The following is a 144,179-nucleotide window of genomic DNA, read 5'->3' as shown; positions in this document are numbered from 1 at the left end:
CATGGATTTGACCAAACTCATCAATTAAAAATATTATTGTGTCTCATATAAAAACCTATTCAACCTTTTTTCAGATTACAGAATTACCTCCCTTGCGGGTAGGTATTCCATTATGATGTCATTATTTTGTATGAGAAAATCTGGTAGATTTCCTCTTAAAGTATAATATTATGCCTGCAAACACATGACATCACAATCAATACCTACCGCTAGGGCAGATAACTCTATAATATGCAAATACAGAATATCATTAGTCAATATCTATACTATAAAGTAATGACTGCGCTGTTACATTACAAATATATATTTTAAAATTGAGCATTTTAGGGGATAATATGTAGATTGACATGCATGTTGTCCTGTAATTATGGTATTTATTTCTAATTTTTATGTGTACCTACCATTCAATATTTTATTTATGAATGTATTTAAAAAAAGAAAGAAATAAGAATGTATATGAAGTAACAATAAACTATATATTTAGTTTTGTCACTTTTGTTATTTTTCAGAAATACGTGCTATTCAAGTAAAAACATCTTTCACAAACCCCTAGACTCCAGATTTTGCTTAGATATTCAAACAGAAGCTGTTACAGCAGTTTATTTCTTTTAAGCCAGAAGTTACCAAAGATGAATTTAATGAAATAACTTTTGTTAAGCACCATTTGATTTTTAGACGCTTTAAATCCCCTAAGTGAGACCCCATCAAATCCCCTTAAGGATACCACTTCAAAACCACTGGTGTCCTCATTTACATATTGTAGACGTTTTTTAAAAATGCCCTTTGTGTGACCGCTTCAAATCCCCTTAGCTGGACCAATGCAAACCCTCTTAGTAGGGTCAATTCAAATCCCCTTATCGAAACCACTGGATAACCCCTTAAATGGACCACTGCAAATCCCCTTAGCAGAAACCACTGGTAAATAATTTAAATATTTTAAATGCTTAAAATCCCCATAGGTGACCCACGTTCAAATCCAACTTAAATTTCCGTAATTACGCGTGAAGCATACATTTTAAATTTTTAGGTCACCTGACCATAGGTCATTATGACCTGTGATATTCTTTTGTCCATTACTTGTGAACACATTAACTTGAGTAAATTTGAACCAACTTAATGAATAAACGAGTTGAAAATCAGCTTGATTTGACTGTAAGTTACGGAATTATTGCCCTTTGCACAATAATTATAACTGGACTTTGTTTATACGATAACTTGAGTAAGCATGCACAGAGTATTATTGAAACCTTTGTGTGTAAAACAACACCGGAGAAAAATCCTTGGACGAGTATTAAAATCAGAGCGAACATTGTTGAAACACTATAACTTAATAAAATACCAAGTGAAATGAAAAGTTAGTGTGTAGACTAACATTGATAAGATCTCACAGGATTATTGAAAAGCAACTTTATTCTACTGTAAGTTACGGAGTTTAATTGCGCCTTTGCACTTATAATTATTTATTGGATCTTGTGAAAATGATAACTTGAGTAATAGACCAACATTGGAGAGATCTTTGACAAGTTCGAAAATCAGCGTGATATGACATTCACTTACATAGTTATTGCCCTTTGCAATAGAAATTAATGAACACATGTTTGAATTGAGTAAATATGCACCGATTTTAAAATGAAACTTAAAAGTGTACACGGAATTGGTTTGGCATATAAGGGCTTGATAAACGCGTTATTGGATACAATTTAGAAAGGAGAAAGTTTCGAGCTTTCATAGCGGTTACGGTATTAGAGATAATCGCGACTATTCTCTAGAACACACCTGAAGTCCCGCAAGCCATTGACCCCCCGATTGCGGGACCCCTGACCTGTGACGTCACGAGGACAACGGGCCCTACTCTACTCGCATATGATAGAGTGGCGATTTTCGGTGTCTGCCATCTAATAAAAACTATCTGTTTGGTAAATATCGATTTTAAATACACAAATACCAGTGTTTCATGTCCGATACCTAATTAATATTATCCTCAATCACAGATATGAGTATTAGAATACGGTTGAAAATAGGGATTTATACCATGCATATATTGATGTACCTCTCGTAGATAAATGAAACATCTCTGCTCGATACATGCAACAATTATACGCAAAAAAAATAAAAACATCATAATCCACGTACGTTGTAGAAACCACATATACATCATTAATTATACCCAAGGATTATCCAAAACCCGTCTCGTGTCGTTGAATGTCTACTTGTCAAACTCCGGCTTATAATTTCTGACATTTTCATATAACCTACAGTTGGTTAGTAGACTAAAGGTTACACCCCATGTGCACACGGAGTGCACTACGTTTAGACTACAGGTAGACACGGAGTGCACGAGTTTAGTGCACAAGATTTAGACTACATGTAGACACGGAGTGCACTACGTGTGAACACGGTGTCCACTACAGGTGGACATACGTGTCCAGGTACATTGAGACCTAGACAGACAAGGTGAATGTGTGTTTCAGTTTAGGATCGGGCAAGAATAAGTTCTTCAATTTGAAATAATACATAATTATAATTTTTAGTGTTTATTTTTTTTTAATTACAACATCTACAAATTTATTTGTACAGTATATAAAACTATATAATACAATATTTTTTAGTATACATGAATATAAAAACCTTTCACTGCAAAAGTATATAAAGATTAATATATATTTCATTAAGTATATGTCTATTTAATTTTATATCAGTAGATTCCATTTCTTATCTTAAATTGAGTCTATAGTTATGACGTTTTCAAAAGTAAATGTTTTATGGTAAATTGCATTAAATATATATAAAATAATATATATATCATTTACATCAAGCATTTTGCACAAGTCTAAAAACAACTTTGAATTGCAGCAAAAACCAGTCCTAATATGCTTTTGAGACACTTTTTCTTTTATAATAAGCTATCAGTAATACCTATCATATACCGGGTAATACATAACTTTTAAACAAAAAGATTTGGTGCCTATCAATCAGTTGTCTAGCGATACCCTTGTAATCGTCTTTCATTAAAATAATACACTTTTATAATATTTTTCTTGCTATTTTAAGTTCTAAAAGTATTGTACGTAAAAATAGCTTTAATTAACATATTCTTTATTAAAAACTGAACGTCTTTAAAAAGAGTCATGCAGAATTAAATCCACATTCAAACTATATGACGTCCTCTACTAATTGGTGGCTAGTCTACCTACAAGTACCCAATTCAGCTTGTTTTGATTCTTAATATACCGGTACACACAATAAGTTTATGATCCCAAACCACACGCCAGTTTTATCTTGATCGTATATTGCGTCATGGTCCAATAATTAAAACTTGTCAAACATTACAGGTAAGCCACAGTATCCAGCTATACAGGTGCCTCAAGGTGACCATCGATAGATGGCCAGAGGCAGAAATCGTAGCCTTCTGTGTTTGCACGGCTTTATGAGAAATGGAGGCCGTATCTTTATATAAATATGAGTGATTTTAGATATTGTTTTCAATGTGAATTTTGTTAAGACAAAAACAAATATACTTTACCGTTTTAAAAATCCATACTTATAGGTTTTATGAGTTTGAAAACAAAAAGAGTATCCGCTTCTTATTAGATACATGATACATTGTTTGTTGTAGAGCCTGGGTAACACATGAACACCGTTTCCCGGGAGGGGGGTGGGGGGGGGGTGGGGAAGATCGTGATGAGGTAAAAACTAGCTGGCAAAACATATAGTAAGTTTTTTGAAAGCTGAATACACCTCAATTATTGTCATGACAGCAGCCGTGAAGTGGAGCTGACGGGAGCTGTACAATGCGAAAATCAAGCATGTCTGTCACGAAACTTGAATTTACCAATAATGACATGTATAATATTATAAACAAAATTATTATAGATTAAGGTACTTATTCAACATCGTAATATGTTATTTTTATATACATAGTCATGACAGAGAGGACCTTATTAGGCTTTTTCGTAATGAAATAAATATAACATAGTCCATGATAATCAGGTATTCTGATATATGTAAAAAAGCCAGTGTAGAAAAAATTAAATTAATGAAAAAGATATTGGGATGGACAATATGATAATTCCAATAATCTTGAAATAAATGTTTTAGTTACTATACACTTGGTATTTAGGGATTATTTTTAATTTTAATATATGAAAGCTTCATTAACAAATATAAATTGAAAATGCACTACCAGTTATAAAACGCCATATCCCTATCTTTTAACTGCGTTATAACTGAAATCGATCCATTTTTTTTTAACGAAATACATTCAGCTTTCATATATGAATACAGCATATCCGACGACTTGTTGATATTTTGCTCAAGTTCAATCATTAGTGTCTTTAATTGAAAAATAAATCATGCACGGGTCAGACGAAAAAAAACGAGATTGAAGATGTCTATATAACCAGATTACGTAAGAAAGGTGTTTAGAGACCTGTCACGCGTTGTTGATTAGCTCTCGTCAGGTGTCAAAAGTAAGATCACAGGTAAGTTAGCGATGGACCATCATGTAATTGTTGTATAATGTCATATTTGTTTACACTTACAAATCCTTGGTTTACAGTAAAATATACCGTCCGTACATAACATATGTAACAAGTGTATCAATCACTAGATGTATATATTTTCAGAAAGACTCATGCATATACATTTGTCTTGTATATATGTTTCTGGTTACATGTATATGTATTGTAATAACAGAAACGACAAAATTATTTACATATGGCATGTCGAGAAAGAACAATGCAAATATAATGCCCAATGTCAGAATTTTGATATTTCTGATAGTTGCTAGATTTCGGATATGCAATTCTTAGTGAATTTGGTCAATATCGATCATTATTGAATACCAATAATGATAATCTATATGACAAAAAAATGTACCGTTGAAGATTGTTAAAATAACACATGTCGGTATACAGGTACTTGTAGCTTTAAAAGGAAGAGAGAGAGACTTGTTACAGCTATATATGAATTATATATCATAAATTCAATCTCTCAAGTGGTTTCCTTTTTTTAATATTGTTTAAACCCCCCCCCCCCCCCCCCACCCCAATTAATGTCTATGATATTTACGTGTATTGAACTATGAAAGACATTTCACACATTTTTCTATTCGTCATGCTGATTCTTGAAATCCATAGGCCTAGTGAATTTTTATACAGAAACATATTCAAATGGATAATTATATGGCCATCATTTTTCGAATTCGTCTGTTAGATCACATAATGCAAATTGAATATTCTCGAGGTCTGTTAATTTAGTAAGCTGTTAAAACAGACATAAGATTTCTAATTAAAAGTTTGTATACAAGCTTAAGGTCCACCAGAACATATATAACTTATACATGTTTCCTCTAATCTACTTATGTATTTAGCCTGATTTCAGTTGCAATATTTCCTATTTTATATATAATTAAAACGTCATCTTAACTGTATACTGTATATATATTTGTAAAATTCTCGTAACCCCATTTCAGGAATACATATATGTCCACCTTTGTGCTATAACCACTACCAAACACCTCACTGCCGTTGTCCCCGTGACGTCACATCCGGTTATTCCCCAAATCAGCGTGAGCGGCCGATTCCCTGATTAGCAGTCGATATACAGGTAAAAATCGAGCACTTCGGAGGGCGGTATCTCGGTACTGAAATGGCCGATTTTGATGCGGTTTTTCAACATTCTTGTCAGGAGATCAAAGAGAATAACATATCTAAATATTATTTTCCGTTCCGTGTACACTTTAAAGGAGACTAACATTAGAAAGATCTCGGACGAGTTCGAAAATCAGCTTGATTCGACTGTAACTTACGGAGTTAATGCCCTTTGAAATAATAATTGTTATTGGACTTTGTCTTTTTATAGAAACTATCCATTTATTTCTTATTTTCAATTTGTTATACCTACTTAAATGCTTTTTCTCTCTTTATCAATAACTATTAGCATACGGTATGTATAAAATTTGTCTCTATCTAGAATGCAATAATTTAGTGCTTAGTATAATACTTTTTATATGTGGATACTTCCTCGGGATTACAAAATGTTGTAAAACCCTCGACAAAAGCCTCAGCTAGCTTTACAACATTTTAGAATTTAGAATTTTAGTTTTATTGACCTACAAATGTTAATATGGACATGTCGTCTGCTTCACAGCAGGACACTTCACAAGTTACTTTATACTGACGTTATATCACACTTTGGAGTGCTGAGTTAGCTAAGCAACTATTAAAAATGGAATGTTCTTTAACGCTTATAAAGGCTAGATCCAACCCCTGAAGGCCGAACACCCAGTGAAAGATTCAAAATGGGGAGGTATCAAAAGCAACCAGGACAAAGTATTCTATATCTTGAATGTTAAAAACCTGCCCCGCAGGTAGGGCGTTAGAATTGTACCTGCTGCCCCTTTTGTGACTAAATTTAGGATATTATCTTTTCTCTTCTTCTTAACAAGCTTTCTTCTTCCTAACGTCTCCCTTGGCACTGCCTCACTTTTGGCGTTTACAGAAAGCTGTCACAGTTAGGATATAGCATTGTATTATCATCTGATGTTTTGTATGGTGCACATATATATATACATGTATATATATGTTATGTCACGATTAGATGTAATGTAATTAACGTCCGTGGTTTATATATAGTTATAGCTTACTGGTTTACGGATGCCAGATAACCAGCTGTATATGCGCTTCATGTTGTTTATGTGCGACGAGATAACACACAATTATGTAAATATTGGCAAAGTAATGTGACTGACTAATGTATGTGATTAATCCATGTCATGAATATCATTTTTGTTTCCTCGGTATGTTTAGATGCACTGGTCAGTTTGACCCTAGATGACCTGTGTCTGTGACGACGTCTCAATCATGGCGTTGGTGGACATTCGAAAGCAATTTACTTTTCCTTTCCACATCTCAATTCAACACAAACGTACGCATATGTAAGTACTGGACTTTCCAGATGAATGACTCATCATTTTAAACCATTGTTTGTTTATCCGATATATCTTACTTTTATCTAGAGCTATGCAGCCAACAATATTCTTCTATTCTATTCCATTCTAGAACAATATGAACATTTTTATCTTGACTGCCATTGTCAAGTTTTACAATGTTTGTGCTTGCTTTTTAGAGTACTTATCACTTTGTTTAATTTGAAGTCTTTTAACTCATATCGCATATGTCCCTGTGTAAAGTAATTAACAATTTGGTAGACAGATTTAAAGTAAGATACATTTATTTGCAAACACGTATGGATGTATAATGATCAAAACTAACATTTTATAGTACTATTTTCCCTATGTAAACAAAATGGTCGAACGATACGTTAGAATATATTTTGATATAGGTTTTACTGATGAACTAAACACATCATTGTTCTTTTCATTTAAGAAATATTTTATTAACAATACAAACATAAATATTGTCAAAAAATAAGACAACATGCATATTGCCTATATTAGTCTTCTTCTGTTACATCCGGTTAGGTTTGAAAGAAATATGGTATGTTTCACTTTATTACAAATTTATGGCATTCAGTGTTTAGTATCGAATTAAGGATTAAGGGGTATATGTGCTCATCGTGTAATTTAATTGACTATAAATTATAATTAGAAGGATAATTTGTTAATTTCTACTCAAAATTTCTTAGCAAACAAATGAAGTTGATAATTGATAAAGTGAATGCAAAACACATTTCCAACAAGCCTTAAATGAAGAAATATACGTTTTAATATTTTTTGGATAACTACCCACTCACGCTCATTCATTCCTGCTACCGCGCCCCATAGAATATATTCTTAGAGAAATTGCTCCATACAAGTATGGTTAACATAAAAGCAAAATCCAATCCCTATATTTACACTCAAGCAACTTTTCATTTATATTTTATGCAACATGTCATTTGAAAGTGACGTAATTATCCAATAAAAGTCGGTCAAAATTGGAAGAGCTTACTCAATTGAACAGCGAATGATGACTCTTCACGTATGGTAGAATTATTCATCCGCGTCGACAAAAAAGTTCAATATCTAAGTGCAAAATCAACTTGACAAACAAAGTACATCTATATTTCAGAGAAGAACTTTAAATATATATTCAATTTTGCTAAAAGTTAATATATAACGTAATAATATAAAAGAATTTGTACTAGGTCACATATGTGAACTCGGTGACCGTTATTGTGCAGCGAGGCGAAGCTGACGCATGCTTACACACTGGAGTTTGTCGAAGTTGTCAAAACAACGATGTTCAAGTAGCTCAATGTGTTTGAGATTGTCGTCTGACTTGACGATATCGCATTCTTTGGAGCCGTGTGATTATATAATCTACGCTTAGATCCATCGCCAACTTCGCTTGTGTTCGATGGATACAATGTATTTGTGGTGACGCGTAACTGTCAACACGTGGATAGTAGCGGTGCTCAAAGAACAAAGACATGAGGATATGTTTATAACTGACCTCTGTCAGAGGGTCTCACGCCCGTCCACCATAAAGACTCGATCGTAGGACGAACACAGACACAGAGGTAATGTTTACATTTGACATCCATCATTTTTTACATTACAAAAATGAAAGCGCTGCACGTCGCCCCGGTAGGGATATTTTTTCCCGTTTCTTTATACAATTGTTAATTTAAAAATGTTTGTATCATTTATAAGTATAAAACATATATATAAAGATTACATTTTCCCAGAATTCTATGAAAAACAACAATATACAAGTATGTAGTGTCAAAATGTTAACAAAACCATGTGTTTCTTAAAAAAAAGTAGCCCCTGTACGTTGTATAGAACATTTTCATACGCAAGTTCAAAGTTCAATGATACCATGCAGTTAAGGTAAACAAAATCAGCTAGTATTTGCGTATAGTGAATAAGCCTAGCAAGTGTAAATATACTACACAGGATGAGTTATCAGTCAGATGATCGGAATGTTTGTCAAAGTTAAGGTCAATGTTTAAATTTCTAAGTTGACAAAGGATTATGTTAAGTTGTCTAGGAGAATAGTCCATGAAGACTTCTGAAAGTGTTATATCGTAAATAATTGTCAATTTACATTTAAAAGAAGAAATTGAAATAGAGTCTCTTGTGGAACTGTCAAGTGAGTTCCACATATCTATGGCTGACGAAAAAAAAGTTTTCTTATCGCTATTAGTTCTTAATTGTGTAATATTAAATACTCTATTATTTCTAAATTGTATACATTATTTAGATTTAAATATGGTTGTATAATATTATGAAGGTACATTGAAGTATAATTATTAATAATTTCGAACATTAGTATAAGTTTGTGATTCTGTCTTCTTTTATTTAATGGCTCTACTTGTGGACAGATCCTTGAGGGACTCCTGCCGAAATAGCTATGTTTAGTACTAGATTGATACCCTTCAACGTTAATAATGAATACTGAACTATGAATCTTATTTATTATTATTTCGATGAGATGTTTTTTTTTTTTGTCATAAAAAACTAGAACATTGTAACGATGTAATTGATTTGCAATATTGTAAAACCAAACCCCTACAGATATGTAACTCAATGATCTTAATACTTTTCCATCAATATACAGAACATCTTTAAAATTGTCAAGCTGAGCCGTATACCCAAGCACCATAGACACGCACGCTCTGATATAGACCTTTTCATGCATTATGGTTTGTGAACAGAAATCAATTTTCCTGTAATGTTAACACATGACTAGAGTTTAATGAAATGCACAGCTTTAGAATTTTAATTTACCTTGCCCTTTCTCTTAATTTGTTTCAGTCTGAAAGACCTGGCGAAGGGCAGAATATTCATTTTTTTATCTAAGTTTGAACGTATAGAGAGGTTTCTGCAACATTTCACTGGATTTGCATGTTTCGTGGTTTGGAAAATAACTATGATTACTCCCAATGAATAAACTACATTTAAAGTGAACAGTCGGGCAAAGGAAACCAGTCTTAAATGCGTTCTTTGGCCTTCCAAAAGTCATTGTATACCATAATGATGGTCAAGTTCTGCTTACGGTGTCCAGTTTTGACCATTGAAATTTTGGGGAAGCCCCGTGTAAATTTAGCACAGTTCTAAATATAAATTCGCCAAACTCTTTGAAAACGAGGCTGCGTGGAAATGTCAACATGGACATGTGTTTCTCAGTCGTGTCGGTTTCGTTTCGTGTGATAAACCACTAATGCGGTATGTAAATTGTTGTTTTGAGATGATACATTTGATGCAAATGAAGTATTCTTACATTAATGACAATGCTTTGTAATCATTTTTCGATAAAAGCATCTTTATACATGGAAATCGACACAAATATTCGGCCGATGCAGAGATGGGGCCCCGGCAAGGGGCAATTATTGCAGCATCGCATTCGTCGTATTTTACATCAACCGAATCATGAAGGTTAAATACAAATAATCGTAACATAATTTCCCATTTAAAACCACACGAAAACGTTCCATACAACGTCCATGCATGTAGCTGTCAAAGATGTGAAAATAAATTAGCTCATACATAGATATTTTACAAGTACAATATATGTGTTCAATTATTCGTGTAGTTTTTTGCAGAGATTTAATAAAATTATCTATGTCTCTGTTTTTTTTTTTGTAAACAATATTTGAGTTCTGGAGAGAGATGACATAAATGTCCAGCTGGAAGGAAAGAAACTTTTATGATGTATATATATTGTACAATGTATATATGTAAATGTACATTCCATGTAGCTGCTATAGAATTACAACTAGGAAATTCTCTCAAACATTGATAATATTTAATTCTTCACATTCATGTAGGCCTATGCTGTGAGAATTAACACATCATATATATTTCCAGAAAACATATAGGCCTACATGTATGTTACTTTCCTTTTCTGTTGTTTCCTGTTCTTTTTTGTGCTCTGGAGAAAAAGATGATTGAGTTGGAAGAAAAGTAATTAATTAAGAGAAATGTACTGTACCACAGTACTTTGTCTGTAGCCGAGGGGTTCTATACTGTTTTAATAGTCCAGTAATTAATAATTAAATTGAAAATTTCAAAATTAAGATGAAATTCCATTTTTGAATGAAGTGGTTCCCCTCCTTTGAGAGTACACAGTGTGTATACCCTTTTTGGTTTTTAGGAATAATACCTGAATAGGAACCTGAAATAACATGACAATCAATCAGGTATGTGTGTGTTCAGGGGTGGGGGGGGGGGGGGGGGGGGGCTAAAAGACAGAAGAATCATGAGGTTGGGAAGTTGTAGCTTGGGTGGGGGTTGAAATATAGAAGAAATAGCTACAGATAACTGGAAGTGGAAGGGTGCTTTATCATTGATCTGGTCATTGCATATTTGGGGTTTACATGGCTTTCTTTTGGTTATTTAGTCTCATTGATTTTGGAGCAACTTTGAATCCATATGGTACTGTATATCTTTCTTTTTTCCATGTGTAGCTATTTCTTCTGTATTTTCAACCCCGCCCAAGTCACAACTTCCCAATAGGTACCACTTTTTTGTTTAGAACTCAAATCAAAGACAGATGTACATACATGTAGTACTACATACTACATTTTAGTCTATGTGTTTGTAATCACTGTTACTACAGTATTAATACATGTACAAGTTACACATAGACAATAAATGTGAAATTTGGTTCAGACAAAAAGATTTGTAATATTTCAGATAACTTGCTAGTTTTATGGTTTTATTTATATGTTGAATCTACTCTCTTGTAAAGTAGAATTTAGAAATCCTAAGACAATAGTATCTATATTGCTATATGTAAAAAAAATCCTTATATTTTAAAAGTAATTGAAAAGCTATCTCACAAGCCCTGACAAACAAATGGGCAGGCATATGGATGCAAGAATTATAATCACTGGATCTAGAGGACTAATATAAACAAATATTTCTACAAAGTTAAACAATGAAAAAGTATTGCATCATAATTTTATTTAATGATTACAGTTGAAAGGAACATTTAATAAATTAATACTGTTTAAATGTTCTGTTCATGATCTTCTAGGTCCATATTGGTAAAGTTTACTTTCAAGAGCACTCAAATCAACATTCTTCAGTCTTCATATGATGCTAATTGTATGTATATGTATACATACACTTGTATACAGGTCCAAGGGATGAACTTTCTGTATTCATGTCACTATGCATGCATGGTGCCTGAAAAAAAGAACCAACAATTTTTTATATCTGTTGAATATGACAGAAATTGAAATGATCAATTTCAAATATATATAAATGAATAAATGTAGGTTCATTCTACAGGTTTTTATTTTTTTATTTTAGAGAAAACATTTTATAAGTTGTGAATGTGTCACTGATGCATTTGATAGAATCAAATATTGTTTCAAAAAAGATACAAAATTCATTATCTATAGTTCCAACAAAAATTCAGAATAATTATAAATGATACATGGCTGCAGTACATTTCAACTCTGTAAAGTTTGTCATATACACATGAACCAGGTACAGTTGTAATAAATATACAAACACTATTTATTATTATGACCAGAAATAATACTGAATATGTCCTCCAAATATATCTAAAGAACAAGCTAAAACCTACATGTACATATGTATATGTGTATATCAGAACATATAACAATATACAATTTTACCAACTAACCTACAATGTAAATCCTACATACAATGTATGTGTATAACACTACCAGAACATGTACAGAGCAATAAATTACAAATTAAAAATCTATAAATATATACATCAGAACTGTATGAATTGACCGGTAGCATAATATTATAGATTAATTGAAACAAATCTTAGCTTGATAATGCACTAGCGGTTACATTCTAACTGTACATGCATTACAACGGTACATTTTATAAATATACAGGGCATTCATTACCCCTAAAGAGGCCCCACGAAAGAACCGCTATTTACCCCAGGGTTACGTTTTACGCGATTGGGGAACAGGTATGAAACATGTGACCATATGCGACCACTCATTCATGAAAAAATACTGCTAGGGACTATTTACATAATGATCAAAATACGAAGACTCACTCACTATCAGCTGAGCAGGGAGTACCGGGTAGTAGGCCTAGGTACGTACAGTAGCGGTCCCGGAGCCGCGTGCTCGTTTGAACTGTTCTCTTCACTATAACAAGTTATATTAACACTCTCCATGCGTCGTAATGTTTACCGAGTCATTTGTTGGGATTGTCGCTGCTCCATTGCCTTCCCTTTCGCATTTTAGGTGAGTCAGTTGGTTGTTTTGGCGGAAACCTTTTGGTTCAAAACTACGGTAGCCATGTTTTGTTTACTACGGAGAGTGGTGGATGTTGCGCATGCGTTAAGATTGAACTGCACTGATAGCCGGTCGGGAGGACGCATTAGGATTCCCATAATAAATATTAATTTCTTCGCATACAGAGCGATTTTGATGGGAGATTTTATTTTTCTATTTCATAACAAATTATACTGGATATAATAACACCATTTTACCGATTTTAGCCCTTCTTTGCCCGACTATTCGCTTTAAATACCCGTGAACAAGTCGTAGACGCGAAGTTAAGTCAATGCGGGAAAATATATTAATTTAAAATATAATAGAAGAAAGACCACATCAGCTATCCAATCTGATATGAATCATTGAAATGTTAAACCATCTTGATGTTCGGATTGTCCACATCAAAATGAATATTTGTCATAAAGTAAACTGAAACAAAAATACCTGATGCAAATAAATGTATTCAAAATTAATGGGTCTTATATTGACAACCGTAAGCTCATATATACTTATTTATACAATTAGTCGCCATTTAGAATTCGCGTTCGAACTCTCGTACCTCGCGACAATAAAGTTGTTTACTTTATTGTAGCTTATAAGACCAATATTTGATTAAAAAGTACTAAATATGTCGAATTCATTGCTTTTAATTGTCCATATCAAAGCATATTTTAAATTAAAAGCATGATTATTACATGTACATAACTGACTCGTTCAGCCATGTCATACTTACAGCCATGTCATAAATATCGTAAGACACACGTACGAGTGTAATCGCACTATCGTGACGTCACAGGTAGTTATGTCGTCATAACCAATCTATGACGTCGTACGAGTATCTCGGTAGACGGAAAAGACTCATTCAAGCCGGGTTACTACTGTTTTAAATGCAGACAGAATGAAAAGTTTTTGCTTATATTTCTATGCATAAAAGCTATGTGATAAATAAAATCTTATACACAGGGCTATGTAATATGAAATTTATTTAACTCGTTAAATAAGTTGATATGCCACTCGCCTTATCAAATTATTGAATTCGTTTGATAAATTTCGTATTACAGTACATAGCCACTCATGTATCCTCTATTTATCAATTGACGAGCTGTATAATTTTCAAATTTATGATGAAGAGTTGCACAACATGGAGTAGCTAAATTTGGTTAGATTAGTTGTATAACATTTTATTGTCGCATTTTGATGTGCCACTCATTCAGTCATTCAGAAATTTAATGGGCCTGGAAGGTACGTACTAGTATTCATGATTGACCACAAGACGCGTAGTCCGCCTTTGAGCCCCGGATATGTCCCCACTCCAACTACCGGCCATGTACCATGGGAAGAGTTAAGAGGACTTCAACTTGAATGCAGAATAAAATCCATAGCGCACTAAGGGACAAGCGGGAGTTTGTCCATCATCACTATTTCTTTGTTTTCATCATCTCTATACTTGCTGATGTAAATTCTGCAAAAGGCTTTGGAATATGTCAAGGCGTATTGCAATCTTGTGACGCATGTTTATATGTGGAGATTAGCGCTTTATCTATAGACAATTCTAACCACGATCTTAAACGTACGACAGGGGATTCACCATGTCAGTGATAATGGTTCATGCTGTCATGTGGATAATACATGTACAAGCAGATGCAGTAAGATTACAGTTAGTCAATTAATCCATTATTGGATATCCTGCTTATATGTCAACAATGCCTCATCAACAAATAAAAACAGAACAGAAATATTGAGCTATGTGAATGGTAAAATATTTATCAAGCTAGAAATTGTTTGCTTCATTTCAGTAGTACTTACACAATATGATCGTCTACATATTCATACCTGTTGTATAACTAGTGGTGATATTTCGGTATGGGAATTTTATGTCATATCCGTCGACACGAAAAAGGAACTTTCCTGGAACACCAACATTTGATTTGGTTACAAGGTTAACGATGTCATCGGACGGCGATCCTTCAATAGTGTAATTAGTCACACCATCTCCAGCGTTAAATCCAACCTGGCAATTGTAAATGTTTACTTACTTAAGCAATGATGTCATTTTTTTGTCGAATTTCATAAGAATATGATTGTATTTCTTTCTGTTTGTTATTTTTTGCAAACTGTGTGCCATTGATATATAAAAATTCATTATCCTAATCATTACGCAACGCCAATGTGTCTCTATGGTAAAGTCGGGCTTTTTGCGCCATTCTCGTCTTTTTCTTATTCGAAATGGTATAAACAATTGGCCAATCAGAAAGTCACATTTAGTTTGAAATCCAAGAAGGAAAACCCATTATCTACCGATAAAGTAAAATATTGTGAAAAGAAACCTTCGGGCTGGTGATTAGTTATTAGACTAAATACATATAAAAATCACGCTCACCCACGCGTTATCTGCCCAGTCTAACTTCAAGTAATGGAACATCACAAATGATTGTACACTATTCGTTGTAAGCACTACCTGGAAGGTATTTCTCTGCAAAATAGCATATAGTAAGTGCCAGAAACTTTAATATATGTACGTAACTAGTCAGTCGTTATTGTTCTATATATTTCGTCCATAAAGCTTTTCTTCAAATTTATCATATATATCATCTTGCACTTACTCTCTCTAACATCTCCTTTGGTACTGTCTCAATGTTGGCCCGTAACTGACCACTCGCCTTGTAAGGGTGTTGGTTACATCTCTTGGCCAAGACAAACAATGGTTTATAAAAATTGTTTGTTTTTGAGCCTGTTCAGCGTTCAGCATAAATGAAGTGGGACGACTGGTTCGCCTGTTGTCAGTATAATGTGATCGGGCATGTTCAGTGAGATAGATGTCCCCGACCGTTGATTGCACGTTGATGTAATATGCGTAAAAACAACAAGTGTTTACGGTATTAAGATAAAAGTTTATCCACATGGTTTATAATGTCTGCTCTGCTTCCAATATCCAATTGCATGTATGCGACAATATGTAAATACAGTTTCAACCAAAATAATTCAATCTATTATCAAAACAGGAAAAGAATCGTATTGAAAATGACTTAGTTCTAAGTAATGATAATGTATTGCTCTTGAAGAAACACATGCATAAACAATCCCAGGGAACAAAGGCATCTTTACGTCAAGCAATAAATAATACAGATAAGTCTCCATAAATAACATACGGCGGCGTATTGTACCAAGTTAGTACTTGTACGTACAAGTTAGTATCTTGTACTACAAGTAATTATCTTGTACGTACAAGATATATCAGTACGTATAAGTAGTACTTGTACACACTAGTATCAATAAGATTATCCTGTATACATTAGTATCTTGTACGTACAAGATATATCTACAATGTATCTTGTACGTACAAGTTAGTATTTTGTACGTACAATATATTTGTACGTACAACTTATTGTACGTACAAGATGATCTTGTACTACAAGTTAGTATCTTGTACTACAAGATGTAAATGTAAACTCTCGGTACTGTCACCATGGTATTGCATGAAGCTATACGTATATTACGTACCCTTTGCTGAAGCCAAAGGGAAAAAAGAATACCTTGCGACATGTTGTGGAGTTGTAATACTGTGATAAGTTTCCGAACATATATATGTAAATGTTTATAACAGAGTATTAACTATGATCATCATTTTGACAATAATTGATGTGTGTATATATGTCTAATAAACACAAAAACATATATGAAATAATTTGTTTTGCTTTTGTTGTCTGTGCAATCATTAAATCAATCGAATTAGGGCATAAAGCCTAAGATTGTTTTCGGAGGCAGTTAAATTATTTTCAATACTACTATTCTGAAGTAAAATAAATGCTCAAACTTTTCCAATAATGGCACAAGTGTGAAGTATTTAACTTTTATTACTGAAGAAAATTACGAATTTTGTTTGCTCCTCTTTTTAATAGATAAAACTTATCATTCATCGGAGATGAATCATATCCATTTTATCACTAAATGTATCTTATCTATAAAACAAGCGACTATACAGTTTTCTCGAAAGGAAACTATACAGTGTCAGTTTCAAAATAATGCAAGTGACTATACAGTTTCAAACTCATAATCCGGCTATTTCAAACTACGATTGGGAAAAAGATATTGTCCTCATTAATATATATTTATATTTTTAATATTGTCAAATAAGTTAATAAACCTGTGATCGTACTTGAAGCAATGCAAAGTAGGCCGACTATCTTTAATTACGAAAAATATCAGGCGGGTGACTCAATTCTGCGGTGATTTTTTTTAAATTTTGTAGTGGCCCTAATACGCCGCCGTATAATCACAATAAGTGTTTCCTCTAGTTTTTCTCTCCCAACACAAAAGATGTAATACATAAGTTATATTTTTTCGTGAAGTGGTTTCATAATAAAATCACATCTGGAAAGCACACAAATAAAATATGTTTTTATAATATACCCGAAACAACCTGCATTTTCGAAGATGTGTTGCATATTACCTGATGTCAAACTTGATTTTCTTCTCGATACAGACAATAAAAAGCAATATAGGTAATATTACACTACTGTCGTGAGCAAATGTGTTGAGTGGGCAAAGTGACATACTATCAAGCGAATTATGTGAGAATCTTCAGAACGAAACTCCAAGGTCTACTACTACCAAGCGAATTATGTGAGAATCTTCAGAACGAAACTCCAAGGTCTACTACCAAGCGAATTATGTGAGAATCTGCAGAACGAAACTACAAGGTAGGTTATTTAGGAAGTAAGAACGACCGAATGCATCACAGACGAAAACGATGAAAATAACTCATCTATTTAATACATATCGTTTAGGTGTTTTCAATAAAGAATGATAGTTACAGAAAATCACCAGCACAACACTGTTACTCAATAATGAATACCTCATCGTTAGGTCCTCCATGATAAGGTACTTTATTCCATGTAACCGTTAACACAGATGATGGATGGAAATTTCTCAGGTCCGGGAACGCTTGCTGTACTTCTGACTCTGCTCGGTTAAGGAGGTATGTAGTAGAACTCTGTTTGTACCAAATTTGTCCGTACCGTATGATGTCTACATCGGCCCAGAATGGAGCGATTTGTACATGGGTATTTGCTGAAATCACTGGAGGATGAGTCCAGGACAACGGAAATTTGAATGTAATATCTCCATTTGTGTTCACCTTAAAATGAGAAATAAAGAACTCACTTTAATGTTACAAAGTATCAAATTCCAATATAAGTGACCACCATATACGTAATGACAAAGATGGGTATATCTGGAGATTAATGAACAGGTCCGAAAGTAATAATGATGCAGCAAAACTTTCCAAGATTGTTTGTTTATTTGTACTTTTACGGTAATAATGTATAACTTGAAATAAATTAAATAAAAGAAGCCACATGAACTTCACAATGTCTGAAAATAAAATATTACTCTAAATTTTGCCTCTCACCGATTTACTCTTGTAAAAGGTCATTTAGTACGAACTATATATATGGTGAAGAAATATATTGGCAATAGAAATTGGGCTTTACCCTCAATGTCCTCATGTCAGCAAATGATACTTCCTTTTTTCACGCTTTTGACTTTGTTCCGCTGTAAATTCTTTAATGGGTTTTAGGCGAAGGCGGCATGTTTTGTACGGATCCTCTCATATTAACGTATCATAGTAGTTCACACTATGAAATTATTATGTGTTTTAAAAAGTTACATGAGGAAATGATAGGGACAGGCATGATTGAATTTATCACATATACTTACATAAGTCAAAGATTGTGTTGAGTTGTAATACGGAAAAGTAAAGTTAATTACTTCCGAATAGCCATCATCATTCCGGTAGAGCAACTGGTCATCTTCTGTTGATCGATTATTAAGATATTATTTTCATCTAATCACACGAATACAAACAACATAAGATGAAATGACAATTTTCATTGCATATACAACTAGGAAGTTACGTTTTTCAAACAGGAATCATTGACATAGAATGTAATTGAAGAAGTGTTCAATAGTGATTACTCATATATTGAATACTCTAAACCAATACATTTTTGCGTGATATATTTTATGTATTTATGGCACATTTATGTTCGGTGTCCGCGAAAATAAAAATATAATTTCACACATTAATGCTTAATATTTCATTACAACGAACTTTTCAAGATTTACAGCAAAATTAGCTTGATACAGCTAAAAATGCTGGCGCAATGATAAATTAAAGTTGTATTTCTTGTAATTTTTACCATCAGAAACTCATAAAACATACAATGTGTGAATATTGATGCTTTTATATGATGGTTCTGATCCATGAAAGCACCAATATACTATTGATTTTGCGGTAAATATGAAATATCACAAGTTTTGAAAGAACCGCAAAAGTCAACGCCTGGTTTCAAACTTTCGGGTAATATCGGAAAACCGAGTTGCACCACGTGACCGACATCGACAATACCCGTATAGATCGGAACCTCCCGATACTTCTGAGCTATATTTAATGTGTACACGCTATAAAAATCAATATTTTAAAAATCAATTGTTTAAAATCTTTGCGAATACGAGCTTTACAAAAGTCAATAAATATCCAAACTTTAAAAGAGAGGCAGAGAAAAAATATGTAAAACACTTTAAATACTTTTTCTATGCAAAAAAATACAAGTCACAGACCATACAACTACAACTAAAAACAATTTAAGTAAAAAAGGTGAAACTTTGGCTCTTTCAAAATGTCAGCCATATGAGCCATTTCTTAAAATAACCATATTAAATATTTACTAACAATAGAAATGTAATTTTCGACAAATTTTGCAACTGGCAACTTGTTACAGATATTGATCAATTGTATTTGAAAATCTGAAAAAAAAAAAAATATCTTTGATATATGTCGAAACGAAAGGACTGAAACCTCAGAGGTATGCGTCCTTAATTATGTGTATGATGAAGATTTTTAAGTAGATGTTTTGTTTGGTTGCAATGTATATATACAAATATTTAATGACATGGGTGATTGAATAAAATAATAATCTATTTACTAGTATAAATAATATAAATTGCATGTTGCATCTCGATAAACAGAGGATCTTACATGGGTGGCTATGTGATATGAAATTTATAAAAAAGAGTTCAATAATCTAATATCAAATTATTTAACGAGTTTGATAAATTTCATATTGCATAGTCACGAGTATAAGATTCTATTTATGTCATAACTTTTATTAATAGAAATATAAGTGAAAATTTTTAATTTTGTCTTTTAAATTATATAAAACAGTAGAAATCTAGCTCGGGGGCGACTTATCCGTCTACTGAGACAATTATGCGACGTCATATAAAGATTATGCGTCAAAACTACCTATGACGTCACAATAGTGTTATAACACGTGTCTTTATGACATGGCCGTATAACACGGCTATACGGGTCAGTTATGAGAGAAACCCATTTTTGTTCATTTGGTGTTTTATTAAATTTTTATTACGTTCGTTGACTACAAATATCAATAGTCAACGATTTTTTTTTTCATTTTGTTACATATAATTAAATGAATCACATGTACACACTTATAAAACTTTAACTGAACCTCCAGTTGTTTATAACGCGTGGAGATGGAGATCATTTTAAATACAATTATACGATTGCAGGTATTAATAAATTCCTCTTGATTTCTAATGTTGTTGATGTACCGCTTTTTTCTCATTGCCTTGTCGTATTGTCTCTCTAATGTTATCTTTATGTTATGTGATCATATAATGGGTTTTTTTTTGCTGATAATGGTACCTAGAGAATATTACTATCATTTTGTGTGAGCATTTTGTCAGTTACTTTCCCTATAATTCGAAAATGATGATATACTGATTGAAAGCCGATAAGGTTTAGATATGCTGTGGGAAATGTCTTAAGACGAACATGATATAATTTGGAAATATGGTGAACACAACTAAGCACAAAACCAACAGCGTCTTATCTATTGACAGTTTGAAGACGGGTCTTAAACTTTCATAGATAAGTGAAATTGGTTCGATGAGGTTGTCAACAAGCATGCGGTACAGGGATTACCATGTCAACGAAAATTCGTGGACGATGATATGTTAATATTCCAGGCAGATAATCGGGATACGTGATTAGGGGATTAATCCACATGTCGTGTATATGTTATAGCATGTACTTTCATGTTTCATGTGTAATGTATTCCGGCAGATTTACCAAACATTATCCCGCCTCAGACAAGAATCTTGTATTCCTATTGGTTAAAATGACGTCACATGATATCCAATATATAGTCGTATTAGGTTAGTAGAAATCGTATTAGGTTTGGACGATAGAGTTATCGTTCTTTGCCCCTAACGTCACTAGCAACAAGATGGCGGTCAAGTAACGCTTCGTGACGACGGCAATCAAATGATATGGAGACAAAATGTTTGAATGAAAGCGCTGATGACCACTTTCAAAGCAAACCGAAATTGGCAACACTTATTTAGGATTATTTAACTGAAATGGACCATGACAACGCATTCGAGTCTTCAATGAGGTGAAAATTGTTTCAAGTTTTGAGTCGTTTTGGTTTCCATACTCAGTACATAATGCATTTTGCAGTTACTTCAATGAAAGGGTCTTCGACGGGATAAATTCGTTACACAGTTTGTTAGTGACCTAATACGGAAAAATATTGGGTCTAAAATAAACATGTATCAGGCTCGGCTTCGCCTCGCCCGATACAAGTTTATTTTAGACCCAATATTTTTCCGTATTAGGTCACTAACAAACTGTGTAACTAATAATATCATGTTATCAAAGCAATATATTGTGAACATATTATTGAGTAAAAAAAATATTTGCATTGCAATTTTGTCTCATTATTACATTAGATGCAAACGATGTTATTGAACTCATATAGAGTCACGTTTTTCTTATGTTATTACATGTTAGAAGAACCGATTTAAAAAGTACTCGTACCCATGTACAAATATTTAATGATCATCGTAACTCTCGTACTGTTGTTTTCGGGAGGTGGCAGAAGTCATTGTTTATTTCAAATAAATCGATAAACCAAAAATTAGTTGCTTAATGCTATCTGAAATAAGGTGCTGGATAAATCAAAATGAGAAGAGCAACATTCCGCATAGTATGTCAGAGTTATGCCGCTTTAGTTTTCCATGTAAAGTCTTATTTTAAGACTAATATTATATTTATCAGTATGACAATACATGTGGATTGTGTTCTTAATTGTCAGTGCACGGATTACATTGTTATGTGTTGTAGGAGCATGGCTATTACGCTTTATAACATGTTTGGAATTAAACCGTGAACATCTTTTAAACCACTCATAGCCATATAAGTTCTAACACTTCAAAAATACTAATGACAAACACATTAGCTTTTTGAAGATCCTTCTATAAAGTGTTGTGATATAATTGTCATTTTAGCGCAAAAGTATGAGTAGTAGACCTCATTATTTATAACGTTTCATAAACAACTTAGCGATTCCAAAGACCTCCAATAAAATATAATTTCCTGTTATTCAAATGGAGAATTGTTTTGTTTTCCTTTGAGACTGGACTTATTTTTTCTAGCTCTTCTTATATCCGCTAAATTTATTTTTTTTTCTACCTGATTCCTCTTCAAAAAAGTTTCGTGTTTACCTCTACAAGGAAGACCATATTCAATAACTTCTGGCGTAATGTTTATGTAGGAAGTCATGTAACAGGTGTCTTTATTGTAAGTATAATGTGACATTGTGGGGTCTTCATGTTTGACCTGTCTGACAGTGTGATTCAGTGAGATAGAACTGTAAAGTTTACAACAGTTGTACCTTCACATGAAAACACATTATCAATGTACAACGGCCTTTAAAATCGTCCCAAACACAAATGCATGGTGCATATTGGGGACTGTTCTTAAATGGCTTACATTGTTATTTAAGACTGCAACCACCATAAAATATGTAATGGTTAATCAGGGGGAACTTGTAAGTTGAAACTAATAGTTTTGCAGTATTTTACCTTTACAAGGGCATAATATCAAAACTGAAATAATTAATAAAATGATAATCACGAAGAAGCATGACATCATCAAAGACAACTCCAACACCATCTGATATCGAGTATGATTTATTTCTTTTCATACAAACGGAATTGGTACGTACAATGTACTATGGTATATCATTAGATAAAGTACGAATGAAAAGCAATATTGATCAGATTTTTCGCTCTTTCTCATTTTTCAAGTATCCATACATTATATCTAAGATTCTCTCCAGTTATCCAGATATGAGGTGAGAAGAGTCGGACGGAAAATGGAATAGACATATAATGAATGAACTAAATTTTCTACGCATAAGTTACTGCAGGCTTGTAGCCAATATCTTCATAACTACAAGAGTAAAATATAACGAAAGTACATAGCTGTAGAACAAAAATAAAAATGAACTCTTTCACCACCTTGATCCTACCACCAGTCCGACAAATTCAAACAAGCAGGCAAGTTATTTCGGTTTCATATTGTTAATGTTTAAGATTACTATTCAACATGTCTCCCCCTTATCCTTAACTGCTTCAGATAAATTGTAAACTTGAGAAAATTAATACAAATTGAATGAGTCATTAGTTAATCATAAGACATTAGTAAATTATGCTTTGTCATATAAATATCGACACTTTCAAATGACAAACTGTCCCTGCAATTATTTCCAAAGACAATTAGATCATTATGATCCATTCCGAGCATTCTCAGAGAAGCACACCAAATCAATCAACCAATCATTTTCACGGAAACAAAATCACTTTCTTTAGAAACAAGCGTACTCAAATATTAAGTGATGTCATGTTAAACATTAATCCCAGCAATCCTCTTTGTGGGTAAAGTTATATTTACCAATCAACGTCACATTCATACGTATCAATCGAATAATATACAAATATTGGACCACATTCATCTAACGAAAAAAGCACTACCAACACTGGCGTATTACCCAACATATGAACCAAATTTGCAAACAACAAAAGCCGTGTTGTTTTGTTCATATACACACCAGATTAAACAGCATAAATACAAATATCACAAAGTAGGTAATTTATATTAAACAGAACGTCCACGCTTAAATACGATTGTACTGTAGGTAGAGTATGTACAGTTATCTGCCGATTTTCATGCGATAACGTATTCTTATAAATATGTTTTATATGATTAAATAAGAATATACGATTGACAGAAACAATAACAGAAATAGAAACCTAGTTTTCAACCATCACAATGTGCAATTATTTTCAAGGAAGGTACATTTTTTATACAACGATAACTGTTGCTTATCCACGCTTTTTTCGGACACATTTTAAACCACGGTAACTATCAGAAGCATTACATCATTTGTTGAAGCCATAAATGCTCAATTTGTTAAAAAATTCAAAGGTGTTCAGATGCTAGATCGTTTTTGTACTGTATAATTATATATAATGTCAATACACTTAGATGATGCTTATTATTACTTGCAGTCAAAACGTATGTTTTCTACTACTATCTATACTCGAAATGTAAAAAAAACTGTGTTCACTGCTATTTGACGTTAGGGTTGTTACAGGTGTTCCATGTTTTTACGTATTGCAATTTTTTTTCGAACACATCATAACGCATATAGTACTCGCGAGATTTACACACTTTAGATCAGCGTATGATGAAAACGTATACCAAATATTTATCAATAGGCATGAAAATAATAACAAAATCATTACGGGTCAGACTTGCTTACAATGCGCTTAAACACATAGTATAACACTTTTGACATTGAGATATTGCGAATATGATTAACATATCCATAGATTAATGTAAAATGCAAATAAACAAATAATATTTGTAACACAAGCAGTATAAAAGAGGATTGTTGATATCATCAACATATACATTTACGATATACTGGAACGTATTTATAACATTTCAACACATAATTTTTGCTGCACTATGATGATAAAGGCCGCATTTTACTACACAGTATATGGTTAAATAAAAATCATCAGATGAGTTCACGTAGAACGAAATCAATAACTGAACACAATTGAATTTTTTACAAAATTCAACAGTAATGTTCAACGTATATAAAACAGAGTACAACAAGTACATGAGCAATATGACCATTTCTGAAAAACATTTTTTAAAAAATAAAGGAAACAAAACGCCTTTAGATATGAAAAAATAATCGAAAACGAGTTGTGTCACAAACTCGTAAATAAATTTTAAAAATATGAATATCAGAGATTTTATCAAGTAGGAAAAGATTACATAAAAATAGCAACAATTCTATATAATAATGATAAATGCACATACTTATTATTTTCTCTAAATCATATTTTACTTAAAGGTACATATATACATGTACATGTATATTTGAATTTCACGTTAGCTCTAAATGTTATATAAACTTCAAGGATATTGATTCAAATATGTTTGACCTTGCCTCCAAATCTTTTTTTTCTTGTTGACTATGTAATAATGTTATAGAAAGAGAAACGAAATAAAATTAAATAAAGATTATATCAAGATAAGCTTTTGGGATAAGGTTGATTTGAATAATTGGTACTTGCTCTATATATACGATCCGGAATGTTATATTTATAGTAGGAGTCACATCCACATTACACCCATACATCATTTAGCACCATTTATTTTGTTTTGTTCCATTAACGAAACAACTCTCATCATAACAAATAACATGAAACACCTTGAACATCATTCGCTTATTCAATCACCATAGTACTGGAATGGACCCAAGCAGAAAAACATGTTCGTTCTGTGTTCGCCAGAGCGATGTTGACTTTATAGAACAGTTGTTTCCCTTTGTCTACTGCAATATCTACATTATACAAACTTAAATGTCTCCAGGTGAATTCGTGCCAGCTTTTTTTATTTTATCAAAAAGAGCCAAATGGTCAATTTTAGATTGACCTAGAAATGACCGGACATATTTGACCTTAATTTACATAAAGTTTACAGAAATTATTTACAATTAACGTCAGTTATTTTTATGTAAAATCATAATTTCATTTCATTTCATTTCTTGAAAAATTAGTCAGCATAATGCCAATATTTTTTTTAAATGTCAATATGATTCCAAAGCCTCAATTGAATTATCATAATCAAGATACTGTACATAGTAAAATTACTTTAGAATATTTGGATAATGTAATTAATACATTTTAACACTGCCGTTTCTAAATCCCGTTATTTTCGGTGTTAACCTTAAAAGAATTGGTTCACATAGAAACAATGAAGAAACACAGCCGTTAATTGTTTACAGTATGGAAAATATATCCACTGGTCTCAATCTTCTAAACATAAATAAAAGCTGCAGTATGCACACACTTATTTGAACATTCTCTTTGTTTTCTGGCGGGCGGAAACACATCTTACTTTACACATTCGCTCTACATCTCTGTCATTACATCTTCCATTTGAATTGTTGGTAAAGTATTCATAATAAGTGAACACGTAGGTAGCGCTGGTGCCGTGTGCATCCTTTGTAGATGACGTTTCTCTCGTGCGACCATGGTTACCGAGAGTTTCCTATTGTAGTTTTTATATATGACACTATCCTGCGGCCGCTTCACTACCTTGATAGATTCCAAGTTTTTTGGCGAGTGTCTATAGCGAGGTTCCACAGGTTGTAATATCCTTATACTGTCCCACTGTCTAACAAACAGTACCACAGCTACAATCCAAATCACCAACAGAATCAGGATTATGACGGCTTCCTCGGGATACAGTGGATTCCGAGCCACGCGCATGTAGTTCTCTGCAAAAGTGAAGCGAGATATTTTAGGATGATAACGAGGAAGAAAAAAGCTCGAAGACTTCATGCAATATGTAGTCTCGAAATCAACTGAATAAATTAAAAATTCTTCATAAACATATAAGGTGCATTCAAAGAAAAGGAACTTTTTTACAGTCCGCACTTTTGTTTTCAGAAATCGGATCCTGGTCAAAAATTATGTCAAGATAATATATATTTGTTAGATAGAACTGATAAGAAGGATGCAAGGAATTATGGAGCTCTCTAAAACATGAAGAATGGGATATGTTTGATATGCATGTATTACGCACATTTTCGGAGGGCAATTGTAGTTTGTTATTTTTGTTCTTTATACATGTATGAAAACAAGTGGATTGATTATGATATTTGTGAACTTAAAAAAATCTTCTACTGGAACAGAAGCCAATAATTAACATAACTAATAACCACTTAGACATTAAATGATTTAGGTTGTTATGTAGCGTTATTTGGTAAACAAAAAACAAAGAGGGATAAAACAATGCTTGATATTACTTTAAAGTGAATAGTCGGGCAAAGAAAACCAGTCTAAATGCGTACATTGGCCTTCCAAAAGTTCTCACATATTAATACGACGGCCAAGTTCTGCTTACGTTTCCCAGTTCTGACCATTAAAGTAAAGGAAAGTTGAAAGCATTGAAAGCGAGGCTGCTTGGAAATGTAACCACGGACATAGTCAGCCGGGAGGACATTTTAGGATTCCTATACTTTAAATTAATTTCTTCGTACGCAGACAGATTTTGGCGAGAGATTTTATTTTTCTATTTCATAAGAAATTATACTGGATACATTCACACCATTTTTACCGACTTTAGCCATCCTTGCCCGACTGTTTACTTTAACCTTCTAGTAACATATAATGTAAAATATGTATGACCGGAGGACCGCATATAGTATGAAATTTAATGAATTGCAATAAAGTACACAAAACAAATGTATGGGATTTGTAAATTATAGAAACCATAGCGAAGTCTTTGAATTATCATTTCCTCCCATTAGAAAGATGTCATATTAAATGACTGTCGACATAAAGCGACAAGAAACGATATTTACGGTACCGAACGATCCCAACTCTCACTATGTTATCACGACCTAGATAATGTCCTTTTTCATGACATACCAAGCCAAAAAACTCATAACATATCAAGCCAAAAAAGGTTATGTACAATATACGTGTAACCATGTGTTCCATCACATTAATATATCACGTTTTCAGTTTGTATTTCCTATATCATGTGTAGTGGAGTGATACATATTATTGGTAATGGGTTTAATTGCGGTTTCATTTGTATTATTGTTTGTCCACTTAGCACAGGTCAAACGACATGTTCTCGCCTTTCTGCGAGATTTATGCTTTCTTAATGTCACCTTTGATACAACTTTTTATTTGATCTTTAGGGTTGTTTAATGTGTTGATAAGCTTAGTGTCTCCATATAAAATCCAAAGCCATATATATACACATTGATATTGCCATCTGATACAGATTATAATTCAATATTACGAACCATCATATCATTATATTCAATATTATCTTTAAGAAATTGTAGAAAGATTATCATGTGGAAATCAAATTTTGCAAACACATGACCACATTTTACACCCTGCTTCTAAAACATTAATAACAAATGTTCCTATTGATGATCTTGTCGTATTTTAAACTAATCTGAGTCACTTGCCAAACGTAATTATATAGTTATGTATACCATTACACTACATCCACTGTTGGGGCTATGTATGTATATGCAAAGTTTTCATAAAACAAAATATACCCAATGTATTATGGGAAACTTATTATATAACAAATCATGTTTTTCCATAGAAACGTTGAGAATTAAACGTCTATTTATTAGTTGGATATTATATATGCGTATAGAATCCAAAGCAAACGGATTTTGCGAATTCCCAAAGAGCATCGCCAATAACTAAATAGTATTTTGATTATACAAATATGCGTTTTAAGTAAATGTTTTTCATGTATTGAATTCCACAGCGGTATAGAATTATCAAAAAATGTAGCATTTCCAACACTGTCATCGATAAAACTACATAGCTTAGCAACAGTGCATCGACAGATTTCATCTTAGCAACATAAATACAAGGTCACTATGATATTAAATACAGTTTATCTACAGATAATTAAAACACCTTACATGTCCGAAATGACGTCACAGATATTTTGTATGACGTCAATATCTATAAATAACAAATACATGCACATTCGGGTAAGATGGGTTTTGTAAATAGCTAACTTATTGTAGTGGGCAGCTACGCTTCTGTTTTACCAAATACGTTACTGAAATGTCTACTTATGTTGGTGCGAGTCTCCATCAATATCTTCTAAAGGTAGCGCGTGCTGTCACTTTCAATAACGAATTATATTAAACACTTTGTTAGCTTAAGACAGATCTCTGTTAATGTCCATTAAGTTGACAAGTCTTGTTAGCACTAGTTTTTGTTTATACAGCCTCCTCTGGTGGCGACAGACGTGGGTATATTGACTTTCACAGACTGGAATAGACAAACTGAAGAAGCTTTCATTTATAGTTTGTGTTTCTGTCTAATCATCCAATCTATAGCTTATCTAGCAAGCGATTTCAAATTCACGTCAAACAGCCATATTTCCAGTTCACCGATCTACTGCCAGATTCATTAAAACATTTAAACTTGTGTATTCTGTACGCTAAATTTTTAAACAACTTGAGATTTGTTTTTCTTTTCTCTAATCACATGGTGGTCCATGCTGCTGAATTGATGTACCGATATTTTCAACGGAACTAGGAAGAACTATAAAGCTGAACTACAAGCGATCGTCTTTCAGGAACGCGTAATGAAGATAGTGTCTATCAAAACATTTTAACTCTTGTTCTCCGAGGACGAGTTTTATCAATAAGTAGACAACAGATTTGTTTTGCTTTTATCTGATATGACAGTATAATCAGAAGAGTTAAAGAGTTCACTGATGTTGTTTCTAACTGAAATGACTTACGATCGCTGAGAAAATAATGATGATAACATTAACATCCATCATTTGACAGAAAAGAGAAATTCACCTTGATGATTGTGGAAAGGAACCAATTACGGCCCATATTTGATCTAGAAGAGACGCTAAACAACAATCAAATACCTGATTCAGTCTGTTATGATCATAATCATCTATAGCCACGTCCTCGTTAAAATATTGTTTAAACTGTTGTATTTCTTGTTCCTTAAAATCAATACATCCAGACGTATACTAATACAGTGATATCATCTTTATTTTGTTTTTGTAATGTGATGGAGTCTAGCGTACTACTACAGACACTTGCCGAACAATATATACAATATATTCATTCAAATACTCAAGTTGATAAACATTCACCGTATGAATAGTTATCATGATATGCTTCAAATTCATTTTTTAAAGTAGAAACATACACAAATACGCAATGTATCGCATTAGATAGTTGTTAGATATGACAGTATAATAGGTAATTCCGGACAGTTTACTTTATAATCCATCTTACAGAAGAAATTTGATTCTGAAAGCTTATTTGGTGGTGTTGACAGTGAGTGTATTATGTATCAGTGCCTGCTTTGTCTCCAGCTCCAGATAAAAGACACATCTATTAGCACGGAAAATGATGTCAATTAGCTTTTCCATTAAAAGTATCTCTCATAGGTCTTTAGCAACCATCATCATTACATCTAGTAACCATTCGACCATGCAAGTTATCAGGAGATCGGAATTAGTGCGATGATGCGTGATAGAAGGTAGGTGACTACGGACACATTACGTAACCATCGGTCGGCACACGAGCGTAATACAGAGGCTTAAGTACATTTACTGCCGATGCTCTTTTGTTTTCTGATATCGATCTGGCTGGAAATCAATCGCCTAGGTTTGCTCTTCTATTTACCGAGTTGACCTAAATATAAATATTCATGAGGAGGTTTCCGGGAGAATCAGATGCTGTTCAAATATTACTTACACAAAACACACAATATGACAAGCCTCTCGGCAATAGCGGTCTGTTTAGACAAATATTTAACCTGCTTTGAAGAAATATAAATATTACGAAAGTGGAAAGGTGCTGTATTGGGTCAAAATGATACATTGCCCGCGGTCAACACTATTTGGATGTGGTCCTTGAGATTCATACATATCACTGAACCTGATTAATTCTTACGTTATTATATACGCTCTTGTTTTTGCACGTGTTCGTTTAGCATTGTTGTCTATGGCTAGAAATCTATTGGTTTGTTTTGTCTAAGGCAAGGCCATCAGGCACAATAACCATGCTATAAAACTAATATAATATGAAAATAAACATAAAAATGTTGTGTGTTTCTGTAAACCCATTGGGTTTTGAAATCAGATCGATATAATTGACCTACCATTAACGAAAAATGAAATGAAAGTGAATACCGTTTTTGAAGTATTATAAAAAAGATTAACACCTTAGCACTTTTATAAAAATCACCCAAAATGCCATTTCAAGAATATCCTTTGAATATAAGTATATGGTATCGACATTTCGATGTGACTGATGTCAAAATTTATTAAAGTGAACCAAACTGCAAAAACTATAAATGACGTGTAAAAACAGAAATATCATGATTTATTTAGATAGATATTTTTTAGCCTGGCGATATTGTGTCCGCTGCTTAAAGTGCATCACCTACAAGTCGCGTGGTATTTTTATTTAGAGCCGTTGTTTTCACCATATGAGTTTTCTGTTGATGTCCAGTGCAAATGACCAGGGCAAGACTATTTTCTGATAACGACAAATAAAAATTCATGGATAGCCATATGGTGTCGTAACAAATGACCATAATTGTTGCCACTGACGTCCATGTATACGACATGGCATGTGCTTTATATCAATTAAAATATGCACAGTTGGATGATGTGCCGTTTAGGACATCTTAATTGGATTATCATTTCCTGAATAAATTATTTATATCCCACAAGTGGTGAATGTGACTGTGAATGATGAGCATGACATGTATTTTCTTGTCTGGTCATGAACACCTTTGCCTTCTGACTACACCGGTATTTATTAGAACAGAAAAAAAACTGATTCCAAAAAAATGAATCGTCATGTCATATATAACAATTGCTGTAATGTTTCAACAGTGTGAACACGTGCAGTTTACATCAGTTATTGACGGAACGGTTTTTGTACACGTGACTCCGAGGTCAACACCTGGTCAGTTCTGGCCATTTGACAGGACTGCAGACGGTAAACACGTACTGTCAAACTGTCCCCAGGGCCACATATCGCGTGACTGCACAACACGTGAAAGTCATGGTTACACCTTAAGTAACTACCACTTAATTGATACACATATTTTCCTACATACTGGTAATATAACCTTGTACATCCAAAGGTTAGTGTGTCAACATCGTAAAGGTGTTGTGTGCATACATATATCTAGCAGTTTATTCAATCAAACACTTTCCTCCAGAAAAAAATGCCTTATGTGGTGAAGGCTCCAACGCTTTGTCTTGCCAACTATTATAGAAATCATCGAACATCGGCACATTATTTCTATCGATTTAAATATGTTTTCCAAATTCATATATATGATTTTTTTTCAACAAAAAATAAAACATAATGTTCATATGCAAAAGATTATAGTATATCGGAAAATGAACAAAAGGGATATCTTTATGTCACGTCAAATCCTTCATTTCCGGAGTTGCTTTTGTCTTCAATTACTTAAACAGATAAGTCTAGATATCTGCATTAATGTAGTTGTATACAATGTTTATTTTAAAGGTAAAATGTATTACCTAAGCATAGTTTTTTTTATTCATTTGGTATTCAAAAACGTAATTGTTATGATAAAATATAAACAACTATTTAACGACACTTTTTATCAATTCTACAATATAGTACTAATAGTAACAGTTATTGTACAAAACACATTTTGACCTTACTTCTACGTACACATATTAACATGAGAGGAGAAAATGTAGCAGCAAAACCGAATTCGAACCCAGGACTGTAAGAGCAACTTGAGTCGTTCTAGATAAACATTCTTTACCACACTGGCAAGGGCCAGGGTTCGGCGTTCAAGACATCCGACCACTATGTGTAATGGCGGACGGGAAGCGAGTTTGAACTTTACACATACATTCACTTCGGTGGGCTTTTCTGGCATATCACAGTAAAACCAACTAATCTTATTTCTATTAAAACTGGTTTGTGTCCGAAATATGTGCAAATTTTAATGTACTCTTAGACTGAATTGTCCCTTTAAAATATAAATTGATGCTATATAAAGTTTGTTTCTGAGGATAATGGGGTAAATTCAAGCTGGGACTGTGCATGCATCTATCACTTTAGAAGTTTAGATATAAACATAGAGATAAAAACACATATCTATATGTTACCAATCGTTTTCAACACTCAAAGTAGTCTTTTGATTTAGACCATACTTGTTACGGCGTTTTCATCATTTCATGAAAAAATCTAAGCAGAGTTTAAGTTGATATAGAAAACTAAACTGACCATATACTAAATAAAATTGAAATTTTACCGTTTGATTCATTGATCAGAATAAGCAATTTTTATTTTGGTTTCCATTTACTGGAGAATTTTTTCCAGAGATGAAACAAAACTTTGCTTTTCCTCCAGATTGCCAGAGGAAACATTTTACATTTGCCTTGGTAGTCTTCCCAAGCAGCATTGTAATGCTGAAGGATTTCTTTGCGCCCATTTCATGATGATTAGAATATACATATAAAAACAAGAGGCCTAAAGGGCCTTAACGGTCATCTGACTACCTTGGTAACAGTAAGATTAATTATATATGGTGTCACTTTGTCAGGACCATGTCAGGATCATTTTCAATTTCTTTCAACAAATTTTATTTCAAATAAGAGGCCAAATGGCCTTAACAAATAAGAAATTAATTAGATATAGTGTCATGGTAGCCATCTTCGATTTGGGATCAACCAGAGGTGTAACAATACTTTGTTGGGACCATGTCAGGATAATTTCATGCACGTTTAAGCCAAATCGCACCGATGGAACTTGAGAAGAAGTTCAAAATGTGTTTTCAAAATGGTGGCTGTGGCGGCCATCTTAGATTTCTGATCGATCCCAAAAATAACAACACCTTGTCGGGACCATGTCAGGATAATTTCATGCAAGTTTCAGCTAAATCGCACCGGTAGAACTTGAGAAGAAGTTCAAAATGTGTTTTCAAGATGGCGGCTGTGGAGGCCATCTTGGATTTTGGATTGACCCGAAATATAACAACACTTGGTCGGGACAATGTCAGGATCATTTCATGCAAGTTTCAGCTAAATCGCACTTGTAGAACTTGAGAAGAAGTTCAAAATGTGTTTTCAAGATGGCGGCTGTGACGGCCATCTTGGATTTCGGATCGACCCGAAAAATAACAGCACATTGACGGGACCATGTCAGGATCACTTCATGCAAGTTTTAGCTAAATCGCACTTAAAGAACTTGAGACGAAGTTCAAAATGTGTTTTCAAGATGGCGGCTGTGGCAGCCATCTTGGATTTCGCATTTGGCCGAAAAATAACAACACTTGGTCGGGACCATGTCAGGGTCATTTCATGCAAGTTTCAGCTAAATCGCACTTGTAGAACTTGAGAAAAAGTTCAAAATGTGTTTTCAAGATGGCGGCCATCTTGGATTTCGGATTGACCCGAAAGATAACAACACTTGGTCGGGACCATATCAGGATCATTTCATGCAAGTTTCAGCTAAATCGCACTTGTAGAAGTTGAGAAGAAGTTCAAAATGTGTTTTCAAGATAGCGGCTTTGGCCGGCCATCTTGGATTTTGGATCGACCCGAAAAATAACAACACTTGGTCGGCACCATGTCAGGATCATTTCACGCAAGTTTCAGTTAAATCGCACCGGTAGAACTTGAGAAGAAGTTCAAAATGTGAAAAGTTTACGCACGGCGCCCGGCGCACGGCTGACGACGACGGACGAAACATGACGACTATAGGTCATCCTGACCCTTTGGGTCAGATGACCTAAAAAAGAAGAATGTGAGTTTACCTGGGTGAATGAAAAGTCTAACAATGAAATATATCAAATACAAAGTGGGGGGTTGTTCCATTTTATCATTTTCACGGACAGTTACTAAATCTGATGCATTTAACCTTAATGTCTTGCTAATCAGCAGTCATCTGTGATTCAAAAGACTAAAAAAAGATTTATTTAAACATCAAGTAAGAATATTCGTATATATGATTAGAGTAAAATATACAATTTTTAGATTTTTTTATCATGAACTGCTTCGTAGTTCATTCAATTTGTTTCAAGAGCAACTCAATTCATCACCCCATGAAATCGACCAAAGCAAGATTCAATCCTTAAATAAACAAACACAAATATGTTTTAGTGCTTGTAGTTTTTTCCAGTTCAGAACGTAACCACTACCATAGTAACCTAGACGATTGCCCTGTATTGTACTTCGGGCACGAAACTTGGCTGTCAATCACAACAAACATGTGACGGCTTTATATCGTTTTCTTTGGTGATAATAAAGCTGACACCAGAAGGGTCGATGTAAGTAAATCAGGTGTGTTTTCGGTAGATTTTCGTGTCTATGATAATGAATATAGACAAAGGTAAACTGTCCAAAACTGACAGAAGCGATCTTTCATAAGGACAACGACGCGACGTCATTTACAAAACAAACGATAGAAAAAAATATTCTGTTGTTGTTAGACACGATATCAACAACGGTTTTTGTTAAAGGATATCTTTCACGAGATACGGGGGATGCTCACTGAACATAGATTGTTGATGAGTAAGTATCATTAATAAATAATCAAATTTACTCTCCGTGAGTTGTACAAAACATTATCAAAGGAATGGCAAGATAATACGAACCTATCGTAGCCATTCGGCGCGTTATCCCATTGCATTTGTGAGACCCTTGGGAGAGATATCGGCAGGCCGACTCTCGTCAACGGAGGACAGTTTAAATGCCAATATTCCTCCATGTGTCGATAAATTATTTTTTTGTCAGCAGACACAACCACGCACCTAACACTGAAATTGTTTACGTGAAGATTAGTCTACATTTTATAAATTGATAACAAATTAAAGAACATTGCAAAAATGCGGTAGTTTTTTTATTCACATGTAGTGTTCATTGTTCAACGAAAGGCGACATACACCATGTCATCTTAGATGTAAAATCCTAATCGTAACAAATGCTCAAGGTCGTTTGATATTTTATTCCGAAAAATATTGGATAATAATCGGGGTATGGTAACGCTTAGGTGTAACTGCATTGTCATCATGGTAAAAGATTTAAAAGACATTGAATTCCTGTTAACTTGGACTCGATATCATATAAGTTATTCTTGTTTAGCGGCCAAACTTTGATTTAATACTTTTCTGGAAAATGCAATTATAGCACGCCAAAGTACTTGTAATAATAGAGGCATGTTATTGGTGTAGATATCTCAAGTAGTTTCGGGATAGTCACATAACTTGTGAAATTGAAATTTAGAAGTGTTAGTTTACATGCATTGCATAATTGTAAGCAATATCATTTATATTTGTAATATGTAAGTAAATATTACCATGGCAACTTCTACGCAATATGCACAGAGTTTGCAATATTCTGGGGATATGGTGTTACCAGAAGCCTTATGAATTTATAAATGTCAGTATTATTGCAATATCGCGTGAATGCCGTCGTTAAATGTCATTGTGTTCCACGCCGTGTGACAGTAGGTTGTGTTTTTGCAATATATTAGCGACGCAAGATCAAACATGTCAAATAAAAAAAATGTATTACATCGTTGTGAGATGACTCATATCAACAGACATACAGGGATTTGTATTCTTAATTATAACCTATCGGAGAACTTTTTTTCTACGAATACTGTGACATAGTATAGTACTGAATTTTGAAAAAAATATGCAAACGTTAAAGTCCTACATTATCCCCTAGATAAAAGGCCTATATGCTACTAAATCACATTGAATGAATTTCTAGCAAATGTAAAAAGCACGCATTTTCGATTTTCTTTTACAAGTTTTTGATTATCAATCATCAGAATACAGAAACCATATTGGACGCTGGGGGCTGGTTTATGGGTTGTCAGTATAATGTAAACAGGTTATGCAGCAGTAACAAGGTCCTCAGTATCAGATCACATCCCCTTGCCCCGACATCGAATACAGGCACAGGAAAGGTATACAATCCCTTCATGACATATAAACCAAAACCGACACTAGATGGCAGGTATTGATACATATCTCAAAGTTGAACGATAATGTGTTTTGCTTAAAGTGTTATAATTATATAAATACTACCTGCATTAGAGGGTGACAGTGCCTAGTGTCACTCCTCAGAATATCACTGTCACCCGAGGCGAGGGTGACAGTGATATTCCGAGGGGTTACACTAGACACTGTCACCCTCTAATGCAGGTAGTATTTATTTTATTATACCAAAAGTCTAGGAACAAAACTAGTTTTCAAGTATTTACAATCTATTGAAACATTTAAACTGATTCATATGTTCCCAACAAAAGTAGGGTCATGACCCAACGTTGCTACGCCATCGACTATTTATCACGTAATAATAGAATCGCCGCGCGTGCTAACATTATACACTGGTAATGATAATGCTAGAAAGCATGGTTATTGAGTCCATGTCAGTGCAAAATGTAAGTATAAGATTATATTTCGAGGCATTTCTCATCCAATATGTTTAACGTCCTATTGTAACAACTAATATCATTTAAGGACGGCTTCCCCAGTATTTCGTATGCGTGAACATAGTTATGCTATGGGAGACTGTGGTATATGCGTGCTACTAAAGACACCGAATAGCACACCCTGTCTGGTCACATTATACTGAAAATGGGCAAACCAGTCGCCCCACTCCCTTCAAGCTGAACGCTAAGCAGGAGTATGCACTATTTATATCATTTAAATACTGTCTATTCTTTGTGCTTCTGTCCTAAATACGTCGAATTACTTTTTTGCATTTTGAAAAACTATGATATGGCATTGTAGTTTCTAATGATAGCGGAAACTCCTGTCTACTCTAATGTGTTACCTAACTGAAACATACTGCTAAATACCGAAAATCGCACTATACTCAGTACATGATACTGTTTACAGGCACACAAATTGCTTTGCTCTCTGGGAAATTTCGCACAAACAGAAACAACGGTCATGCGAAGTGTACCTCTTACTTCATCAAACGATCGCCTCCATACAAACCTGATGTGTAAGTATAGAGCATCTAATGTAATGTTTTCCTTATATAAATAAAATCACTGGCCTCATCAGAGGCACAACACATATCAGGACTCAAACCTGTCTAAGCGGTTTATTTACATATTAATACCGCTGTTGTTTATTCAATTATTTGATATTGAATGTTAGTAACGACGAAGCAAGTTTTGTTGACACCGTATCATAGGTAAAGATATGTTAACTGATTTGAAATTGAATCGACGGGTATACCGCAGTCTCTAATAACACACTCCATGCACTTCATACAAGCAGGGCACTACATACATGGAATGCCGTCCTAACATGACCCTGGCTGTTAATAAGACGTAAATTTAATCAAACAAATAAGAATTGTGATGCCGTACCTCTTCAGTACCTCTACACCACACCCGATAATGGAACGCCTCTCGGGTCTGATCAAAATGTTTGATGTTCAAACATACAGTATATTCTGTACCAGGTTAGATATTGGCAGTCTTAGCGGAGACAAAAAGGACCCTTGTGTGATTTCCCGGCGGAAATCAAATCTGAAGGGTTTCAGACAGAGCTGGAAAATAACATGCTTTTTTAGTGCTGATTACAATACGGAAATAATGGAAAAGAGGATCAAACTGGAATATAGAGAATTAAATGGCGGCGGTCGACCACGTGATGATGAGGCTCCCAGGGGTTTGGCGTAAAGAGATAGTCATCAGGTATATTCCCATTTAAAAGGCACGCCAGAAGACAACATGCATGCAGTAGTGCTAAGCAAACAACAGGTAGAGTGATGTATGTCGAATTCTGATATCAGTACATGTGTACTGGATATGATAGTAGCATAATGAAAATTCAAGACCTGACCAATGGCATTGAGGAATCAAACCAGCAACGATTCATCACTCAAACCATCATACCGATATAAAACCATCATACTTAACTAGTGTATTTCAAATAGATCACAATAAACTTTGATTTATGATAAAAACAACAAGTCTTAGATCTAATTTACACTAAGGAATGACTCATATTCATGTGTGTATATACACATTACTCATAACATCACCTGACGAATTGTCACATACTAACTACACGTTGGCATCTTTCAAGACATGAGAACATGTTCTAATTCCTATTTTTACCTAGTGGGATTCCCCGACAACGGCGGAATGACACGAGATACATATATCATTCACTGCTGTAATGTGTGCAATATATATAGTAACAATGTGACAAAATGGAATATACGAAATGTAAATATAACCATACGTTATTAATATTTCCCGTCCTCTGAGGATACTGTAGAGAAATCCAGCTTATGATATTATTTTAGAAACTAACATGTGTTGTTCATTATGAAGCACTTCCTGCCCGAATCATTTTCATTACCACTAAACACATTGTAACTCCACAACTTGAAGCAGTGACAGGTATTTGAAAATATGGTATTGGTCGAGTGGTGAAGTTGTCTGGCATTTTACCAGTCTACTTTTATATATCAAATGGGTCAGTAAAATTCAGTAAACCGATTAGAATTAAGGCTGGTCAAGAAGCGACCTGTGCTGATCAACAATTCTTTTACGACTATGATAATTTTCCTTTCAAGTTATAAGACAGAGTTTATGAAATGACGATAGCAAATATAAATCGCCATGCATATTAGGAGGTAAACCGGATGATGTTACTTTATATTAAGGGAATGTTACAAAGCCTTGAGGACCAAGGTGACAAATCTGGGAAGGATGGAAGAACATTTACGTTCTTGGATGATAACTCATCTGTGTGTACACTTTTATGCAATAAATGTCTATCGACCTAGCCAGCCAAATATCCAATAAGAAATCTTTAGGGACACCATATTTAATTGAATGTCTATGAATTATTTTCTGTACTGTCTGCGAACGATCTGCCAAACTTTTAATATCAATCGTCTTCCGCTGATTGATTCAACGTGAGAGAATGAACTATCAATGGACCATAAGCACCATACAGTATACACTGTAGATATATTAAAGGTTTATTTCTGAAGAGTGGTTCAATAGGAGACTATTAACCGACATCACAATGTGATCAGGTCGCCATACCGATGCATCAGTTCAATATCACACCAGATTCTTGTGTTGACAGGATATATTTATTGTTAAGTTTCTATTGGAGTTAAAGTTTAAGAAACCTTAAAAATGGATTCATATATACGAGTGTCTAAACGCCTCTTCTAGTTTGATGCCTTAGCTCCCATAAGTAGTTATATATGTAAAACATCCAGATGACACCTACGTTTAAGGCACCAGGCACGTCAGAGAAATGACAAATTCTTGTTCAGCTGCATTTCAGCAATTATCAAAGAAAAGCAACTTTGTTGTTGTTCGCCTTACCTTTTAGAGCCACTTTTGAATCTACATTTGTGTGAACAAATCTTTCCTTGAACATAGGGGTTTTTTTTTACTTTAAAAGTTTGATTCAGAAACTGAAAATTAATTCCTGCGGGACACGTAGAAGAAAAATTAACTTTTAGGATTGTTGATTTTGTTGTTTTTAAAATGTTAGATTGAATCTATAATTTGTCTATTTCTCTCGCCTGAGTACATGACGATAATCATTTTAACTAATACAGCCATGACAACGGTGCTCTATCATTACTAGATATGCAAAACAAACTGGACACTTATCTTGCTCATCACAATCGCAAAGTCCACTCGTTACATTATCAAACTCGGTGCCGCAAAACAAAGAAACGAGATGACATTTTCTAAAATTCATAGCACAACTGCCAATTAATAATTCACACAGGAAGCTATTGATAAGGTAGATCAAGCTTTTGATGAAATAGGTCATCGGATTAGTAAGTGTTGAAGTCGCTTAGAGAGGACAATCACTATACTGTTTATACTGATGCAAAGATGAAAGAAATAATTTGGCCTTATTGTTGAGTGGTCAGTATGCCATTGTCATTACACAGTTAATGATGCTTAACGAACCGTGATCTTCTGAAGAGTGTTGAGTAGGTTTAATGTACAAAGAGCCTAACAACCAGTATAAAGGTAGATTATTAAGTATTGATCCAATATGTTTCCTCCCTTTCGTCGTACTCAGGAGAAGCCGTCATTTTCAAACTGTATTTGGGCAATTCTTCAGAGTAAGCAATTTGTCTTTTTAACAAACTAATAAATAAGATATCATGACCAGTGATAATTATGAAGTAAGTCTATTATACGATTGCATGAATGTATTTTTATATATGTGCATATACTATACCACGTGCATAACACATTTCTGTCACTTTATACGAAGTTACGATTTTGTATCACCTTCTCCATAGAAGATCGAAGAGAAAATTCAATAATAAGTCCATTTTGCATGCAGGATACTAAATTATTTACTAAACGACTTTATTATCTTTAAGTTTTAATATACGTCACTAATTGATCAAATGCTTCGTAGACGCTTAAGCAAACACAGACCAAAACTAGAACAAAACACAAACATTACAGTCAAACTATTGTAGACAGAATAACAAACACTATAATAATGGTAAACAGGTAGTCAATACATTGTACAAACAATATAAAGTCCTACTTTGAAGCTTACATCGATAAGGGGGAATATAACAAACAACAAATAAAGTAAAACACAAGAAGAAAGGGATCCTTTATGTATATTGTGTTTTAACGTTCAATAACGAACAATGAAAACATAACAGTAAAAAGAAATATGCATACAATCTAAACAGTTTGTAAATAACAAGCATGTAAATACACACTACGATATGGATTAAGCATTGGGTTTGATTATAAAAAATGGCTTTATACAAACACATAGGGAAACCTAGATAGTCATTGCATATGGATTAAGAGAGCGGTTGCACATGAGACACAGCTGTTTTCTATAAAAGTACATTAAGTCTGACCGACTATTTACATTATAAGAAAATGGCGAGGAATGGTAGGGGATGCCATACAAGATATTTACGCAGCTACTGAAACGAGTTTTTAGTATTATTTTCGTTGAAGGCGTTGATAAAGAACAAACGGCTGTGCTAAAAGAATTAAGTTTTCGTACAGTTTGATTGGGGATCATATTTCAAGCCGATTATATCTAGCTTTGTGCTATTTTTGTGATTTCTTTCATATTAGTTTTCGTTTTAAATAAAACATCGATTTAGAGTAAAATAAATAAATGTCATTATGTCCTACGTCCAAGCATTTTCCCGGATTAATATGAAAATAACATCTGAAGTAAGACACATGCGGCATTAGACGAACCACAAGGTATAACAAGACTCGTGCAATAGGTCTGGGCTCATTTCACCAAGGCTATGAGATTAAATAATCGCTTAAATGAAGTTTTAATGGAGCGTTGACTGCTGATCATCAGAAAAAATGGTTCTGTCTGCCGCATTCGCTGTCAAATTAAGGCATTTACTTTTCAATCTGTCTTCATATTTTGAAGCACAAATCTATTGACCGAGATAAAGTAAAATGTCGCAAGAACGCACATGAAACCTAGGAAGCCATGAATTAATCCTAATGCGATTGAAAGTGAAGTTGGCATGTATGACCGTGGTGATATGTCGCCTCAAATGTAAAATGCTAAATGATGCTTAAACATTTCACTACAGCAACATCAGTCTTGGTAAGGAGGGCATTTGCCACAATCGAAGGAATCAACTAGAAGTCTCAATCTGGAATCACAAATATGAATGTCGTAAACAGATCATCAACGTCGGATACAGGCACTCTGGCAACTCCTTAAAGTGTTGGTAGTGGTCAACTGTCTTAAGAAAACATTAAGGAGGGATTCAACATTAATCCAGAGGACAGCTTATAACGTAAAGTGATATATCAGATACACATAATGTATCCCTGACATGTATCGATGTGGTAACTACGAATGTGTCATATATCCTATAAAGTAAGCTATCTATAGAATAAATACCGACATCTATGTTACAACATGGACAGCGGTTAAAACTGGATAGTATTTTGTTACGATAAATAACATGTACATAATGTGCACATTGTTTTCAAAATTGATTTTGTTCGACGTTCTTATTTTCTCTAAATACGTGGTCTTGTTTTGTTGTCGCTATCAATTCAAAATATAACTAAATCTGGATTTCTACTCAGATTTCAAGAAATTTTGACTGAACCTGGATAAAACTTGATTTTGCATGCAAGAGAATAGAATGGAATGCGAATTTCTTCAGAATGCATATTGTTCAGCATTTTGCGTGGCTAATTGCTTTGCATTGACGTCCTATTAACAGCCTGTGTCATTAAAGGGATGCGGCGGAATTGAGACAAGGTGGGAAGTTAATTATGAGAAAAAGCATGCCAACTGCCCCAAATGCAACAAAGATATACACTGATTATCTACTATTATGCTATTATGTAAATCTGCTTAGTTGTATTTAACCACTCGGTCATTGTGGTACCTTGCTGAAAGTACAAGCGATTTTGAGATTAAGTTGAGGTTTCATTGTGATAGCGATAATCGTATTTCTAACTAAACTCTCGTCCTATGCAGATCGCAGTACAGTAGCTGGGACGACATACAATCACATGGGGAATGGGAGATAACAAAACAAAAATATAATATTACGAATACTGTTCGCGAATAATACATCCAGCAAAACAGAATTCGATAACATCAATACATATAATATTTGTACATGATGTGTGCATACCGGAGATTAAAGGCGATAACTAGTTCTAGGCCTTTCAGTACGCCAGACATGTAGGTCGAAATTTAATTAGACTCGACAAAGCTCTGCAGACTCATCATTTGATCAACTTTAGCCGGCTTTCCCGAAATAACTTTACTGCTATTTCTGTGTCAGTCCACCGCCGCGTGATATGTACCTGTACATGCAACAAGGTAAGGTAAATCAGCGGTAAGGGGTATTATTCCGTAATTCATAACTGACGTCATATCTGACAATGTTGGTTACTTTGTTTTCATATGTCTGTGTACAAAACTATAATTATGTTGATTATCCACCTTTTGCTTGCCTTTTGTCGAGACTAATCTAAGTGTTCAAGCACTATCCATCTACCTCTGCTTATCTCGACTACACGCAATGTCTGGGCAGTTGCCATATTATGACCGTTCACTTATGGTTTTCCCGGAAACGAAGTATTTCAAACCAAAATCAAAGCAACACGTAATCGTGTCACTTTTCGGTATATTTCAAGAAAGATTTAGTTAATTATCAATTGACTTCTTAAAATTATCAACAATATTTCAGTGAGTACATTATTAACCAACATTCTTTCGCATGCTATTTACTTTTGCGAATTTTGCGATCAGATTTAAGGTTATCTCCGCAAATGTTTATCTTCACTAACTTGTTTTGAAAAGGAACTAGCGAAAATAAGGCGCTACAGAAAGTGCAATATACGTTTCCTGTGTTTTGATGAAAGAATATTTCAGGCTATGTTCACGTAACATTATATAAACGTGTTTGCTCTGGACAAACACATATGTAGAAAAGTGAGAGCAATAATAGATCGATAGCATAGGTTGTAATATCTTTTCCCATTAACTATTCTGTCAATTTAAGGACGAACAAACTATGTATAACAAAGACTAGACAGGTATTGAACTTTTACGACACAAGTATGAAATGAAAATAATAACATTTCCGAGTGCAATTTTTAGCGATCTGATCTGTGTACTGCGTTTTGTACCCAAATTAAAACAGAAAAATTGCTATCTTTAGATATCAATAATTTTTGCATACTTGATGGTAGTTTTCAAAGCGCTTAATAAAATCATTCATTTGAGATGTATTCCCGAGTATGTATCCTCAGGTTTCGTTCTCAACAAACATAATGTTAACTGCACACAAGTTTATAAACAAAACACTTGAAACACTCTGTCTAAGCTCCTTAAATAGCGATTCAATTTAAACTTATTTGTAGATAAAAATATCACGCCCCTGGGAAATTATATCTAAGATCGCACTTTATGGTCCATACCAGGGCTTAGCATGTATTAATTGTTGAGTGCCCTGTCGCTATGTCAATTGTATGAGGAAAAATCTTATTCCTCAATGTTCCCGTGCCCGTCGGCATATAGAAATAATATTGTCTTGTATTCATCTGATCAGATCTCAAATTATTCTAACACATTAACTGATATTAATGAATAAGCCAGAGGCATTGATACGAAATTTGCTTTCTATACCGTTACACAAACACTTATGGATAATTGTTACCGTAATATGGTGTACGTTTCACACATAGCATATTGTCGAAAAAGGCGACTAAATGGTATCTGTTCTTTTCTTCCTAAATGGCTTCCTTTCTGACATATCCCCATCCTCGATTTCTCAGTGATCACTTTCATTGTCGTCATATCCACCGCTAGAATATGTCATAACAACCCTGAAAGCAGTTTAGGAAAAATAAATGGCCCATCACATGCCTTCAAAGACTTCCTTTGAAGAATATACAGAGAGCGTCGCCTAACTGCAAAGCCACACAGCCAACCTCAGTGTAACGTTGTCTATTGTCGCATACAGAGCCGTCATGTTTGTTATAGCATATTCCAGCGGTAACAGTGAACATAAGACTTGGAATATCAATGATGAAATCTCTCATGATACTGCCGCCTTACTGTGTATACCTCGGGTTGGCCATTTAGCATTCGAGATGTACATCGAACTGCCGTTTATTTAACGCATTTGATGCGGCTCTGATATATATTTATAATGAAATAATGAAATATAGAAATAATGAACAAAATTATAATCCATCCGAATTCTTATTGTGAGAAATCGAAAATAGTATTTAATTTATAAATAAAGGAACACAAGCGCAACACACCGCGTACAGAGTAGACCGACTTAAATGACGCATTTTAATGGAAGCAGACATTTTTTAAAATCTATTTTTTACCTGTCCAAACCGAATATAACTTGATTATTACTTTTTCTTGCCTGTGATCTGTCATGATTTCGATGATTCTTGTCTATCATTCAGAGTGTGATGACAATGTAAAACTTTAAAGCTATATGTGCCGTATTTTTCATAGTCACCAATCAAGAAGAGCTTTTAATATGTTATTCAACTCCAAAAGTTACCAACATTTTGAGAATTACAATCTTACTTTCAATGTATAGGTTTTAATTTTACAACTACAAAAAAGAGCTGAAAATGAATTTTGGCAGTACCGCCAAAAATCATTATATTAACATCTTCGGTGTAGTGAAATGAATACATACATGAAGCCATATTGTTGTCCCCAATTTCATTGTACATTTTTACAGTATTATTAGTAATTGTAAAGTAATTTCTGAAGGTACGTTTCCATCTAAACATGTATAAGGCATAAAAAACAAGAATTTCACAGTGCATAACCTATTTGTTCTAACCAACGTTTATAAGGCATTTTATATGTTTGTCTTTCCATTTGAGTCATTTTCACAGCTCTATTCGTTAAAACTTATGGTTTTAAATAGATAATTGAAGAAAAAATAACATGTCCAAATTTTCGGCCAGTTACGGCACATATAACTTTAACTATTGATATGAAATAGGAAAGGTAACGCATGATTAATTCATTCTGTCTGAACACTCGACACATACCACATATTGTTGTGACATTGTTATTTTGTGTAAACAGTAGATCCGTGACAGACAGACGACTAGGATAACATTGCAGATTTAAATTTTATTAGATACAATGTAGGTAATATTATTAGGTTGTCTACGGTCTTCATATGATAGACAAACGGGATACACGTGATGTAATTATCCCCGTGGTTTTACCCTTATAAAGCATAATCATTTCGCCTTGTTTGTTCCATCTTAAGTTAGCAATCAACACGAGCACGAATTCCAGAGACATCACAATATCCTGTGAAATAACACAGATGTACATGTTGTGTAACAAAGAAGATAGAACATTAATCAAACAAGTATCAGAGACCCCATTTATCTTCATCTAGCAATGTCCTAGCGAATTTTTCAACGATAAAACTTGACATTTTTCCCGAGAAGTTGATGGATTTGTTACTTCCTAACACTTAAGTTCAAACACAGGATCGCATGCACTCCTCAAATGAAAAATTGTACTAGGTCCAAATTTGGAACAAAGAACTTAAGGATTAAATAACTGGATATACGATAGACAATATTCATTACATCGTTCATTACAATATATATAGGTGCCGCGTAGTGGTGTAATAGACCTCAAAATGTAATATTGTGTAGTGGAATTATCTTACGGATCGTGAAGTAATACACAGGCCATTAAAGATGATTCAGTGATGGTAAGGACTTTCAATGCATTTTGAGTCGAAATAATTCAATTCGTTACAAACATATACCGAACTGACAACTATGCATAGTGTTTTAATTTGTATGTGAAGCATTTGTTCCGATAAACCCCATATGCTATCCGTTACATGACACTCAGTTCTGTTCTAAAATCCGAAATAATATGATCCTCTTGTCAGAGAGGTCGTAATCTACTTAGCCGTGCGTGTATGTTTTATAATGTACTTCTTTCATGTGACAGGGTGGTGAACTAAGTATTTCACATCTATCAAATGTTACACGTTAGTTGTCTGTGATGTATGGGCTACATCGTATGTTATTTCAAAACTTCTTCGGTCGTTATAGAGAAACAGATAATGCATATCTGCATTACAAACATAAACAACACGTATTTAGTCTTTATAAAGGTAAGGATATAAACTAAATATAGATTCCAATGAAGAACCTTAAAAGGTTAAGGGGTAAACGCCATTTTTCCGAGGTCCTTCATCTCATCTTATACAGTTGTGTGACCGCACAACGTACAAAAAAATTGCGTGCGTACATCGTGCGCACAGCTGTGCGGTTCGGATCGCACACCGTACAGCTGTGCGGTCCGTACCGCACAGCTGTGCGATCGGGTCGATCGGTCAATCAAATTTGCGAAATCATTCCAGAAACGGACCATGTTGATGAGTCTAATTTACTTGTCTTGTCATTACAGTGATATCTAAATCTAATACGTAATTTCAGTTTAAACATATGTTTCTACATATGTAATATTTTATCATAATATTTGAAATATAGTTTCATTGATATACATTTAAAATGTATTTATACATTGCATTGTCAGTTTGAGCGATAGCTCTATATATTATATATATACATGAAATATATATTAAAATAAAGCACAAGTTATGTGCATTTATAAGAAGATTATTAACTAAAAGTGATAACATGTACATTAAAATGTAACAGAAATAGACCGATATCAGCAGCAGAGGAAAGGGCGTGTCTTATTGTAATGTAATGTCTGTGACAAACGTTTGAAGATATTAAGATACTTCATGTTGAGGTAAGATTTTGAAAACTTTAGGAATTCCTTTTGGAAAGTCTTTGTCCATTACATAATGTTTCTTCAGAGATGTATACATGTATTGCCAAACAAAGTAAACAACGATGATTTATTTAAATATTTTCTAGAAATAAGATCAACACGAACATTTGAAATCCTTTTAACGACACCCTATCAGTAATGCTTACAATTCTAGTCTTAACGGAACTTAGAATATGTTTGCCTTAAAATGTTGTATTTCATTCACATCAGTACCAATGATGGATATTGCTGTTTGATAACATGTACACGTACCACAGTTCGTTTCCCGACCACAACCTGGTCGCCAGGCTAATCACGACTAGAAATCGCTAGATTTCCTTAAATAGATCAACTTAATGAACTAGCGATCGCGAGGAGTTGTTTCCGGTAACAGCATGTCGAAGTCTTAGGTAATGCTTCTGATGAGATATATGTATGCGACATTCCTCCCAGACGAAATGACACAGATCGAAAGACTTCCTAAACATAGAAGCCAATAATGTCTGAACTGGAATCCAGTCAATAGCGTTTTAACTGGATTGCGAGTTATCTACGAGGATAAATCGCCCTGTTATTATTTCTTTAGCCTGACCATTAATATGATGTCGTTGGTTTGGTTTTGATGAGGTTCGTGTCATGGAATAATGGGCGTATGTGTCTCTGTGGGATCGGAAAGGGTTGTATTCTTTATAACGTTACACAAATGCAGCATATTTTCAAAGTTTATAGATATAGGGATTTTCTGCGTTAGATGCATGTTCAATGCTAATCATATTGACGTTCTTAACGGGGCTTCTATCCAACTTGTTCGGAGGGTTTTGCCTTACAAAATGAGAATCCTTGCTAGAATAGATACATAACAACAGTTACAGTATGTCCGCAAAAAAGGTAAATGATTTGTTTTATCAATTACGAGGTCTAGAGAATGATAACGATTATCCGACCTCATTTTTGGTCTGGTATAGACACATGACGAATATCAACAGCTGATGAAGCCTCGAAATACGATAACGAACCCAACTTGTTGACTGATATGTAAGGAGTTCCGTGTAGCTATGGCTGATAATACGCTAATTATATTCAAGCTAATATCGTATGTCGCTCTTTAATCAGATTTATAGAAACACCTTTTTTCCGAACCCCAGAGAGCAATCCACGGGAAGAAAATGTACAAGATCATATTACGTATGATTCAAATCGTACAATAATAAAACTTAACACATTGTTACAACATTGTTTCATGCAATAGATCTTTTTTTAATGTAGAAAGTAATTAGCGTAACTTTGTCAACATAATTGACGAGGGAGTGATGCGTTTGTTGGAAATATAGCAATAGGATAAAATAAATAGAATTGTTTTTGATGGATTGAAAACAAACATGATTGGCCGATATAGAAGCCTAAAAAATCAAGAAAACGCATCCCACAGACACATATGTCTTTCGTCTCTCCGTGTTCGTGGATATAAATATTACCTTTACACACTTCCTGTTATTGGAGATGGCATCATATTGTTTGTGACCTTCAGAAGTCGATATGTTAACATAGCTCGTTGACGCAAAACAAAAGATGCTTCTTGGATATATTAACATGTCAAATATTTTATGGCATAACCAATAACGGTCTGAAATGACAGATTTATAACATACGCGATAACAATTCTTAAATAACACGTACCATATGTCCTTATCATCAAAGTCGGTTTTGTACTTGACAGTAATTGGACGGGTAGTTGTAGGCTAACATCTTAGTGATATAAACTTTAAATAGCAATATCACTAATTGTTTACATGCAAAAACATTCCTTGATATTAAATACAATCATTCGCAAATGTTATCCCTTTTCGAATGAATAAATAATCCTTTATGTTGTTTGATACTATGGCCATAAAATATATTCTGAAAGTAGTGGTCAAGGGTATAATGAAATTATTCATGGTCAAATTGAAATGAAAGCCCGCAAACCCTTAAGATTGTGGAATCGTTTCTCCAAAGACCAAATGTTATCCATTTCGACCTATCTTTGATCATTTTACACACATAAGGGTTAGGGAACGCTGTTGTCCCAAGTAGCAATATTGTAGATCTAATTAAAGACCTCTACACAAATAATAATGATGTCTGATAATAATGCTGAAAAGCATAGTAGGCCGGGTACGTATATTCCATCTCTGTTGTCCTATTGCTAGACGAAGTACTAAAGATGCCCCACGGCGTGGAGTCATGTTGCCCCCTTTATTCACATTGCGAATACCCCATTATTCGATTGCAAACGACAGACGCTAGGAGGAAACTATAAAGTTACGACAAGATTACTTCACCGGATACTTGGTTACAGGAAGCGGTAAGAAGGGCTGACATAAAGCACGTTGTAAAATCAAAATTGAACAAAGGCCATACAATACAATTAAAACCAGTTGTGGCAATGGGATTACCTTACATATGGCAAAGTCGCATTAGATAATGGTGTTTAGGCATGTGTCTTGTTTCTATATCCCGGTCCCCCGCGGAATTTGATATGGCCAATCAGACGTGTAGAGCACACATTAAAAGATTGGCAGTGAAACGCGAGTTAATGATTATTCAGAGTTTAATTCCCATACACCATTCTTAACAAGATACGACACCTAACGGTCTGGCAATTGATTATATAACGCTTATTATGAATCATCTATGCAACTACGACTTGAAAAGTCTGATAAGAGGTCCAACATTCCTGGTTATATCATAAACAATTCACGTTACTGTATATTTTAAACGCGGTTTTACTTTGTAAAGACTGTTTTACGCGAAGGAAATGCATGCGACCATCAAACAAGTTAGACTAAAATAAAATGCATTGCATTCTGTGAAACGGTTCAAATACTTCAGTCTTTACTTTTACATTTGATGTACCGTATCTGTCGTTACGACAAGTAACCGAATAACACTGAGACAGAGGTTTAAACTTCCTTGTCCTTCATAATTTCGTTAAAGGTATTCAGAATCTGCAGACAAAATTATGCACCACATTTTTCCGTTTCCAAAAGGGCAATTAACGTTTTAAAGTATTAATCGTGTCGACGGAATAAGTAGTTCCAAGTCTACGCGTCTACATGTCAAACAGTTTAGCCATAGGTGTTACCACCATATAAACTGACTTTTCCTTCCAGCAAGAGGACTTTAACATGATTAGGTATATAAAAGAGTAATAAACCTTGTTATTGCATTATAATATTATTATCTACTCAATATGGGTATACAAACAAGCGCATTAAGCAAACAAAATGTGGCGAGGATAAACAGACAGTTATAAGATAACGATGAACGCCTTCCTATATATTCCAACAGATCTCTATGTAACATTTTCTGGAGACATCCGACGACCATTAACATTGTACAAGGGGATATCTGTACCAGGTTTATAGAATACAGAGTGCAAAGACCAGAAAGGATAATTGCTCCACACTAAATTATTCAAGAGTCGTCAACTGTTATCGCTGGTCTCAACGAGTTGGTGAAAATGTTACCCTGCCTACAGAACTCTAACCATAATATCAGCTTTCTTTGTATAGCCGTTACAAATCACCAATTCCACCAGTATACCGTCTACAATGGCAGGCCCCTGGGATTGAGTCAACCCGATCCTCTAACTTTTTCAATTTTCATATTGGCTAAGTTGATATATATTTTGTTTCCAATAGCCTCATTTTACATTTTTCAACCACCCACACTTTTCCCGTTGAGACTTAATCAAAAATAATTTTATTGCGATTTGTGTTATTATTAGAATTGATTCCATATTCTTCTGAAACATGCGTCAGCAGAGGCCAAGAGCGATGTACACAATACTGTTAACGTGAATGTTTTAGAGTCAAACATGATGGCGCTAATTGCATTTTATTATTATCATTATTAACTACAGTTCATCATTGCATTTGCTTTATTGATACATTCATTTAGCTTTTACGCTAAAATTTATCAGTTATCCTGTTCAAACGATTCTAGGTTTAATATGACCTGCAGAACAAAAACTAGGTAAAATCAATGGTTGCCTGATTCCGTCTCATCTATTTGTTGTCCGGTATTACACATCAATGCAGTCGTTAAAGAAACTATAATGTCTCAGGACTTTTAGATAGAGATGTATAATAGACTGTCCCTGACGGACTTGATTAAATATTAGCACACGATTGCCCATAGAAACCATTGCACACCTTTTCATGTTGACTCTGCTCAGACTCCATCACATAACGCACGGCAATTTATGTTTTATGAGAGCAAGATCAGCTCTGTCGGTTTACAGGAATGACCTTTCAATACCAGGACGCAAATACATTTTCAGTCAGACATTTTATAGTTGATAGAAAGGATTTGTTAGTTGCGTAGACAAAATATCACTACAGACAATACGAAAATACGACATGAGATGTAGTTAGCTACTGTCTGCCATTTTTGCATTTTACATCATATATATGTGTGTGTATATAGATGTATTCGGTGATCTAGTCCACTGTTTTGTTTTGAATGATAAATGGAAAAGAGTGAATGCTAGATAATGCTGAAAGAATAGGAGCGAATGCCTTCCTGGATTGCTAATTATTTTGTAAACTAAATGTTTACCATGATACGTTGGGCAGTATGACGATATGTAACTTAATAAGACTTAGACGGAAAGCATATTGGACAGATAGAACAGAAAAAAAACCTAGCTCAAAAGGTTCGTGTGAATAGATCAGGAACTCTCGCCCTCGAAAACCAAGTGTCTAAGTTCCGCCACAGGGACATGAGAAGTAGTTAAAGATTATAAAATCATGGACCTACCAGAGTGCCCTAAGACCATTTTTAGACGTTTTAGAGGTCTGGATTAAAAAAAAACGATAAAAAAATCATACTCTACATGGTCTTCTATATTCATCTTAAATCAAAATTATCGCTCTTTCAAACGCCGTTTTTATGACGATGTACTAGCAATGTGTTTTTATAGCCGTTAAAGGTAGGCAGGTTAGAAATTTGGAGTCTCTGGCTTTCCATCCTTCTCGTATATAGTACCATGTAGAGTATGACTCTGATGGGTCCATGATTATATATAATCTGTAACTAATTTTCAGATCCCTGTGATTTCCACTACACTTCGTTTATGAGACTACAACGTAGTGTAGGCTGATCACGTAGGTAACCGACGATGGGAAATCTTAGAATCGCATTTGATCATGATAACATGAATATAGTCTTTGCATATATTTATTTCTCTAGTTGTTTGCAATGTACCATTTCAATATTTTTAAACATATACAATTAGTCCTCCATAATATCATACTATATGTACTTGTACCCGTTATTTAGCAGAGCGCGCCTATGCCGATCACGTCGTGACTGTTAGTGTCATATATGTGTACGTATTACATATCCGATTGGCTGTCTAATACGAATTATTTTATGTTAACAGGTCCCTGATGTGTTCTCGTACAGTATACAGACATTTACTGAAACACTTTACCAACAGGGGAGGCCATCCTTAAATCACTCTTGCTGGTGTATATAAACTTACCTACTAACCAACTTAATATCAATTTAGCCTAATTGACTTTGATACCTCTATATTTGAGCAATTAACACGTTTGCAGTATGTAAATATTGTGTGTCTTTTACTGAAAACTATGCAACAATGACACATGAAAAATTGAGTATTGTAGAGGAAATTTCGAAAAAACCAAATTGTCTGTGGGTGCATGAATATCGATCTCTGGCTATATTCATAACAATATTGTTTGTTTGACTAAACATTCGCGTGTTAATCACTTCTGGCATATTTACCAAGCCAAGAGTAAGTGCATTTTCATGTTACACTTTGGTCTTAAAGACATCGTAGGGAGCTTTTCATTAACAGACATGTATTAAAATAGTTCGGTTATTGTGTAGTAAAGAACTTCCCTTGTCTCTGCGGAAATATCAGTTTCCTTGGAAAGCTAACAATGGATAAGACGCCGGAATTGCCTAAGTATCCATAGTCATGTCAAAATGCCATGACATCAGACATACCGGATACATATCCTTACTTCATCTACATAGTACTTCAAGTAAAAAACAGACCTGCTAAAAGCATGAATTTTAATGTCAAGGACTAAAACACGTTTTATATATGGTCGTAGTAGCTGCTGCGAGCCTTGTTGGATATTTTAATCTTTAAAACACAATTCCTTACGGAGATGTGTTTTCTCAGTTTGTTCAGTAAAATGCACTTTTAAGTCTCTTAAATTATTTCACCTTTAAAACAACGGTGTCATGATGAAAACAACACTCCGAGGTACAACGACCTCAACGCGCTATTTATTTATTCGACAGCGTAAACGAACGTTCTGCAAACTAAACATCAATACTGGAAATCAATTTATTTTCATTTTCAAATCTTCAGTTTGGATAACAATGTATGTCCCAGATGTTACCTGGTAGAAGAGGGTAATAAAGAACATGTTACTATGTATTAAAATTGTTTTACAATGTTCGCCCTTACAACACAAATTTTATATTCAAGATAAAAACGGATTACTTTAACCGAAATACGTCCTCCATTTCGACGAATGTTAACTCGCACTTTTACACAATAGATACCAAATAACGTCCAGTATAAACAGGATGAGAAGCCCCTCAGATGTCACTGAAGCCTGGGTAGTGTACATGGTCTGGTTTTACGCAAAGCTGTTTGTTTGCTAAATCATAAACACGTTATTAACTGTTGATCTTGCTTACTGTTTATCAGATGACGGGTCAAAGACGACAAATTGTAAATGATTTAAAGTTTTGGGGTGATTTTTGTTATCGACTTTTTAAAATTCTTAAAAAATAAAACCTAGCTCAAAAGGTTCGTGTGAATAGATCAGGAACTCTCGCCCTCGAAAACCAAGTGTCTAAGTTCTCCGCCACAGGGACATGAGAAGTAGTTAAAGATTATAAAATCATGGACCTACCAGAGTGCCCTAAGACCATTTTTAGACGTTTTAGAGGTCTGGATTAAAAAAAAACGATAAAAAAATCATACTCTACATGGTCTTCTATATTCATCTTAAATCAAAATTATCGCTCTTTCAAACGCCGTTTTTATGACGATGTACTAGCAATGTGTTTTTATAGCCGTTAAAGGTAGGCAGGTTAGAAATTTGGAGTCTCTGGCTTTCCATCCTTCTCGTATATAGTACCATGTAGAGTATGACTCTGATGGGTCCATGATTATATAATCTGTAACTAATTTTCAGATCCCTGTGATTTCCACTACACTTCGTTTATGAGACTACAACGTAGTGTAGGCTGATCACGTAGGTAACCGACGATGGGAAATATTAAAAGAATCGCATTTGATCATGATAATATGAATATAGTCTTTGCATATATTTATTTCTCTAGTTGTTTGCAATGTACCATTTCAATATTTTTAAACATATACAATTAGTCCTCCATAATATCATACTATATGTACTTGTACCCGTTATTTAGCAGAGCGCGCCTATGCCGATCACGTCGTGACTGTTAGTGTCATATATGTGTACGTATTACATATCCGATTGGCTGTCTAATACGAATTATTTTATGTTAACAGGTCCCTGATGTGTTCTCGTACAGTATACAGACATTTACTGAAACACTTTACCAACAGGGGAGGCCATCCTTAAATCACTCTTGCTGGTGTATATAAACTTACCTACTAACCAACTTAATATCAGTTTAGCCTAATTGACTTTGATACCTCTATATTTGAGCAATTAACACGTTTGCAGTATACTGAAAACTATGCAACAATGACACATGAAAAATAGAGTATTGTAGAGGAAATTTCGAAAAAAAAACAAATTGTCAGTGGGTGTATGAATATCGATCTCTGGCTATATTCATAACAATATTGTTTGTTTGACTAAACATTCGCGTGTTAATCACTTCTGGCATATTTACCAAGCCAAGAGTAAGTGCATTTTCATGTTACACTTTGGTCTTAAAGACATCGTAGGGAGCTTTTCATTAACAGACATGTATTAAAATAGTTAGGTTATTGTGTAGTAAAGAACTTCCCTTGTCTCTGCGGAAATATCAGTTTCCTTGGAAAGCTAACAATGGATAAGACGCCGGAATTGCCTAAGTATCCATAGTCATGTCAAAATGCCATGACATCAGACATACCGGATACATATCCTTACTTCATCTACATAGTACTTCAAGTAAAAAACAGACCTGCTAAAAGCATGAATTTTAATGTCAAGGACTAAAACACGTTTTATATATGGTCGTAGTAGCTGCTGCGAGCCTTGTTGGATATTTTAATCTTTAAAACACAATTCCTTACGGAGATGTGTTTTCTCAGTTTGTTCAGTAAAATGCACTTTTAAGTCTCTTAAATTATTTTACCTTTAAAACAACGGTGTCATGATGAAAACAACACTCCGAGGTACAACGACCTCAACGCGCTATTTATTTATTCGACAGCGTAAACGAACGTTCTGCAAACTAAACATCAATACTGGAAATCAATTTATTTTCATTTTCAAATCTTCAGTTTGGATAACAATGTATGTCCCAGATGTTACCTGGTAGAAGAGGGTAATAAAGAACATGTTACTATATGTATTAAAACTGTTTTACAATGTTCGCCCTCACAACACAAATTTTACATTCAAGATAAAAACGGATTACTTTAACCGAAATACGTCCTCCATTTCGACGAATGTTAACTCGCACTTTTACACAATAGATATCAAATAACGTCCAGTATAAACAGGATGAGAAGCCCCTCAGATGTCACTGAAGCCTGGGTAGTGTACATGGTCTGGTTTTACGCAAAGCTGTTTGTTTGCTAAATCATAAACACGTTATTAACTGTTGATCTTGCTTACTGTTTATCAGATGACGGGTCAAAGACGACAAATTGTAAATGATTTACAGTTTTGGGTTGATTTTTATCGACTTTTTAAAAATTCTGGTAAAACTAAGATTTCTATACATTGCCGGTGTCTGTCAACACTCATCAGCTAAAATAACAAACATATAGGACCAAAAGGTAATATTAATTAAATTATCATTATGACTGTTTTTCCCATAAATAAAGCTTGGTACCCACAGCGAATTCTCTAGATAATAAACGATATTCCGCTTCTTTGTTATAAACCTGATAAACTGCTGTATTTTGGTGCCTATATCGACAAAAGATTACTGTATCATTCGGCAATATTTGGCTTTTTGTACAATTAAAAATGAAACAAAAATATAATAACGCGTTGAAGTTTCGTTTAACATATACCAAACAAATCTAAATGTACGATATTTACCTTTGGCCAGTGCCTCTAGGCAAAAGCAAAACAATGATTAAGTGTAGAAAACTAGGAGTACGTACCTTCTGGTAAGGCCGTGGAGAACTCGATAGTGTCACTTGCATTGCTGACTTCTCCGCTGCCGACCGTCACCATGAATGTTTTATATGTTGACAGTGGCACGAGCCCCCTTATGGTAAACTGTCGTTTTATCCCATCGATATTATGTGTGATCCGTAGGAAGCTTTGATTGGGGTTGACGATTTCATACGTTACTTGGAAATATCGAATTAAGTTATATTCCTCATCCGTGTGATGGACGTCCCACGACAGCCGGGTGGTGGTCCCCCTCACGGAGCCTCTCAAGTCACGTGGTGCACAAAGTGCATCTGAAAGTAGGTAATAAAATAAACAGTCAGAACACAGAATACCACACAAACTAACAGAAATCAACAGATGGCAGGATAACGTAAACAGGCCACAAAAGCTTACGTTCTTAACTATGATGACCAAAATGGATAAAACTTAGCACAGAAACGTAATTTACCAGAACCAGTCGTGGTCAGTGCTTATAAGCAACTATGAATTAATACAAAGAAAAAAATACTATTGCCTGCATAAAGTATGTCGTTATGTGGAGTGGAGTGTATACTTTTATAAAGAAAATCCATACATCGACGAAGAAACTGGAAGCCATTCAAGTTTTTTTTTCTTTTTATATAAAAAAAAAACGTTATTCGATGTACATTTTTTTTAAATATGTAAGAAAACCGATTTTAATATGCTACAGGCATGTTATTCCCGACATACGCGTATGCAAATGAGGAAGGATTAACTTTCACTCTCTATCATAAATGGCATCTCGGCTTGTGAACCATCGTTCGTGTAATCTATATGCCAGAAACAGAATCGATATCTCGGCGTACATATAAATCGAATAGGTTAAAGTTAATGTCGTCTTTTGTAACAAAATTATACAATATTCTGCTAGAGATGGCATTTTCTGGGTGTAATTGTTAAAATAAAACTTGATGGCATCTGTAATGCTTTGCGAAAGTATCCGACCTTTCTTTGTTTAATCTTCAACCTCTGAAGATGTTTTGCAAAGCACACAAACCACATAAAAACATCCTTAATGAAATATTTTAAAATTCAATTTCTAGTATTTTTTGTTTGTTTTGGTTACACTTCTTCGATCACGTCAAAGAGGGACTATTCCACTCCTTTGCCATTTATTATTTGTTTGTTTGATTAATTAACGTCCTAGTAATAGCCAGGGTCATGTAAGGACGGCCTCCCATGTATGCGGTGTGTTGCATGTATGTTGTGCGAGGTGCGTGTTTTGGGAGACTGCGGTATATTCATGTTGTGTCTTCTTGTATAGTGGAACTGTTGCCCTTTTTATAGTGCTTTACCACTGAAGCATGCCACCGAAGACACCAAGTAACACACCCCAACCGGTCACATTATACTGACAACGGGCGAACCAGTCTTCCCACTCCCTGTATGCTGAGCGCTAAGCAGGAGCAGAAACTACCACTTTTATAGACTTTGGTGAGTCTCGGCCAGGGGACAGAACCCAGAGCCTTCCTCACAGGGGCGAACGCTCAACACAGGGTCAAAAGTGAGGCGGTGCCAAGGGAGGCATTAGGAAAGATAAAGTCACTTAGGAAGAAGAGAAAAGATAATATCCTAAACCCATTTATTAGTTATTTACAGACGACACTTAAGCTTGCACCGCAAACTTTTCATTGACCAAGGTCATTCGAACCAGACATAAGTGATACCTACAACCTTTCCTATTTGTTGGAAATCTTACAGGTTACAACTAACCTAACAGTTTCGATTATATGGTGGTTATATAATTTACCTTTAAATGGTATCGACTACTCTCTAAAATCAGGCTGATGTACTTTTAATGAGCATCAGGAGGACAATTAAGTGTCGACATTATTATCAATTTTACAATTAAAACTTAATTTCCCTTGCAGATTTATTGTTGCTTTCGTTTGGGTTTTTGTTGAGTAACTACTAACAGTTATGGTCATGGACAGCCTCCCTGTATGCTCTCATGTTTCCCTGTTACCATGAAAGCCCTATATATAGTACTGAAGCATACTATGAAAAAAAAACCGGCCTTTACTTCGACTTATAAAGCTTTTACTCATCTGAAACAAATTAAGATATTTTTCCTTTCAAACGAACTCATGAAAATGTTAGGGGTATATAAAGTATTACGGATTACGGGAAACAAGTACAGTCGGATCGTTCAACCAATTTAAGTGTTTTAAAGAATAATAATGGTGCAAAATATCGGTATTACAATAAACCATTTTAAGAAATAAATACAATTTCAAAAGTTTTACTATTTTTAGATTACTTGTACATGTCTATCTTGAAAACCATTCTGCATTGCATGTCAAGTGAATTAAAGTATGTAAAGAACTTTTCTGCTCAATTACACGTATCAGTGTTGTTCTCAATTTAGTAACAACTGAATGACAATAACATAAAGCAGAACCATGGTAACACGATTTTAATGATTTTCACATTAAACAGTTCTGTGTCTGCACAACGACTAAAACACCATACTTCATATGTATATGACCAGCCCATTGATCTACGATGTTAATTGATGATTAATTGATGATATAGTGAAATTTCGTTTAACTGATTTCATAAAGTAACAACAAAAGTACACAGAGGGATAGAAAGAAATTTTAGATTAAAATATCATCATGACATTTCTTATTAAATTCCAAAACCATGTATACTTGCAGTGGTGAGTGTTCGCTTCTATATTTTAATATGTCAATCGTTGTGATGAGGGGGGTTCTTACCGTTCCTAAGTGCCCTTATGTACAATTAATGAAACATGAGTACTCTTATCGCCCCACCTCGCACTGCACAATTATCTGTGAATATATTAAATTACACGTGAACAACGGTTGTCAAGTGCGGACATTTTATCTGAATAGAAACATGTTGGCATAGTTACCGTTACAATTTTTGTCAGTTTGAAATCCAATTGTCCAGGAAGCAGATCATTCATTACTGAACTCCAAAATAAAATACCTTTATGCCACGTAAAGTTACGTAGATAGTGCGTTAGATAGGGCACAATAAATTAATTAACATGTTCTAATTGATTCGTTTCGAATTATCCAGCTGACTGCAGATAGACACATACAGTGCATATTATATTCAAACTACACGGCAATGGCTTGGTTGTATACACGACAACCGGTATTGTCAACTTTGAAATCTAATTCGTCCGCAAGGTCTCGGCAGTAACGTTCAAGGATACAAAGGCCAACAGCTGAAGATAAAGATGAAATACCATATGTAGAATTTATAAACCTAAACGCCAAAATATTCGGAAAAACGGAAACCTTGAGTAACAAAGGCATGTTATACATAATATGAACTTTGACGTATGAATATTGCGAGTTACGAAAAATAAGCATTTTATATCAATTCAACACCGTAAATGTATATGAAATAGATAGTATTATTGCTATGTAGTATCACTATTGCAAAGAATTCAATTGTAGATAATAACATTTTAAATACATCTTTTACGAAATTTTATTAAAAGTATCGTCATATGCAGATAATACACCAATTGCTTCCGTACTTGTCATGCTTTGCTCGCGGTTGTTTAAAACATTTACATACAAATGTTTCATTCGGTGCCTCCAGAAATCATAACCCAAGGGGTAATATTCTTACATTGTCAAACACGAGGCTTGCCGAGTGTTTAACAGCTGAGGAATATTACGCCGAGAAAAGTTTTTTGCCATTTGATAGAGTCATGTTACTTTATATTACATGTCATGAATGACATGATAACCATATGAATTGAATTCAAATTATGGATGTTCTAAAATGATCTATCAATTTGCTATTAACTAGAGGTCAGTAATTATCAATGGTAGCACACGCGTATTAGGGACAATTGTCGGGCCAATTACACTATTAACAAATTGCCGATAACGACGCCAAATGGACATTGGACAAACAATTGTGACGTTAACACCATATGTGTTGACATGTATCGGGAAGCATTGAAGAGCAGATGACTGCACTTAGTGTAGCGACATGTGGTTGGTATACGGATATGTCCGATTATCAATCGAATCTACCGTGACTTTTGTGGCAAGAGTAATGCAGTGTGTAAAATATGGTTGACATTAACGATAAGATCTTCGTACTTATTTTGTTTATTATATATTTACATTGATACCAAGGCAAACTTCTGAAGGACATATATGCCAGATCAATGCCAGGTTTTCCCTTGTACATCGGTGGATGCTTTTCAAAAGAAATCAAGGCTTTGGATTCTTAAGCGTTTTGTCATTGTGATCCGGTCACAAAATTTGACCGTGGTTTTAGTGATTGTAACAATACTCGAGTAGAATCTTCCTTCTGCGTTGTAAAAAACAATTTCATTACTTCGTGTGTGAAAATAATCAGAAATGAATTGCAAAGAATCTTCTCAGAATAAAGTTTTTTGCCCTACACAATTGCATGTGTCTTTCAGGGAACCCCTTCTACATTGCATGTCAAGTGAATTAAAATATAAGCTGCAAGAATTCTACTCAATTGCACTTCACGGTGTTGTTCTCAATTTAGTAACAAATGAATGGCAATGACACAAACCACACACATGTTAACACAATTTTAATGTTTTTTCACATTAAACAGGTCATGCGTCTGCACAAAGACTACCACACCAGAATTAAGATTAATATGACTAGCCCATTGATCTACGATGTTAATTATTGATGTTTGTATCGTTGTTACCTTCGGTTGGATTTTGTATATATACTGTACATTCGTTCTGTGAAAGGCCCTGTTGTGTTATTACTTAAAGTTTTATTAGGAATGTGAGACCGTCTGAAATGTATACTCCATGCTTATAGATAATGTAGATAACATTGCATATAAATGTTCAAAATAGTATGGAGCCGATAAGTGTAATACCTCAAATGCTTTAATATTTTCATCTTTTTTAATAGTTCTATTATAGTAATTTTTATTACATATTGTAAACTAAAAATTACACATCAGATAGCCTGTTAGTTTCTGGTACCGCTTAGTAATCAATATAAAAATAGTGGGACGACTTGTTTGCCAGTTGTCAGTGCGTGCATTCTCCCAAAACAAATACACGCACACACCTCATATACATGGGAGGCCGTCCTTAAATGTACTTGGTGTTTAATCTTATCCACCAACCCAACACAAATGCTTTGTTTCAGTACAAGACTAAGTGTGTCATAACAGGAAAGCGAAACATTTCGTCCTAACCAAAATGTCGTGTTTACGATTTAGCACAAATTAACGATGAAAATATGTCTGTAACACTCTAATCAAACACACGAGAGGGCACGGTAATCTATAACTTATGTCGAAGATTGTTTGGCTTTGTTTACCATCAGTTAAGATAATCAGAGAGCACTTTCATTCCCATTGCCTATCTGCTACCACTCACTACATATACATACGCACGCACGTACAAAAATGTATATCTTACGCATATTTTTTGTGCAGGATTTTTGTGTTCGGTCCATGTTCTTTAATGTCAAAGACTGACCTAAAGTTCCGTTGCTATAGAACACCTTTGTCAAGGTTTAGGGGATTAAGGTGTTCAGAAGGATAATGAATTTTCTTTTAATAATTAAATAAGTGTTAATGTATGAGAAATAAGACAAGTATAAAATCTAATCTGAACCTTTTTATGCCCATATGCAATCAAAATGCACCATCTAGAATTAAAGACGTTGTCGTTATTATTATTTCGCAGAACATGTTTTTTCTCATTAAATAAATGAAATAACACTTGTAGATTTCAACGTGACATATGTTATCTTGATTGACGTAGCTATAGTTACTCTGTACGCAGTTTTTCTTAGCAATAAATTCATCGGGTGCCGATGATAAAAAACAACTCTTGCGGCTTAGTTTTGTAAAACATCTACGTAAATCGGATCTCCAGACGTGTGTTGATTCCCCGCATTGTTATTGTTCTAGCGCAAGCTATTCACGTGCTGTATGTAGGTTAAAAGGTTGTTAAAACATCCGTGAATCCTAAACACACAAACAGATCGATCTGGCTTATGCACTGTTTATGTTCACGTCGTTGAATGCGAACAGCTTTGAAATGCATCATAAAGTATTTGTTTAACTTACATATCCAGTAGAAACGGGAGAACATTAAGTGAGTTACGGAAAACTTCTGCCATTCAGCAATGTCGTCATTGTAAAGTGATCATCGCCTTTTCACCTGGAACACTAGAACGGAAGTTTTTTATCGTCAGTGATGTTTTCAGGTTACCGGAATATTTTGTTATCATTTTCCGGTTTCCTGGCCACCTATTATACAACATGTTCTCTCAGAAAATCCCTGCTTTCTTATCTATAATATCAAAACACATTAGCGTCGACATAATGCATTTATATCGGGTAGTGCAGATTATCTATATGGTCGCGTGCACGCTTGTCTCGGCCATTCTATTAACGGAAGAGCTCTTACAGATTATTGATTACATGAAATTGGATAATTTGAAAAAAAATATTGCCAATTATTTGTCAATCTTTCTATCCGAAGATTATCTGTCATAATTTGCCTCTGTTCATCTGTGACATACCTCGTCAATTTAGCACTAAATGCGGACCTATTTACGACAATACTGAAGCCTTTAATATGTCTATGTTAAACGAAATGGCGTGATAAAACACATAGAGTGATAAAGAGGCTAAGAGCGAGTATATCACAGCTGGTTAGGGGGCGAGAACAGGATGTATATGACAGTTAATCATCGTAATTCAAGCTTAACATGCACAACTTAACGATAATATAAAGTGCACGAAATACTTTCTCCGATGGATACAATGCTAATTGATATTAACGTTTTATTTGGAATACACAAAGCCATGTATGCTATTCATGGTTGTATTACCATCAAATATCTTTAGTAAGGTTTAAGTATATCTTTTATACAGGAATTTACAATATTTCTAAAAATATTTCTACTGTGGTTAATTCTTAAAGGTTTCTTATAATATTACTTGTGCAACAAAATAAATGCAAAAGCCATTAGAAAGATTTTGCTCGGTTGTAAAATATTTCAAAATACAATTTATATTGGAAAGAGAGTTAGAGAAGACTCACAATCATCACAAGATTTGTTTGTTTGTTTGATTTTTACGGCTCATCGACATCTAAGGTCATTTAGATCCAAACTGCAAGTCATGCATAAGTTTGAAAAGTCCAGATAGATAGATGATGACTGCATCTAAAATATCAGGAATGCTTTGTTCTATATATTTAAACCGTCAATTAACTCAAAAAAGTGGAACCGTTGTTTGTATTTTTGTCAAAAATCTTTATACTTTAAGGTGTTAAGTACGTTTAAAGATGAAGACACTATGAAGGAATTAAGGGTTTGTCCCCCGGCCATTGCTCGGTAATCAGTGTCCGTATTTTAATGTTAGTAATCAGCAGGCAGAGAATGTTCCGTTCACAATCAATTAACCATGCTCCCACTGTGTCAGCAAGGCGCTTTAACGAGGCCACAAAGGATTGGAATTATTTTAAAATATCCCCAACCTGCTGATGAGCACTGATTGTTCATAGTAATTAAAAGTTTTAATGATTAATTTGACATTATTATTGCTGCCAGGGGGCGTAGTGCTAATTCCTGTTTCACTGCAGGTTTTGTAATAGTGGTGTATGTCAATTGAAAGTGAAGCCTGGTGCCCATATATTTGTCTAAGAGGCATCTTTCATTCAAAATTTAATCATGTGACATTTTAAGTCAATATGCACCTTTGCATGTATTCTAATGTTCCCAGAGTAATTAGCAGGTTTTTTTATCCCACGATTTTAATCGGTATATTGTAATATGATTTGTCGTTTTCACCATCCGGGTTCGTTATTTCTATTTCGATTTTCCTCAACGATATGCTAACATCGCTATTCAATGCTTCCACGTCTAAATTTCAATAAAAGGAAGCACTTGACACGAATACAAGTACACATACCGCCCATACATTGTAACGAATTGAGATGTTCATGCAGTACATTAAGTACAAAACTAGATTCACATAATAACTTTAAATATCTAATTTAGTATATCATTTTACAAGTTTAACGTAATGAGTACAATTAGCCTAGATAATATGATAGGGTTACCGCTGTCGGCTTCATCAGTGATATCTTTCATACACGTTTACGTCAGGTAAAAACCTTAACGGATTGGATGACAGCAGCGAGACTCTCAGCATAACAAAAATCCTACTGGTCTAGCTTCATATCAAAATAAAATAGTAGAATGTCTCGTATCTTTCCTGACCGGCTTGCACTTCAATCAGAAGACAAAATAAACGTAACCAGTAACTTCAAGTATCGCTGTAAAACAAAAAAACAATCGTAGAAATCAGTTCGTATCTAATCAAAATATGTGTCGGTGTTACACAAATCCAATAACAATACAGATAATGATGAAAAGATACTAATATCACAGAATCATCTAAAAATGCAATGTAGATTTTTTAGAAATTGACATACGTTGCTTTGAAAAAGAGGATGGAAAGCCGTCGAATGATTGTGTGGGTTTCGTCTACATTTCAACCAGATTTTCTATCTCTTTATAAAATGTGAGAACTGGGACACAGAAATGTCCCCACTGTGTTAGAACCATTTCGAATGGCTGGATTGAGGCGCGACAATGTTCCCTTAATTACGGTCCTTTACGTTTTACGACTATTTTCCCTGCAGCTCGATATTCACTGCCACACTAAATGCCAAGAGACTTTATTTGGTTTAGCTGAAAGGTAATAACGGTTCTAACGATAGTTGTGAGCATTAAGAAATGTTCTTCCTCGTGCAGTATACTACTACAGTTCACAAGGAAATTGTAGTTGATTTGGGGTTATTAAAAGTATAGAAGATGGTCATTTTGCGATAGCGCAATTGCCACATCTACAGACATTGCAGCTACAAGTGGCTCAGGCGCACTTCCCCATAATTCATAGAACGTGTATAACCCTAGTGATGCTATGATTATATATTATATAGAGTTAGTACCCCATGTGGTCTGATTATATGACATAGAGTTGGTACTCCCATGTGCTTTGTGCTTTTCGTCAAATTTCAACCAGAAAATTCACACCTTATAATCATATACATGACGTCTATTTTGTTTGTTTCTGACCTCATTTTATTTCAGTAATCATCTGGACTAACGCTGTATATATTGTGCATACACAAGGATGGTTTAGAAAAGGTTATTCTGTTCTTGTGCAAGACAGTAACGCAGGTAAACATTCTGAGATTGAATCTTATGATTATCTACCAGTGTCAGATATTGACTAAAGTTAATTTGTATGTATGTTATTTTGGATTGACGGTCATTCAATAGCTCTTGCAAAATATCGTATATCACTTCTGCGAATTGACTTTACCGTTATTCAGGAGGTGTTAATAGTGCTTAAATCTTGTCCGCGGGCACCAGTCGATCACTTGGTAAGGTAATTGTATGTACATGTACTTTTACAGTGAGCGTTACAACATTAGATCTAGGTTAATTGAATTACAAATTGAAGCGATGCGAGACAGTATTGGTTGTATATATATATGTTTGTGTTATCATCGCCACTGAAACTATGATTCATTACAACATGTTCTCGTGTATAAAAATATATCTTATTTAATATATAATTAAATGTAAAATCATTTGTTTATATCGCATATCAGGGATATGGTTCACTAGGATAACGATATACAACATAAGTACTTATGTCCATGACTAGTTCGACAATGACTTTAATCCATCTGATGACCAGTATGCTCCGTTTGATAGAGGTTCTGACAACACCGCATAAGGATTTACGTTCTAGTGATCTTTCAAGTAGGCCAATCTAATAACTATTTCTAAATTTCTTGACTGGGACGAACTCTGTTGCAAGAGCTGTCAGGATCATTTTCATGTATGTAGAAATTTCGCCGAAAGTGCAGTACATGCTGCGACGAAATTTTGTAGCTAAGTGGAGAAAAATAGATTTGAACTGAAGTACAGTGAGTACAAAGTTCAATGTACCATTAACTGTTGGCCGGTTGCTTGATCAGACATAACGCCTAAGAACAGCAAAGGTCTGTCGTGCATGCAATGATTTGCGTGTGTAAATGTCGGTGTGGTTGGGAGACTGCGGTGTATGCGTGTTGTGTCTCCTTGTGTTAGTATGTTTGGAAGGTTGCGGTATGTGTGTGTTGTGTCTCTTTGTGATAGTGTGTTTCGGAGGCTGCAGTATGTGTGTGTTGTGTCTCCTTGTGATAGTGTGTTTCAGAATCTGCTGTATCTGTGTGTTGTGTCTTTTTGTGATAGTGTGTTTCTTAGGCTGCAGTACTGTATGTGTATGTTGTGTCTGCTTGTGAAAGTGTGTTTGGGAGGCTGCGGTATGTGCGTGTTGTGTGATAGTAAAATTCTTGCAATTATAGTAGTATCTAGCTGAAGCATGCCTTTGAAAACACCGAACAGAACACCCCACCTGGTTATAGTATACAGCTATTGTCTCGGCCAACTGTGGGCTAAACAGTAGCAGGAACTATCACTTTTATAGACTTGGGCGTGTGTCGTCCAGAGGATAGAATTCAAGGACTACCTCAGAGGGACGAGCGCTCAACAGAAGGTCAAAAGTGAGATGGATTATTGAGGATTACTGTTAATTTTTTTTTAATGTTTGCTACCATCCTGGTTGCTACCATCCCAGGATGGTAGCTGATGGTAGCTTTTATAATCGATCGCTTTACCAGCCATGTTGTTGGGATTTCACATGGTTATAAATAGTCTGTTCACTTTGATTGGCTGGCCAAAACGATTTACGTATGTTGATTGGTTACTTGTTGTTGAAGATTTCATGTGTGTAAGGGGTATCAGTGGGGAAATTATTGCAAATAAATTATCATTTGATAAACCAAGAGAAGTCCGAACGTTTTTCTGGTTGTTTATCTGACATTATTCTCAGAAATCACACAAGGCGGCGCTACACGTACTGAATAGAATATAAGTTCGCAATCGGATCCCTTCGGAGTAATTGACGGAAATTACTCCGAGACGTCGCGATTGTATAAGTTCGGTGATTAGCCGAGTTTTGTTTCTACATATAGCCTAACTAGTACTGTTAGCTAGATGATCATGACCTACTTGTATAAACTGTCCGTACTGGGAGATGCTGAAACAAAGTTAGGGCTTTACTTAGGGGATATTTGTGGAACTGTACGAGCAAAAGTAAAGTACAGTTGTAACCGAAATGTTATCCTTGTTTCTATGCGTATATTATGTATTTCACCAACTTGTATCAGTACAGTGTACATAAGGCGGAATACTTGTTAGCATTTGAAAAAGGCCCCTGCAACTACTGAACAACTTAATTAAAATAAACAAAACGTTAATTTTCATAACGCAGGTCGTATTACAGTGTATGTTTCCCAACGTTGTCATAATTGCAACGCGTTAGTTGACTATTTTTGCGCAAGACGGCAAAACTTCAACTTGTTTGATGTTGTAACCTCATCCTTGGCCATATTGTGTTTTAATTGTTTTAAAGAAACTTTTATTTTTTGTTTCGGAAAGGTAGCCTAGTGGTCATTTCATGAAGTTGATTATTTTTTAAATGGAATGCGAAAGCATTTAAATTATCATTCTTCAAAAATGAATTGTCATCAGAAATATGGCAGCTAACTGTGAACAGAACAATACGTCAAGCTTTCCTATTATCGCTTTCTAATAAATAATGCTGTATGGTAGCCTTGTTAGCTTTTTGGGAAGCTAATACTTGTTAATTATTGTGCTGGGATGGCATGTTATTTGTTAGAGTTCTAGCTTGCAGTGATATCTTTTTATGCATGCATAATGCAGATACCAAGTAATGCAAGCAAACGGTTACATTATATCGACAAATACTTGATAGCGATCTATTTGTCCAAGTTCCAATAAATGCACAAATTTAATTGACGCAGAAAATATCTAAATTGAGAAAACTTCAAAGTGTTGGATAATTTAACGCAGTGGTATTTCATGAGACAATTTACCACAGACTTTCACTTTCAACAGCGCATTCTCAATTTATTTTCAGTTTTCATAGTGCCGTTCGTAATTTAGTATTACGAAACCATACATGTATTTCGATTAGAAGTTTCATTTTTAACGCACTGTCTTTGAACTTCTAGTCATTGAAGCAGTAAGAGACAAAGCGAAGATTACGTAGGTTAATTATATCTAACGAGCTAAGTTCATTTAAGGGCGGTCTCCCCTGGTACGCGATGTTTCTTTGTGATGGGTATAAACGACAGTCTGTTTAAGAACAAAAGAATTACGCAATTTTGGTTTTGAAAAAATCCTGACTAAGATTACAAATGACACATTTACGAACGCTTTGGCATACTCTTGTAATTAAAGGCATGCAAAAGTACAATACTGGCTAGTATTGCCTTGGTTATCTTGGCGGTAATACTCCTGTATTTGACTATCATATTTTCAATTATCTCAAAGAAATCGGTATTTTAAACAAAATATGAACGTTTTCTCATCTTATCATCATATCAACTCAACATTTCATCGTTGCATGAACATTGTGCATGGGTTTTCTCATGTGTTTTAGCCAAAACAATTTTATTCCGTGCAAGTCTTTTTCTAATAAAATAATCATTTACAATCTGTGTTTTTGTTCTTACTTGCATTTTTTTTAATCTGATCTTTTAGAAACAATCACTGTTTATATCCTGATATTAATGCCCGACTTGTAGTTTGGCCCAAAATTACCTGAGTTGCCGATGGGCCGTAAAACTCAAACAAACAATCAAATGCATTTGACTAAGCTTCAACAATGCCATAGTTAAAAAGCACCTTTAATGGATCATGATTTTATGATTGTATTACCATGTGACAGGTTTTAGTTATACTTCCGGTATGCCCTAGTCATGTTATTGCCTATATGACGGTACAACGAAGTCAGATACACTCCACAAGGGATTACTGGGTTTAGTGTCTATGGCAGCCAACAACCAACTCTATCCACTCAAACTATAACTACAATTTATAAACAAACATGAACATGCATATATTCAACCAAGCTAAGTACTTGTGCCCCAACGAAATGGACAACATTTGTTTGTTCTCGATTCTTATTTCTTCCACTTTTACCCGCCGTGAAAGTTTCCCGGGCATTTATCAGAAATACCCGTCGGGAAGTAAAAATGATGGACCAATATGCTCCATACGAGATGAGGATGAAAATGAATGATTTTTGTTCGAGAATGGAATCCCAAGATGGCTGCCAGGGTCTACTTTCTGTTTTTAGATTGCAGTCTCCGATATTGTTGTAATTCGTATATGTATATCGGGTTTAAATATATATCAATCACACAGACTGGTTGCCATAATAATAACATATGGAGGTCTCTGAAGTTTTTAGATAATGCTATAAAACAATACCAATTTGTATGAAGAGGTTAAAAGGGATACTGATCTTAATGGGAGAATTAATACATATGAGGGATAACGAACACTAACATGTAAATTGGGGGTTACTTATGGTGATATTAGTGATTTTCTGATTGGATCATACATATGCAAATGCCTGTCCTCATTTTTGAAAAAGAATAAACTCAAATTTTAGCGTTAATAAGTTTTTAACAAGTCTACGTATTGATGAATTCTACTGGTATAAATGTTGAACTAAGATTACCGCAGTCGCTAATACAGTTTTAGCATGAACTAATTCTCTAAAGTTGAGTAATATTGACGAAACTTTGACCAGGTCTGGTAATCTAGACCGTCAGTCGACAGAAATATTTAACAAGAGAAAGCGAATATAATTAGAAGTATGCCTGGTGTACAGTAGGTCACACCAGCAGATAAATCAGTTGGATTTTCTCCAAACCCGCAAGAGCTTGCAGATTCCTTTATCTATTTTTTGTATTTTTAGAAAAAGAATTAATTTTGGCGTATTTTTCTCTTCGTGATTAAATATGTAAGGAGTTGAATGCCAGACAACATAATTGAACTTATTCAATGTTAAATATGGTGTAATGATCAATCTTTGACAGGAATGTTTTGCATAGGATTTTTTTTGTTTGATCTTAATTGTAATCGAGTTCATAAACAGAATAACGAAGTAAAAGCGTTCCTTAATACGAGTGGATAGACTTAACAGTGTGTGGAAATAATTGTTATAAATGATATGTGTCAAGTATGAATAAGCCCTCCAACACCTTCGCCACACACTAGGACCACAGAAAAAAATGGCAAGAAAATCAATAAGAGTCAACCATACCAATGTTCATTTTGGTACATTAATGGAAAACTTTGTGAAGATGTAAAATTGAAATACAATGACGGTGGAAAGTCGGAATGTTGAAGTTTTCGAAAAGCAAATAACATCTTTATCCAAATATAGGCGTAGCAAGTGATCCTGAAGTAGCGAACCAGAAATAAAGAACTGTCAATGTGTCTACTACATATCAGGTGATGATTTACTAAGGTAGTATACCATGATTCAGCATTTTTATATTTTGCGACTGCGCCATAGTTTTATTGATCAACGGTTCTCACTTTGACCTGTGCACACACATACCCTTAACATATTATAAAATGACGACCGTACCATACCGATTTTACCTTGTTAAATTGCCAAGGAGGCCAGACAGTTTGACGGATTAGTATTCACACTTAATAAGACAGAACATATTTAACGAGTCTTTGTCTGTATTGATGTTGCTTCACCGAATTACGGCGCGTTAAACTAATTGAGACTTATATTGGTCACTAGCCACTTATAGCTGAAGACTCGTACATTGACGGTTATGGGTATGACACAATCCTTTTCTAGGTCAACAGTAACAGGCCTTTTTAATCCATACATCTCCGACAGCAAGCTATAGTATCGTCTTTCCGGATGTCAGCGACGTGAACAAAGCTTACATTTTGTGGTTTAAAAGTAAAAAAACCAACAGGAAGTTTGTTCGCGATTACTATAATCATGGATGCTACGATTCATTTCCCTTAATGGTCTGTTGGTTCTTGTTAAAATGATATCCGACGGTTCACGAAGTTATAAACATATATTATTACATGATACTTCTGTTATCCGATACCTATAACTGTAAACCTATTCGGCTCACTAGTCATGATAAATATGTTATGGTTCACTAGATCCACAAACGCAATGTCACGATTCACAAGTAAAAAAATACCGTAATGCTATGGCTCACTGGTTAGCCATTATTTGACAGTTCACTGTTCATTGGATAAAATCAGCCACAAAAGCACATTGTGATCAGTTCCTCATAATATAAACCCGCAAGCTATCTTAGTGAATGATGCCGACATGCTGAAATATCACGTACAACTATGTTCCCTGGAGTCATTTAATATCAATATTTCAATTTAGATTTAAATGAAATTATCCAGCCCCGTTACTTTCATTCTTTCATTAAGATGTTAAAAAGGACGAGTTATATTAAGAACGTTCATCCAGATTCTACGATATCATAGAATGTTACCACTAAGTATAATAACTCACCCCCACCTGGCTTAGTAATTTAAATCAACTTACGGTTTTTAATTGCCCTATTGTTCCTCTTCAAATCTCGATAATAACACAACAGCCACCAAACCTATCGTACACAGTATCCTCTGGCTACACATATGCACTGAACATACTTTTTTAGAATCAAACACAACTGGCGAGTAATTTCCAATATCTCCCAATCACTCCAGTCATCATTACTTTATATACGGGCAGCATCTAATACACATCCACATTCACGTGCTGCTCTCGAGGCATACTCGGCCTCTGGTGCACGCGCTGTATCTCCCAGTAACCGCTGTCGGAAGTGACGCTTGGCATTTATCAACACATGATCGCCAGTGAAATTATTTTGGCATATACAATATCTAATGCATGATAAATAGGCTAGTTCTCGGATATCGTAATCAGGGTAATGGCCGTTGATTTGACTTTCTAATTAGGTCGACAGTCTTCGATCAATAAATAGAAACAAATTGTTATGCATGTATTTGATCAATACAAAACACCATTAATTAAGATCAGAAACAACTTGTGTATAGAAAAAAAAATCTGATGTTGACTTTTCTACATTTCAAGTCAGCAAATTAAAATAATGAGAACAGTACAGCCGTTTAAAAAACATCTACATTTTGTATATGTCTAGCGTAATTGGAGAGGAGTTTTAAAATACTACTGCTAGAATAGCAGTTAAACCGAGAGCAAACATTTATTTGTTTGACCTGCGTTCTTCCGACAGAAAAGACCAGTGTTTGAAAGCCTATCATGTATGCTATTATTTTGGGAGGCTGCGGTATAATATAAGTATCCTTGTACTTGTGCGGAGCCTATGTCAATTTTACAGTACAAATGTGGCATTTTCCTTTCTCTCATTCATTATACGTTGATATGCTAATTGTTCAAAACATGATGAATAGGGTTATATAACACACTTGTTAGAAATATTTCTTTGACAAAACGCCTCCATATTTCATCTGAATATGGCGTTGAATGAAATCTACTTGGTAATATTACACGTTACATACTAGTCATTTCATGTTTGAGACATGAACAATGTTCCACAGTTGAAAACATATCTGTATCTCAAAAATGGTAAATATCGGAATCTATTTCAATTCTGATTTTGTTTTGCGTCATCCAATGATGTATCTATACCAAACATAAACAGTATCACCGTGTAACGATTCTAACTGATTCAGAGCGGTATCCGTTATGTGACTGTTCTGTTGTTGTTTTTTATGTTAGAACAAGGGATAAAATCTGTGGTTTGTCGTCGTCGACGCTCTGAGCTGTTTAGGTCTCAGGGTCGATCGGTATTTCATCTGCAGGCGATTACAAATCGATATGGCCGTACTGGTGATATAATACCGAGTAATTAGTGTTAGCAAAAGACTGACAGTTGCTGGTCATCTACCGCGCGCGCTAACCTCATTTTATCAATTTCCAATTGATATTTTGCACCATTACCGCCGAATTCGCAATATAAGATATTAAGAACAACCAGTTATTTTACAATCAATGTATAGTTCCCGAGAATGGCAGCATTAACCAAATTTTGAACATGGTACTAATCGAGATTTCTTATTATATCGCAGGTAACGAAATAGACACAGGAAACAAGTTAATGACACATATTACATAACGAATGTCGTGAACATTAATTAGAATAGAACCAAGGGGTTTGACAGCTTTAGTTTATGATGCGTTTGGTTAATGGTTGAGTGTTGTTTCTTCTTGACCTCGTTCGTATGAAAGGGATATTCCAAATACATATACATTTCCCTCAACTCTACTATTTGTTTTCTGCCCTTTTGCTGCAATTCCATTATTGTGTGCGTATAATAAATTTAAGATAAAATGGTGGGTGTAATTTAATATAATGTTTTGCACTCTTGGCAGCTAAATCGAATCCCTACGATCATGATTGAACCAAAATAATCCAGGTAGGTTTATACTTGTATATACCGCCATATGGCCGATAAGCTCTCATCTTACACAAAATATCATTACCAATTCCGGGGAACATGTTCACGTATCTGGTAATATTGACAACAAATCGCTTCAACAGACATGTTATGATTTATACCGATTTCTTTGAATAATAAACACGATAACATATTTTTATTTCACGGGTGTTTTCCGGAATTAGCAGCATATTTTGCCGGCGGTAATTGCGATAATACGTTAGGTTTAATTAAGAGCAAAATTAACTAATTCCTAAGACAATTAATTTCACACCCCGTTTTATCCCTTAATTGAGGCAAAATGTCTTTGGTGCTTGGAGGTTGTTTTATGTTTTAAACGATACATTGTTCTACATTAGAAACACATGGTTCATGATACATTGCATGTTTTGGGTGGAATGTTTGTTAGCTGATTGGTTTTATGTCCCATTGACAGCTACTTCTATATAAGGTCTTCCACGTGCGAGATTTGTTGGTTATTAGCTATTGAGGGCTTAGACTGGTGCAGTCGTATCATATATCCTAATAATGGAACACTTACCAATTTACAGTGCTACCTAACTGGAGCATACCCTTCACGGTCACGTTATTTGTTATTCCCCAAACAAAACTCTGTTGAGCGCTCGCCCTTGTGAGGTAGGTTCTGGGATCTGGGATCTGGGATCTGTCCCCAGGCCGAGACATACCAGTCTAAAAAAGGGATAGTTTCTGCTCCTGATAAGTGCTCAGCATACAGGGAGAGGGACGACTGGTTCGCCCGTTGTCAGTATAATGTGGCCAGGTACGGTGTGTTGTTTGGTGCCTTCGGCAACATGCTTCATTGATATTGCAGTATAAAAAGGACTAGAGTTCCACAATACAGGAAGACACAACACGAAGATATCACAGTCTCCCAAAACACGCACTGCGCACTTATATGCGGTACACACCCCGGATATATGGGAGACCGTCCTTATATGACCCTGGTTGCTAAAACTGCGAAGGTTCAAGCCAACAAACTGTTTTAATAGTACTGACGAGTAATTGAAGACTTTCGACGATACTTAACATCCTTATTTTCGTACAACCCCTCGTTACGACGTGTTTCTGAAGACGTAGGCATAACTAGAGCTTAGTAAGCGATCACGTACGTACAACTTGTTTGTCAATAGAGGATGAAAAGGCGGTCAAGGATTATTTTTATCAGAATGTAAATATATTTACATTAATTACACAGAATTCACAAAGTAAGGGGACAATAAAACGGTACTTTTAACAATTAGCAGTAGATGTAGGATCGACAATACAAGATATCTTCCAGTGGAAATAGGTCATTACAAAATGAACCTTGGAATCAGGATTCCTATACAAAGCTTTAGTAAAACCATGGCTGACATAAAAACAAGTTCCTTGAAATGGATACTCAAATATGAAGTAAACCTAAATGTGAACGTGAAAAAAATTGAAATATAAGAACAATTAGGCATGGGCTCTAAAATATTAGTTGTTTAGATAGGGACACAAATTCAACATTGGAGCAAACAAGGCATGATAGACGGATTGATGGCAAATATGCTAACATAATAACGGAACTAGGCCCACAGAACTTACTTATCTACCTAAGGCGCCGTAACCCTGTCAAAGGAACCAGGGGACGACATACATAAGTGGACCAAGGGTTCCATACACCGAACAGACGACCGTTGCATTTGGCGGTATTGTGGAAAAACAAAGGAATTAGACAAGTTATAGCACTACATTTTGAACTTTAAAAAAAGTTACTTATCATCCTATGGTAATAAGGCACTAGTTCAGAAGCACATTTACTTAGTTTCTTTTTTATATCTTCAATTAAAAGCACAAATTCTCTGGAAGAGATCGTTTCAAGATATTTGCTAGATAAACATATTTCAAGCTGAATCTCGATTGAATTTCCACAAAACAGTGAACTATTAACCCTTTCGTCCTATTTATCAATGTACTGCTAAATAGAGGTCAGCACCGTTTTAAATGAAGGGCTTGTAATAAAATTAATCCCGCTCTCAGCAAAACTTGAGAAAATGGTATTAGCGCTCGCCCTTGTGAGGTAGGTTCTGGGAAAAAAGCAAATGAACATTTTCTGCTCCTGAAAATTTCATAAATAGATTTTCGCCCGTTGTCAGAAATGTGGTTTATTGCAGGTTGTTTGTTGGTGCCTTCGGCAACATGCTTCATTGATATAGCAGTATAAAAAGGACTAGAGTTCCACAATACAGGAAGACACAACACGAAGATATCACAGTCTACCAAAACACGCACTGCGCACTTCATGCGGTACACACCCCGGATATATGGGAGACCGTCCTTATATGACCCTGGTTGTTAAAACTGTGTAGGTTTAAGCCAACAAACTGTTTTTAATAGTACTGAGGAGTAATTGTAGACTTTTCACGATACTTAACATCCTTATGTTCGTACAACCCCTCGTTACGAACGACGTGTTTCTGAAGACGTAGGCATAACTAGAGCTTAGTAAGCGATCACGTACGTACAAACTATTTGTCAATAGAGGATGAAAAGGCGGTCAATGATTGTATTTTATCCGAATGTAAATACATTTACATTAATTACACAGAATTCACAAAGTAAGGGGACAATAAAACGGTACTTTTAACAATTAGCAGTAGATGTAGGATCGACAATACAAGATATCTTCCAGTGGAAATAGGTCATTACAAAATGAACCTTGGAATCAGGATTCCTATACAAAGCTTTAGTAAAACCATGGCTGACATAAAAACAAGTTCCTTGAAATGGATACTCAAATATGAAGTAAACCTAAATGTGAACGTGAAAAAATTGAAATATAAGAACAATTAGGCATGGGCTCTAAAATATTAGTTGTTTAGATAGGGACACAAATTCAACATTGGAGCAAACAAGGCATGATAGACGGATTGATGGCAAATATGCTAACATAATAACGGAACTAGGCCCACAGAACTTACTTATCTACCTAAGGCGCCGTAACCCTGTCAAAGGAACCAGGGGACGACATACATAAGTGGACCAAGGGTTCCATACACCGAACAGACGACCGTTGCATTCGCGGTATTGTGGAAAAACAAAGGAATTAGACAAGTTATAGCACTACATTTTGAACTTTAAAAAAAGTTACTTATCATCCTATGGTAATAAGGCACTAGTTCAGAAGCACATTTACTTAGTTTCTTTTTTTTATATCTTCTATTAAAAGCACATATTTTCTGGAAGAGATCGTTTCAAGATATTTGCTAGATAAACATATTTCAAGCTGAATCTCGATTGAATTTCCACAAAACAGTGAACTATTAACCCTTTCGTCCTATTTATCAATGTACTGCTAAATAGAGGTCAGCACCGTTTTAAATGAAGGGCTTGTAATAAAATTAATCCCGCTCTCAGCAAAACTTGAGAAAATGGTATAAAAAAGCAAATGAACATTTTCTGCAAATCTAAATTATAAATAGATTTTGGAATGGTTTATTGCAGGTTTAAATAACGGTTCCATTACAAACAGCTTCCCCTCTTTATCATACAAGGCTGCACTGCTATTATATTTTCTAAACGCGTTAAATTGATTATCACTCTTGGTTCCGAACAAACCAACATCTTGTTACTTAATGAATTTATGATATTTAATTAACTCATCCGTCGCTATTTGTAGTGTTTATTGAATAGTTATTGTATGATTTGTTTGTTTGTTTGATTCATTAACGTCCTATTAACAGCTATGGTCATGTAAGGACGGCCTCCCGTGTATGCGGTGTGTTGTGGGTATGTTGTGCGAGGTGCGTGTTTTGGGAGACTGCGGTATATTCATGTTGTGTCTTCTTGTATAGTGGAACTGTTGCCCTTTTATAGTGCTATATCACTGAAGCATGCCGCCGAAGACACCAAGCAACACACCCCACCCGGTCACATTATACTGACAACGGACGAACCAGTCGTCCAACTCCCTGTATGCTGAACGCTAAGCAGGAGCAGAAACTACCACTTTTATAGACTTTGGTGTGTCTCGGCCAGGGGACAGAAGTCCTAAGTATGCACATATGCATTGGTTTCGTCTTTAACATATAGAGCACGTCCTCGATTTTACTATTGGCAGTGTCCACGACGAATGTTATCGATACTCCTCTTATGGTTACACTATGACATCTGAAGGCTATGATTTCATGTTTCCTTTGATATTGTTGTTAGCAATATAAAAGTATAGGTAACTATGGAAATGGATATATTACATATTGTAAATAACATAGTACACAATGAAGGTCATCTATAGATATTAAATAGTGTATTTCTCATAAGAATCATGCACATTATACCCAATGTTTTATTTGGGACGAGAACGGAACAGTGTGGAATACGTTCGTACCCATGTCCTATGATCATTTACTTCCCTGGATTACTCCCGAAGTATCACGCCAAGAAGACAGATAGTGAATACAGGGTCATGCATTTTTTTTTTAAATAACTGACGTAAGGTTTGATGAGATTTAGAATAAATCGGATAAATGAGTTATCTCTGATCACATTTCTAGAAAATGTAAAAATTAACCTATGTAATCCTGTTATCCTACTATGATGGATCTTCTTGAACGAACGCGTAGTAAATTAACTGACTCTTGCTTTGATCCAATGCGAACAGACTACGATTTCAGTGAGACAAACTTCCTGACATTTCGGACCATCTGACGAATCGCTTATATAATTGAAAAGGAAAAGATACGGGCGAGAAGATAGATAGTGGATATTGAAAAGAGTCAATATTCTCTTCTTAATTAACAATGGATATCAAATAAAGGAAGATTGGTGCTCTTCATTGGGAACAAGAGTTTCATTTACAGAAGGATTCGTATCTACCGGACGCAGATCCAGGATATCCGAATATATATTGGCGAACGGGACAAAATGCGGGAAGCAATATCGGCTGGATAATTGACAGATAACATTACTGGAACACGGGGATCACGAGCAAACCCTATAGAAAAGTGTCGTATGATAGACATGGGCACAGGGAAAACAAATTATCGTAATGCAATACCCGTCCTTCCGGTATACGATGAATGACATGTGCACGTGTTCAAGTATAACTGTAAACCATGGTCGGGTCCTAAAATAGTAACTATACTTAATAGATTCAAATAAACATTTAAGAGCTAAAGCGACCTTTACGGTTTTATTACATACTTCTCACGTGCAATTCTGATAATATTCCGTTGTTGGAAATAGAACTGACAGCATTTAGTTTTGGAAAATAGGGCATATTGCTTTTTCATTTCTAAAATATTCAAAGGTATTAATATAGATTGCTGCTTCTAAAAAGAAAGCATACTCTTGAGGTAACATACTTTTTGATTGACCGGTTCATTTTGCATACCTTTATGAAGAAAACATTCGAGAATGGTTCGAAAATGATGTTATCTTGACGTCACAATAGAAACACCGGCGTTGCGTATTGGTTTTCACGAATAATCCCTTTGAACATTAATGAAATCTCACGTTTAAACGTATTTTATTATTTCAAGTAATCTAAAAAATAATTATAAACATTTTTTTTTCAAATGTACCGATGAAATAAAAAAAAAGTGAAAATTTTCTTAATTAAGGTGATTTTGTACGGTATAACGTCCTTATCCTTATTAAGCTTAGATCATTTGATCTTTTTTCATATGGTGTATGGTTTGGTAGGCACGGATCATCATATTAAACTTGTGAATTTTACAGTGCTGTCTGTGAAAGGCCTCGAACAGCTCATTTTAACCACCTAGGAAGCCGGCAGTTGGAAATTTACCAGCATAGTGACATATGCCTTTCGACTCACAATGTAGCCATTTGTTATTTTTAAAGCAAGCCCAAAATAAATGTACCCTATGCTATACGTATCAAAACAATGCATGTTGCTGATTCGCCACGAGGTGGTAACACATTTGAAATGCATTCATATAAATGTTAGATCTATAGAGGAAGTTACAGTAGCTATTTGCAGTGTGGGAGGATTTAGTGCTACATACGAAGCAGCGACAGAAGTGTCTGTTGGTCAATGTCACGACATATTGACAAATTTCCCAATGGGATTTATAGTCAATAACCTTCACAACGTGAACTTGTCATAGATAAATTTCCACAAAACTTCAGAACGTGACAAAAGACACATGTGTGTGGCGTCTTCTTTATGACTCAAACATACTTGCATTACAATACCATCTGTATCAAATGACGTTAATTCTACGTTTTTGAACTTCAGTGATATTCGAGTGATACGAACATAAAGGGAAAGTACTATTCAACGGCAACCTATTTCCAGTTTTGCATTTGCTTGCTGTGAAGGTTACAGCCTGATACAAACTGTTAACAATTCATAGATTCTATTGTTTCTTTTAAAACCTGTTATCATTATTGTATCACTTACCATTAACTTGCTATCATACATGTGTAATAATCGAGGCGTAACATCGGTTGTTGGCTGTTCTTCATGTGGGCGGAATTGTCTGTGTGAAGCGGAACGTGTGACCAGGTGCTGATATTAAATGTCAGAAATTAAGAGTATCTCATATTCCGCAGTTCAGTAAAAGAGCATTAGATATATGATTCGTATGACAGATCATCGATTATATTTCATACTTATGTATATTTTATTACATAGTTTACTCGTTTAGTTTATCCTTGTTCCTTAGTTTTATCATATACTGATGTGATCAAAGGGATATCTTCTATCTATAGAATGTTGTTTTGTCTCCACCTCCCTGCGTCGTATATCCTATTATTACCAAACCAAAATCATAAACAAGAACGAACATCAATGCTCTGCAAAAAAATATCTAGTTTATTTATTTTGTATGAAAATATTAACCGTGTTAAGTTTGTTTTGTCAGAATATGAAATCTGATGTTTTTCCTAGATGTATTTATTCGACCGAAATATATCTGGCTCATATCCAACAGACGTTTTTGGTCATGCTTTGATTTCATCATACTCAAAGCACATGTTCTTATAATACATCAACATGCTGACTACTGTTGATTAAATACATACCCCTGGTGAACCGCACAATAAAGTTATCACAATGACTTTAACTAATACCTTTATAATTTTGATTTTGACCAAATATGTATTGCAACATATGCTACCATTGCATTACGTTTTATCAAAATCCACCGACTCGTTTTCAACTTATCGTCTGGTCATCAACATCTGGACAGATAGATAGGATGAGAGATAGAGACTTCTCATTTTCCCCCGGTGATTGTACAAAAAGCTTATGCATAGGAGTGTGTCCTTAAATGATATAATAATTATCTGTTGTTGTATTTCACACAGAACTCTACGGAAGTAAATCATTTAATCATTTTAATATATTAATCCTATGAGCAAGTAGTCCAGTTCCCCTAATATCAACGTAAACAATGCTTTATATATATGGAACGTTTTTACTCCAGGTAAAATGGAAATCAAAATATTTCCTTTTAAGCTTTCGCTCACACAAAATATGTATTTTTCATCAGAGCTGTTGGTGATAATTGAGATAAAATGTGCAATATCAATTTTTACAAAAGAAGTGAATCTTTTGCCAATCTGTGTTACAAAATAAATCACATTCTATCTATGGAGAGTGTGTATAAATCAAATATAATATCACTAAGACATATAGTGATAGTGTAGTAAATGCCGTTATCATATCTCAGGATTGATGCTGTCCATCAATATATTGTCAAGTCTTTGTGAACTTGCAACTTGGTTTAATTTCGTTAAATGTCTTATCAAATACAAGGTTAATTTATTTTTGGATACCGCTATTTCATTTTAAATTAGTGTTTCACAATACAAGATGCAATAAAAGCACCTCTTCTTTACGACAGAAAATGGAAAAACCTGAAATCTGTGCCGTCATTTATCCAATATAAAAAAGAGTTAATAGCTTCTGTTCGAACTTTTCGGTCCATTTCCGTAACTTTTATTGGTATTTTATCTCCATGCAATAGCGGGGGTCATATAATTCTGTTCCATTACTCGACAGAAATTGCCCATACACAGTTGAAATGCTATTTTGTACTGAGATCATTTTTGTACCAATGCAGAGCTAATAGTAATTTTGTCCTAATAAAATAACCTTCTTTCGCCGTATGTCTCAGGGACATCTTCCAAAATCTGCCCTCGCACTGACGTCTTTAAGCAAACGCGAACAGGAAAGTATTATTCGTTTTGCTATTCTTACTGACCACTTAGAGACGATATAGACCAACATTCCAATGGGTCATTCGTGTGATGATTTTCTATTTGTACAAACGACCTCCAATATGATAATATTACATTCGCTCTGATTATTCACTTTTCAGATTGGCTATTATATGGTTACGTAAGATTCGATGTATGGCATATCGACTCGCTGTTTCCATGTTTAGAAACATCGGGTTAATATTCCTTAGAACTGTGACGTAATTATCTATACGTTTTGTTATTCAGTATGACGTTCTATGGTCATAATTTTTCTTAAAATTACCATATTATAGGATAATTCTTTTGACATTTGTTAAAGTAACTACATTTAAGCATTGGCTGTCATATTTTTGAAATGCATTGGTGTGTAATTGGGTGATCTAGTATAAAGCCAATGGTGTGTTTTACACATAAAGTCAAAAATATGACATCCAATGTTTATATTTACATTTATATAGTCATTCTCGCATGAGAAGTATGAAAATAAAAGTCAATTTTTTGTAGTGAAAAATATCATTTCGCGGGAAAGAGTTAAGTTCTTGCAACTTCCGATATGTTACCATGGCAACCAACTAATCAATAACAGTAAATGAAATATTCCCATCGATTAAATGGGATAAACGGCGATAAGTACAACATTTTAATTGATTTTAATTATTTTAATAAAAAATTATTTCCATATTGATCAATTTTTAACATATGTTATATTCTTCAGTGAATTATCATAATGACGTGAAACCAAGTCATTTCTTCACCTTTTTGAACTCTGATTGTGGTATTACATATATATAGTACGTCAGAGCCTAACTGCCAATGTAAATACTGGAAAATATCACACATTGGGCTTAGTAGCAACATATAGGTACTGTGCAGTGGTAATGTAAATATATCTAATATAACAATTAAGGACCTTTGATTCGGTCCATATGGTGAAATTCTACCAAGGTGGTATAACACTATATGAACTTCAACAAAGGCCCGTAATCGATTAATATTGATTAAACTGTAGTCAGACATACGGTGCTAAAAAGAGCAATTACAATATATTGCAATTTCAAAATGTTTCATCATTTTGCTGCAACAAAACGTGAACCACATTTTATTTACTTGTCCGCTACTAGAGCTTGGATGAAAAGCGTGTTACAGCTTTTCTACTTTCACTGTCATTAATTACAAGTCTTATACTATGATCAGCAATAACCTTAATTCGATGTACTTCGTATCAGTTAATCCTTCAGTGTGTTAGCTCTCCATGTCTATTAATGTAAATGGAAGGGTCTGGTTTCAAATTTTCAAATCAAGCATACGGAAATTATTAGTATATATATCAAATACAATAAATGCAGGAAATAAAACTACTCTTTAAGTAATGTGATCTAGAACATGATGTGACCGGGTGTGGTGTATTGCTTGGTGTCTTTGGCAGCATACTTCAGTGATATTGCACCATAAAAAGGACGAGAGTCCCACTTTACAAGACACAATACGAATATACCGCAGTCCCCCAAATACACACCACTCATGTCATACACGCTACACACCACATACATGAGAGGCCGTCCTTACATGACCCTTGCTGTTAATATGACGTAAATATAGTAAACCAAGTCAAACCAGTACTACTACGCATTTATATATGTGTTTGTAGGTAGAGTAATATAGTACAGTATTAACCCTTGGAAGGAATGTCACGTTGGATATATTATCTAAACTAAATGTAACACGTATGTAAGATACAGTTTTCTCTTATCCCAGACAGGGATATCCACAGTTTTAGCGGTGTGATATTTTTTTTATCTCAACCTAGGATAAAGACAAGCTACATGAGATCTTTGCACGTGCACAACAATGGTATAACGTCAAAACAATAGTATCATGACGTCGCGGTAATAGTATTATCCCATCTCAGACAAGAATCTTGCATTCGCATTGGTTAAAATGACGTCACGTGATATCCAAGATATAGTCGTATCGGGTTAGTAGAAATCGTATCAGGTTTGGACAATAGAGTTATCGTTCTTTGCCCCTAACGTCATTAATAACAAGATGGCGGTCAAGTAACGCTTCGCGACGGCGGCACTCAGAGAGATGGAGACAAAATGTTTGAATGATAGCGTTGATGACCACTTTCAAAGCAAACTGAAATCGACAACACTTATTTAGGATTATTTAACAGAAATGGACTATGACAACGCATTCGAGTCAATGAGGTGAAATTTGTTTTAAGTTTTGAGTCGTTTTGGTTTCCATACTAATAACAAATGCATTTTGTAGTTACTTCACTGAAAGGGTCTTCGACCGGATAAATTCGTTACACAGTTAGTGACTTAATACGGAAGATATTGGGTCTAAAATAAACTTGTATCGGGCGAGGCGAGGTCACTAACAAACTGTGTAACTAATATTATCACGTCAAGACAGGAATGAAATGACGCCACAAAGACGGCAAAGACGGCGACTCATTGAGGTCACGTCATTCTCGCTTGCATAAGTGACACGTTTTTAAAGACACAATGTGGTGCACGGGGTAAGAGAAAAAAGAATAATTCACTCTCTTTGAGGTGAGACAGAAGATCTCAACACTCGGGATAAGATTCATAAGCTGTCAAACACGAGGCTTGGCCCTCGGGTTGAGATTCTCATCTCTCACCCCAAAGGGGATGAAAGATTATATTATTATCTCATTGAGATAATGGTATAAATGGTAAATGCATGTACAAAAGACAATCGATTTAACTGATACGAAAAACATGAAAAAACACAATATTTAGCTATGCATAAATTCATATAAATTACTCGTGTATAAATCTCCATAAATGGAATCAAGGCCATAGTTGATATTTTTTCTGTGGTAAGGAAGCCTTAATACTTAATACTTAATTCGGGTTGTCGTTATACATGCACTTTAACATTTTACTATTCATACTTGCTAGTATTTATAACTTTTTTAAATATCATCCGGATCATAAGACGACCTGCGTCATGAAACTTTAGTTAGATGCACATAGCGAGAGTAGTAGTACACAAATACCATTATACCTACAGCCGGTAATCTCATTAAACAAAAGTACCATCGACCTTTATATATAGATAGTGTATGCATAGAAGACTGAACTCTTATGGCACCAGGTGGAGTGTAAGAAATGTAATTAACAAATTGTACTTATCGACCTATATCTTTATCATTTAAAGCTGTTTATGAAATTCAATGTTTCATGTATCGTGTTTACGGACGACACAGTAGACCAGGGTCTTTTTTGCTCGGATATGTTTTCGCGTTGGACGATTATAGAACATTATCATCATGTAGGTTTGCCTTCATTTGTGATATCTTATAATGTAATACTCAAGAACTATCATCTGTATCTTAATAATTCTGCAAGAAGAAAGGAAGCTTATACTGCCACTGAATGTATATATGTTTCTATTGCTTTTGAACTAAAGTAGAATACATTTCTTCACATTTGGGATAAGTAAGAAATAGTTATACATTGCAACTACTTTACATATCGGTAGAATTTAAAAGTAGTCATACGACAGTTAACATTCAAGATGACCAAACTCCAGATATGCCCATATATAATTTAATGATTGTTAAAAGTGTTTTTCGTCTTTACCTCATTAGAGTACATATTTCATAACTGATCACATGCATTACCATTAACGGCTGGTTCATATGCTGATACTGGTATATTGATATAATATTAATTAACGTCAAAGACTAAAGTGAACATCGCTGCATTTCCAGTCAAACCTAATTAGGCATTAGCAGCGTGGCTATGACGTAATTTCAGATTTATAGGAACCGAATGGGTAGAGGTCCAGAAATGAGTTTCAGCGATACATTGTAGGATATGCATCAACATAGCACGCTAATCATATTATATCAAATTGTTTTCAAGCTTCCCAGTAGTATTATTTCCATAATGAGAAAAGCAAACGACAATGACATCAGCTTACCTCCCTTGGTGGAACTCTCATTAATTCTGCATGATTTATTCGATTAACTCCTTGAGTTGCGTGCACATGTATATATAGAATGATGTAAACGTGCCAATGCTGCAAATGGTAGTATGAGCATTATCTAATTATTTCAGAGGTAAATGATCAGACAGCGGAATGACCTTATCAAACTCTATTATACATTAATGATTCAACGAAATGACTTTGTCAACATACTGGTACTCACACTAAACTGTTAAAAATGTCTATGCCCGGGAGTTCAGACGAAGCCGGCTGTAATGTTGATGAAATAAAATGATCTGTCATAGTATTTTTACAGATATAATTTTCATAATGTTGAACTTTATATCGAAAACATAATAGATGTATAACATTAAGTCAAAAATAACTGCGCGTCGTCCATAAAATAATTTCATTTTCCACAAATGTAATGATGATAATAGTGATGATGATGATGATATACTTGTTACAAGAAAACAATTTCAATACAAAAATGCTGAAAGGTACTTTTCATCGATTTACATATATTACAATGAAAACGGTAAACTGGATGGCCAAAATAGAAATAACATGGCCCCATTTGCGTTTTGGTCAGACACGCACATTAAGTTTAACAGAATTAGAGTATGGAGCTATGTTTTAATATATCCATTTAATTGTTTATATTAACTATCCTATCAGATGAATATTATAAAATATCATATCTTTGATATGTGACAGATTTGCAACATGCTTTTGTAAAAATCGCAAATAAATAATAAATGATGTAAGGGACAACACACCAGCTCGGATTTGAGAATATGATCAGAATACTGCACATGCTAGAAATTCTCTTGGTGATTGGTGGGTATCGAGTGATGATCCTTTGATGTCATCCATATTATCTCCCACCGGAAAATAACATGCAATAATCTGATGTTAGCAATGTTAATGTCAGTATGGATCAAACACCGTCCCATTTCATTGGAAATCGGTTAAGATCATGCGAGATGATGTGCTGCACACTACAGTTTGATACATGTGTTTAATTAAACGGAACTGCTTGATATAAAAGCAATGATACACGTGATAAAACCATCGAAATTTTGTAAAGAATATTTCTATCATTTCTATCGATCCAGCTTTCAATAATAACAAAGTACTATGCGTTCCTGATACAGGAACACACTAACATACACCAAGATGACATAACATTTTTGCTTATAACACGCGTTAAAATAAGTATATTTCTACTTGTGACCAATTTTATGATACGTTGTTGTGGTAGTAATACCTCTCGACTAAACCATAATCATGGAGTAAGAGGATGTATTGTATTTACATATAACAAGATGACCGAATCAATGACCCTCAAAACGGATGCTTTAGCAACTGCCAAAAGTTGCACTAGACGCAACAAAGTTCAGATGTCCGCCTTCGAAGCGGTTTTCGAATTCTAGGAGTAGACAAGCGTGAAAAGTTTGTAACAATGTGGTAGTGTAGTGTCGACGTTTCCTAGCGCTAAACAAGAAAATGATAAAACAATTTTCTGTATCTCCTATGATATCACTGCAATTCAAATGATTTTTTTTTATTTAATATTCTTTGCACGTAATACACAAAAAAAAAAAAAAAAAATACAAAAAATACAATTGTGCGATGAAAACATAATCTACTTTTGTACAACCCTTGTGAGTTGATAACAATAAACTTAACAGTATAGACTCAATCGATTTTTCACGTTTGTAATCTGCAGGAGATCGCAGAAGACAATAAACAGATGGTTCCAACAAAAGCTAAGTCATCTGCGCAATGGATACTTAATTACCTTTGTAGGCGATGGACGCGGCTGATAAAAGTTAAACAGTAATGACATCTTCGTTTGGTTTCTGAAACAATTAAGTATTCAACCAGACTTCTTTTAACTGTTGTTAGATATCACAGCAATGACTCAAACAGAAGGATCTCAACAGGAATTCATTCAGATAACACATTGTTGTATTTTTACCACGACCAATCTTTTGGTCTGAAAAGGATCATTTAGAGCCCCTCGAAATAAATTTAAAGAAATGGCATTAATTAATCCATAGTTTTGTTTTTGTTGTTTTTACCAGAACGTTAATCTAATTACCGATCCGCATTGTTCTGCACGACCCCTTGGAAATTTGTTTTTTGTATATCTTTTGTCCCGTTGTATCGGACCCAGTCCCTGTTTATTCAAGACCGTTGATGTCAGTTTTTTTAATCTAATCAATTAACAGTAGTGATCCTCGCACTTTTTTGTGCAAGTGAAGAAATTACAGGAAGACAAGTAAAGAAACAATAACGATTGTGCTGTTTCATCTACCATGCCATACTCGACTGATTTATTGCGAAAACCTTCGCTAAAGACCCCATTCACTTTTCATCATATACTTGTTTGTTTGTTTGCTTGATTAATTACCGTTCTATTAACAGCCAGGGTGATGACGGCCTCCTATCTATGCGGTGTGTAGCATGCATGTAGTGCGGGATGTGTGTTTTGGGAGACTGTGTCTTCTTGTATATTAGAACTGTTGCCCTTTTTATAGTGCTATATCACTGAAGCATGCTGCCGAAGACACCAAGTAACACCCCCACCCGGTCACATTATTTTTATTTTGACAACGAGCGAACCAGTCCTACTCTCTGTATGCTGAGCACAAGGCAGGAGCAGAAACACTATCACTTTTATAGACTTTGGTGTGTCTTGGACAGGGGACCTTTCACACATCTGAATTGGACTGTAACACATATTATTGTTTCACAACATAGCGAGTGCAGGTGCATGACAGGTGTCCTTGTAATTTCACATCAATTTATCTTACGGACACGTCGCTGGTAAATAAACAACAATAAATGGTCATTTACGTATATAATGTGTATTAGCATTGACGTAGTGGCCACAGAGACCGGCCGAAATGTTATGCCTGAGGTCAGGTTTACACTTTCCTTCAGTAAACACACAGCATTTTATAGTATTACAGCGCTAGTCATGTCGGAGGTATTCCATTATTGTTGTATTTGCGCTCATTGCAGAATTTGTATAATTTTTTATAGTTCAAGGATAAACATATGGATTCTAATCAATGGTTAGGCACAACTGGCGTCAGCAGAATGAAGATTAAGTATTGGAATCATAAATATAATAAACTTATTGAATTCGAAAAATAAATCATCAATTTTCAAGCTTACAATGGTGCAATTTCGAATGACAGACAATTACTTTGGTCCTATAGGACCCGAGAAAGAAAAACATATAATATCAGACTTTGGTTTTTTTTTATTAATATGAATATTTAACGGCGTCTAATTATCTACGACTGTAATTCGTAAAACTTTAAATATCACGTTTCGTTTAATCAAACGGTTTCATACAGTACTAAAGAGGGGATGAGAATATTGCGTAATGTATTTAATTAAGATAAATTGCGCTCCTGTTTTCATTTTTATTAAAATGATTTCATACGATTGAAGTAATTACACCATATAATCCGTATTTCAACAATTTTGGTGACGGTAATTATTTTTGAATTAATATTTTTCATCATCAAGTGTACTACTAGAGGTTTAGAACAGCCAATTCTGAAATTCTATGATGTTCGAGAAATAAAGAGTCTTTTGAAATGCATGCAATTTAATGTCGAAAGTTTTCTCATCATGTTTCCTCTCATGTTTCATATGCATTTTAGTAGATTGTTTAGAAATGCTATTTTTTCCAAATAACAATGAGTATTATACATGAAACTTAACCCAGATAAAGTGACCTAGGTTACCATTGGACATAGGTAAGATGGCACGATACGGTATTTATGAATAACAATCAATGCAGTTTGAGACAGATATGTATACATGAAAGCCAAAAGGACAAGGCGTCATAATAAATCGGGCCATAACCGTTACACACTGTCAGAATGTGTCAAAATCCCTCGCTCTTGGTTCCCGTGAAATATGACCTTTTGATGCAATGTACGAGTATAAAAAGATTGTGTGTATTGACCAGCTCATACCTGAACGTTACAATCTCCGGACACTGTAATACCTTTGACGTACCTTCTCCCTATACGGACTAACCTAATCTACAGAATGATGAAAACGACGATAGTTATCCTGGTTCTCGGACTTGCGATTCATTCAGGTATGGTGCGAATAATTTCAATCTTTAAAATCGGAAATTTAGTATCCTCTCCTCTGACTTTACCAAGACTTTTTTTCTTTCGTTCTCATAATGTAATGATATAAAAGTCTTATTTATCTCATGCATCGTAGATTTGAATTCTTATTGCTTATCGCATAGAATCAAATCTTACTTATCTTAAATATACAAAATATATCTTACTTGCTATCGTTCACTTCATTGGAGATGGAACTACATTAAATGACAAACCTAATTGTTTATAAAGCATCTCTGTTCTCCTAATTGGAAACAAAAACACGAAGACACATTCCAATATTGACTTAAACATAACGACAACTCAGTTTAAAAAAAATAAAATAATAATAATAAAAAAAAACAATAAAAAAGGACGAAACTTCTTGATACAATTATCATCTCATTTCATTCTAAAATCAATTCACTCGGTCGAATTACACTTTACACACACTATCTTCGAATGAAATATTCATTGCAACGACAATAATTCAAAATCGTTCGGATATAGAATTTATGTACCATTCTTCCATAAAAACTCATCATTACAACCTTACATCGTAGTGTCAAAGTGAGGGGTCTGATCGTTAAAATACCACATCGTGTATCAGCTCTGATCATAAAAATACCACATCGTGTAAGAGCTCTGATCATAAAAATACCACATCGTGTAAGAGCTCTGATCGTAAAAAAATACCACATCGTGTAAGAGCTCTGACCGTAATAATACCACATCGTGTAAGAGCTCTGATCGTAAAAATACCACATCGTGTAAGAGCTCTGATCGTAAAAATACCACATCGTGTAAGAGCTCTGATCGTAAAAATACCACATCGTGTAAGAGCTCTGATCGTAAAAATACCACATCGTGTAAGAGCTCTGATCATAAAAATACCACATCGTGTAAGAGCTCTGATCGTAAAAATACCACATCGTGTAAGAGCTCTAATCGTAAAAATACCACATCGTGTAAGAGCTCTGATCGTAATAATACACATCGTGTAAGAGCTCTGATAATAAAAAAATACCACATCGTGTAAGAGCTCTGACCGTAATAATACCACATGTGTAAGAGCTCTGATCGTAATAATACCACATCGTGTAAGAGCTCTGATCGTAAAAATACCATAACACATCGTGTAAGAGCTCTGATCATGAAAAATACCATATCGTGTAAGAACTCTGATCGTAATAATATCACATCGTGTAAGTGCTCTGATAATAAAAAATACCACATCGTGTAAGAGCTCTGACCGTAATAATACCACATCGTGTAAGAGCTCTGATCGTAATAATACCAAATCGTTAAAGAGCTCTGAACGTAATAATACCACATCGTGTAAGAGCTTTGATCCTAAAAATTGAGTCTCAATGAAATGTAATAATTTTCACATGGTGACATGGCATTTGTGTTAATAAGACATATAATTGGAATAATGGATGTATAACGATGATACAGCGTAGATAGTTATCGATTTATGTGTCGATATTTTTTAGATGGAAAGGGGACGCTAATAACATGACGCTATGTTGTCTCTGGAAGTCTGCAAAACATTTCCAATGATAATTATGACGAAGAAAATTTCTAAGTTCTTCGACGCATTCAGGTAGAAAGTTATGCTAATGTAATATTCAACGCTTAAAACTGCAAATGCCTTAATGAAATATAGATTTTAACAAGCGTGATGGAAATTGAACCTGCAATAACAAATTCGAAATCCTACCAGTTCAAATAGTAGGTTAAGAATAAATTTGTGACCATAAATGAATAAACGTTAACTGCTGATAGATTCTGGCCTGGGGAGATGCAATAGAAATTTGATAAAAAAACTTCATTCTAAAACCGGAAACGAGCTTCTCTCTGCAATGAATCGAAATAGTACTTAAGGCACATGAATTGATGTAACCTTGTTGCAAAACACTACATGTAAATACAACCTTTTGCCATAAAACGATCATTACTTACCTCTTGGGGGTGATGCCACAACCATGAATGTAATCACGTGGTTCTATATGGTAATTTAGTCTGCAGTTTAGCGAAATATCCTTTTACCTTCTTTATAATTAAATGTTAACGACAATGTATAAAGGATCATTTAAGTGAACTATGACAGTTTTACTTCTTTTCACACGATTAAGTATAAAATCAATGCCGACGAAAAATGTGAAAGACATTGGACAACACGAACATATCTTTTCTTCTGTATTTTTATTTTACTCTAGTTAAGTAAATGCATCGTGATGTTTCTTTTCCTTTGTAAAGCCTCGTGTGTGTTAAAACTTGTTTTTCATTACACTTGAAATCGAATGACCCACACAATTGCATGATAATCGTAGTTCTGATATCGTTAGATGGATACCTAAATGCATTTTAAGTGTAAGTAAAGAAAAGAAAAAAATGCCAACGTTTTATGTTTTTTATTAAAATGACCTGGTGTTGTAACGATAAGTGAGATTTTAATGATATCCATTTAACATGTATGCCAGTTATTTTTATTTGTGTTTTTTTTGTGTGTAACAATGTTGGTGTCTTCCTGGTTACGTGTTGGTTAAAAATGCTTAAAATGTTTGTTAGACACAAACGTCTCCCCTTTCCTTCCTGATGCAATCATAACGGAATGCGCAAAGGCGGGATAGGGAGAGCCAAACACGGATTACTCATTGGCGGCCATTTTGCAGCAGATGACCAGTAGAAAAATATCTTTAGACAGTTGTAGGCGATAAGCGACCTAGAATTATGTTTTTGGGTCCAAACTATATAGTATCCGAAGGAAACACGTGCCATATCAATCGTCAATCTAGCATTTATAATTCACGAATAGTGGTTGACATTTGGTGGTAGAATGTCAGGTACACTACCATCCTGATTTACATATCATCAGAGAACTGCAAATTATCTCCCATGTCAGATAGTTAAAGATATAAAATAAAAATACCACACACGAATCTATTAAACCATAATACTAATGTATGTATTACGACTTTCCCCTCCTTTCTCTAAATAATTTTGGCATCCATACGATCCAAACGAGTTTATTGTAGGATTTTAAAAATATGTTTCATAACATAGGTATTAAATTGATGTATTGTATTTTTTTCCAGTAAATTCACAAATGATGCAAGCAATGCAACAGTTGATGGATAATCCATTATTTGTAATGAGCATGCTCAACCAAAACAACAACAACAACAACAACAACAGAGGTCAAAGTTCATCTAGTTCCGGAAGGAGGAGCACGTCGTCAAGTTCCGGTTCCAATAGTGGAAATCCTTTGGCTAATATGATGATGCAAGCAGCAATGTTTGATATGATGGAATCCAGCGGTGGGATGGCTGGAGGTATGGCCATGAATCCCATGATGTCAATGATGATGCCCGGTGGTATGGGAGGACTAGCAAGTATGATGGGTGGTATGAGCAACATGGCCAACATGATGAGTAGCATGGGAGGTATGAGCGGAATGGGCGGCGCAGCATAAATAACACTTGCATATTATTTATTATATTTCAAAAGTCGGCGGCGATGTTGAAGCCTTGTTTGTATTGTTAGAATAGTGGATACAGATATGATGCATCACGGAGTAGATTGCTTCCATTTAAGCAGAGAGTGTGGTGCTAATGATCACATATTCTTCATGTTACCATGGAAATTAAAGTGTACATTAAACGATTTTTATAGGATTTTCTGTTTTCGTTTTATTTATGGTTAAGTGTACCGGTGTGATCGGAGAGACATGTTATATGTGACGCACAATACATTGAGGTGTATATGATGTTATAAAAGCTAGAAACTGTTCAATTAAAAATGTCAAATAAATTGTTTCGAATAAGATTTATTGGTTACATGTAAGGAAATTCAATATATTTACGAGCTCTATTTTCATGTTTCCTGCAAGAAGGTCATATTTTAATGACAAATATAATATAATATAAATATTCCACATGTTTTCAATTGTTACCAACCTACCGTCGTTTGGCACTGGTGTAATATAATGATGTGAAAAAAGAGTCGCGCAAGAAATTTGAAATTGTATTGGATCGAATTAATGAAGGATTATCATCGGCTTCCACCGTTGAATTATCTTTAACGGAATTAAGGAAATATTTCTTTCTTTCCTCTTCCTTAGAACATATTAAGTATATATCATATGAAAACTTAATATAAATTAAATATGCATAACAGCAACGCAATTCCGTTGTCAAATTCGATATGGCCGCTGTCAGCATGTTGATTTCTTACAAAGTGCCACTATTCAGTAGCAATGTTTTCTGTTTGTGCACACCATTTAAGTGACACAAGTCTAAGAATCAAAAGATATGGAATTTCATATCACACTCGAGTACATTTTGTAAAACAGTGATACGGTAACAAACTCCAATTGTAAAAATACAAGATGATAAATTTTAGCCATATTTATGTATGTATGTAACAACGTAAATTCCTCCGATTAATTTTCGGAGCACCCGCCTATATAACGGTACAACGAAGTCAGATACACTCCACAAGGGATTACTGGGTTTAGTGTCTATGGCATCCAACAACCAACTCTGCCAACACAAACTAACTACAATTTATATACAAACATGCACATGCAACCATACACAGAGAACAATTAATTTAACTATTACCATAAACACCCAGCCCCCCAAGAATGCACTAACACTTATTGTTGTCTAATATATATTGTTAATCCCTTAATGCAATATGTCATTACCATGGTCCGCTAAGATTATACATTAGCAATATGACGCAAATGAGAAAAAAACCCTATAGTACTTTTTGAAAAAAAGCGGTTCACAACTTCAACTATCAAAATCTAAGATGACTGTCTGTCGGTCATTTTGTTGACCGATCGGTCCCAAAATGCAGAATGTACAACAAGGGGCCTTTTGAACGATATGCCGTACATTGAGAACAGTCAGTTATACAAAATGTACTTTCTGAGATGTAAGCGGCAACGGACAAAGAACGGACAACCGACAAAAGATGATTTCAATAGTCCACAATCATCAGATAGTAGGTTAAATATCAGACTGTTAATAAACCTCTCCGCCGTCAATTTAGAATTTAGAATTTCGTAAAATACGATTTTTAGTATAATTATGTGGATCACTATAACATAGAAGCCATCGCAAAATAACAACCAGGGTAATGTAAGCACGGTCTCATGTATGCGGCGTGTTGCGTATTATGTAGTGTGATGTGTGTGTTTGGAAGACTACGGCATAAGGGATCTGTATTGTTTTACCCATGACTTATTGGTTCATGCTTATTATTTTTTCTTGATCATGCAATATTTATTGATATGATAATCTCAGTATCGATATGGAGTAAGTGGGCTTATTCGCGTACATCGGCATGCATATATGACATGATCTTGATAAGAGTGGCTTAAAACTGTCAGTATGCCTATTGAGAATTGTCTTATGCACTATTTCGCTATACCTTTTGTACGGTCACGTTTTATGGCATCAAATGTTTCGTCATAAAGGCATAAAATAACATTGAAAACAATATTTCTTTTAACCCAAATCAAATTATCTTCTTTTATTTTTCAGTATAATTAAATAAAGTTTTCATCCATTAAAACCTGATTGATAAGATACACGATTACTGACACTAGTATTCATGGATGTATATTCAGGTCGATTAATATCAACAAGAGGCCCAGAGGGCCTGTATCGCTCACTTGGTTTGTAATGCCTAGTAATGTTCTGAATACAGGTTCAATGTTTCTTTTCTGAAGGAATTTGAATATTTACCTCTAAGTCCCCTATTAGGCCCCACTCTTTCTGCTCCAGGAGGTCAAAATTTATACAAACTCCCTTCCCCCAAGGATGTTTGGTAAAATTTGGTTTCAATCCATGCAGAACTCTAGGACAAGTAGGATTTACCTTTATTTCCACTATTGGGCCCCGACACTCCTGCCCTCGGGGGTCAGAGCCAAAATTTATACAAGTTCTGTTCCCCTTACCCCAAGGATGTTTCTGGCCAAATTTGGTTACAATCCATGCAGAACTCGTTAATAAATCAAACAAACAAAGAACTCTAGGGCAATTAGCAATTTATAGGATTTACCTTTATTTCCCCTATTGGGCCCAGCCCCACCAGCCCCCGGGGGTCAGAGCCAAAATTTATACAAGTTCTGTTCCACTTCCCCCAAGGATGTTTCTTGCCAAATTTGGTTACAATCCATGCAGAACTCTATGACTAGTAGCGATTTTGTTTGTTTGATTAATTAAGTCTTATTAACAGCTATGGTCATGCAGGACGGCCTCCCATGTATGAGGTGCGTTGCGTGTATTTGTGCGAGGTGCGTGTTCGGAGACTGCGGTATATTCTTTGTGTCTTCTTGTATAGTGGAACTGTTGCCCTTTTTAAAGTACTATATCACTGAAGCATGCCACCAAAGACACCAAGCAACACACCCAACCCGGTCACATTATACTGACAACGGGCGAACCAGTCGTACCACTTCCTGTATGCTGAGCGCTAAACAGGAGCAGAAACTACCACTTTTATAGACTTTGGTGTGTCTCAGCCAGGGGACAGAACCCAGAGCCTTCCTCACAGGGGGGAACGCTCAACTCAAGGCCAAAAGTGAGGCGGTGTCAAGGGAGGCATTAGGAAGGATAAAGTCAGTTAGGAAGAAGAGAAAAGATAAGATCTTAAATTTAGTCGCCTTTTACGATCATGCAATAGGGGCAGCAGGTACAATTCTAACGCCCTACCTGCAGGGCTAGTAGCGATTTAAAGGAAATGGCCGGTGAGCTTATATCATAGCGCGGTGTCCGTCCGTCCGTCAACATTTCCATTTCTAGTAGCGATTTAAAGGAAATGTTGACGGACGGACGGAAATGGAAATGTTGACGGACGGACGGAAATGGAAATGTTGACGGACGGACGGACACACAGCTCCATGACATAAGCTCACCGGCCCTTCGGACCAGGTGAGCTAAACATCATTGTAGCATTCATCAAACTTTTCATAAATTAATATAGATAAATGGTCATAAGTGAATCGATTGTATAACAGGCCTGTTTATATCATAAGAGCTAACAATGTAAAACACACGTTAACTACAAAGGTATCATTTAAACATTGTGTTATTGGATGATACTTTAGAAATGTCCCTCAATAAAATGGACTAATACTTCCTGAAGTGTATCCTAATGTGCCAAATGCGCATAAAGCAGTGCCTGTATATTGTACAGATGTAGTCTTCAATAATCGATCGGCGTATATCGTGTCAACTAATTTTACTGGGATAAATCTGATCAGATACCATTGTTATATATGAAAGTGTCCAATGACCAGTATAATTATGTTCATCAAACGTCAAATGTGTATATCACACATACAATGGGCATAATGAACAGGTAATAGAAGATTCCGTTGTGTAGGCAACATCAAAACAATGTTAGCTGCAGTTGACCATTACCTACAGTGACCGATAATTACTAACAGTGTGGCATATCCTAGATGCTTGACTTAAATAGAATAGCATCGGTAAAATATGGTATTGTTTATCAATATCCTACTGGTGGAGCCAGTGTTAATCATGGTGCTAGTCTTTGTTTGTCCTTCCGTACGGATGTTGTTTTCCGGGATATAACGTTCAATATTGTAGGAGGTTCATGGATTTATACGTAATACACTTCAGGTCTGGGGTCAAAAGAGCAAATACGAAGGTATCAACAAATAGGTGATACAATATTGATTATTTGATCAAAGCTTCATCTAATCATTGAGTAAAAAATACAATTTGAAGTCAAAAGGTTCCAGATGACTTGAGATAAGATTTTTTTTTTATTTGGATGATGAATTTTGATTTGTGCTACAGAGGTAATATATGATATTATTATATGACTGGTGTTTTTGCTGTATTTTGATTGGCCTATACGCTTCTCAGAAGTATTCATCAACTGCGATATCAACCCCGAAATCGGCGGCGAAAATCACGCGAGGTTACTGGACTCAGTCCAGATACTTCTCGCGAGTCCAGTAACCTGTGTCAAAAATAGATCGAGGGAAACTCCCTTTATATGTGACGTCATAATCACTTTTGACGTCGAGTCGTACCCATATAAAGCGTAACGGGAGTTTCCTAATTCACTGACGTCGGATTAATCTATTGTGACGCATTATATAGTCGGCAACATATTTGGCGGAAGCCAGCAAGTTTACTGCGATCAACGGTGTTCAACTGCAAACTTCAATTTAAGGAAAACGTTCAAGAATGCCAGACGGGAAGTTGATGCAGCGATAATATATTCCAGTTCTACCAGTCTAAAACATTAGCAAGAAGCATTTGGATATTTACCATATACTTCCTGTAATAGATAAACTACTTTTGTAAAATTTGCAAATATCATTCTGTTTATTGTAGTAAAGTTTTTGTTTTGAAGAACCGGGTTAATATCCTGTAAATGTCATATAATAAAACAGTTATCGACCTATTTTCAGATGGATACGCTGAGTTATCAACCCTCGAAAATGATATAACCCACGGTCTCCGGCCTCTGGATATATCACTTACTCGGGTTGATAACTCACCGTATCTACCTAAAAATTGGTCGATAATTGTATAATATGTAGTCAAAATATGCTGTAATCTTAGTTCTAATGATAAGTGTTACCAATTAACGAAACCAAATATAAAATAAACGTTCAATTTTGCATCTTTTAACAAGCGAATATCTTTATATCACGGGAAAAAGTTGATTCAGAAGTCAACTGACGAATACATTTGCTCCTGCATCATCTGTTTCTTTGTCATCTGCCTTGTCATCTAAGATCTATATCATATGATATATTAGGTTTTGATGTATATTTACAACATCAACACACATACATAGATATAAAAACATTTGTATACAACAGCTTTAAGGATAGTAATCCGATGATAAAACGCCCGTTGGTTTCATCAGAATGACTTTTTATCGTGGAAGTGCCAGTGCATGAAAAAAATATTAATCCTTTATGGGTGGCATGGCAACAGTTGTTGTTAACTGAAGTCAACAAACCTTCTGTTTGTGATTTATGATATAAACCTAAAATATTTATAGATATAACATTTTGTCTGACTGCTGTCGAACCACGCAAATATGTATTAGTTACTATTTGAGGGAAAATCCAACAGATGGCTAATATATCATCTTTCATCTGCAGCTCATTTTTTGAAAATACACGTAACTTGCTTGTCTAATCCGGATGTCATCTTGGCCAGTAAATTTTGCAAATGATTTTTTTTTTTGGTTTGTTTAGTTTTACGTCCTATTAACAGCCAGGGTCATGTAAGGACGTGCCAGGTTTGTTGGTGGAGGAAAGCCGGAGTACCCGGAGAAAACCACCGGCCAGCGGTCAGTACCTGGCAACTGCCCCACATGGGATTCGAACCGCATCCCAGAGGTGGAGGGCTTGTGGTAATATGTCGGGTTGATATGGTTTAAATTATAAAACCAAATACAAGCAATGACTTACAAGGTGTCGGAATAGACAGAGACCCGCATTAGACGATAACTGACTTTGACTGGTTATTTTGTGTATTCTCTTTATTTGTTACAAAACTTCAGCGTGCTACATACGTACAGAATGTGTACGTATTACCAAAAAGTTCACAAGACATCATATAACTACTTATAAAGAGATTATTGAAACAGGAAAAAAACCCAAATCAGTCACTATTCCTATACTTGTTGTATTTACCAGAAGTGTTCGATAGCTAAAAGAAATCGTTGAATGACTCCATAGATTTGGTGTATTAGGTTTAACACTTAAGAACGGTCTTTCTGTGTTGATAAACAAGATATTTTTAATGAATCGATTGAATATAAAATAGGAATTGTAACTATAAGCATACCTTTAATGTCCACTTAAGTCTAAAAAAGATTAATAGGTTGTGAAATATATTCTTAAATGTTTGAGTTGTGAAAGAAAACCCAAACGCTTAATATTTTGCCATTTTTATTTTTATTTTATTTTTTTTTGTATTTTTTTTTTTGTAATGATACAGTAGCATATATTATATGACATGATACCAAACTAGTACGTATCTACTACGGATTCAGCCTTTACTAGAATCGAATCTTTAACATAAAATTTTCTTGACAAATAACAAAAGCTGTTGGAGAACAGCAAAGCTCGCCTATTCAGAAGAAGTTGATGTTCAAGTATTTACTATTTAAACATGGAAATATGACAAATTAACAGACTCAAAAAAAACCTAAAGGGCCCCAAATTGGTTGTATTATCACATTCAGCATCCATACACATTAGGAAAATGAAATCATAAACATTTATGATGACTTATGCTTAAACAATAGACAAAATAGAAACTTGCTCAAAAACTTTAACACGGAAATATGACAAATTAACAGACTCAAAACAAACCTAAAGGGCCCCAAATTGGTTGTATTATCACGTTCAGCATCCATACACATGAGGAAAATAAAATCATAAACATTTATGATGACTTAAGCTTAAACAATAGACGAAACAGAAACTTGCTCAAAAACTTTAACGTGAAATGGGACGCCAACGCTGACGCCGACGCCGACGCCGGGGTGACAACATTAGCTCCCCCTATTCTTCGAATAGGCGAGCTAAAAAGTGGTCATCCGCTAGGTCAATGTAAGTAGTATCAATACATTAATCTCTAGACTTGTTGATGATTCTCCTTTTTTTCGAAAAGCATACAAACAGTATTGGAAACTCGATCGAAATTTGTGACTATTGAAAATTTTGCAGATGTTAGAACAGGGTCCTTGGAGCACAAATATGCTCAAACAAAGAATAAGAATAAAGTAATGTTACTACGCTTCGGAAAGAAAAGAGAAATAGAGAAGTAATGCGAAGGTTGTCCTCGTTTCGTATTTAAAACTTATTTAAATACTGCTTCAATGTATGAAATACGACATCAAAGCAGTAATAAAGCCAGGCACAAACTAGAATCACAAATCTAGGTCAAATCGGTAATCTCAAGTATTACTATGGCAATTACTATGGCAACTAAGCAAGACACGTCAATAAACATTGACCATGTCCATCTTGTGCACTGTCTGTTTTCTTGTTGTAAAACAATGTCCAATTACAGAAAAACAATAATTTATTAGTTGATTTAACTCTTATTTACATAGAATACAGTGCTTTTTTTATTAAGCTGTAACGGGTACATGTAAGTGTGCATTTTAAAAATGTCACAAGTATCGCTTACACAACTGAATCCAATTGTCATAAGAATCTTAAACGCGCAACTAGATTCCATAACTCAAGTAGGAATAAGATGATAGCTTTCTCGGTTTTTGATTTTTTCAAAAAGTCATCATTATGATATTGGCTTACATTTTCAGACGGAATTTACATTTGCATTTTTAAATCACGTGTTAATTACTATTTCAAAATGACAGAACATTTCACTCATAAAGATTTAATATATTATGTACTTCAATTAACACACTTAGCTTTTAGCGACCTTGATTCCGAGCACATGTTTATTGCTTTTATTTATTGCGTATACAGAATGATAACTCAGACAAATTTTAGCTGTGTGCTTGAAATATCGCGTAACATGAGCGCGAAAGAAAATTGCACGCTAAAATAGTACAGCGTCGCTCTCGGAATAATCTGTCTATTTACTTGCAGCAATAATATGATATTTTGAAATATCATTGATATGATATTTTGAAATATCATCATATTTATAGATTTTGTATACAGTTTTCATTGTTGACACTGTACTGAGTACATATTCAGTGGATTATCAATAGCTTATAATTACGGTAACTTTATCGGACAATTACGTCTGCTTCCCTGTCCCCATTGATTACTGAGGAAGTCGACATCAATATCAACAGGTGTTCCCACCGGTGTACTCTCAGCCTTCAGGCTCTGTATTCTTATCATCGTTCTGCAGTTTTATTTGTTTATGCTGTAATAAGCGTTAATATGACGACAATTGCAGAGCGTAATAAACCTCTAATATGTTGTTTTATTTGCCTGTTGTCGGGTTACTTATGGGTAGTCTGGGATTTATCAAATCTGTAAAGGAACTACGTCCAAATGTGGGATTTTAAAGCTATTGCTAACAGTATGATACCAAAGTTTAAACTACAATGTGTGATTTGGCGTCAAAGTCATGCGATATACGCAACAGCTTACCTGGCGCAATATGCTGCACGGTTTTCCTTCGTGTGAACCCTCCAGAGAACCTATCACGTTTTCCTCGAGATATTCAAACCACAGTTGTGTCCCCGTTGTATACGTAAATCCTTTTAGAAAATAATCCAAGATATTGCTCCTTCCACCTGTGTCAGATCCAAGGCTAAGGTAAGCTGCCGTGTGCAATCTGTCTTTCTATTGGAAAATACGGCCACCGCCCACAAGCCAGCAACAGTATATACACGAGTTTCCGATAACATCTGTCTAATAGCGAGTCGCGATGAAGAGGCGCTACCTGGCGCCAGTTTCCGACACCTAATCCCTAATGATACCTGGCGTACCTAACTAGCAGGTAAATGACACAATATCGACATCCTAGGGCACCGACCCACCTGTTGTTATAATTTACTAACCAAAGTTTATGACCAGAATTGTTATTTATTATACCTATTATATATATATTATATTAACTATCGAGTGTTGGTTAGTCATACTTAATATGTGTGTCCAATTTTAAGTGCGGGTAGGTTTTGTGTTACTGACGCAAACATAGAAACTCTCTTTCTTCAAGAATCTTATCGATTTAAAATAACTCGCTGGGGCATATTAAAGATATCTTCGATACATAAATCCTACTTCAATGTGTATCAAAACATAGAAGGTTTCGCAGAAACCTTAGTTTTCTTAACGTGGTAACCAGGACATTATACACGATTCGTATCAAGCAAAGTGTTTCTCACCAAACATTTTTATTTAAATGTAAATTATATACATATAGTTAGTAATGATTGATTGAATATACTTAACGTCATATACAGTGTTCCAGCTAGGATTTGAAAAGGGCAGGGCGCTGGGCAAAAAAGGGCATTTTTTTCGCGACATAAAACATTTAGGGCATTTTATATACGACATACAGCTAATATCAGAAACAACTGTATAATATGTATATCATTGTATCATAATCACAATGATTCTAATATCATTACCTATACTATGGCATCAAGTAGACTTTGTGAGTGTTTTGTGAATTCTCCAAAATGTCTGAGACATAGAAAGAAAATGTTGACTGTTTTGATAATGATTAGTTTAATTTTTATTTGGATAAACATGTACAGGATGCCACAATATCTGCTTTGTTTCAGTTCTGTATTTGTCTCTGTACTCTCTGCTGATTCCTTAAGTCTTACTTCAAGGAACATCTTCCATATATTTGTCTTTGCAATGTGTGTTGTCATTTACAAAGTCCATTCAGTCTCTCATCAAGTAACATTTACCAAATAAGTATTATAAATTGCCACAATTTGTCTTTAAGTGATCATGTGTTTACCATTTTGTTTCAGAATTAAGTTCTATCCATGAGTTTGAATGGATTTACAGAATGAAAAGAGAAGAAACAAAATTCTTTCAATTAAATTAAATTTATTTAACAACAAGTAAATGTTGAAAATAAGTAGTTGACAACAATTGTAATTGACTTCAAAAAGAGTTCTTTGATAAAAGTATGTGTATATATAACCTAGGAAATTTGTCACACATATACTAAATCACTGACACACAATAAAATAAGGCTGGTTGTGAGGTGTTCATAAGTGAAGCTAGCGCTGGACATCAGGAGTACTAGTCCTCAGCATCAGATTTGTCATCTATGGAGTAGAAGGAAGCTCTACAAATTAAAAAGAAAACAAAAATATTAAACAATTGGACCATTAGGCTATTCAAGTTTAATTCTCAATGTTAATTATTAGAAATTGCTTGTCTCTGAATTAACGTTTAAGATAGGTCTGGTCATGAAATAAATAAGTATTTTATACGCAGTGAACGAAAAATACGGCTTATAGTAATACGTTTTGTTCAAATTAAGTTTGAATAAATGTAGGATTAAATGAGGATATTTTGATGATTTGTGCCTGGACTTCACGAAACCATGCCTCATGGCTCGCACTACCAGAAAATGTATAATAAAACAACAAATTACGCAAGATATCAATTCCAAAGTGTTATCAGTGGCATAGAATAATAATTGCAAATACAAAACCTCGCTTCTTGATCGATAAAGCTTCTTATTGTTTGAATTTATTTACTGTTTGCACATCAAAGAAAAGCCGACACGCGAAAATGCTACGCCGATTTTGAAGCAATCGAGGCAAAAATGTATCAAAATACATGACGAAAATTGCATATGACTACATACCTGAACATCCACAAAAGATCGTGACATTTCTTTGCCGATTTGTTGAGTTCTTGGCGAGATAAAACATTGTAAATTTGTTTATTGTGAGTCGGAAGTTGAAGACATCAATGATATGCGCGAGCAAACAGGAAGCAGGAAGTTGTGTTAGCTAGACTTGCTAAGTCCCGAATTTAAGCCGACGATATCGGGACAGTATGGGGAAATCGAAAAAGGGACAGGGCGATGAGAAAAGGGGCAGGGCGTTAGGAAAAAGGGCAGGGCGCTGGGAATTAAAGGCAGGGCGCCGCGCCCTGCTAACCCGACCTAGCTGGAACACTTTATATTATAAACATGAATGTCTTTACATTATTATTTGAATACACTCCGATACAATTAATTGGTACGATGGATGGCAGAACTTAAATCTGTGTACATATATCGGTATTATTTCGATTGTTAACAGTGAAAAGGGGGTTTAATATCAACACATCAAAAGATTGTCATCAGCGTAAACAGATGAGATGTCTAGTGGCATTCTGAACTATATAAATATATACCCAAATGATTAAATGGCTGCGTAACAATTTGTCAGTTTACGATGCAAAATACCATCACCATATATATATTTCTAGTATTATATCACTTACAATTTCCCACTACTGCAAATCGTCCAATATGGATACCTTAATTTGATAATGTTGAGAGCACTGGTCAATCTTGACGCTGATATTGTACTGTTAAAGCAAACGATGCGTAGGAAGCGGTCTAAAACTAGGACAGAACTACTAAAAAATAGCCTAACATCATATCCTTGTTTTTGTTTTTTTTACGTATTGTACATAATTTATTGCAGGCTTTCAAATAATTGGCGGTAGATTGAGTCATTAAAAGTGACCATGAATAATTATACTTCTTTGAACTGGTGCTATTATTTGTTTGTATTCTCTTTCATGCCTGTTTATTATTCGAATGTGTACGATGGAGAAACCACACAGGATATTGCATTATTGTGTAGTTTGTGACAGTATACGGAAGTTATATAGTCCTTGAATCAAATGCCAATGTAAAGTTTAAAAAAACGATACTATTTGTCTGGCACTTTGGATATCGCATTGGGACTTTCCGACTAGAAAGGAAAATTCAACCATCATTCAAATATATATTTTAATGCAGCCATCATTCAAATATTTATAGTAACCTACTATAGTTACAGTAGAACCTGTCTGTATATTAACACCACTGTCTAATATGATCACTGTTCATGCGTCAATTTATTTTGAAATATGTTCATGTTAGGACCCTTTTTCTTTATTTTGATTTGACTATACCGAATTTTGTCATTATGCTAATATGACCACAACGCAAAGAAGCACACAAACCTTGCGTGCAATTTAGGAACAATCCCGATAGACGGTATACCGGTATTGATATTCCTATAACATTCTCCAAAACTCCAAAATAATTTCTTTAAACAGGCAAAACCAGCAATTGAATGAGAACATCAAACATTTTCTTGCCTTTGAAGCTCCACAATGTTTGGTGCTTTGAAATCCTACCAAGCAGCACACGCGAGACCTATAGAGTATAAAAGGACTGACGTGGGCGGCGATTATTAGTAAAAAAGTCATATTCTGACTGACACTAAATTTTCTTTTACATTATTTATGCTAGCAATTAGGTTACCCGTTGAATGAGATATTCTGTGATGGTAAGTTACGGGATCATTATGGTAATGACAATGTGGAAGGTTTTTTTTGTCTTCCTTAACAATTATGGGGTAACTCAGTATAAATCCATGTTAAAATGCGTTGAGCAATACATTGGTACTTTGAAAACAAAAGCGCAAAACAGGGTTGTTGGTATTATCAATCTTATTTAATTATTTCTAAAACTGAATCAAGTTGCTACATGCAAAATGACCTTAAATGAAACCAAGTATTCTAAGAAATGCAATTTGGAATAAAAATTCTACACCGCCGACAAATGGTATTTTTTATCTACTAACAACAGGAACAGACGAATTATTATTTTTCTTCAGTAACATTTTATTTTTAAATTTTTACACTATTACCAATATTGAAAACCTTGAGATTGTTTTATTTCAAAATAATACAAATAGAATTATTGAAAACGATTGATTGTATTCCGAATATCCCACGGCACTAGGCCTTATATGGAACGAGGCACTGATTGCATAGATAAGAGAAGCAAAACAAAATATTCTTGATGTATTTTATGTGTAAATTAGTCATGTAAACACAAGATTAATTATCAATTAGTGTCCAATCGATAAATATTGTTTATGCTCTGTCGCTGGTGGAGCATCTTTTACGTCTTTACAGCAAAAGAAAACTATCCGTCTACTCCACGTTATTCTTGCTACTCTGATAATGCGAGGATGAGTCCCTATCGCCTCACATTCTGTAACTAAATTTGAACAAAAACTACGACATGCATCTTCTAGAAACATAACAAAATGCAACCTCAAAGCAGCGTTTTATGTAACATGTATATCGCCATACAATAGTTGCGATTCACTAATCTGCATCGAAATATGTGCGGTTGTTTGAATATGCAGGTTTCGAGATCCCAAAACGACGTGGATAAAGTACAATTTACCGTCGATAAGGACCACCTTCCGATAATTATGACGTCACGATACTCACGTCAAATGATGTCGTCATAATCATTGGATGGTGGGATCTCAAAACCCCTTTATTCAATATATATCATCAAATTGATGTCTTTACAGATTATAGCTTAATACACAAATTGGACCATAAAAGACCAAACAGTGGCAGTTTCGCTTAATATTTTTTCTTTAGATTCAATTGAAATGCCAAACGTCGTTTCGTTTCATTGTTTGTTTGTTAGATTAATTAACGTCCTTTTAACAGCTATGGTCATATAAGGACGGCCTCCCATGTATGCGGTGTGTTGCGTGTATGTTGTGCTGGGTGCGTGTTTTGAGAGACTGCGGTATATTCATGTTGTGTCTTCTTGTATAGTGATTCCCTTTTTATAGTGCTATATCACTGAAGCAACACACACCATTCGGTCACATTATACTGACAACGGGCGAACCAGTTGTCCCACTCACTGTATGCTGACCGCTAAGCAGGAGCAGAAACTACCACTTTAATAGACTTTGGTGTGTCTCGGCCAGGGGACGGAACCCAGAGCCTTCCTCACAGAGGCGAACGCTCAACATTTCGTTTCAAAATTCTAAAACTGGACGTAACTTGTCAATTTTAATTGTTTTGTCTTTTGAATTACCTTTTAGGTCTCATAATTTGATTGGTAATAATTTTGTTTTGGTAACTTGCCTTTTTCCTATTTACATCTTCTTTCATGAAAATCATTACGATTATGACAAAAGAGGTTATCATGTTAAGGGAATACTGAAAATGCAAGTTTAATGTAATGCATGGAGGGATACTAAACTTTAAATTGACAAAATCATGATATGATCGGTTTCAGTTTGTTTAAACGCAGGAAGGATTCAAATACTAAATCCCTAGTGCGTCAATATGTTTCAGGAAGATGTATTCAATTCATGTATTTAAAAAAGAAACAATTTGTATTGTTTTACCCCTATAAAATAGTTTCTATATAAATGAACTGTTCCGTCGAACGGTGCAAAGAACTGTTAAAATGTGCTGTTGGACCGGATCAACGTCACAATAGTGTATAAAAAGATATCGACTGGATTGTCGGGCAACATATGATTTGTTGGACTCTCACACAAACTGTTGCCCAAGGCCGAAAGCAACAGTTTGTCTTCGTGTTCAACAAATCAAATGTTGCCCTCAGCCCAAGTCCACAACTGTATAATGTTTTACTGTTTGATTAGCTAAAATGTCTCTCGAGAATTTAATTTGTCTGCGTAAAGATACCAAACAACCAATTTCGGCGATCTTTTAAAAGATATAGAGTTTAGCGCTAATGTGATAAATCAAATGAGATTTTTGTTGAGGTTTTATTTGACAGGATGACAACAACCGCCTATTTAAGAAATACGATCGAAAGCATTAAGAACCCAAGTCTGTCTTACCTTCTCGATAGCGAACTCTAAACGAGTTAGTAATTTAGTTTTGTTTAGAAAAACGCCCGATAACGATAAGGATGACGCCATATCTTATGATCACTTAATTAGCCACGTAGCAAAAACAATGTGTAATTGAAATTGAATGAATACCGCAGTCATCATTTTAGTTTTCTAATTTTCGCGACCAAGTTACCTCTATCTAATGCAATGATTAGCAATAGAAACTTTATACGCATTTCTGAATCGGGTCGACCATTTTACCGTGGCTACTTTTACAATCAATGAACGTTATCTATACAATAGAACTTTCAATATTTTTCGCACATGATCGGCTGAGTGATTTCCAATGCATCACAAGCAGTATCAACACATAATATACTTTCCATTATAGCAAAGGGCATCTGGTACAGTCCTTCAAACCACTCACATGAACGAGAAAGTCAGACAACGCAAGAAATACGTCGCCCGACTCCCTACATTGTATATGCTTGTATTAAGCAGGGATAGAACCTTCAACTTTTTAAGACTTTGATGTGTCTAAGCAAGGGGACGGAGCCCAGGGCCTCACTCCCAGCATAGGCTCGTTTTTTTCTATCATTAGAACAACATCATGCAAATGGATAATTTAATCTCATTTGCAAGTTCTATAACTTACTTAATTCACTATACTCATTAAAGCAGTTGAATGGTGTTATTTATTGGTGTGGCATTAATACATGTACTTATTTGGAATCAATTGATTGCTAGTTCCATAGGAGAACACCGTTGGTACGAGAGAGAGAACCATCATCATACTAGTATAGCCACAGTCGTAAAGGAAGGATATTACCCAGCATAAAACGGGCGTTAGAAGCGTGATTGGGTTTAGTTGGACTTCCTGCGAAGATCGTGCTGAAGATTAGACGGCCAAGCTTTCCGTGAGGTGGACGTCGTAAAACCGGAAATGATACGCTAATCTAGATACCGGAAATGGACGGGGCGATTGTAGACCGGAAACGACATTGGTCAATATTCTTTTTTTTATATATCCGCCTTAATGTAAGGTTACGTGAAATGGTTATTTGTGATCTTTGGTTGACTGGAGGATGACAAATGAATTGTCCGAGTTTGTACTTCTTGTACTCCAATCAATGTCGATAACCCAGTAAGTTAAGTAAATATTTCAAAAGATATAAAATAATCCAAAATGGCTAATTTTGTTTGACATGCTAGTCTATCGCTATATGGCGAGTACATTTCTGTAAGGGTTTAATTTCACTCTACTTGTTGTTTTCCTGAAATCCACATATTTAAAACACCAGCGATTTTTTAATTCCATTACAGTTATGCAAAAGTGCTAGCATTACATATAGAGGAATATTTTTCATTAACGAAATCATGAAATTTGCGCCCCTAATATAGTATTTCCCGCATTTATGGTGGATATTGGTTGTTATTGCACACATTATACAACGTTATTTATATGTTAATTTTTATTGTCTAATTTAATGGAATTGAGTTTAAAGAAGAAAGCAATTAACATTTACTACTGTCAATCAGATGATATTGACTAATAGCATTACAAATCGACAGCAAAAACAAATTGCTTGAATTTGGCAACAATATCATCAAAATACATGTGATTTTTGTAATGTTTTCGTCGAGCGTCGATATATGGTTAAGACTAATGGAGGATATAATACCGAATTACATTTTCGTTGTCGTATGAAATAAGATATGGTGGTGATTCCTGATATTGGAGTAAGTTATATCATCATTGAAATTCTCCAATAAAAGATTGTGGTTTAACCTGTACAGGGAATTTATTACGGTTTATTATTGTGTGTCCCAAACGGCGAAATCGTATGCTGTCTTAATAATTGAAGTAATAAAGTAGTCAAAACGGGTTTACATTCTATAACAGTTGTGTTATTCGTCAGTAGTCATTGTTTGTGTTGGTTAAGGACCAATATAGATTTAATTTAAACCATGTAAATTACCATCATTTTTTTCTGTGTGAAAAATAGATGGATAGCATGCGTCATAGAGGCAGTGGGGACCATATTACACGACGCTACCTAGTGTGAAATATAATTATATTTCCCGTCGTTGTTATGATCACCAACTTTATTACATCGAAACTTATAATTATAAACAACTACTGCGATCTGTACTGTTATTGACCTATCTGAAGGATCTAATTGGGGCTAATCATCGAGAGCTTACAAATCTTGTTATATGATATCCACAAAAGCAGTATACAAAACTTGGTAATGATAACAAGAATGAATGCTGGAGAAATCGGCTACGAGATAATTAATATTTTCTTTCCTGGATAAATTTATAATATGTAAGATAACACTGCATGTGAATCCTATAGTATTTTATTGTTACATCTATGTGACAAGCAACATCTATAAGTTAGAAAAAATAACGTAGATATAATAATATGTGATTAAACAAAACATCACAAAACAGATACACATAAAATAATATGGACAATCGTCATGGGATCAGCTGTTATGATGATTATGAACACAGCATTGCCGTTTTTACTTTATACATAATGTTTATATACATGTATCTTTAAATTGATACAATTAATTAAATGCATTGATTAACTATATTCACCAATTTTGAAAATACAACTACTAAATAAGATATATATTTGCATTTATACTTGGACAACGCGCATCAGCGTGAATAACAGTAATGTTCTGACGAATATATAAATAGATTATACATACAGCTGTTCCTGCCCTTTTGGTCTAATTAGTGATGCGCTTGACAAAACATTGACAATCGGGAGTAAACAAAGATTAAAATACACAAGTGCATCAATGGGTAGTTAAATCTAATTATGAAAGGACAGAACAAACTACTTGTATATCAATGACAAGTCAAAATCTATGTTGGGGAATTATCAACATAAATCAATGGCAGTCTTATTAAAATACATATCCTTATTATCACTACATTTGATTGAACGGACTGGTTAAAGGATCTGTATTTTAATCCGATTGAAAACGATGGGGCCGATTGATAGAATAAGTTTGAATTTCTTTTCTGTTCTTGATTATTTAATAAGGCACGTACGCATATTCGACGTTTAACATTAAAATAAATAAAATGACAACAAATTACGGAATAACGAAGTTGATCTTTTACGTCAAATGGTCTCCTATAGAGATAATATGCCCGATAGTTTAAGGATTAAATCATCAATCAAAGATAATTAAGAATTAACATGACAACATAAACATGTTTTATTCCAATTCAAAGCGGTTTTCGCAGCAGTTACACTGCCATACATCACAATTACGATTATAAATGTCTGCAGTTTTCGCTAACATTACACGTTATTGCGGATAATATTTTAATTTCACTTGTTCTGTCACGAACACACTATATCATGAAAATATCTATTCAACAAAATAAATGTAGCTGTCTGAAAAATATTATTACGGACTTCAGGTTCCTGCTGTCGAGTTTGATATGTATTCGGCAGTGAGATCATATGTATTGAGTAATAATTTGTATTTCCATTATAGCTACGTTAGGACTTGGATGCACCTGAAGTCTTTAGGGTACATATATGTCTGCGGACAATATCATTACAATATCATTACATATCTTTCGGAAAGTAGACATATTGCCAGCAGAAGGATCTTTATTGTAAGAAACAGAACTTAAAGTCACCCTTGCAAGGAGATAGAACATTCTCCCGCCATTTACTGATGTGTCACCGGTTTTAGCCGTGGGAGATTTCTCTGTCAACCCCTAGGGTATATCAGATTGAAAAGGCTAACCTTTTGAACCTGAAGAGAATTACGTGACGTCGTGGCTTCATGCGGTATGACCGTGGCGTGCATTTTTGAGGGCGTCATCAATATTGACGCTCAGACAACGGAATCATGTCGTGAAAATGTTTACCTATCTTTTCCCTTTTTTTGTAAATAGGAGAAAAAGAATCATTCCCTACCTATGAGGATGTCAGAACAAGATCACAACCTCAGGGGAATTCCTGAATATCAAACCCTCGGCAAGCCTTGGGTTGACGTTCATGAACTACCCCTAGGGTTGTGATTTCGTTGTCATACCCTCTAGATATTAAAATATTCTATTAATCTCCCATATATTCACATCTGCGACACATTGCCTAAAGGGGATGACGTACTTAAATAAAAGTATACGTTAATAATATGTTAAGCCTAATTAACCAACCAGCTATGTGTAATTAGTTGTCTCCCTTTTCTTTATGTTATCGCAAGATCATATTATCAAGTAAACATGGTAATCGACAGATAAATATAGTCTGAAGATATTTGACCCTGTTTAAACTAGTGATATTTTGTTGGCCTATATATTAAATATATATGATAATATTAATTTTAAATAGACCATTTTCTCAAAGTATTTCATCAGTTTCAAATTTGTTATACGGAATCTAAAGAAAGAATATCCATAGTCATCTTAGCAATTTAAGGCACCCTATTATAACTTTAAATAGTCCATCTGGCCTTGAGGTAATAATAAATGATCGATTACAATATGATAAGTATGTAATTAGTATTTACATTTCAATAACCTTACATATTTTGATTGATTAAAAGTAATCGGAAATGGGCTAAAGTTTACTGAAAGGAAATGTTGTCGATTATACGATCGTGCAACAGGGGACACCACCTACAATTGCTACACCTACCACTCTATGTCTGACACGATCTGAGTTTAGAAGTTAAATTGAGCTGGTAAGGAAAAAGGAAACTAGTTACCGGATCTATTTAAGAATATTGATATTAAAAAGAAAAAGGTAATACAAAGGCCGACATTAGCAGTTCATAGAAAGCACCCCAGATTAAATTGAACCAATCATTTATTCTTTATATCAGTTATTGATTTTTATTCCACGAGGCGAGCGACAAGAAAGATGACAATGAACTGTCCATTGTGTATTGGAAGGCCGGTGACACACAGGCGTTGTGCGAGTCTGTTTGCTTCCAGGATTTAAATTGCACCACCCACAGCCTGTTTGTACTCAATACCTGCCATCATATCCGTAGATTAGCGTGCAACAGTGCCACCAAACAATAACTCCCGGAGGCCGAAAGCTATTAGGACACGCCGAGAAGATATGTTTACTGTCAACATGTAATAAAAAGCTAGTGAACTTCCGTAAAGTAACTACTTGCGGTATCAATATCTAATCTCATAGAGTACTCTGTACTGGCCGCCACGGTTCTAGGGCACATTTTCCCCAAGGTAACTGTGGCTACATATCTCAACACTTTAATCACTACAACTCAACTGTATTTTGTCCACTGGTTAGCTATTTTACGTAGCGTTCAATTTAAGCCAATTCATTAAGGGTGGCCTCCCTTACAACTGCATGTCAGAAATTTCAACTCGTGAAAATTTTGATACACAGAAAACCAAAGATGTCATTTTAGTTACTGGACATTCAGCTGACAAATGACATTGGGTATACGATGGCTGATTGATATGAAACTTGCATCATATACAATGTACAATCAATATTCGTTGATATATTGCTTTTTTTAACATAATTAATGTTAAGATTTATATTCATTTGCCGGATATATTAAAAAATATCACTGCTAATTCAGAAAATCCTCACTGCAAATTCGTAGCGGAAAATAGCCGAGTCTGATAGAGCAAGTCTATTTAAAGCTACAGTTGTACATAGCAGCAAAACCCTACTGAATTTTACACTGCTATCGAGTTTAATATTTTAAATAACATACCATAACAATACCATCAGGTCATAAGCTGTCCAGCATATGGACTCGTCTTCGCCTTTTTGGCAGGGTGACTCAGGGAGATTCCATCATTTAGATTGTTATTTGAAACTTTGGGTAATATAATGGATCCACGTTGGTTCTATCCATATACACAAATCTCTGAAGAGCGTTAGGAGGATCTGCCTCTGAGTGTTCAGATTAGCACAAGATAATATGCACCTAGTCTTCTGTAGGGGAGACATTCCCATGTCTTTTGGTGTTTTAACCTCAAATTGGGTTTAATACCATTCGCATGGAAACAAATATGTTTTATTTTGTTTTCCTATCAGTTTTGTCTTGTTTTATTGGAGTTCTTTTGTTGTTGAATTAATAAATACAACGTCACCCTAAGTGAGGGTGGCCTTATTTATCCATTATCATAATATTTATTGAGTTGTTACATTTAAGAGTTAGGTGAATTAATGCCCTCTATGTTCATGTGACGATATTTAGTCGATTGAATTCTAAGAAGTCTAAGCATTTATCATGTTATCTGAACCGTGCTATGATAAAATGATAGTGATACATATGTCTGTGCTATTATATTTTATATGATTATGGATTTCTCTGTCGATACGTCCAAAGGCTAACAATAAAAAAGTTTCACAGAAAAAACGCGCAACATCTGGTACGGCAATTATATCATCACCATTCTGTCGATGGATGTTTAAAGGTAGAATGTGATAGCCGTTACCAGTGTGTAAGTCATATTCCATATGCGTTAGCGATCGCACGAGTCTGTCCATGTTATCCTGTATCATCTAATTATAAATCGATCGAAATCTCTCATAATCAGTGCAGCAAATATAAGATATTGAAGCAGGAAAGAATTTAACCCCAAGCTATATTAAAAAAAGTCATGGAAAGCATCTCTACGTGCAGTGTTCCTAGAGTATATTGTACCCAGTGAATGTTTTGGTTGAATAATTTGGCTTATAACATGTACTAATAGCTAAGTTCATGTAAGGATGGCCTCGATTGGATGCGATATGCTTCGCAAGTGTGTCTCCTTGTAATAACTGAACTATAGTCAACACTGCAGCAGCTATTCGAGAGCAATGTTTATGACGTATGCCTGAAGCATGCCGCCGAAGACACCAAGCAACAAACCCCAACTGGTCCTGCAGGTAGGGCGTTAGAATTCTACCTGCTGCCTCTATTGCATGATCGTAAAAGGCGACTAAATTTAGGATCTTATCTTTTCTCTTCTTCTTAACTGACTTTATCTTTCCTAATGCCTCCCTTGGTACCGCCTCAATTTTGGCCTTGAGTTGAGCGTTCGCCCCTGTGAGGAAGGCTCTGGGTTCTGTCCCCTGGCCGAGACACACCAAAGTTTATCAGTAATCTAATTTAAGCCTGCTCTCTGGTAGTTGATTGCAATGATGCCCATTCACAACTGTACAAACAGACCGATATTACCATCAAGTCAAATCAATATATCACGGTTCTCCATAAAGGTCGAGATGATTACTCCTACTGTTTTACATTGAGCTTTGTCAATGTGAGCACTAGAAAAGAACATTGATAACTGTAAATTTAATTAGAACATGTACTTTATTAAATTTTATTACGAACTTAATGTATACGTTTTACGAAACAAAAATTACCTACCTTAGTCACAGGATTATATACTTATTGTCAATGAGTAAGATAACGTTACATTCATCGAAAAAAAACCTAAAGGTCCTAGAGATAACACACTTCTATCGGATGTAGATGTCAAGTAACAATATCAAAATAAGGCATATTCAACTCGTGATTGTCATTGCATATAGTTAAAAAGTCAGAACTAATGGAAATGCCTTAGATTTCGTATCTTAAAGGAATGTTTGATTTCAAAATTTCAAAATATCCCATACAATTCAATTGAAGATTTAGTAATTGGTAAATCCAAAAACCAAAGTTAAAGGATATGCTATATTTAAGCCATAAATATACAAATTGATAGATCTTACAAATACTTACAACTACAAGTCTCCATCCTGTAGAGTCAATATTGATTACCATATATGCCTTGTTTACAATTTTAAAACGCAAGCCAATGACATTAATAGCAATTATTAATATCCATGCACAATTTAATTACAACTTGCATTGTGCCAAAAAAGTAAAAGTAGACGCAGAACCAAATAAAAAGACGTGCTAAATATACCAGGTTTAATAGGATATGGATATCACAAAGGCGTTACCCTGGTGCCTCTCTGTCGCTATGTGACTGTAAGCGAGCTGAGTATCTCGAGCTGGCTCATTATTTTATCATTTGGCTGTACCTACCAAACCATTCTAAGGTAAAATAGGGCATAACATCATTACCATTTTGACACTGTTTAGGTTTTAAACGATACAATTCAGTATCATTCTGTATTTTCAAAACTTACTGACGACGTGCGTAATATAACGCGATAACATTAAAGCTGACAATGCAAGTTAAAAAACGTGTCAGCCCTGCAGGTAGGGCGTTAGAATTGTACAGGGAGTGGGACGACTGGTTCGCCCGTTGTCAGTATAATGTGACCGATTGAGGTGTGTTGCTTGGTGTCTTTGGCGGCATGCTTCAATGCTATAGCGCTATAAAAGGGGCAACAGTTCCACTAAGCAAGAAGACACAGCATGAATATACCGCACTCTCCCAAAACACGCACCTCGCACAACATACACGCAACACACCGCATACATGGGAGGCCGTCCTTACATGACCATCGCTGTTGGCGGGACGTTAATAATAAAAAAAACAAACAAAACATGTTTTTGAAATTAAAAAAAAAAAAAAATCTTCATAAATTGTTCCATTCCCCATTACCATTGAGACAAAGGAAGTGGCTGCCATTTTTCTTTGTTCTCTGCTTAGTTACCTTCACTGGCTAACCCCCTATATAAAGCACGGGACTTAACACACGTGCGTCATTCCAAACATAGCTTGTCTCGGATACACAAGCCCCGATATTGCAAATAACAATGTCAAACTGAAAATAAACACTGCACTGACCTGATAAGGTTTCATTGAAATAATACATGAGTGTGTTGTCACCTAAATCCAAAATATATCCAAAACGAGCTAATATACACTAAGTTTTACACGTTCACCGACACGTGTGTGTCCATGGTAGTTGTAGCTTGTTCAGGACAGGTAGTCACGTGCACATGGCCAGTTGAGTACATCGTTTACGATAACATACATGGAGATATGTAGACGGTTTAATCATTTGGAGTTCTATACAATTGAGTGGAAATTTTATTTTTACAAGCATGTAAATGAGAGCTTAGAGGAGTTTACGTATTTTGTTGCCAACAAGCCCCATATACCTTTATAGGTAAGTATTTTGTTTACGTTATGGTACATTGTAGGTGATACACAGTGGACAACTGCTTGGTGTGTATGTGCGTGATTCACGCGGGGTCGTGAGAGCACCGGATACAGATAGAGCGAAAAACACAAAAAAACTGACCTCGATAGGGGATTGTCTCATAAACGATTCTTAAAATACAAGTGTGATTTTTTTTTTAATCTTAGTTAAAAAACTGCATTGTCAGCTTTAAGTATATATACCTTTTTAAGGATTTGATCTGGTGAGATTTCAGTCTTCCTGTGTACAGTAAAATAGATTAGGTAATATCTTTGTTTCAGAAAATTTTAAAATCACTTTCCGAGTTTGGATTCTCTTACAATAGTACCATCATAGGTATATTTATAAGTAAATCAAAATGAAATTCGTTTTTTCGAGTAATAAAAGCTGACACTTTCACGGCGACGTTTGCTCCTCGTTGTTAGTCACTGTACAAAATGTCATGAAACTCTTTTACACGTGTTTATTGCCCATTTTGTCATAGCGAGTCATTAAGTGTCATGGTTCCAGTTATTAACTGCAACTTTTTTTACATTTCTTAAATATACGAATCAGATCTGTGTTAAATTCTGCATGTGGGAATTGCAGAAAATAATACGCAAATTCGTGGAATTTATATCCCCCTCTTCGTTAATCAAAGGCCCATTTCTCCGCCAAAAGGGTCCAATGAAAGTGACAATTGAACTTGGCCAAGGTCCCGACACATTTAACAACGTTGCTAAGTTTCGAGAAAATTCGTTATTACTTGCGAGAGTTATTGAACGAAAACAGACGAAATCAACGTTTTTTGTTAATCAAAGGGCCATAACTCACCCAAATAGAGTCATATGAAATTGCCGAGCAAACTTATTCGAGCCTTTTACACATTTAATCATGTGATCAAGTTCCAAAACTATCGCTTAAGATTTGTGGCAGTTATTACACGGAAACCAAGCGTTACAGACAGACAGACGGACAGACCCAAATAAATACCCGCCGTTTTGGCGAAAGCATAGGCTAAAAAGAGGCCCAAAGGGCTTTAGGTAGGAACCAGTTGTATAGGAAATGATTTGTATATTTATTTTAAGGGTTCTCCTGTCGCCTATCTTGAAAATTTACAGACAGTGCAATAAAGGGGTCTAACAGTGAAACACAACTTACTGGCCTTTCTTTCAATTCATACATATTTTAAGAACTAGTGGAAATGTTATTTTTTTCAAGATAGCGAACACTTGGATTTCAGCTCAACTAAAAAAACATTATCATTTAGTCGAGGCTATGTCCGGGTCAGATTAATCGCATTCGTCTGATATAACTTTAAAGAAATGGTTTTCAAGATTGCGGCTGTAGTTATCTTTAATTTTGGATAGACCCGAAATGTAACATCGGGGCAAAACCAGGTCATTTCAGCTGAATCGTACTGCATGGTTGATCTTAAGAAGTATAAATTGTATTTTCCAGATAACGGCCATGTTGGTTTCCCGATCAATCCGTAAAACAATAAAACAAGGAACCATGTCAGTAACATTTCAGTTGAATCGCAGTGGTGGTAGAACCTGAGATTATGTAAAAAGTGTTAGGATGGCGCATGTACATGTAATTATCACCATGCATTTGAAGCGAAATGTAACATTTGGTCAAGACCTGTCATGTGCATTTCAGACGAACTAGAACAGTTTAGAGAATTTTAAAGTTTTGTTTTCGGTTTTCTCATCAACCCGATTAAAAACACTGGTGATATCCGTAATTTGATGTTGTGTCTCAGAAGATCTGTAATATGTAGCATCAGCACTTACAAACACAAATCTTACAAGAACAGTATCATTATTCTCATTACAAACGCTTACAGAAACACTGTTGTGTATGTTACTGATAATGTAGGTCAACATGTCATAGTACAATTCTTCGGACTAATCTTTATGTTGCCAAATTTCGTCAGACTGACCCAGTTTTCAAGCCCTGTTCAATCACACTCGGATAGACGAGGCATTCGTTCAAGAAATATTTCGGACGATTACGGCCAGTGACCGTAATTCCTTACCAGTGCTATATATCGATTCGGCGTTCTAATAAGTTACCCTCATTTGATGTGTCAGACCATCTAGATCTGATGTCATGGTGACCGAACACCGATATCTAGCTGTCACCTCACTCTGTCTTAGATCAGAAGCCCGTGTTACTGCACGTACGTGCCTTCTTCTTACACATCCACATTGGGACAGTATAATTAATAACAAGTCTGGTGGAACGATTTGTGACCTACACGGTAGATTTAGGAATGAGAAAATGCGTTTACTACGCACGTAACTGATATATCAATACAAAATGTCTAATATGTCTTTTGTTACTAAAGGAGGAGTGTCAATTTGGGCCTTCTGGTGGCCTCCTGTTTAACCCCCCATAACTCACAAGGGATTCAGACCTGACCTTAATCATAGTCATATGATGTTCTAACCCCTGGGTATCTGTAAACAAAAATTGATGCTCATCAGTCATGGCCACCAGAGGGCCCAAATTGACACTCTTCCTTTGTAGGGAAAATCTGAAAGCGGCAGTATCTTTGATTTCAGTTTTTTGATACTAAATTACTTATCAAGAAGTAATTCAGTAACAATATACTAATGCAAAATATATGTACCCGAGAATAAGTATAACAACAAATTTAAATTTGACGACAGAAACTCTGGAGTCTTTATTAATGTCCGATGAAAATATGTTGAGTGATCAAGTTGTATTTAGCTATGTATTTTTCACAGTTTCCAAAACCATTACATTATTTGAGATAATGAAATTTATTTTTACTCGAGTAAAGGTATTTTCCATCCACCATGTGCTATGTACACGAGTTGCGTTTAAAAACAACAGAAATTGTGATGACGTTTCATTTATATTGTGTTTTGAGCTATATAAATGTAGCAATGTAATTCAGAAGCCAAGCTTATTGATTGCCCAACATTAATTAATTGACAATATTCAATTTCATACGGGAGACACTGCATCGAGGAAGTAATACATCATTGTTTATGAGTATCTTTTTGGAGGATTCGGAGAATCGGAGTATCTCGCGAGGTGTCAAGATATTTGTGCCGTGTTTGAACCCTCGAGATGAGTTTCTTTTTGATAATAACAAAGACATTTGTCATATTTTCGATTGTTGTTGAGGATGAACAAATCAATGACCACCGATTAGTTAATCAATAATTAAAACCTGATCAATATTGACGAATTCAGTCAATAGCCGACCTTGTAAAGGAATTCCATTGATAACTGAACATATAAACAATAGAATGATTCGTTGTCACCCCGAGTACATTTGTGAAGAGTTTGCCTATATATAATTTTTTATAGTTAATTTTATTCTCAGGGGAGTTATTTCTTGATTACACATGGTCAAATTAATTTTTGCGAACTTCAGTACTCCAAAGATAAATGAAGGCACGCACGATCTTATATCTTGTACGTCTTTTAGCTTCAAGTGACTGTTAGGCTCGAGGCTTCTGGTTTTGCTCGTTATCTGTGGCCGGGTGGTGGGGTGTGTTTTTCGGTGCTGTCGGTGGGATGCTTTGGAGATAATACCATTATAACAAGTGGCCTATATGGGCCTTATCGGTCACCTGATATTTGACACAAATTAGTTACCGTATTTGATTTACTAACATATGTCTTTTGTTCACGAATTAGGAACATAATACAAAGTATTTACATGAGGTGTTCAGAAAATGTCTGTTAAATGTTTTGAAAATACTTGAAAATATATCAAAATACTAGCAGATGTTGCAAGTCTATACACTTTACGTTGTGAGAAAAAAATGTAACGTACAACAGATTTATTTTCATCAGACACATCCGGGTATAAATGATTGCATGTAAAGGGTATGGTTGATATATACATAGCAGTCGCATAAATCATTTAAAATAAGGTTTTCTGTTGGATCACCATAGCAATATACTCTATTTATATACGTAGCTAGTAACTCGTTGATCTATATTCTTTCTTAACCCATGTATCTTCATTATTTGTGCGACAATTGTTCGAGCATAACATCGCGCGTATCCTAACGAATCACAATAGTACATTTATAACGCATTCAGAGAGCGATGTCTAAGTAGAAAGACAAATGTTCTCCAAATTCCAAAACTTGGATAAATTGTGATTGATAAACCCAGTATAACTATAACATCCAATGTTCATACTCAATTTCTGTTTTCAATTTGATGTTGGGTTGGATAAAAAAAAGATTGGTTGGGTGACCTAACTCCATGTTACATGTATATAAGGACAGTCTCCCCTTATGTACAGCGTTGTGTGTAAGTGAATTGTCTGAATTAGCCAAAATGCATATTGCCTGGTGCACCCGTTGTCAGTATATTGTGATTAGATGGGGTGTGTTGTTTGGTGTCTTCGGCTGTATACTTCAGTGATATAGCGCTATAAAAAGGGCAACAGTTCCACTATACAATAAGACATACCATGAATATGCCGCAGTCTTCTAAACCATGCACCGCACACTCCATACACGCTACACATCGCATACATGGGAGGTTGTCCTTGCATGTCCCTGGCTATTAATAGGGCGTTAATTAATCAAACAAATTATACGATGTATTGCGTGTGGTGAATGATAACTGAAGCTATTGCCTAAGTTGAAATCTCACTGACGGTACTACAAAAGACCTCTTATAGCAATACGAAATTGTCTAAATTGTCTAACTCCCTCATTTCTTCATACTGAAAGTTAACCAGGAACAAAGACTTTATGTACCACTTTCACAGACTAGTAGAAGCCTTTCACACGGGGATGTGGATTGAATAAGGAATATTGACTTTTCTTGACTCTCTTGACATGAAATGGACATAAACATATTTTAAGATACATTTTACCACATAACTAGAACAATCTACATTTAGAATAATCTCGGCTCATGTCGATTTTCTTGACTCTCTTGACATGAAATGGACATAAACATATTTTAAGATACATTTTACCACATGACTAGAACAATCTACATTTAGAATAATCTCGGCTCATGTGGATTTTCCTGACGTAATTAGATTTTATTGTTTCCTAATGAATTTCAAGCCAATGGAAACCGCTCTGTGTCATATTGCATTAGTGACATAGCAAACCGTGTCATGATATAAAAAGGAAGAGTGGTTCTATTTGCAGTTCCGAGAATCCAATTTGGTCTTTTGTATGTCCTTGCTTATGTGAACGACATTTGGTTTGACGACATGTACAATAAACGTTCCGTAATTTATACCGTCGGCACATATTGATAAACAGAAAAAGTATGTTGGCGGATCTATTCAAGCAACGCCCCTTACGATCTTTATAGCGTTAAATGTACCACGTTGTCACTTTCAATACAGCTAAACGATATGCCATATGACCTTTGAATGCATGATGGAAATGACCATTTTCACAGGAAAATGTGTCCTGTGTTTCCAATTTGCGTCGTTTGCGAACTGTTTTCGTTGATTGGGTAGCGTCCAGACCAAGCATGATCAATGCTTACCAGCTTCAATGGGTTACGGCGTTTAATTTTACACCCGATAGGGCTAATTTTAACTCGAAGTGAGTCTGACGTTATCATTTTATCGCCAGGATTTGATTGTTTACCAAAATGTCCATGATAATATAATTATCCGGTAAATGCACGCAAATAGCTATAGAAATATCATACAAGTCCCTGGAATGTATTACATGTTATAGAATAATATATATAAAATTAAATAGATCAACAAGGGAATAATTCCTTTACACTTTAAGTGTCAGAATTACAAAACGCTAATATTACTTTTCTAATAATAAATTGTTCCCTTCAACGTTTTGTGCTATATTCTGTTCATGTTTATACTTAAACTTTTCAATCACACAATGTAAACGGAAACTTGAGTTTTGTTGTACTAGTGAATTACAAAAGCATTGCCAACAATTGATACCTCAATATTAAGAGAATAGAAAAACTTCACTTAAAAAGTTTTCGCATTTTCTTTGTAAAATTTGGAGAAATAAAAAAAAAATCGGAAATTACCTTAAGGGAGTGTTCAAACGTCAAGTGCGTTGAAAATAGGGTGTGGTAAAACTTTATAATATATAATATTTTTAGAAATAATCAAGAAATAAACTAATTAATGTAATTATTCACAGGCAAAAGTTAATGTGTTAAAGATATAAATACGTCAGCTCTGCCTAACAGTTTTGATTTACAAAATGAATTGTGTTTGGAATACGAAATTTGCATAAACGATAATATATTATTGATATGCTCAATTTATTTTATATTGCCCTTCCTATGTGCATTATTTTCTCTTGTGTAATAATTCTAGAGATACCAGTGACTATTTTATAAGAATTTGCTGCAGATATGTTAGTAATAGTTTAATATTATAGTTTTATTTGTCTACTTTGAAAATGCCAAAATTAAAAAACCAATTATTTGTTTGATTAATAAAATCATTTTGGGCATAACTGGGCATACAGTGTGGACATTTTGTTGACAAACTAATATGTTTGTCTAACCGACTGACTGTTACAAATATCCACATATATCATGTGCGGGTAATTTATCCTCATCTTGCAATTATTCTTGTAGAAGAATGACATTTGTCAATGTAGAATGCAATCGTTTACCTTTCATGGATTTTGAATATACTAGTATTCCTTTGCTGCTGCGCCAAGCTAGCATACTGTAGATGTACATGACAAACTGGTAATGTACAAAACGCAGTTAACATGCATCATTATTGTAAACGTACACCAATGGCCGACATATCGTTCATGATGTTCAGACAATCAACATTTGATTTATTGATATGTGTGGGTAATATTGTGAGTTTCGAGTTCTTACCCTTGTCTATCAAAGTGTTGTCAGTATAATGTGATCGGGTAGGGTGTGTTGCTTGGTGCCTTCTGCGGCATGCATCAGCGATATATATATCATTATACATGGGGAAGGAGGTCCACTTTATAAAAAGCACAGGAAGGCACTTCACACACGCAATATACATAAATAGGACATAAATACAATTAACCAAACCAAACTAATCTGACAATGAAAAGAGAAATTTCTCTGTTTCCCACTCTTCATTTCAAATATTGAATCCATACAGGACACTCAAGTTTAATTTGAGGAGGCTAAGCCACAAAATATGTATTCAGTATAAAATTCTATTTTTTGTGTTTGTTATATGTATGTTTCAATGGAAACGTACATTGTACACGCATCTGCCAAAATTCATTTTCGGGTCTTATTTGTACTTGTTAAATTAAAACATATGCAATGTTGGTTTTGTAATTTTCAAAATAGATTAAAAGTACTTTAGTCTTCTATAAAAGTGGTAGTTTCTGCTCCTGCTTAGCGCTCAGCATACAGGGAGTGGGACGACTGGTTAGCCCGTTGTCAGTTTAATGTGACCGGGTGGGGTGTGTTGCTTGGAGTCTTCGGCGGCATGCTTCAGTGATATAGCACTATAAAAAGGGCAACAGTTCCACAATACAAGAAGACACAACATGAATATACCGAAGTCTCCCAAAACACGCACCTCGCACAACATACACGCAACACACAGCATACACAGGAGGCCGTCCTTACATGACCAAAGCTGTTAATAGGACGTTAATCAATCAAACAAACAAACAATTGATTGATGGTATAAAAATGACGACAGATATAACTGCAATATAAATAAGGAACATTAGTTCTAGGACAGATACCTGTGGTATGCCAGCATTATTTTTCAAAGAAGATATAAACAGGCTTTTTCTGTACTTAAAATACGTACATTTCTATTTCAAATTAGTTCATATTATCGAAGAAAGGATTTGGAGAAATATTTTTTTTTAGTAATAGCTCTAGTAATAGGAGACATTGCAGAACCTTATATAGTTTACTCATCTGCCCTTTATATCAGGTTCTGTGTACCAAATCTTTCTGGTTCTAAAGGTATGGTGTACGAATTGTATCTGCTGTCCCTATTTTATGATCGTAAAAAGCAACTAAATTTAGGATCTTATCTTTTCTTTTCTTCCTACCGTCTTCCTTAACACCGCCTCAGTTTTGGCCTTCTGTTGAGCACTCACCCCTGTGAGGCAGGCTCTGCTTCTGTCCCCTGGCCGAGACCCAACAAAGTCTATATAAAAATGGTAGTTCCTACTCCTGCTTAGCGCTCAGCATACCGGTAGTGGGACGACTGGTTCGCCCGTTGTCAATTTAACGGGACCGGGTGGGGTGTGTTGCTTGGTGTCTTCGGTGGCATGCTTCAGTGTTAAAACATGGCTATGATGTCATCTTTTGTTGTCCCCAGTACTTTATTTAGACTATTGTTCAAGTACTTGTTCTGTCTGTAGATTAGTACACCTTCCACTGTACATTAATTTACCTGTAGCTGTAGATTAGTTTCAACTAATCTACAGTTCCAGGTAAACTAATGTACAATAAAAGGTAGAGTGACACTACATGCAGCATTGTAAAATTGGACAGATAAATAACAAATAAATGTAATCAAATTCAACATAAATGTAATAGAAAACTTCAATAATACATATTATTACATATTTTCTGTTTTATATATTGATTCGTGGACACCGGCATAAATCCAATCACATGAACCGCAACGCATAAACTTACTCCTTTTGTTGTTTGTTTGTTTCTTTAGTATTTCGACAGCACAGGCATTCCTACAATGATGTTTTAATTTTAGATAGATATGTGTACTTTCTTTCTTTGAAAATTGAATGAATGCTTTCGGTATATTTCCCAATAATTCCACTGTTAATTGCTTCATTTCTTGAATACATACACGTAGCACATAAATCCATGTTTCCCAAATTGAATAATTTCGGTATAATTCCCTATCCAAGAATCACACAAAGCCTACTGAACAAATTTGAAATTTTAAGCTTTCTTTTCATCACTTTGCCGTTTTCACCGAATTTCAATGTAGTTTCCTTTAGAATCCACTATATCTTGATATTTTGTTTTAGGACCAATCATATTCTTCATTTCATACTGTAGAGCGGTATATTCAAAATTAATACATTTCCATGGTAATCCTCCACATTTTGTGAATTTCCGACAAGTTATATCCAAGTGAATGGTCTGCCTCTGACATAAAGAGCAGTTAAATTAATATATCACAAAATAAACTATGTTATTGGAAATTTGATAATCATTTAAGATAGTTTGACTTCGTAGAGATCTGATCTGTACTGCCTGCAATGTTGCCTCTTGCACTGCTCCACTCAGAAAGAAGAGAACTCAAACTCACAAAAAATTCTCTGGTAATAACATTGGTATGGAATGTCGTGGAAAATTCATGCAATGCATGCACGACCAGAGTAGACATATTACAACAATTACCGTGCTGACATGTTCAGTGTCAAAGATGGTTGAAGGCCTTACCTGTAGCTGTAGATTAGTTACACAATAGCCATAGTTAGCATTGTACATCAGGGTGCCATGTTTTAAGTAAGAGAAACACCTCAAACTGTAGATTAGTCAAGATAATGAACAATGCTCGGCCCTTGAGGTGTTTCTCCTATATATATAGCACCATAAAAAAGGACAAGAGTTCCATTATACAAGAAGACACAACACTCGTATACTGTAGTCTCCCTACACAGACGAACAATACGATTCCAGTATAACACCCCAACTTTTGTTGCGGGAGTAGGGAAATGTGTTCATTATTACAACAACACTGTAATTGTGTAATATTGAACGATATAATGGTATTGTGTTACGATTCATAGAAAATTTAGGTCTATTATAGCTAATCAAACCGGTTACAGAGGCGTTCATAAAACGAACACATGTTAAAAAGACACTTAGGGCGTTTTCGATTTTACGGTTTGACTTGTTGGACTTAGTTATTCGTTTACAAATTAAAGACGGATCTGGAAATTTTATGTTTACCAAAGAGCCTTGGCAAAACTCTCACGGGCCTGTATAAAAATACAGGTTCGTCAGGATTAAAACTCGAAATAATGTTTCGAGTTTGTGGGTGTCGCTATTACAGTGAGCGAAACACGGAATGTAACTCTGTCAGGCGGATTGAATTTCATCTTTCGGCCAACAACGTATTTTTTACCGGAAGTCTGAGTTAGAGTACGACCGTTTAAACAAACAAACGGTCTATCCGGTTGTTCAGGATAAACAAAAACGGCCCTGTACTTCACTAAATCACATGCAATTTGTTTGCTTTGCTAACCTTGTCATGAGTATATATACTATTCCATAGTTCTGGGTTATCTGTTTAACTATGTCCAAATGATACGATTTTCTTAATGCGTTAATGTACATGCCTACCACACATACTTACATCTCACGTGTGAACAAAAAAAAATTAAATAGACGGAAAAACAAGTTTATAAAAAAATCGATTTTTATAAAACTAAAGAATTTCGCGTTTTGTGTCAACCATGGTGTCCATCTGTAAAATAAGCACGTAATGTTCTGCTAATTGGTTTAAAAATATGTTCTCCTAGTATCTTAACTTCATAAATGACTTCATTATGTTAAGTATGGCTTTGCTAAGCATCTAATAACTATTATGCTTTGTTTTAATTTGCTGACCGTACACGTGTTACACGTATCTAGTCCTGTGGAGTATTCTACAGTAATATAGAGCAATACTCTTATGTAACATTTTATGATGTGATGTTTTTGGCCATTACTCATATGTTGCGTTTTCAGTTACTAAACGATCAAATGAATATCGTAACGTGCTGTGCACAATGCGTGTTTTCAAACAAAGAATGCTCGACCATTAATGTAGCGTGTCTTCTTCGTTTCTTTGATTTATTTGTAGTATTATTTTGAAAACATGAAAAAAGTTCAAACATTTGCGCATATCAAGATAATCACTGAAACTTGCATGAAATTTTACTAGAATGTGACCGTATAAGGCAAACAAAAGTCGTTGATTGATCTTCATTGTTGTATACTTTCGTAGGTTTTTAAATCACGAGTAAATATATTTGCAATTTGATATTCAGTTAAGGCTCGAAAGTGTGGCTTTTGTCAACTGAAAAATCTGATTATTACTATTCTGGAGTCTAGTTTACCTGATGCTAGGTAAACAGTACATGAAGGTCGTGTCTGGCTGCGATGTGATGGTTGTATAACCATATTTCTCCATAGGGTCCCTTTATTGGAATCAGGTAGACATGGATGTGTGAAGAGAAACAACTCCCTATGGTTATATATACGTAGATGCCTATGTTAAATCACAGAAAAGCGGCGAATCGTGAGGCTGTCTTCATGCAAAGTGCTATTTGTAGTGTGGAATTGTCGCTACAACGAATGTAAACTCACGAGAGACTTGCAATCCTGTCACGCGCTCTGTTGATTAATGGATCGTTTGAACAGCGATAAATCCCGTAGGGTTCCGAGTCATTCTTCAAACTCTACAATTATTTTTATCTAATTAATTTGTATGCTGCGTTTGTTGGAGCTTTTATTACACCATATAGTGACATACATTTAGCGTGATTTTTTTTGCCTGTATATCCCACGGTCTAACTTAAGAGATACAGCATTTCTTATATAAAAGAATGAAGAAAGTTCGTCGTTTTATAGGCTTCAGCTTACTATTCCCGATTTATTTCGTTTACAATTTGTGGTTCATTTAATGGGACAAAATATTTATGTCGACGTAAAAACCGCCATCTTGATGCTGGTTTAACCCATTAACCTTTTAATTGTTATCTTTAATTTTCAAACCTTTTACATAGTTTATCATGGTATTAACCTGCACAACTTACTCATTCATGCATTGCATGACACACATGTGCATACATACAAACAGACTTTAGCAACAAATATATATATATCACAATATATTTACATGCGAAGTAATACCTACATACACTTACCGCTACATATATAACGACATGGTGTCACCCTGCATAACATATGCATGCATGCATCCATACATAGACTGATAAAAAAACATACGTGCATGCATACATCCATACTATAGCAACACATATATAACACAAAATATACGTGAATATACATAATAGCATCATGGTAGTGGCATAACAGACAGATAGTACCATAACATATATGACACAGACAACCAGAAACAAGGGAAGAACAGAGGAGGAAGTACCGTTTATTAATTACACAAACAGTATTGTTATATATAAAAGACTGCAAATGGGAAATCATTTGGCTATTAACCATTAATTGTCACAAAGACACCCCCCTCCCCCCGTTAAAACCCATGTTTATCATATGTTGGTTTTGACTTTCGCTTCTTCTATTTCAGAAATTGTTTCCAAATATATAGCTATTTATGCTATCGGCAAAGTGTACATAATACTCACACATTAGTTTCGATTTATAATTTCTATGAAAACATGTGAATAAATGGGGAAAAAATAATTGAAAAACCAAATTATTAATATGCGGCAAAATTCCGTCAGAATCACATACAAACAATAAGCTGTGCCATAATGCCAATATCTCTAATGGGACCGGTTGGCCGTGCTTATTCTGTGTCTTTGGCAGCATGCTTCAGTGAAATAACACTATAAAACACAATTTCCATTATTACAAAGAGTCACAACACGAAAATACTGCAGGCTCCATGCCCTTCACACACTACACGACCGTCCTAAAGTTACCTCGTATGTTAAAGATGCTCCACCGCCGACAGAGCATAAATGATATTTATCATTTGAACAATAATTGGTGTTTAATCGTGTATAAATATGCATAATTAGCACAAAAATAACATAAAATAATTTATTTCGCCTTTGGTGCATGCTCCATCAGTACTATACTTCATTCCATATAGGATATAGTGCCACGGAATTTTTTCGGGATGCAATTAATTATTCTTCATATTTTCAACTTGAAGTCAAATAAGAAGCTCAAACATTTCAATGGAGGTTTGTTTGTTTGTTTGTTTGATTAATTAACGTCCTATTAACAGCTATGGTCATGTAAGGACGGCCTCCAATGTATGCGGTGTGTTGCGTGTATGTTGTGCGAGGTGCGTGTTTTGGGAGACTGCGGTATATTCATGTAGTCTCTTCTTGTATAGTGGAACTGTTGCCCTTTTTATAGTGCTATATCACTGAAGCATGCCGCCGAAGACACCAAGCAACACACCCCACCCGGTCACATTATACTGACAACGGGCCAACCAGTCGTCCCACTCCCTGTATGCTGAGCGCTAAGCAGGAGCAGAAACTACCACTTTTATAGACTTTGGTGTGTCTCGGCCAGGGGACAGAACCCAGAGCCTTCCTCACAGGGGCGAACGCTCAACTCAAGGCCAAAAGTGAGGCATTAGGAAAGATAAAGTCAGTTAGGAAGAAGAGAAAAGATAAGATCCTAAATTTAGTCGCCTTTTACGATCATGCAATAGGGGCAGCAGGTACAATTCTAATGCCCTACCTGCAGGGCCCTCAATGGAGGTAATGGTGTAAATTAAGTAACTTTTGTAACTGAAGAAAAAAAATAAATCTGTTCTGTTCGTGTTTTTGATAGTGAAAGAATACCATTTGTCAGCGGTGGAGCATCTTGAATAGGACATAAATATAATCAACCAACCAATCAACAATGGGTTGGGTTATTTCGAGTTCCCCAGTTATTGCATTCCTACACACGTAAGTATGACCCATTTGCTTCCATCTGAGCCAACAAAAATGGTTAAAATGTTGGTTTAAAGTTAAAGGTGCCGTAACTGGACGAAAATTTGGACATGTTATTTTTTCTTCGGTAATCGATTGAAATGATTTTAAGGCTTGATGACCAATGTTTGGAAAATCATTCAAATTGACGGACAAACATGTCTTATGGCCTCATTAACGTTACTTACAACATAGGTTTTATGTACTGTAAAATTATTGTTTTGTATGCTTATTATGTTAAGATGAACATATATTATAGACCACAACCTGGCTTCAAGGTCTGACCAGTACTACCAAAATATTTTCAGCTCTTATTTGTACTTGTTAAATTAAACCTGTAAGTATTTTAATTATCAAAATGTTTTTAACTTTTTGTAGTGAATAACATATTAAAAGCTTTCCTTGATTCGTGAGTTAAAAAATACGGCACATAACTTTAATATCTCCTATGGTTTAATATCAAAAGGTTAAAGACATTAAAATGTTTTCTGTACTTTTCGAAAAATAATCGTATGTTCGGTTATGCAAGTATCTGTAAATCTCAGTTGTGCATTCTTCAATATTTAACTTGAAACAACAATGTTAATACACTAGGGACGGGCAACCAAAGACAATAGGAAGATAAACAATACCAAAACGTCCTTCTCATTGAATCCATTAACGACAAATGCGCGAGATATTATTAATACTTGCTGTGTGTATCTGGGCATACTTTAAATGTAGCCAGGTCAAAACGGTGGTTCGTGTTCTGGATAGATCAAATATTGACAAAGTTGACAGCTATCGTGTGGATCGTGTCGTGACCACAGGTGCAACCATTACTGTTTTGCTGTAAAACGATATAGAAGATACCTAACCAGAATCGATCTGAGAGAAATCTCGGTCCAAGCGAGAGATTTTAAAGTGTATCATAATAGCAAGAAACCCTGAATATCAAATAACACATTGAACATTATATGTCAATAGCCAAATACAATTTTGAAAATAATCATTAAGTGTTATAGATCATAAAGGCATAAAGAAAATATGACGTTAATAGCTGTTATTTTAAATTAAACATCAACATGAAATGCCTTAAATGAAGACTTTAATGGGTTTTTTGCCTCCATGATGTCAATACTAGATTGGAAAGGACAGGGACAAACAAGTTGAACACTATTCTCATCAATAAAACTAAACTCCTTTGGTAATACAAAAGTTTGACATGACAAGGAAAGAGTAAATTGCCATTTGACTTAAGAGTGCTAAAGGGATAGCTGCAGTGTAATATGCAACACCTACATACTTTTGTAGCTACTTATATAGTAAAAGTAAACTTTAAGTTATACTTAAACAACAACACATGTGTAGATATATTGTCCAAACTAAGAAATATTCTATGGTAATATTCGCCTTAAAACGTAACCCATTTTTCGAAAGAATTCATTCTTAAAATTGATTTTGCTAGTGTTAAGTACAAATGTTGTTAAATGTGGAAATATTAACGTCAAATATTTGAAAATTTAATGAAAAGATGGTTATAACAAACGGGAGCTATACCAAACAGTACTTACCAGTAAGAGCAAAACAGACAGTGGACACAATTATTACTTGGTTGGCGACGAGTTCCTTCATTTCTGATGTCCATCAATGTCCGAGTGAAAACATTACTCCTTTACCGACCATTGATTGTGACTATTGACGTAGAAATATCCGACGTAATTCCAGAACAAAATCCGACACAGAAAATAAATTGTTCACTAACAATTTTTATATCCGAAGGCAAACAATGAGAAAATCAACACACGTGATATACTTCAGTGTAGTTAGAACAGACGGATCATAAAGACAGGACATTCTTTGTCTTTGTGCAGCTAGCTTTTATAGACATTTTAATAATTTATACATAAGTTATTGATATACAATCAACACACAAGTGTTATGCACGGGCAACGTTATATAACTGTTAAAGTACATATAGCATCTCCGTATAATTGCTTTATGTTAATGAGCCGAATTATTGTAACAATGGTATCTGAATTTCATTTTAATTTCCTTTTACAATTTATAAAATAAGATTACATCTGCAGGAATTGAATGCATTATTGTCCCCCAATTCGTTTGATCCGTCCCTTGAGACCTGCCATATCACGCAGTCAGTTTTTTCCTAAATCCCAATGGTTTTATCTGTGATTGATATCAAGTGACAGTCTCAGTTACGTTAGTTCTTGTAGTCATCGTGGCATCATGTGTTATAACGAGTAAACGGTAGTCATTCTGCTATACGATAATGCTAAGCCTTTATGTAAATATAGCAATGATAATTATACCAGGTATGCCAGTATACCAATTTGATAAAAATGTTAATAGTATTACGGTTTATGTGGTAGATAATTATCTTAGATAAAGGTGCATTCTACCCATTAGAAATTATGTATTTAACTTAAAATGATCAATGTATGTAGGATACAATGACATTATTTGATTTATTAATCTGATAAAAACACATATATAAAATAACCGACCGTTTAATCATATATACTTCTAATTATCATAACTTTTCCTTCACTATCTAATATACGTTTATCATGCATCAATATCGATATTTACCTCCAATTGAAAATGCCATTTTTTCTGGATTACCTTTGCGCATTAGCTTTCTGATATTTCAAGTTGCAGTTGCCATATAGTAAAATGCACAACAAAAACGTGATAATGGAAATCAATGTACATAGAATTTGTATATTTTAATGCACGATATTACAGCAATGTTCAACTAGAAAACTATAAGCCAATGTCCTGCAGATAGAGTATTGAAATTATCACTTCTGTCCCTATTTATGTTATAGTCAAAGATGACAAATTTAGGATCTTATCAGCCTTCGGTTAAGCACTCGCCCACGCAGATGTGAGTCTGATGTCGAGATGTGATGTGGGGTACTGCGATACACACTATAGTCTATGGAAGTGGTAGTTTCTGCTCATCACTGTTCGGTCTTCCTGTTTACCGTTGTTTTTGGCGATATTCATAAAATTGTTGAAATAACAAACATAAAGTCTTCATTGACGTCAAGGCATAAAATTATTGTCTTTTTTATATGAACTATACTGAATGGTTTATCCCTGGAAGCACGTAGCTCTTCCATGTTTTAACAGAATCTCTAATAGTAATTTACTGTTTCTTTTTCTATCGCGGTTTTCAAATCCTTACTTAACTTCGAAAAATGCCTCTTACTATGTTGATTCCTATGATCGATAGTATGAATCTTCTGGCATTGGTCAGATCTATATTCTTTGGCATGTGTCGTTCATACGAACATTAAAGAAAATCTGCAAGAGTTATATTCAGTCTTTGTATTCAAGTCTTAACTTGTTGTGACCATTTATTATCCTCTGCTTTGCATACCGCTTTTATTTTTTTTTGATATTTTGTGCGAATGTAACCGACGTCATAACTATGTTATTATCCACCGCTCAACGAAGTTGGCGGGGGATATACAAATGGGTTCCGTCCGTCCGTCCGTCCGTACGAATGGTTTCCGGAGCATAACTCTAAAATCAGTAGAGATATTTCCACGAAACTTCATACACACATTGGTCTTATGGTCTAGTAGTGCCTTTTGCTATTTTTAGGTTTTCATTTTTTGCGTTTTTTCCGTAACCATGGAAACATTGCTGAAAATATCATATTTTTGTACCAGGTTCGTTTCCGAGAGCATAACTCTAAAACCAGAAGAGATATTTCCACGAAACTTCATAGACACATTGGTCTTATGGTCTGGTAGTGCCGTTTGCTATTTTTAAGGTTTTCATTTTTTGCACTTTTTCCGTAAACCATGGAAACATTGCTGAAAATATCATATTTTTTTACCAGGTTCGTTCCCGCAGTATAACTGGAAAACCGGTTGAGATATATGCACGGAACTCCATAGGCACATTAGTCTTATGGTCTAGTAGTGCCTTTTGCTATTTTAAGGTTTTCACTTTTTGTACTTTTTCCGTTACCATGGAAACATTGCTGAAAATATCATGGTAAATGGTAAATGTTACTTTGCAAAACTCCACCCATCTTTGTGTATATAGTCTAATATAAATGTCAATGCTGTATACCTGATTTAACAATTGCAGCCCCGCTCTACTTGAATTATACTCCATCTTTCTTTAGCTCAACTTCCTTTTTCCTGTTTTTTTCATACACATAAGTCTCCACAATCAAACTTACTTCAGTATTGATATCTTCATTGGCGGGGGATCTCAATGACTATGTCCTTGTTACATTTTCGAATTGAATGTTTATAGTGTTGATGTCAGTGAACGATGAAATGAGGTTTTATTATTTTCTTGGTGTTGAATATCTCGAATTCCTACTGTGTCTGCGTTCATAGTCTCTTGCTCTTTGTTCAGTAGCTATCGGTACATTTTCTGAAGGACTCGTGCTGTTTTCCGTCCTTTCTGGCACCTCACTAATCGTCATAAGGCTTCACAGACCTCACAGCACTTAATGAAAACTATCAGTTTTATTTCCCTGATTGTCTTTTGAATTACGTCATAAAAGGATTAAATATTATTATCTTTTGAAATTAGATTGTCTTAATCGTCAAAATGTTGTTTATACGTTTATAATGGCGCTTGCAGATCATATATAGGCCTATAGTTTTGCTGTAAAAGGTATAACGATATAGGGCTAATATAGCAGCCCTATACCATTATGCATTTCTACATGTATATCCATGATCGGCAAGCGTCTGTGATCGGAGGGCCCAGATTGTTACATCTCATATTTAACTTGACACAACGTTAGGCGTTTAGCTGGAAATAAATACAACACTACTCACACTTCATACAAATAACTAAACCATGAAAATTGGATTCTAGAAAATCATACTGCTAGTGGATATATTGTTTTTTAATAGGTGCATAAATAAAAACTGAAATCATTTAATCAGCAAAAACCTCATGGTTCATAATCTAAAGTTCAATATCACTACATTTTTATACAAAATTGTTATTACTATCCATGATAAAATTGACGGAGAAAGGGAGGCTATCCCAGTTAAAGCGCGAGCATTGATTTGCCTTTTTGTTTGAGTTTTCACGGCCAATCGACAACTTAGATCAATTCGGGCCAAATTACAAGGCAGGCAACAATATCAGGATATAAACAAAACTGCATCTAAAAGATCAGGATCAGACACAAGAGGCCAAGAGGGCCTGTATCGTTCACCTGGTTATAGTAATGCCAATTAATGTTCTGATTATATGCCCATTGTTTCTTTTCGGAAAAAAATTAAGATTTACCTCTAATTTCCCTATTGGGACCCATTCTTTCTGCTCCAGGGGGTCTAAGCCAAAATTTATACAAAGTTTTCCCACAAGGATGTTTCTGGCTAAATTTGGTTACATTCCATGCAGAACTCTATGACAAGTAGCGATTTAAATGATTTACCTCTTTACATTTATTTTCTCTATTGAGCCCCACCCATCCTGCCCCCGGATGGCCAAAGCCAAACTTTATACAATCTCTGTTCCCCTTACCCCAAGGATGTTACTGGCTCAATTTGGTTACATTCCATGCAAAACTCTATGACAAGTAGCGGTTTAAAGGATTAACCTCTATTTTCTCTATTGGGCACCATCCCTCCTGCCTCGGGGGTTCAGAGCCAAAATGTATACAAACTCTGTTCCCCTTCACTCAAGGATGTCTCTGTCTAAATTTGTTTACATTCCATGCAGAACTCTATGACTAGTAGCCATTTAAAGGATTTACCTCCTCTTTCCCGATTGGGCCCCACCCCTCCTGCCCCCGGGATGTCAGAATCAAAATTTTAAACAAACTGTTCCTCTTCCCCCAAGGATGTTTCTGCCTCAGTTTGGTTACATTCCATGCAGAACTGCATGGCAAGTAGCGATTTAAAAGATTTACCTCTTTTGGGCCCCGCCCCTCCTATCCCCGGGGGTCAGAGCCAAAATTTATATAAACTCTGTTACCCTTCCCCCAAGGATGTCTATGGCCAAATTTGGTTACATTCCTTTCAGAACTCTATGATCATAGCAATTTAAAGGAAATTTTGACGGACGGACGGACGACGGACGCCGCACCATGACATCAGCTCACCGGCCCCACGGGCCAAGTGAGCTGAAAATGCAATTAAAAACTAAAATACAATTGGTAAAGGTTGATTTAATAAAAAAAAAAAGAGTTGCATAGGATAAAACCGTTTTGGCTTAAACACATGAGAAAACTCTTGCACATTATCTGATGCACATTGTTAATGAAACGATGAGTTTAGTGTTGATATGATAAGATGAGAAAACGTTAAAATTTTGTTTAAAATGCCGATCTCTTTGAGATAGTTGAAAATACGATTATGTCTCACAAAATGGAACAATGTGTACATGTCGGAGACATCGTAATACTTATCTCGTATGTGTTTAAAATATATACAGTGCACTAAAATGTGTTCCTCTGTGAGAGGAGAATCACATGCATGGCATGTAGGAGGATCCTCCCCTCTTAATAGATAGGAATGTGTAAAATATGTGTTTCCAGTTCGGAGCCGAGAGAAAACAATTTCCTCTTTGCGGTCACTCCGACTGGACAGTTTTGGATTAAGTGTAGGTTGTATTTTAAACAGTTTATTGTTTGTTTCGGTAGACCACCTTTGTTGCCAATGGTGTTTGATAGCTGACTGAATAGAAGGTTTGAAATCAGTGTATTGTAGTTTCAAATGTGTTTGTGCTAGGCGAAGAGCATTTTTAGCTGCTATATCGGCCTTTTCATTCCCCTTTATACCCACATAACTGGGAATCCAGAGATAAGTAATTTGAGTTTTAGAGGATATTCGAAATGTTTGGATCAAAATATTTTGGATTAATGTGTTTCTAGGGTGTCTTGATTTCAAAGCCTGAAGGACCGAAAGAGGTGAACTTTAGTGACCTCTATCTACGTCAAGAGTCAGTAACGTGCGCGATTGGGAAAGTAGGTAACAGATAATTGCCTTTTCTTTGCGGTGTTCTTCGATATGGTCAAGCGCCAGACCGAAAGCACATGCTTCCGAAGAGAAGATAACGGCAACATTTGGGAGTCGAATAGAGGAGCATGATTAGATGTACAGCACGATGTCGCAACATTTTCACCATTTTTTGAGCCGTCAGTGTAGATCTGAACATGGTCCGGGAAAGCCATTATGCACTCCCGAAAGGAGGATTTGTGTTCTTCGGGTAATGTACTGGATTGTATCCTCTCATGTAAAGATAAATTGATGTCGGGTGTTTGAATGAGCCATGGTGGTGCATCCGATACGGTGTCCTCGTCAATGGTGTCGAAATTTATATTTGGTTCCCGCAAAAAATTAGAAATTCTAATGCCAAATGTTGGTATGAACTTTTGATTTTGTGTAAATATTTCTTGATGTTGTAGATTGAATACAAGGTTAAATACGGGATTGTTTGGATTGGATTTCAGTTGAGCAGCATACAATAAGAGAATAATTTCTTTCGTCGATCGTCCAGATATGGCTCATTAGCTAGCACATGGATTCCTATCCACAGCCAGGTTTAGCAGGTTGAATAAAGAAAAAAAACACCCAAGTACCTGGAAACCTTAATCACTCATCCTTTTTAAACGTTAAAAAGTAATTTTGATCAATGGTCTATGAAAATTGGCATAAAATCCTCTTCGATCATTGCATTATTACACCATCATATACAGTTAAGTTATATTATTATCTTCGACGATACTATATTACAACCTGGTCTCATTATTGTTGGTAATGCGTTGACGATATTTGCCAAAAAGAGTACATTAATGATCATAAAAGGCGACTAAACGTACGTAGGATTGTATCTTTTTCCTCTTTTCAGCCTTTCCATAAAAATGATAACTCTTTTGTAACTTAATTTGCAAGTGACAACTGTTGCTGACTCACCTTGAAAATATGACATTGATATGACTAGTCTTATTGAATGTTAATTATCGCACATGTCAAATCTTCATAGAAAGGTGATCGGGTTGTGTAGTGGTTTAGCCACTCGCCTTTCACCTAGCCGGTCAGGATTCGATCACCGGCATGGACGTGAAAAGGTCAGGGGCCACCTGTCCGATCACGTGGGTTTTCTCCGGGCACTCCGCTTTCCTCCCACACTAAGACCCCTCGCGCGCTTACATACAGGCCATCGAGTGATTTATATAAGTTGTATAATTTGTTTCTCAATCGATGTAAAATAAAGTTTATATTTTAAATCTGCATAGAAATACAATTATTATCCTGTTTTTACATTGGATTCTTCTTTTAACACATTGCTTCGCTGATTTGAATGCATTCAAGCAGTGCCCGTATCTTGAGACTCTTATGGACTAGTTCATTCCATAGGGGTGATAGGTTATATTTTCGCTTAGTGCAATTGAAAACATTTTGAATGGTGCACAATAATCTTATGTAAGCCTTTTTATATCCATTTCTTGTATCAATTATTTAGCTTAATACTTTCTATGAGATTTAATATGATTTAATAAAGATTTTATCAAAATTTAAGCTCTTCGTCGAACCCTTTAATTGGACTAGTTCAGTCACGGGCCGGAGTTCCTTATCGCTCTAAAAAGAAGATACCGAATAAAGCAACCCTTTGATGTTCGGTGTACAGGTAGATCACAGGTTCATCGGTCATCTTAAACTCCGCCCAAATAACAAAGTAGTTGCTGTTTCCGCCCTCTGGGCAAATAACTTGTTGATCTATGATCATTCAGTTTTAATAAAAGGTAGGCGGAGCATCGTATTATAAACGGTTATTGCTATATAAACCTTACATGAGCTTACCTGGAAAAAATGTTTATAGTCTGTTAAATCTGTATTAGCAAGGATTTATAAGCGAGAAAGGATTCGTCACTGTCTCTTTCCACTACTAAACATATACGTGCTTGGTATTTGTTATATCCACAATAATTCAGTTATAAAGAGAAAAGATGAAAGCTATACTCATTGATATATATATAACTGTAAGCATCGGACATTACAATCTGATTGAAATACAGATCCTTATAACCACTCCGTTCATATCAAACGTAGTGATAATAAGGATATGTATTTTAATCAGATTGCGGACATAATAACGTTTGATTATGTCATTAAATAATCAATTAAGTTTGTTAAAAATAAAATAATATATATTAATATATATTTTAAACTCCGTGTCTGAATATAAGCAAGTCGTCGTGCGTGGTCCATTGTGTGTCCGTAAACAATTAACATTTTTGACTTCTTCTCCAAAACCGCTAAAGCAATTTCAATGACATTTTGAACAAACCTTCTAAGGCATAAATCCAATCAAAATTGTGAATTATATGGCCCCAACCTCCAGGGAGCTATGGGAGGGGCCAAAAGGGGTAAAATTGACTAACATTTCAAAAATGTTCTTCTCCATTCACAGATGTGGTAGATTCAAATACTCTTCATTGATAGAAAGGTCTCAAGGCCCTCTAAAATGTGAATTTTATGACCATGGGGTCTTCAGTTTCCCTCTGGGAGTAGGTTAAGTTTACTATAGTTTATATAGTGAAATTACATTTTGTAGCATTATATGGTCATTTATGACTGACCCCCAGGGGCCTTAGGGGCGGGGCCAAAAGGGGTCAAATAGGCTACAATTTCAAAAATCTTCTTCTGAATTCAAAGATTCGATGGAACTAAATACTTTTCATAGATGGAAAGGTATTAAGGTCCTTTACAAAAAATGTGAATTATTTGACCCTGGGGTCTCGTGTTTCCCCCTGGGGAGGGGGTCAAGTTTACTTCAGTTTGTAAAGGAAAAACACTTTTATAAACATTATTTGCTTATTTTTCATACGAAAAAAGTCAAACTGGGTAAGAATTATTAGTCAGAAATAGCATTTTAAAACCATATCCACATTGGTCCTGGCCGACTCCCAGGGGCCAGAAGGGCGGGGCCAAAATGGTTATAATATCAAAAATCTTCTTCCAATGAAGCACGTTACAGTGATATAGCACTGTAAAAAGGGCAACAGTTCCACTATACCAGAATATACAACATGAACCTACCGCAGTCTCCCATAACACGCACTCCGCACAACATACACACAACACACCGCATACATGGGAGGCCGTCCTTACATAACCATAGCTGTTAATAGGACGTTACTTAATTAAACAAATAAACAGACTGACTTCAAGGGCCTGATGGGCAAACATATAGTGTTTATATATGTTTCATTTTGTATCCGAAGTCAGGTGACCATTAAGGCCCTTAGGCCTCTTGTTATAGCTAATCTAGTTTAGTTCCTGAGCATAGCATTGACGTCACAATGTTATAATGTATGTGTAGCCTTATAATAAACCATTATACCGGAATAAATGCTCGTTTTTTACGGAAATACCTATACACGCAATTCATTTTCCCCATATGACACAATGTACAATAATATAAGAAAGAAACAAAAGTCCATAATGCCGTCAAGTAATGAATCAATGAAGCTGTTGCATTTCTAAAAACAAATATATTTGAAAGACGGACTTACTGAAATTAACTCTCAGAACCACAATGGTTATTTTGTTAATGTGCTCCATTAACTAGTGCAACATCGGAAAGCTTTTATCGACTGTTGTTGATGTGGTTGCCCCCCTGAGTTCGAGTTCGATTAAGACGACGATAATGTGCCAACCTCGACGATAGCGACTACTATTACGATATCGACGACGATCACCAACACTAACGCCCAGTTCATGCCGACCACTGCCATCACCACCACTCCACGATTGTCTGCCTGTGAGACGACCAGAACAGTGCACCATCGACACTCCAAATTTACTATCTCATTTAAGACAGGGTGTCCAGAGCAGTGTGCTGTCATATCTTAATACTCTTTCTCAACAGGTTGCCAACCTACATCGAGCAGTTGACGTGCTATCGAAGAAAGTCAATACAAGCAATCAACGTTTAGCCGAATGTAGTCGGGACATTGCCAGGATGGAGAGGAAAGTAAATGGGATAGTGGTGGCTTCAAGCAGATGACGTGGATGTTCCTGAGCAATATACCATACCAATGGAGGTACTCAATTGATATGCGGCGAACGTCAAGCACGCTGGTAATTTTACAGCAAAACTGACGAAGAGGCTGTTTTTGGAGCTGTTCGGACCGATTGCACTACGTCATCTCTACAACTGGTATGGTGGTGGGCACTTAGGAAAACAGGAACTGGATCCGACGCGGAAGGCAGTTATTGAACGCTACGGTACGCAGATGTTGCCCAGCGTCGCATATCATGATTCATGGAAGGATGGCATTGTTCCAAGAATCAACTAACTGCTGCGCCGGACGGACGGAACAT

At 35.1% G+C, this 144,179-nt stretch overlaps 2 protein-coding genes and 1 long non-coding RNA gene across 3 annotated transcripts; all 3 read right to left on the bottom strand.

Moving 5' to 3' along the window:
* Positions 1-11,894: 11,894 nt before the first annotated feature.
* LOC138310005 (uncharacterized) lies at positions 11,895-13,473 on the bottom strand. The gene is made up of 2 exons (XR_011206355.1): positions 13,006-13,473; positions 11,895-12,139 (listed from the first exon to the last, which is right to left on the bottom strand). It is a non-coding gene; the product is annotated as an uncharacterized lncRNA (long non-coding RNA).
* A 1,573-nt stretch (positions 13,474-15,046) lies between these two features.
* Positions 15,047-19,053, bottom strand: LOC138317208 (sushi, nidogen and EGF-like domain-containing protein 1; the record flags this gene model as incomplete). The annotated part of the gene is made up of 5 exons (XM_069258793.1): positions 15,047-15,238; positions 15,608-15,700; positions 16,538-16,546; positions 18,083-18,364; positions 18,946-19,053. Coding segments are annotated over 5 exons (684 nt in total), but the record flags the coding sequence as incomplete, so codon positions are not given.
* Positions 19,054-23,270: 4,217 nt separating this feature from the next.
* LOC138317086 (uncharacterized) lies at positions 23,271-93,718 on the bottom strand. Its single transcript, XM_069258709.1, has 3 exons — positions 93,694-93,718; positions 57,929-58,234; positions 23,271-26,957 (listed from the first exon to the last, which is right to left on the bottom strand). Exons 1-3 carry the CDS (start codon positions 93,716-93,718, stop codon positions 26,590-26,592), a joined length of 699 nt encoding a protein of 232 aa, XP_069114810.1. The 3' UTR covers positions 23,271-26,589.
* Between the last annotated feature and the right edge of the window lie 50,461 nt (positions 93,719-144,179).

The sequence above is a fragment of the Argopecten irradians genome, chromosome 1 (genome assembly GCF_041381155.1).
Source record: "Argopecten irradians isolate NY chromosome 1, Ai_NY, whole genome shotgun sequence".
Taxonomy (NCBI): domain Eukaryota; kingdom Metazoa; phylum Mollusca; class Bivalvia; order Pectinida; family Pectinidae; genus Argopecten; species Argopecten irradians.
The sequence above is the reverse complement of the archived record's forward strand: the minus strand, read 5'-3'. Positions and strand labels throughout refer to the sequence as shown.

Coding starts and splice junctions, on each gene's coding strand:
- LOC138317086 (XM_069258709.1), bottom strand. CDS start 93,718: ATGGTTGTGGCATCACCCCCAAGAG. Junction 58,235..93,693: donor TGTGGCATCACCCCCAAGAG/GTAAGTAATGAT, acceptor ACCTACTTTCAG/ATGCACTTTGTGCACCACGT. Junction 26,958..57,928: donor CTCCACGGCCTTACCAGAAG/GTACGTACTCCT, acceptor TCACTTTTGCAG/AGAACTACATGCGCGTGGCT.